Source organism: Carya illinoinensis, chromosome 10, assembly GCF_018687715.1.
Source record: "Carya illinoinensis cultivar Pawnee chromosome 10, C.illinoinensisPawnee_v1, whole genome shotgun sequence".
NCBI classification, from domain to species: Eukaryota; Viridiplantae; Streptophyta; class Magnoliopsida; order Fagales; family Juglandaceae; genus Carya; species Carya illinoinensis.
The window spans coordinates 38032833-38177011 of record NC_056761.1 but is presented as its reverse complement, the minus strand read 5'-3'; the positions used below and the strand labels follow the sequence as shown (position 1 = coordinate 38177011).

The 144179-nt window shown below is 35.4% G+C and overlaps 7 protein-coding genes, 2 long non-coding RNA genes, 1 other non-coding gene and 2 pseudogenes across 15 annotated transcripts in view; 5 read left to right on the top strand and 7 right to left on the bottom strand.

Annotated features, from left to right (window-relative positions):
- Positions 1–1093, top strand: part of LOC122279998 (uncharacterized protein At5g01610-like) — a 2580-nt gene extending 1487 nt beyond the window's left edge. The window contains exons 2-3 of the mRNA XM_043090935.1: positions 197–251; positions 577–1093. Coding sequence (XP_042946869.1) covers positions 197–251; positions 577–947 — 426 coding nt within the window. The 3' untranslated portion in view covers positions 948–1093. The remainder of the gene's footprint in view (positions 1–196; positions 252–576) is intronic.
- An 859-nt stretch (positions 1094–1952) lies between these two features.
- TRNAG-GCC lies at positions 1953–2023 on the bottom strand. Its single transcript has one exon. It is a non-coding gene; the product is annotated as a tRNA-Gly (tRNA).
- A 16208-nt stretch (positions 2024–18231) lies between these two features.
- LOC122279677 (protein TIC 56, chloroplastic) lies at positions 18232–21980 on the bottom strand. 2 transcript variants are annotated; one of them, XM_043090451.1, is made up of 5 exons: positions 21137–21980; positions 20800–20997; positions 19873–20155; positions 19404–19566; positions 18232–18746 (listed from the first exon to the last, which is right to left on the bottom strand). In XM_043090451.1, exons 1-5 carry the CDS (start codon positions 21834–21836, stop codon positions 18633–18635), a joined length of 1458 nt encoding a protein of 485 aa, XP_042946385.1. In that variant the 5' UTR covers positions 21837–21980; the 3' UTR covers positions 18232–18632. The 2 variants fall into 2 exon arrangements, with proteins under 2 accessions (XP_042946385.1, XP_042946384.1); XM_043090450.1 differs by having other exon boundaries at positions 18232–18714; positions 21137–21978.
- A 1794-nt stretch (positions 21981–23774) lies between these two features.
- On the bottom strand, positions 23775–25402 carry LOC122278709 (annotated as a pseudogene).
- Positions 25403–46159: 20757 nt separating this feature from the next.
- On the top strand, positions 46160–48808 carry LOC122278345 (lectin-domain containing receptor kinase VI.3-like). The gene has a single exon (XM_043088543.1). It carries the CDS (start codon positions 46570–46572, stop codon positions 48649–48651), a length of 2082 nt encoding a protein of 693 aa, XP_042944477.1. The 5' UTR covers positions 46160–46569; the 3' UTR covers positions 48652–48808.
- A 16956-nt stretch (positions 48809–65764) lies between these two features.
- On the bottom strand, positions 65765–67994 carry LOC122278708 (annotated as a pseudogene).
- An 8166-nt stretch (positions 67995–76160) lies between these two features.
- On the top strand, positions 76161–78807 carry LOC122278235 (lectin-domain containing receptor kinase VI.3-like). The gene has a single exon (XM_043088384.1). It carries the CDS (start codon positions 76306–76308, stop codon positions 78385–78387), a length of 2082 nt encoding a protein of 693 aa, XP_042944318.1. The 5' UTR covers positions 76161–76305; the 3' UTR covers positions 78388–78807.
- An 8757-nt stretch (positions 78808–87564) lies between these two features.
- On the bottom strand, positions 87565–88413 carry LOC122278707. Its single transcript, XM_043088890.1, has one exon. It carries the CDS (start codon positions 88411–88413, stop codon positions 87565–87567), a length of 849 nt encoding a protein of 282 aa, XP_042944824.1.
- A 2-nt stretch (positions 88414–88415) lies between these two features.
- LOC122279019 lies at positions 88416–92359 on the top strand. 2 transcript variants are annotated; one of them, XR_006229423.1, is made up of 6 exons: positions 88416–88843; positions 88953–89231; positions 89385–89702; positions 91353–91545; positions 91661–91843; positions 92029–92359. It is a non-coding gene; the product is annotated as an uncharacterized LOC122279019 (long non-coding RNA). The 2 variants fall into 2 exon arrangements; XR_006229422.1 differs by lacking the exon at positions 88416–88843 and adding an exon at positions 90756–90864 and having other exon boundaries at positions 89091–89231.
- A 128-nt stretch (positions 92360–92487) lies between these two features.
- LOC122279018 (ethylene-overproduction protein 1-like) lies at positions 92488–99001 on the bottom strand. 3 transcript variants are annotated; one of them, XM_043089265.1, is made up of 5 exons: positions 98483–99000; positions 96320–98399; positions 95121–95412; positions 94727–95036; positions 92488–93238 (listed from the first exon to the last, which is right to left on the bottom strand). In XM_043089265.1, exons 2-5 carry the CDS (start codon positions 98332–98334, stop codon positions 93006–93008), a joined length of 2850 nt encoding a protein of 949 aa, XP_042945199.1. In that variant the 5' UTR covers positions 98335–98399; positions 98483–99000; the 3' UTR covers positions 92488–93005. The 3 variants fall into 3 exon arrangements, 2 of the variants coding, with proteins under 2 accessions (XP_042945199.1, XP_042945198.1); XM_043089264.1 differs by having other exon boundaries at positions 96320–98339; XR_006229421.1 differs by adding an exon at positions 93394–94341 and having other exon boundaries at positions 93050–93238; positions 96320–99001.
- A 10662-nt stretch (positions 99002–109663) lies between these two features.
- Positions 109664–113075, top strand: LOC122279613 (myb family transcription factor MPH1-like). Of its 2 annotated transcripts, XM_043090341.1 has the most exons (7): positions 109664–110043; positions 110781–110861; positions 111203–111571; positions 111663–111739; positions 111865–111901; positions 112011–112119; positions 112253–113075. In XM_043090341.1, exons 3-7 carry the CDS (start codon positions 111310–111312, stop codon positions 112935–112937), a joined length of 1170 nt encoding a protein of 389 aa, XP_042946275.1. In that variant the 5' UTR covers positions 109664–110043; positions 110781–110861; positions 111203–111309; the 3' UTR covers positions 112938–113075. The 2 variants fall into 2 exon arrangements, with proteins under 2 accessions (XP_042946275.1, XP_042946276.1); XM_043090342.1 differs by lacking the exon at positions 110781–110861.
- A 4182-nt stretch (positions 113076–117257) lies between these two features.
- On the bottom strand, positions 117258–118087 carry LOC122279671. The gene is made up of 2 exons (XR_006229650.1): positions 117779–118087; positions 117258–117701 (listed from the first exon to the last, which is right to left on the bottom strand). It is a non-coding gene; the product is annotated as an uncharacterized LOC122279671 (long non-coding RNA).
- Positions 118088–144179: the final 26092 nt, after the last annotated feature.

Sequence of the window (144179 nt, the reverse complement as noted above, 5' to 3'; positions counted from 1 at the left end):
TGAGGGAAGAAGAAACTTTTAAATAACATATTAGCAACCTGATCTCAATAAAAATCAATCAACCGAAAAGTATTGTTGTATTTGTAATGTGCTTAAACATATGGCCATTTGCATATAGCCTCCTACTTCTGTACTAAACTGGCATTGTTTTAATTTGCCATGTAGTTCTTACTGACATTTTTGCTACTCTGAGCAGTCATTGTCAACCAGCATTGAAGGTGGAGCCAAATGGTTGGTTAATAAAGTCAAAGGTTTGTGTTTGCTGCATTTTGTTACTCTTTCAACTGTATTTCTGTGCACGTGAAAGAAATTTATTTATTCCCATTCCATAAATATATTCCCTTAATTTGCTTCAAAACTCATTGCTAAAATACTGGATATCTGTAGGCACTTGTATGATAATGAACTATGGTGTTTAGGTTATCACTTAGAACGGTATCTATTGTGTGCCAAGTTCAACTCTTTAGCAAGTTTAATAGTTAATAAGTCAAACAAGATTTTCTTTCTTGGGAATTGTAATGAGTTGAGAACACCAAAGATGAGAACACAACAATATATTTAATCTTGTCTATACAGGAAAAATGCAAAAGCCATTGCCAGAGCTGCTAAAAGAATATGACATGGCGGTAGGGATCTTCCCACGTGATGCCACCAACTATGAGTTCAATGAAGAGACGGGAAAGCTTACAGTCTTTGTACCGGCAGTTTGTGAAGTGGGCTACAGGGACTCATCTGTTTTGCGCTTTTCCACCACTATTACTGGGTATCTGGAGAAAGGAAAGCTAGCTGATATAGAGGGGATGAAGACAAAGGTGATGATATGGGTAAAAGTGACCTGTATCTCATCTGATGGATCGAAGCTATATGTCACGGCCGGGATGAAGAAAACAAGGAGCAGAGAGGCTTATGAGGTTCTTAGAGATGGTGTAACTGTAGAAAAGTTCTAAAGCCGGATGCTTTTGAGTTTATATATCCACACCTGTAATTCCCCTTGTAGTGCTTGGACCGGCTTGTCTCCTCCGTGATTGGGTATTGTAACGACCAAGACCAGTTGAATGATTGAATCACATGTTAAATGCTCCCTGCTTTTGAATTGTTGTCCTTCAGTTGTCGTTTTTAATGGTCGAAGTTACACTGTTACAGTGTATGTTTTCTTGTGCTTTTCAAAGAGACAAGCTCACATCCGATGTCCTGCTGAGTAATAAAGGGGCTATGCTATTTTAAAGAGTAATGTTATATATAACCTTATGGAAATAAGTTTGATATAGTGTTTTTTTGGGAAAAAAAATTATGATTTGCTATAAAAAAATTAAAAAAAAAAAAGAAAGAAAAAGAATTTTTCAAGTGGATGTCACTTATTTCCAAAAGCTCGCATGAGCTTGCATGTCCCATGTTTGTACAAAGTCATTTTTCTTCATTTAAGCAGGTGAAGGAGAGGGTTGATTTTTACACCCTGGGACTCCCAACGGGTTCTGGAAAACCCTTGATTTTGTATAATTTGAAGAACTAGATTCTAAAAGTGGCATCCAAAGGATGTTCTACTTCATTCATAATTTCCAATTGGCTACAGTGTTACCGCTACATCTAGCGATAACTATTCATAGTTGTAAATAATTTTAATCATTCCTCTCTCATATGTGTGCGCTTTCCCCTCTCCTACCGTGTAAAGATTGAATCATTTATTTCTCATCTGTGAATAAAAAAGATTAAAAAATATAATATTTAAATGATCTGAAGAAAAAATAGATAAATTGATATATTGTAAAAATTAATATATAAAATAAAAAAAATAGATTTTGATAATGTATTTTAAAGAATAGGATGAAAAATCGGAATGCTTAGATATAAGTAAAGGCTGCCACCACTGTAAACTTCAGGAGTCACACATGATATCTTGCATCTATAATATAGAGGGAGCCCTTAAACAGGGGAAAACAAAAAATAGTAAGTGATGCACCAGCCGGGAATCGAACCCGGGTCTGTACCGTGGCAGGGTACTACTCTACCACTAGACCACTGGTGCTGGATAAAGTTTTGATTACTAAACTAAATTAACGAATTAAATAAAATGGGAAAATATCTTGTTGTGAATGTTGTCTGAATTCTTCACAGATAACCATACAGGGTAGTTTTTAAAATTATCACATTTATATTTAAGGGCAAGGCTTGATCTGAATTCTGGATGCATCAATTTTGTTTGGTAGTTTAATTCTAACATAGGTTGATTTGAGTTTTTTTCAGTAAATTTCATACTTTTTCTTTGTAACATGGTACCTTCTTGAATTAATGGAATGCAACTAGTATTCCCAGCTCAATTGATATATTATGAATGTATTATATACATTCAAATCAATCCAACCTTCTGGACAATGGCTGGGTTTGAGAAAATTATGTGTGTACCGCCAAATACTGCCGGCTGAAGCTATTTCTTTCAGTAGGTCACCTAATCGAGCTGTCCGCAGATACCAGATATTTCCCCCCATTAGTTTACAGAAGAGTTGCTGTCACTGAGTCCATGAAGGAGTTGCATATGCATACAGCAGATTGTAGCAGCAGGCGTATCCAAGTGCATTCTGGGGATCCATCATTTCATAAGCCCATGATATCCATCCTTTGCTAATTAATTTTATGGTCTTGTTTGGTGGCTTGCAGGAGTGTGGCACTTTGATCAAGAATTATGGTGTTGTTTTAGTTCTTTGTTACAGTCTAGTAAGTATTTCATCGGATCAATGGAAGATCAACAAACATTATTTTAGTTTTATACTCAGATGCTGATATTTACAAATAATGGGTGTCTTCTTCCCCTTGGATTTTCAATTTCCTCCAAAAATGAAGCCAAACCTCTCAACAATGCTGTAACGAAATAATAAGAGACTTGTCTATCAAGTTCATAATACCAATTCTCTGACATATATGTAACTCATTCAAGTTGGCCGAAAACAGAATCTCCAATTAGCACTCTTTCTTTCATTGTTCTTGCTGGCATTTGCAGGAGAAGAAGAATGAAGCATCTCCCACATAACTTGTATATCTGCATATTCCCCGCAAGACTCCATGTCCTTGTAGAGAGTTACAAGCCCTTGTCTATTCCCTACCATTGTTATCATGAGAGACAGATATTAGGAAACATAGATATGAGATATGGGCTTAATCCATTGCAAGCTTCCTAGTTGCCAAAAAAGAGATTTTTTAACTACATATGTTGCGGGGGTCTTACCTTTGGCCTTGCGTCTGAGATGTGTAGTGAATTTGAGAAATATACATTTAGTTGGCAAGAGAAGTGAGCGCTTGATGCATAGCCAGGCCCCCCAGCTCTCCATCTTCCCATGGCTGATCCTCCTCCACTTCCATTAAATATCTTCATCATCACAATCGTTTAACTTCCCAAACAAATAAACTAATGCTAAAAGCAAAACAACAAAGCACATCTGCCAAGCCACAAAGCAACATATGTAAAGACGGTGAGTCTCTGTGCGTGTAGGCAAATGATAGGACAAATAAACTGATGAGTTTACGATAGAGATGGAATTGCTTATTAGGGAAAATGGAAATTGACAAGGAGAGGTTGTTTGGACATTGACTTTCCCACTTATCGTCCTCACAAAAGTCAAGAGATTCCCTTTTTTAAAACATGTAGGGAAGGTGTCATGGGGCCACAGGTCAAACGGTTGGTTGCCTTTTCTCATAGACTTGGTGTTTGCCTGCATCCATCCTTTGTGTCACACAGCTTTATGAAAAGAAATGAGAAATTTCACGTTTTGTTTACGCATCGACTTGTAATTTGCAAAATAGCTCAACTCTTATACGTATGATCAAAGTGGAGATGTAAAAATTATTTTATTAGTCTAATCGAGGAACAGACACTTCTAGCTAGAGCAATGGGATTCTCTTGGCATCGCTTTCAAAGCGTGCTTAACCTTTTGGCCACAACTTACAGCAGGGAGGGTTGAAGCATGTGCATTGCAACCGTTTTGGGTGTAAATTTCACCTGCCTCCTATCACATCTCACCAAATATATGTTAGGTTGTTTTAAATTCCTTGCGTTTCAAAGCACTTCCCAAACATAATTTTTTAAGGTAAAATTGAAAAATCAAACCCCCCCAAGATACCAACTTCATTACTATTCTTTGTTGCAAATTGCCCCAGAAATGAATCACATTGGGCTGTTGAATTTGATGGGTTTTTTTTTAAATATGTAGGTCTTAAACAGTCGCTTTCCCTTTTTCTTAAAAAATTATGACTCAGGAAGCTAATCATGCAGCTTATTTATTAGACAAGGAAGGGACATAAGGAATAATCTAGGAATATATGATGTGTCAATATATACCGAAAGTAGTAACAAGTTTCTTGGCACTTAACTGACTGAGTAGCAGGGCTGCTTGTGAGAAAATAACTTTAATGAAGAGAGTAGAGATTTGTAGGGAAGAGATTTCTAGCCTTTACGTTAAAACTTTATGGATGGTTCTAATGGAAAACATAAGCCCTTTTATATAGGCAAGACTAGAGACTCTCATTTATTACTCCTAAAACCTTTAGGCTACCCTCATTATTTCATCCATAAAAAAATAGCAAGAGTCACCACTTTATTTATGAAGGGCAATTACCTATGTTTGATAAATGAAATGTATAATCTTAGATGAAGTGAACCACTTTAGGGAAGACAAAGGTTTTCTAGGAAAACCAAAGGTCTAATATTTTCTCACTTGGTTCACTTAATAGGTAAAACTGAAATGGCTAAAATAATGCCCTTAATTCTTTCAAGGTATACTATATACGAACCATGGTGGTATTGCTCTTTATAGTGAATATTTCCCTTCTATGTGTCACAATACATAGTAACTCTTAAAATACTTTATGAACAACTATTAAAAGTCATTCGGGTCCAACTTAATCACCCAATGGATATAATGAATTCGTTACTTTATGTGCAAAATTGAAACTGAATTTAACTTTATTCTTTGTGGAATATACAGTAACATGAGAGATTACACTTTAGTTAGGCCCATACGATTCATATGACCCTGAAACTATTTTACTGGTAATCCTCTGGTCATTAGATTAGCTAACATCAAATTTGTACTGGTGTGCTCAATATACACCACATTATATTTGATTCTCTCTCTCACACTTAAATACTTTATATCGATATGCTTGCTTCTGCTTCTGTTCTTATTGTTCTTTGAGAATAACACTGCAGCGGTATTATCACAAAGAATTTTTATTGGTCTTTGAATGTAATCGATAATTTTAAGACCAGAAATAATTCTTCAACCATATGGCTTGTGTCGTTGCTTCATAGCAAGCAATAAATTCTGCCTCCACAGTAGACGTAGCAACTATAGATTGCTTCGTACTCTTCCAAGATATAGCTCATTCATCAAGAAGAAAGATATATCTAGAAGTAGACTTTCTAGTGTCTACACAACTGTCAAAATCCGAATTTGAATAGCCAACCACTTGCAAATTTTCTGTATGCCTATAGGTTAGCATGTAATTCTTGGTTCATTGCAAATACCGTATCACCTTCTTTGTAGCTATCTAATGTTGAAGTCCTGGATTACTTTGATAGTGACCCAATAATCCAACTGCTAGACATATGTCTGGACGGGTACAAACTTGAGCATACATCAAGCTACCCACTGCAGATGCATAAGGCACACTTTTCATCTGCTCTTGTTCCAATGCATTTTCAGGTTATAGTCTTTTATGAAATTTATCACCTTTGATTATGAGAGTTACAGAGGCTTTACAATCTTTCATACCGAATCTCTGTAAAATCTTTTCAATGTAGGCCTTTCGAGATAGTCCTAAGACTCTTTGTTTCCTGTCTCTGTGAATTTCTATGCCAATGACATAAGAGGATTCACCCATATCCTTCATTTCAAAATTTTAGGAGAGAAATTGTTTAGTCTAATGTAACAATCTCAAATCACTGCTTGCAAGAAGAATATCGTCTACATATAGGACTAAGAAAATGTATTTGCTCCCACGGACTTTAAGGTATATACATTGATCAATAAGATTCTCGATAAAACCGTATAAGATAATAATCTTGTGAAATTTTAAATACCATTGACCGGAAGCTTGTTTTAGTCCATAAAGAGACTTCTTCAATTTACATACTTTCTGACTGTCGTCACTGAAACCCTCGGGTTGTTTCATGTATACCACTTCATCAAGATCCCCATTAAGAAAAGTCATTTTCACATCCATTTGATATAACTCTAAATCAAAATGAGCTAATAAAGCCATGATTATCCTCAACGAATCCTTCTTAGAGTCCGGAGAGAAGGTTTCATGATAATCAATGCCTTCCTTCTGAGTGAATCCTTTAGCGACAAGTTTATATCATTCGACATTACCAGAAGAATCTCGTTTGGTTTTATAAACCCATTTGTAGCCAACTATTGCCGCCCCTTTTGGTAATTCTACAAGATCCCAGGCTTGGTTCTTATGAATGGATTCTAACTCATTTTTCATGGCATCCAACCAAAATGTAGATTTATCTCCACTCATGGCTTGTGAAAATGTAATTGGGTCTTCCGAAAGTCCAATGTCAAAATCAAACTCAGTTATGTATACAATATAATCATCTGGAATAGCAAGCCTACGTATTCATGAGGATCTTCTTAAAGCCATTACCTCATCATTTGGAGATGACTCAATTGGTTCAGACTGTAAATACGGAATAACTTTAAATTGAACCTCATTTACGGGGACATGCTATACTTGAATTGGTGTCATTACATGATCTTGTGATCTATTTTGTCTTAAGACAACCATTCTTTCTCCAAAAGAAGGCAAAGTTACATGTTCAGGTGTTTCCTAAAAAGTGACCTCTTGAGGATTCACACTCCCACTACGTTCAACATCCTCAAGAAATTTTATATTTTTAGATTCAACAATTCGAGGGCTATTATTGGGACGATAAAATCTATATCTTTTGGAGTTATTTGAATACCCAATAAAGAAACCGCTAGTTGTCCTTGGATCTAACTTCTTTATGTTAGGATTATAAATCCTAATTTCAACAGGACGACCCCATATGTGTATATGATTTAAACTAGGTTTCTACCATTTCCACAACTCGAAAGGTGTCTTAGAGACATATTGGGATGGAACCCTATTCAATATATACACTATAGTTTTAAGAGCATCACTCCATAAGGAAAGTTGCATATTAGATTTACTAATCATGCTTCTTACCATATCCATTAGCGTACGATTCCTTTTTTTTTTCAACACCATTTTGTGGTGGTGTGCCAGGCATTGAATATTGGGCAACAATTCCTTCTTCCTGAAGGAAATTTGCAAATGGACCCTTAATTTGTCCATGTTCTGCGTACCTACCATAATATTCTCCTCCTCTATCAGATTTCTTTTCACTTTGATTCTCTACTTCTACGTTATAGGCTTTTAAAATATCTAGTGCTTGAGCCTTCTCATTCAGAAGATAAAGATACATATACCTAGAATAGTAGTCAATAAATGAAATAAAATATATCTGACCATTTAGGCAAGGGGTAGAAAATGGTCCATGGATATTTGTGTGTATAATTTCAAGAACACTTGAGTTCCTTCTTGAACCTTTAGAATTATTGATGATCTGCTTACCCTTTATGCAGTCCACACAATTCTTGAAGTCAGTAAAATCAAGATCTTGTAGGACCCATTCTTTTACTAACCGTCTCATCCTCTCTATAAAGATGTGTCCCAATCTCTTATGTCATAGTAGAGAAGATTTTTAATTCAAAAGGTTTCTCTTAATACCAACTGAATGCAGGGAGAGATAATTCTCTTTAAAATTGGGATGAATATCTAATTTAAACAAGTTATCAACTAAAGCTCCAGAACCAACATGAATTTTATTCTTAAAAACAGTCATAACATTCTCAAAAAGGAAATTGTATCCTTTGATAATAAGTTTGGAAATATAAATTAAATTTCTACAAAATTCTAGAATAGAAAAAACATTATTTAAATTCAAAACATGTCCCGATTTGAGAATCACTCTAAAAACTCCAATTGCAACAACTTGTGAAGCCCTTTATTTATGGTGAAAACCCAAAGTTCACTTGTTGTTGGTTTCCTTCTGGTGAGAAAACCCTGCAATGTATTCATAATATGAATTGAAGAACCAGAGTCAATCTACCATGAATTTTTAGGAGCATCAATGAAAAAAGATTCATGACACACAAGAGATATAGAGCTACCTTTCTTTTCAAGTCACTCTTTATACTTGATGCAGCTCTTCTTTACATGTCCCTCTTTCTTGCAAAAGAAGAAGGTCACATTTTTGCCATTAGATCCATTGGATTTTGATGGCACATTATGCTTCCTTTTCTTTTGAGGTCTACTTTGGCCCTTCTTGGTCTAAATTTTATCATTCACGACCATATTTGCACTTTCAGGTAGATCATACTTCATCCTTTCCTCTTCTTGCACACACATGGTCAGAAGATCCGTAACTGACCAGTTTTCCTTATGTGTGTTATAAGAGATCTTGAAAGGTTCGTACTCAGATGGTAGTGAGTCAAGGATGAAATGGACCAAGAATGGCTCATATATCTCTATCTTTAAGCCCTTAAGTTGAGAAACAATGTCTCTCATTTCTATAATGTATGCACGCATACCCTTAGAACTGTCAAAGGCTTTAGTAGTGAATTGCCTGATGAGAGTGCTAGCTAAAGCCTTGTCAAAGTGAACAAACTGTTCCTCAATTGCCTGCATTAATTTCTTAATTGTAGCGCAATCACCAATATAATCTCAAATGCTCTTACTCATGCGAGACTTTATGAGCATTAGACTTAGGCGATTAGATCGCTCCCACCATCGGCGATTGCATCCGTATCCATGGCAGTAGGTAGTTGCTCCACACAGAGTATACAATCAAGGTCCATATAGCCCAAGGTAAATTGAACCAAATCTTTCCAGTCAGAAAAATTAGTGACATCAAGCATTAGAATAAAATAAACACCATCAACTAAGGATTATGGTACAACAGTTGCAAAACCAAGAAAAAATTTAATGTTATGAATTCAAGTAAATTTTAACTTTTCTGTAGGAAAATGTTGCATAACAGCATAAATTTACTTATCCTTATTTATAAGAAAAATTATTCCAAATATTAACAAATAAAACTATCCACTCCTATAGGCGGAAGATAAATTTTACTGTCAATACCAAAAATCATTTTCTTATACTAATTAAATCATAAAAATTAAAGATTTTCCTATAGGGATAAATCCTTAAAACCTATGATTTAATTACAAAGAGATTCCATTTTTTTTTTTTTTTTATGTATTCTTTTAAATAATAAGGATACTGTATTACCTTCATTAGTAAAAGAAATACAGCTGGATATCTCATTAAAAATATTAACTGTAAATTAGCCCAAAGGCCCATCAATATGAATAAAACTTGAAATAGAGCCCACAAATGTTTGAAATCATGACCCGGCTTTTTTCTCACGACATATATTATGACAAAATTCATTGATCATGTCAAGAGAATAAAACAAGGAACAAAACTGGATTTCAAAAGCCCACTCTATGAACAAAATGAAATGCTAATAATTCAAAAACAAAGTTGAAAGGCAATCGGCTATGATACCAAATGTGAGAAAATAACTTTAATGAATAAAAAGATCTATAGAATCTTTTACCTCTAGTCATTTGTGCTTGATAACTAGAAAGTTTTAAACCTACAAAAAAGAGTAGAGATTTCGTAGGGAAGAGACTTATAGCCTTTGCTTTAGAACTTTATGGGTGGTTCTAATGGAAAATACAAGCTCCTTTATATAGACAAGACTAGAGACCCTCATTTATTACTCCTAAAACCTTTAGCCTACTCTCATTATTTCATCCATAAAAAAATAGCAAAGGTCATCACTTTAGTTATGAAGTGCAATTACTTATACTTGATAGATGAAGTGTATCATCTTAGATGAAGTGAACCACCTTAGGGAAGATAAAGGTTTTCTAGGAAAACCAAAGGTCTAAAACTGTCTTCTATTTGTGACGTAGATAATTTCCTTTTATGTATACAATACAGATTTTTGTTTTGTCTAGATTGCTAGGTGACTCAGTCTCAAATGTATGCTTTCAAGTATAGAAATGTCAAGTTATATTAAGGATAAATCTAAGATCATATTCCACAAGAATAGAAGAGTGTTAACCCAACCTTGAAAAAATATTATGTAAATTCTTTTTGGGCTTTTTATAGTTGTATAAAAATAGAGTATATGTTATGTAAGTTCTTTTTGGGCTTTTATAGTTGTATACGAGACAATGGCCCCCTTGTCAAAGACCCCTAGAGGGTCTAAAAAACCTTTTGACTTCCCATTTAGCATAACTGACAACACCAGCGAAGAAATGCAATTAAAAATAATCAATTCTACTACAGGTACCCGGCATTGGGTACCTTTGGCAGAATCGACTCATCTCAACTGATTAAAAAAAAGGAAAAGAAAAAAAATAGAAACGATTTCATAAATCAAACCCATCCCAGAAAAACAGCTTGCGCCAAAATTGTTCTCATCAAACCCATACCAAAAAAGTAGCTAGCATTGTTGAGGGTAAATGCCATTGAAGAATCTGCGCCGATGGTCAATTTTTGAAAGAGAGAGTGTCGTCGAAGTCAGAGCACCCATTCTCTCCTTGAAATGAATATTCCACTTCTTTTTATTTTTCTATTTTGAAAATTGAACCCAAAAGTCTAGGACCTAAACTCAACTAATTGGTTTGGAAGACATAGCTAACATTTCGACTTTCAAATACAAATTTCTAAAAACTTGTGTGTATCTATCATTCTATATTGTTTTGCCCCAAACATTAAATTTGAGAAGTTTACATTATATTTCCCATTTAAAAAGAACCAAAACTGAAACCATTGTCATACTAACCATAATATGAAAGTTTGCTACGTCAATGATAACTTTCAACATGAAGACCCATATTCAAAAAAAATATATATTTTTTGTTCTTTATTCTCTCTGTAACCAAACAAACATCATTTCGGAATTCAAATATCTACTTGAACTGAAATTAAACATAAGCTCACTTTTTGTCAAGCTTTCCATGGTGACTCGGCAGGGCAACATACTTGAGAAGCTTGCTTTGTTCCGTGCTGCATTCAACCTAGGTGGGGGTGTCTCATTTGAGGTGTTCAAACTTCCATCTTTCGAATTTTAGAAACTAAATTTGAAATACACCGTTTCATTATTGTATATGTGGACGCTCGGGTATGCGGGGTACCCCAACCCTAGGTGCAAGTAGACTTTTTCAAAAATAATTGATCTCCCTTTCTCACAAAAACCCAACCTTGGCAACACTTCCATCAAGAAACTACAGCTAACATGGTTATAAGCTTTTGTTATATGTATATTTATCATCACATTACCTCCTCGATATTTTCTTTTCATCCCATGAACAAGCTCCTATGCAGGAGTGATGTTATCAAATATGCTACGGCCATACACAAATGTAGCTTGTTCCGGAGATACCATTTCTTCAATAATCAGAGCCAAGCAATTCACAAAAATCTTTGATAATATTTTGTAAGCCACTGAACACAAACTAATACTGCGAAACTGAGTAAAAGAACTTGGAGCATCCATTTTCGGAATAAGAACAATATTAGTAGCTCTAAAGAAATTAGTCATAGGCCTCTCTTCAAAAAAATCACACGCAAGCTGCAAAAGATCATCTTTAAGATATTCCACACGATAATGAAAAAACTCGTTGAATATCCATTCGGCCTCGGACTACTATCCTACTGAATGGACCAAAGAGCTTCCTTCACTTCCTCCATCGTCAGCACTCTGCACAGCTTCTCATTTTCTAACGTAGACAACATTGGCTGAAGCAAATTTAATGCCTCATCGTCCCACTCGACCCACAAAACTGTCAATAACTCTTGAAAAAAATTAATTGCACCGTCATGGACATCCTTGGCTAAATCAAGAATTTGTCCATTATCCAGCGCAACCATTTCAATCACCTTATTTTTCTTTTTGACACCAAAAAACTCATGAAAAAAAAACTTGTGTTTGCATCTCCTTCCAAAAGCCACTTATTTCATGACTTTTGGTAACCCAAAATCTATTCCCTATCAACCATTGCCCATGTTTTTTTTATAACATAATAAATAATGCTCTAATTCTGGAGAATAATTCGAAATGATCACTTCTTCTAGGTCTAACAACCTGATTTCAATACCTTTTAGCTCATATTCCACCCTACCAAACACTTCCACATTTCCACTTTTGTAAAATTCTTTTTGAAGTCTTCAATTTTTCACTGATATGGACCATAGCACATCTCTCTCTCGGCTCACTCCAACATCTTTTAACTAGACTCAGAAAATCCTCATGCGTGCCCCACATTCTTTGAAATCTAAAAGGCCGAACCCCACTTCTTCTAATACATTGTAAACTGGTTAACAATGGACAATGATCCAACGAAGTTCTTGGGAGATAATTAACTCAAGCATTTATAAAGGCATCTAAAAACTAAGTATTAATAAGCACCCTGTCAAGTTTTGCCCAAATCTGACGGCTGCCTAACCTTCCATTACACTAAGATAGACGGTATCCCTCACAAGGTAGTTCAACAAATCCACAATCTTGGATACATATATTAAAATCTAACTTAGCACGAGGAGCTTGAAATAATCCACCTACCTTTTTTCATCATCACTACTAATAATATTAAAATTTCCCATGACAAACTAAGGTAAATTTTCCGCATCAAGATTATACAAATAATTCCATAACTCCCTCCTTTTTTGCTGGAAACAACTTGCATAAACCACAGTTAAAAGGACTCGCATATCTCCACACACCAACCAACTAGTAATGGCCTGATCAGATAGTGAAACTACCACAAAATCAAAGTTATCCACCCGAAAATGCCAAACTTTGCCGTCAACTACGTTATTATTAAAATTATTAGGAAGATGCATCTATCTTGCCCATCTCCCACATATATTAACTAAAAGAAAAGGTTCTAAAATTGCAACCAAGGAAGAGATATATTGATCCAAAATGCGCCGAATCCTACTTTTTGACGAAATAATTCCCCTAATATATTCCAAGTAAGAATATTCATTACTATTAATGAGTTTTATTGGAACGAGTAGTCCTTCTCAAGACTACTAAAGAATTTTTCTTCTTTATCTCCTTTATTTTTATCAAAGTCAAATTCATTTCTAGATCGGATTCATAACACTTCATGGCCATGTCCTCTATTCCTTGATCAAGCTCCTCATCATACATTAGACAACACAAAGAATCCCCTACAATATCCCCATCAACCTCCGTGCTCCCCTTTTCTCCCAACTGCACTAACTCAAATTTAATTGCTTTATCAATAATCTTCAAAGAACTCCTTGGCAAAGGTAGATCAACAATATCCTCAGTACACTCAGCATGTTCCTTCTCCGCTTGTGCAAGATCATACCAGTTACTAACATTCTTCTCAAGTTGGCTCACCTGGGACCTATGCCTCAATTTCCCATCACTCGTTCCTTTCCACTCCTTCTCACAAAGCAACGGTTCCTTCACAATAAAAGTTTCATTTTCACAAATTGAAGCTACCTGCACAGGATGCTCGATCACCTATCGTTGACAATGATCCAAAATATCCCCCTTTTGAATCCACATATAGCACAAGTAAAGAATTTTTCTCAACTTCTCTCTGACGTAAACTGATACCTGGTAGCAAAAACTCACGTCGATCATTTCTTACTGATGTCCCCTCCGTCTCTTCAAGCTGCAAATTTTTCTTTGTATTTTTAACTCCTACCACCTTCCACACCTGTTTAGGATTGTCCTCCTCCCCCTCCCCCTTACCACCATCTTGCACAACAGATTTACCAAACCACTCTCTTCTACCACATCTCTATTCTACGTGTCCTTGTTTCTGACACCGTAAACAATATGTGGGCAAAGCCTCATAGACCACCTCTTGAAAGTGGCTATTTTTAAGACCTAGAATACCCAGTCAGAACAAACATCTTAAAGGCTTTGATATATCGATTTCTACACAAATACGTGTTACCTCTAGCCTTGTCACATAGACCGTAGCATTATCCCTTTTCAAAAACCATCCAACACCTCTACCAATACTCTTTAAAATTGAAGCATGAAAATAATTTGGAGGCAACCCTGGAAGCATAATCCATATTGGAACCAATGGAGAGTCTTCTTCTTCCTCGAAATCCGGCATCTAATGGAACACCCTATATGGCACTCCCTCCATCTCTGCATTACCTCGAGCCATCATCGTTACAAAATCGTCCTCATTAGCCAATTGCACTAAAACATTCCTGGGATTCTGAAGTTGACCTACCACTAACATTAATTTTAGCCCCCACTGATTTTTGATAAAATCCCTCACATGATCCAATGATGGATAGTGTCTCAGAAATTTTAAAGCAATCGAAAATCTGAAAGGTTCCACCAATTGTTTAATCTTTGCTTTGAAAAAGACAAAGAGAATCTCTCCATTGTTAAATTGTGGTTCATGTAGAGGAATATCAACCTTTGGTAAAGTTGAGGCCTTGAGAAATCCACATCAACAAATGGCGCCGAATCCCTTGCTTTGCCCCAACTCCTTCCTGTTTTGTTCACATCCTACATCTCCAGCCTCTCTTGAGGGCCACTAGGGCCTACCACCAGCCCCTGGAGGGCAACATTAGCCACCATAGAAACCCTAGGTAATCGTCTAGTTAAAGAAAATAATCGCCTTTGCCATGTCATATAAGAATAACAGAGCTTGACAATACAATGTATAAGATCCACACGCCATCGCATTGGGAAGCTTCTACTACTGCCATGCGTTTTGGAACTAGGGACCTTGATTTCTTCAAACTCGACTAGCCGCCACACTTCTAGTGTGGCGCGTGACCCTCACACGCCACCACAATCTCTTTGTTTCTTGTATTTTGCTTTCCTTCAAGCTGAAAATGCAGATCTACAGTTGTATATAGAGTGAAGGTCCTCTCCTCTTCTAGAGAAGGGGGGTTTGAATATAAGAAAAAGCTGTAATGAATAAAAAGATCTATAGGATCTTTTACCTCCGGTCATTTGTGCTTGATAACTGGAAAGCTTCAGATCTATAAAAGAGACTAGAGATTTTGTAGGGAAGGGACTTCTAGTCTTTTGCCTTAGAACTTTTTTTGGGTGGTTCTAATGGAAAACAAAAGCCCCTTTATATAGGCAAGACTAGGGACCCTCATTTATTACTCCTATAACCTTTAGGCTACCCTCATTATTTCATCCATCAAAAAATAGTAAGGGTCATCATTTTATTTATGAAGGGCAATTACCTATGCTTGATAGATGAAGTGTATCATCTTAAATGAAGTGAATCATTTCAGGGAAGACAAAGGTTTTCTAGGAAAACCAAAAGTCTAACATTCTCCCACTTGGTTCACTTAATAGGTAAAACTGAAATGACTAAAATAATGCCTTTAATTCTATTAAGGTATCCTATATATGAACCATGGTGGTATTGCTCTTTATAGTGAACATTTCCCTTCTATGTGTCACAATACATAGTATCCCTTAAAAATACTTTATAAACAACTATCAAAAGTCATTCGCGTCCAACTTAATCACCCAATGGATATGACGAATTCGTTACTTTATGCGCAAAACTGAAACTGAATTCAACTTTATTCTATATAGTAACATGAGAGATTACACTTTAGTTAGGCCCATACGATCCACATGACCCTAAAACTTGTGAACGCCCTTTATTTTCGGTGAAAACCTAAAGTTCACTTGTTGTTGGTTTCCTTCTGGTGAGAAAACCCTGCAATGTATTCACAATATGAATTGAAGAACCACAGTCAATCCACCATGAATTTTTAGGAGCATCAATGAAAAAAGATTCATGACACACAAGAGATATAGAGCTACCTTTCTTTTCAAGCCACTCTTTATACTTGATGCAGCTCTTCTTTACATGTCCCTCTTTCTTGCAAAAGAAGCATGTCACCTTTTTGCCATTAGATCCATTGGATTTTGATGGCACATTATGCTTCCTTTTCTTTTGAGGTCCACTTTGGCCCTTCTCAGTCTTAACTTTATTATTCACAACCATATTTGCACTTTCAGGTCGATCATGCTTCATCCTTTCCTCTTCTTGCACACACATGGTCAGAAGATCCGTAACTGACTAGTTTTTCTTATATGTGTTATAAGAGATCTTGAAAGGTCCGTACTCAGATGGCAGTGAGTCAAGGATGAAATGGACCAAGAATGGCTCAGATATCTCTATCTTTAAGCCCTTAAGTTGAGAAACAATGTCTCTTATTTCTGTAATGTATGCACGCATACCCTTAGAATTGTCAAAGGCTTTAGTAGTGAATTGCTTGATAATAGTGCTAGCTAAAACCTTGTCAGAGTGAACAAATTGTTCCTCGAGAAATTGCCCGTATTAATTCCTTAATTGCAGTGCAATCACCAATAGAATCTCTAATGCTCTTACTCATGCGAGATTTTATGAGCATTAGACTTAGGCGATTGGATCGCTCCCACCATTGGCGATTTTTAATAACTTCCTGTGCATCTGTATCTGTGGCAGCAAGTGGTTGCTCCACACGGAGTGCATAATCAAGGTCCATATACCCCAAGGTAAATTGAACCGAATCTTTCCAGTAAGAAAAATTAGTGTTATCAAGCATTGGAATAAAATAAACACTATCAGCTAAGGATTGTTGTACAACAGCTGCAAAACCAAGAAAAACTTTAATGATATGAATTCAAGTAAATTTTGACATTCCTGTGGGAAAAGGTTGTATAACAGCATAAATTTACTCATATTTATTTATAAGACAAATTATTCTAAATATTAACATGTAAAACTATCCACACCTATAGGTAGAAGATAAATTTAACTGTTAATACCGAAAATCATTTTCTTATACTAATTAAATCACAAAAATTAAAGATTTCCCTGTAGGGATAAATCCTTAAAACTTATGATTTAATTACAATGAGATTCCAATTTTTTTTTTAATATGTATTCTTTTAAATAATAAGGATGTTGCGGCATTACCTTTATTATTAAAAGAAATACAACTGGACATCTCCTTAAAAAAATAGCTATAAATTAGCCCAAAGGCCCAACAATATAAATTGAACTTGAAATTGAGCCCACAAAAGTTTGAAATCATGACCCGGCTCCTCCCTCCGATATAGATTATGACAAAATTCATTGATCATGCAAAGAACAAAACTAGATTTCAAAAGCCCATTATATGAAAAAAAAAAAGAAATACTAATAATTCAAACATAAAGCTGAAAGGCAACCTCTCTGATACCAAATGTAAGAAAAAGCTGTAATGAATAAAAAGATCTATAGGATCTTTTACCTCTGGCCATTTATGCTTGATAACTGGAAAGTTTCAGATCTACAAAAGAGACTAGAGATTTTGTAGGGAAGAGACTTCTAGTCTTTTGCCTTAGAACTTTTTTTGAGTAGTTCTAATGGAAAACACAAGCCCTTTTATATAGGCAAGACTAGGGACCCTCATTTATTACTCCTACAACCTTTAGGCTACCCTCATTATTTCATCCATAAAAAAATAGCAAGGGTCACTACTTTATTTATGAAGGGTAATTACCTATACTTGATAGATGAAGTGTATCATTTTAGATGAAGTGAACCACTTTAGGGAAGACAAAAGTTTTCTAGAAAAACCAAAAGTCTAACATTGAAATCTCTGCTTTAGACAAAATATGCTTTCTCAGACGATTTGTCTATAGGGGGTATATAAGTTAAGATCATATCAGTTACAAAGGAATTTGTGTATTATAGAGGCCTAATCGTGAATAGTTGGCTTGTAATCTGAAATTTTTCTTGTATGTATTAAGTTATTACTATAACTTTACTTTCGTGAATGAAAGAGATTTATTTTTAATAAAAAAAAAATACATGCTGCGAAAAAGTATACAGGGAAAGCAGTCAACAGTAAATATTCCTTGAAATACCAATGTCAAAGTCCATTTGGCAACACGACTTACATATGGTAGGACTTATCTTCGAGGTTGAAGATTTTGGTTCCCGTCTAAAGAAATGATTGGCCAGTTTGAAAAGCTGTTCATTATTCGAGTTTCTATTAGCCGGGTGGTTTCTTTGTTTTTCTTTTTAAATGAGAAGCGAAGAAAATGCAAATATTGATTTCGAAACAGGAAAAACAAATGGTCGCAGTGCAGCCATATTTAGGCAACTGCCAAAATAACTAAAACTAATTATAAAGAAACTTGGGCAGAAAAATCCATTTTACATCTGATTTTGTAATCTCCCATACAAACAGAAATTGTACTCAATTCGAGTGTCCAAGGCGAATTACATTGAACACTTGTATTACGAGACAGAAAAAGTGAAAAACATCTCTGTTTTACAGCAAAGGGCTAATCAGAACATAACATGACCATGTTGCCACATGAAGGAAAGGTTGAATTGTAAGCTCATTTCCACAATCTAGATACTTATGATGCTATGGGTCCTCTTGAACTTGATCAGACATCTCTTTCTCCATAGCAGCTCTCTTCAGTGCCTCCCTCCTTAATGCTGCTCTTCTGGCAGCCCTCTCATCAGCATCAGCCCGGACTTTCTCCATTATAGTACGGAAACCAGGCATTGTCCGATCCAACTTCTTGTAAACTTGGGTGCTAAGGTCAGTGAAAGTTTTATACAGTCTCTGCAAGAAAAGAAATCACAAAGGGTCGTGCACTAATTAAACCCACAGTTTTAGAGCACCCGTCAGGAGAGGATTTAGGAAATAATCAAACAGTTTAGCTACTGATATGCAAAAACTCCGGTTGGGACTTCCAAACATGAATTCTTATGACGTATCGGTTGTTCTTCGCTCGTACTTCTTTCCTAAAACAGACATTACATTTGAGGATAAATTGGCAAGGAGACACCAATAACTATATTTTTTTTTTGATAAGTACCAATAACTATATTAATCAGATTAATTAAGCAAGCAGACTTGATCAATCACAACTCAAGCAAAAAATAAAAATAAAAACTAATTTCAAGATTATTGGCTCAAGTGTTAAAGGCTTTGGTCGTGGTGGTATGCTCCATCCAAGTCTAAGGTTCGAATTCCTTTAGGTACAAACAATCTTTAAGGGCCATCGGATTGCGCAATTTTTTCCTTGATTTACCCAAGGTGCACTTGCAGGAAACTTCTTGCCTAGGGCTTATGAACCCCAGGGATTAGTTAGGACATTGTTCCCAAACATCCAATGCCAATAAAAAATAAAGATTATCAAGCAGGAACATCAGTGTACCCCTTGCTATTTTTAAAGTTGAACATGACCATAGAGCTCAAGCAAGGTAAAAAAACTAATTTAAAACCAGAATTAGGATGCAAGTCTTTACCTTGACATCCTTATTCCAATGCCTGATGTATGGAGGACCTGTTGTGTATGATCCAAGAGGTTCACGATACCACTGCCCGCCATATGTTATCTGATCCATTGCTTGTTCTATACTTAAAACCTCCCATGGCCTTAACCCGGGAATAATTTTAGCCAATTGGTATCTGCTCACATACACAAACAAAACATTAGATTCACAACAACATATTTACAATTCCTTCTAAGTATCCTCAAATAATTGACTAATTGTGACTTTCATAAACCCTTAACTAAGAAAGTGTTAGCTCCAGTAGCTCCAATCTGCCACTCTTTCCTCTTAAGAAAAGATAAAAGAATCATTTTCTAGAGGACAGAATGGTATACCACTGACCAGTTGCTTCATCTATGATTTGACATACCATTAATCTTATATCAGTTGGATGTAAAAGAGCTGGAAAAAAAAATGCAAAACACCAGCTGCATGGACATACCTAAGATGTTTTGGTATGAATTTGTTTGGCATATGGTCCTGCTCCAAAAGTGTAGTCAGTTCAGAGCCACTAGCCCAAAGAAATAGGGCATGACTAGGAATTTTAACCCCTGGCCAAAAACCATCATTAGCTTTCAGTACCGCCAAGTCGCGTCTCTTACTCTCTAGAGCTTCTTCTTGTAGCTGCTTATAGGTTTTCTTCTCATGTCCTTTGAGAGGAACCCAAGGAGGTATGCCATTCTGTAGTTTGTGGAGAAAAGCTGTTGCGGCAGCACCAAGTCTAACTGAAGACACCGAATGGTAAGCCAACAATCAATATTAAACAAAGTCATAGCCATGCATATCATACCTAATAAATTAAGACATCTTCACAGAGTGGCACATTCAAATAACTTTTATTTTTTATTTTTTTATTTTTTATAGGTGATTCATTCAAATAACTTTTTGTGGCCTAAAGAAGTTACTGGAGTTCATAGTTCTATTAGGTTTCATAAGAATAGCTTTCTTTGGCATACATTTTTTTCCCATTATGACTAGTACCAAAATTTTCAAAACACATCCAAAGAGAAATCACCAAGTAACTTGAAGAAAATTTGATCAATGAATCGAGAGAGTTTTACAAGGAATTGTCATCTAAAACTTGCATTACGCAACCTTCAGTTTCTTCCTTCAATACCATTTGCCACTTCTGAAGTCCACATATAGCGTAAAGAATCAACCGGTCATGATCAAAAGTTATAATGTGTGTGTGTGTGTTTGCATTTTTATAAGTACGAACGAATCAAAAGTCATAATATGATTAAAAAACATAGACGCCACCTTTTCGTTATAAATTGACAAACGATAAGTTCATTGCCACTAGCAATGGCCAAGAAGCTACTCATTACTAACAGATAAAGGAAAGATTAAAGCTGGAAGTTTAACAAACCTTCCCAAGTGGCAATTGCAGGTTCCAAGCCATAAACCATGTGTATTGGTGCCCATTCATCCATGTCTTCACCCCAAATGAAAGTGTGCTTATCAATAATCCCACCACCCCAAGCTGTTTTAAGCGTTATCAGCTCGCACGGTCCCCGAGTACGACCCAACCGATCCTTATAGTACCATCCACCACTCCTCATGATAACTTCATCAACCAACAACAGCATTAACATAATGAAAGAAACAGATACGCTACGCAGAAACATAATGTCTGGGACTCAATAAGTAAAACTGATGCACTTTATTTCCCAATAAACATAAGATCTTGTAGAATACAAACTTACAATCATAGTACCGCTTCTCGAGGCGCTTGTACCCGATGGCCTGAGCAACATCAATTGGCCGGCCCGGCGGATACGGTCTCTGCCTAAAGCCCCAAAGCCCAAAAAGGAACTGCTTCATAAAGTCCCAAAACTTGTCGTCGGATTCCTTCTTCGTCTTTATCGCTTTCCTTGGCATAGGCCGGCCGTCCAACCCAGGCACATGGGGCAACGCCTGCCACAGCTTCTTATCCTCCCTGCGATACGGAGTATCATTCTCTTTCAGCTCCATCTCGTTGATCTTATCTGTAATCTCTTCGGCTCGAGCCAGGAACTGCACGACAGGGCTGGCCCTGAACCGGGCCCAGAACTCCTCGTTCTCTTTCAGCTCCGCCTCCGTGGGGTTCTCTTTCTTCTCGAAGATTGGGTCCTCGTTCATGATCTTCTCGACTTCGGGGGTGTGTCTGTAATCGGGTAAGTTCTCGCATTCCCAGTAGAAATAATCCAGCATTTGGCGGTAGTAACCGGGTTCTTTCGGTTTTTGGTCTTGCGGATTTTTGGGTTTTCTTCTAAAGGGGTTCGGGAGGCTGATTGCGGCGAAACTTGTGGGGTTTGGGGTGTTGGGTACAAACGATTCGGGGAAGGAGAGAAAGTTGATGGGCGCGATGGGATTTGGAGGTTTCTTGAACCAGTTGTCAAAGGGGTTAAAGTTAATGGAAGCCATTTGGGTAGAGAATGGAGGAGGGTTTAGCAAAAGGTTGAGAAATGGACGACGAGCTGAGTGAGTAGAGTTTTATCAGGGAAGAAGAAGGAACGGATAGCGAAGATCAGACCAAGAAGGCGGAATGGCAATTTGTGGCTGTTTGGGCTCAATATCTCTTCTATTGCGACTATGCCCATTGGGCTAAATCAACGAAAAGACTATTTATTTTGGTAAAATTTGGATTGTGGGATGAGATAAATTAAAATAAAAGTTAAAAAGTTAAAAAAAAAAATTAATTTTAAAATATTATTTATTAATAATAATATTATTATGATATTTAAAAAATTTGAATTATTTATTATATTTTATATGAAAATTTTAAAAAATTATAATGATTAGATCCATAAATAGAGATGAGTTGGTGTGATTTTTGTATAGGCCAAATGGGTCAAGCTTATGTTGCTGAGTTGTTCTATGAAAATGCAGAAAATAAATTATTTTTTACACTAATAGTTGTATTTCTATATCATTGTCCTCTAAATAAAAAAAGATTTGTGACGTCCAGATTTTACTTAGGATTGGATGGAAACTGAAGCATCGGGACATGTAATTCAAAATCACATATTTCTTATTCATGATAGTTAATATATAATGTACTTGACATGTTTATAGCAATATGAAATAATTGCAATGGAAAAGTTTATAGCTAAAGAAAGTTTGAACAATTTTAATATAGTACCAAAATAAAACATCTATTAATTCTAAAAATGTTTGTTCTAAAAGATCTCCCAATATAAAATAAGGGTTTTAAACCACAAATCCTATTTTAAAAGTACTATAAAAAAGTGTCATAACATAATAAGGGCTTTAAACCCAAAATATCCAAAACTTATTATTCTTTAACATGCATCCAGAAGACATCCTAATGGCCCTCATCCTTATCCAAGAGCTTCTGGAGGTCCTAAAAGAGCTTTAGTACTTTTAGTATGAAATTCTCAGTGGACTCAAGCCGCTCCACTAATGATGGTTCCATAGAGTGCTCAGGGCTCTTTGAGACTTCCTTAATTTTCGGGGGATTCTCGCATTTGCTCTTCCCATAGCTATTTGCTAACTCTGTCATAAATTCTATCATTCCCTCTGGAATGGTAATGGAAACTATTACAGTAAGATTTTAAGAAATTTCAGCTGGTTAAACTAAAAACATATACAGATATAAAATAAGCATTTATAAGGCAAATCATGAGTATGAGTGCATAAGCATGAACATGTACTTTGACCAAAAACACATTTTTTGTCCCATGTACATTCTTTCTTTTCAAAAACATTGATCTTGTAACCACATATTAAAATAAAATAATCATGTAACAAAATATCACATTTTCGTTTCTTATAAAAAGTTTTAACAAGATATATAATCCATCACTTGAAGGGGCACCTTAATTTGTTCATTTAGAAACAATGCCTTTATTTGCACATTTGAAATGTAAATGTTGACGGGTTATAAGTCATGGTCAGATTTGGAAAAAGAGAAACAAAAAAATGTAAACTCCAAAATCTTTAATATTGTTCGCCTGCTAGAGTTTTGAGTAGTGTAGAACTCATAAGCTGTGTGTCTTTTCTAATTTGAGCATTAAATTTGGATAAATGATTAGAAAGTATCTCCATCTCCATTGGATATATGGCCATTAATTAAAGATGTAGGAAAATATGGTTGGATAACTAGGATTGGCAGTTAGTGTACAAAACAAATGATAGTATACATTTACACTAAAACAAGAAAAGGACTCTATACTGTCCTAGATTTAGGTGATGTTTGGTTAGCCAACCCAACCCAACTCATCTTATCTAATCATTACAACTTTTTTAACTTTCAATACAAAATATAATAAACAATTTAACTTTTTCAAATTTTAAAATAATAATAATATTAAAAATAATATTTTAAACTTTCATCTCAACTCAAATCATTATCCAAATTGAAACTTTGACCATTGCAGTTCCTTTCCATTCCAAGATCATCTCATTCCCAACTCGTCCTTGAATACTTGCTCCATAGGAATTTTCCCCTTTCACCAGTTCTTTTGCTTCTGCTAGTATCTCTTTGCTCAATCTCCTACCCGGCAACCCAAACCCTTCATTGAGATGGCAGCCTTCCCTTATCTCCTTCCACATTTGGAGCCAAGATCGAGATGAGATATAAGGTGCCACAAAGAGACACTCCATAGCTATTCTTGCATCTGGAAGATGAAGTGAGAAATTCACTTCCAATGATTCTCACATGGCTTGGTAATGCACCAAACATCCATAAAAAAATGACCCTAAACTTGAGTAATATTTTAGTTTTTCACTAGCAACACCATCACCAAAGGTTATAGTACCGCTATTACTAGTACTGCAGTCAGCAAGCCCAACTATCAATTCCTGGGCCACCCTTAGAAATTCCATCGCAAGCCTTTTGCTTCTACTCCTTGCCATATGTGGAAGCCCCAACATGCAATTAAAAACCAACCATTCTCTTCTCCCACTCCTATTCTTCATTTTCTTTGTCTCACTCACTAAATCCTCAATTCTCTTCTCCTGCACTTTCAACCTTAGACCAAGAGCTCTGGCTTGGTTACAGAGCCGCCTTTTGGTTTCCTCAAACCTCCAGGGTGAAGGAACACGATCACAATCCTCATCTTCCTATTTAATCAATGTCAATGTTAATGTTTTTTTATTGTTTGGCGTGCAATCTTCTCAATCATTGGAGGCCACTGAATCCCTTCTCCCATGTCAAAGTCCACTATGTGTATAGTCTCTGCATCATCTAGCATGGCTTCAAGAATCGCAGAATTTGCTGCAAAGTGAGCAAACCTCCCTTGTGGAAAGCTTTGGTAGAATGCTTGGAACGCAACCTCAAAATTCTTGTAGGACTCTTGTTTAGGGTAGTCACCTTGATTGTCAATTTGCTAGGATAAGGAGAATGCAAAACGCTCCAAGTTTTTGCCAACTGGGCTAACTTTCTCACCGATGCATCTGAGAATCACCTGTGCAAGCTCTCTTTGATCCTTTTCCAAGGCTTCTCCATAAGCCTTGAGTAAATGGTAAATGCTTTTAAGGTTATTGACTTCCATATCCTCTCTTGGAAAGGTGAGTAATGGTTGAATAGATGATACATCAAGCGATGACTCAGATTTTGTTGTTGATGGGCTAGGACACAAAAAGTCTTCTCCTGGGGAAAATTGTTGCAGACTGAAACTTCCCACATTTTCTCCTAACAACCCATTCATACATTCAATCTCAGCATCATCGTTCAAAATAGACTCTAATTCCCCACCCACCATCAAGATGTCTTTCTTGGCTAACATGACTTGCTGGGAATCATCAAAAAATGGGTATTGGACAAAGTTACTATAGAACAAAGTTGAAGAAAAGGGAGTTGAAGAAAATTGAGAGGAATCCTCTGTTGTGGTGAATTGTACTGAAGAGAACTCATAGCTATCAAAAGGGCCATCCATGTTGAGGTCATGGTGTACACCCTGATCAAAAGTGGAATCCATGACATTGTAGAACGGCCATGAGTGCCGAAAAAGATCAGGTTGCATCATTGTTTGATAGTTTCCATAGGGTAGTAAAATTGTGTACAGGGGAGCTTACTTTTCTGGCAAGCCAAGTGTTTATAGACTAATGTATGACAAATTAACATAAAATAATTAGAGAAATAAAATATAAAATCTACCACCAAACTAGATATGTTTACAATAATTTATAGGCTTTCACTCTCACCCACTTTCTCCAAAATATATATGTTTTCAATAATTTATTAACCTTTCACTCTCACCCACTTTCTCCAGAGTTTCTAGTTGAGCCTTCTTTCTTCATTTATTGGCAGCTTCTTGGAGGTGGCATGTAAGGTGTAATCCCATTCATATTTTAATCCAAGACATTCGTTGAATAATCTTTCTTTGTCTTTTCAATGTAATCCCCAAAAAAATATTCTAATACTAAAAGAATGCCTATCCTGAAATTGGTCCTCTTATGTGTAGAAAACATTCCAATAGTACAAGTCCACGTATTGACACAGACATTTTGTGAAATAACACCTATATAGCTCGGCAGACGGCTTTGTGGTCAACATATAGTATTTGCATCAAAAAGGTCAAGCAGAAATAGTTAATTTACTTGCTTCAAAACTTTATCCTCAAGTTTCATGTATTAATAGTAATTTAGGTAAGATTCTTAGTTTTCACATGTTATGATAATTTCTTGATCAAATAAGTTGTACATATTATAAAACAAAGTTTGACTTCATTGAATATGAAACAACCCTATTCAATCCCTATGAAATATTTCATAATTTTATGAATAGTGGTGAAATAGTTTGAGTGAAAACATACGTTTTATTGGATTTTAAAAAATGAAAGAGAAAAAGTTAAATAAAAATATCATAAAGTTAAATGAATTACTTGAATATAAATTTTTAATATTATTTTTGTTTTGAAGTTTGTAAAAATTTTATTGATTTTTGTGTTTAATTTTGAAGTTTATAAAATTTATATTAGTTTTTGTGTACAGATAATAATTAAATAATGATTAAATGAAAAAGATTAAAAATTTAAAATGGAAAAGTGTTTTAAATTTGAGTGATATTTAAAAATAAAATTAAGAAAAATTTTAAAGATTTTGAGAATTTCATATTTCATCTTTATATGTTAACGTGCCTTGGTCATGGAGTTTTGTAATATGTGCAAATGTAAGATAATAGATAGGCCGAATTAAGCAGGCTGGTTCCTATTGGAACTTGATGCAAACACTTTTGTCTTTTGATTGCCATCTAATTAATTAAGATTAGTGATCCTGATTGCAATATTATTTTATTACCAACCAAATACCCTTTAGGCCTTTCTAATTCTTTAAATTATAATGCGATCTCTAGACTTTGGTTTTAATAATTAATGCCTAAGTTTTTTTTTTGTCAATTTCAGAACTCAGTTTTGCCCTTTCTACTCAATCATCATCCTTGTCTCCATTTCTGCCAATTTTTTAAATTGGAATTTGTTATATTTATAACCTCTTAATCTATGTTTGTCTCATCAAGACTCGTTTGGTTACGTAATTCAGATAAGATGAGATGATATATTTTATTTAAAGTTGAATAAAATGTTGTTATAATATTAGTTTAGTTTTGGAATTTGAAAAAATTGAACTATTTATTTTATTTTATTTGAAAATTTGAAAAAATTATAATGATTATATAAAATAAAATGAGATAGTTTGATATTGTGTAACCAAATTAGCCCATTTATAGAAACGGATCGATATATGAGTGACATTATCTATAATTTGTATGTCTTTGTCTATGTATTAAGATATATAATTTTGAAAGCAAAGTTCTTGCTCCATGATCTCCTCCATGAATTTAATAATTTATTAAGCTTAAACCAATTTGGAAGTTTGGAGCTGATCTGCAACTTGAATTTTTATTATTTGTTCATTTTATCTACATTATAGATAGGTACATTATAGGGAATGAGGGATTTTCACTCCTAAACATACACGTACGTTGAGTCCACAATAAGATTTAACAATATTTTGGCAGTGAAATTACTTAATTTCATGATGAAAATGATTATCATTAGCATGAAGCTCCTCTGAGGTTTCTCTTGCAACATTGAAAACGAAAAATTCTATACACTACACTTTCATCTCATTATATCATCCAATGGTATAAATGTGTCACATCTTATATATTAAGATAAAAGTGAAATAAAAGTGTAATGTATAGCATTACTGTTAAAATACATACTATTTACGTACGTAAGTCTCTTTATGATTAATTATCTGTATAATTTTGATAGTCTCGACCCCACAAAATGGGATCTAGTGCCATTGAAAATCATGCCTCCTATATTTGATATTCACTTTTAAAAGCTTTTATTGCTTGTTAAACTGTGTCAGTTGATTAGCAGTTAATCGGTTTGATTCGATTATGTTTTGGATATGCTGTTAAATTGGTATAAGTTGGTTTTAGAATTTTGAAAATCAAAATCGACTGTTTATTCAAGGAATCGGAACTTCAAGTAATTTTCGGTTGGTACAATTTTATATGTGTGATTCAGTTTTAGACTTTTTTGTTGAGTTAGTTTGTTTCTTTTCCAAATGAATAATCTCTTTTAACTCAAATATGAGTTTTAGAGCTCAAAACATTATTTTCAGCCCAAAACACCATGTATATATAACGTAATATGTACTTATCAATATATACTAATGGTGGAGTAATGTGCAAGGTACATTTGACTTGGCAAAGGGTAGTGGGTTTTTGGAGTTGTGGGAAAGTTTGATGGGACAATTGACTTCAGATTAGTTGGAGGGGGTAGCTGTCCAGTTAAAAAAGATATGAATGAGAAGAAATGAGATAGTTTTTGAGAAAATGCTCTCATGTTTCAAGAAGCTATTGGTAACTGTAAGAGAAGGTCTAGAGGAATATCAGAAGACTCAGCAAGTGCAGAAACCAGAGGTTATTACAGGAATCAGGAATCAGTGAAGAAACCAAAGCAAACATATATACATGGGTGAAACCAGGTGCAGGCTTTGTGAAAGTTAGTTGGAATGCATCTCTGGATGTCAAGCAAAGGTGATGGGGATGAGGATTATAATAATAAATGAGATGGATGAGACTATGATGGCAGCTTGTGACAATAGAAAAATGGTTCAGAGACCAGACATAGCAAAGTGCATTACATTGTGGAAAGCTTTGGAGATTTGCAGAGACCTATATTTTTAGAGGGTGATTTTCAAAGGTGATGCTAAAAGCTATTATTATGGCTATAGAGAGTGATGAAGAGATAATGACTTGTTATGGTCATTTGATTAATGACATTAGACAGGTTTTTAGTAATAGATGTGATTGACATATAAAATTTACATATAGGGATAGTAATATAGTAGCTCATTCTTTAGTAAAGGCTGCTTTACAATTGGGGGATGAAAGAATCTAGGTTGAAGAAGTCCCTGACTTCATTGTACAAAATTTGGGTCAAGACAATGGCTGTAATGGGTGAAGTTTGTTCAATGATATATCGAGGTTTCTTTTTCCAAAAAAGAAAAAAAAATGTACATTTGTCTACTTGAGAGAAAATAAGCTAATCATATATGTCAACTATATATATCAAAATAAAGTAATATACACATCAATCATAATGACATACATGTCAAAATAAAATAAGCTAACCATATATCTCAATTATACATCTCAAAATAAAGTAATATATGCATCAACCATAGTAATATACATCCCAAAAAAGTTTGATACAAGTTTACAAAACAAAGCAATATACATGCTTAATGTCAACTGTAGTTTGACACAAGTTTCCAAAATGAAGTGATATATACATCATATATGAATCATAGATTACTACATATGTAATACTTATACCATATTAAATATGTAAGTATGTAACTTAATATGTAATGATAAATAATAACATGTTAATAACTTAATATTAACATTCATATTTAAATGAAAGTTTATATCAAGAAAGCATAAATAAAAAGATTAAAATGTCATGTTATATTAATTTATAATATGTATAATATAAAAAACTAAAAATTATATATCCCAGTTTGATTCAGTCCAATTCAATTTTCAAATCATGAAAACTGGGACTGAATTGGTTGTAATCAATACTAGAGGATAAATAATAATATATTTATAATTTAATATTATTATTCATATTTAAGAGTGAATTTATATTGATGAAGCATAATTAATAATATTAAAATTTCGTTATATTAATTTTATAATATATATATATATATATAAGAAATTAAATATATATCAATTCAATTTGATTCTTCTTCACTGCAAAACTGTAAGGAAGCTCATGAATGCCAGCACTTCTTGTGAGGTGACACCATGAGGAAATACTTGAGCAATGTTATATATATTTACAATTTTACTTATTATTTTACTTATAATACTCATTTTATAATACTCATTTTATTAGTTTTCTTTTAAAATTAAAAATATTATAATTTTCATCATATCAATAACTGATACGTGGAAAAGTAAATATTTTGTAAATTTTTCTTAAAAATATTTAACATTTTTCATATTACTTTGGCCTTATAAGATATCAAAACATATGTGCTTCATTTTTCCAGAAAGTGGGTGGACGAACTAACTTATTACATGAAGGTTTGCACATAGATGTTAAGTATTTGTTATCTAGACACTAATGTGGGTGACATCAATCACCCCCTACCTAGCTCAGGAGGCACCGCTACACTCTAATTTTCTGTTAAATGGATCAATCTATCGCAACCATTCTATATACTATATAATTTAAGAGTGGTGCTACTATGCCACCCAAGTTTAACCACTAGGTGTGCCCCTAGTGGAAATTTAACTTTTTTAACTTTTTTCTTTCCAATATTTCTTAAACATCTTCAAACATTTTTTAAATATAAAAAATAGCTCCAATACACTAACTGTTCGGCTTTGGTGACTGTTTTAGGCCTTAAAGCAGCAACTAATAATACTAACATTTCAACAGTGTACAAAATAAAATCATGAGGATCACTATATCAGATTATTTTCTAAAATACCCTAACATATTTTCCTCAAAGTACACATAGATTATTTCCTTCCCAGGCTATCCGTTGTGTCCCTTTCGAAAACTCATCAAATCATCATCTAATCATTTCGAAGCCAGGCAGCCCACCTCTACCAACCAGTTCGATGACAGGTAGCCCAACGCGGCCACGCAATCCGATGTCACCCATAGCCACAATCAAAAGTTAGGGAAATGCTTTGGGTCCCGAAGTGTGTCCCGAATGATGATTTTTTTTTTACTTAATGATTAAATATGCATTTTTTAGTGATGTTGTGAATTTTTTATTTTTTAAAAAATATTTAAGAATATAAAAAAATGAATGAAAAAAATGGCTTATTCGGTGGGTTCTCTGGGTACATCATTCGGTGGATGTAGCAGGACCCCAAAAGTTATCACTTTAACCAGATAACACCAATGAATACCTGGTTTGACATCAACATTGCTTTGCTTATAAAGCCTGGTGTCAAGTACTTGCTTCCCCCACTCCCCAAAAAAAAAAACAAAAAAGAGGCAAATTGGTGCAGTGCACAACAAAATACATTCGCGAACCATATGAGAAACAACATCAAATAATAGTACCTAAGTTGTTGTGAATCATGACCATCCCCCCCCCCCCCCCTCCCCCCCGCGGCCACACACACACACACACACACACACACACACACACACACACACATAGCTCATCATCTTTTCAAACCATTCTCAAGCTCGACAACTAACTTCTCTCACTTTGAGAACCCAAATAAACAAAACCAGTTAGCTTGCCAAAAAGCTTCCATTCTCTTATGAAGGAAAAAATGGGTCCCACTCTTCAAAATTCTCCACAAAATGCAAACCCACACTTAAATCACTTTCACATTCTTCAATTAGGCCAAAAATCTCGGATTTCAACCCCTATCCCACTGCCAAATCATTCATTCAACTCTTACTTCTATCGGGTCCTATCGAACCCATGAAGCCTTTATTGGGTTTTTTGATTCAGATAAACCCTGTATGTCAGCTTGTATAGTGCCTCCCTTGAAATCAAGAGTTCACGGCAGTGAAATCCAAAGATGTTCATGGCGTTGAGGGGTGAGGGATTTGATGAGAGAGAGACAAGGTTGAGGGAGGGATTGGGTTTCGAGTGGGTGGGATTGGGTTTTGAGTGGGTGAGAGATGTGGGTTTCAGTGTGGTGCATCACATTTCTAGTCTAATGGGTGGGCTACGTGGTATAATAATATTAAAGGCTGTTCTCGGCCCTTTGATAGATTAACTACTCAGAAGATATTCTCATATATTAATAGTCACTTTCTTAACTATTAAGTAAAAAAATTTAAAAATAAATAAAATAAATGAACGGTCAAATTGAGAGGTAAACTTAAGCATATCATTTTTCTCAATTTAAAGAGGCTCAAACTAGGCTGTGTTAGAGGGGTTCAAGGTTTGGGCATTAAATACTTTTATAAAGTCCACGTTACACCGATCTAAACTGATCACAGGCTCATTCACGCGCATTGGTCATTGGGCTTTCCCACAAATTAAAGCCGAATTAAATTTCATTGCCATCTTTGGTCAACTTCAATAACAATATGTAGATTGATGATATTCTTATAGTGGCCCCGACCCTAGCTTGTATTATTTGAATTTTGTTATGTATGAACTTATTTGTATGGCCATACATAGTCATAAATGAAGACTATTGAAGTCATTAATTAAGATCATTGAAACCATCAATTAAGACCTATCTTTAGCCTACAATTAAGACCATTGAACCATACCTACTCCTTTATACTCCTATATATATGGGTATCATTCACTTGTATATCATCAAGTTTTGCATTTGAATAACAACTCTCTCTTGCAATACTCTCTCTCTCTTGCAATATTATTTCTCTTTTAGTTTCATAACACATTATCAGCACGAAGGTTTTGACGATTTTGAAACTAGTAGTCTTATACTTCAAGTAAGTTTTTCAATATATTATTTGCAATCTCCAAGGTGAGTATTAAAGATTATATTCATTATTATTACTTGATAAATTCTATGTTTATTCACATAATTTACATCTCAAGGTATATATATGGTGAATTAAAATTTTCATAATTTATATATCAATTATATCTGTGATTAATTTTATTCACATAGTTTAGATACAAGTTTTATTTTTTTTGTAATTGTTATGAATTATTGATGATATGATTTATCTTAGAATGGAAATGGAGCATCCCTGAAAGATCGCCCTAAATCAATAATTTTATTGAGTACCTAATAGTTTAAATGAGTGATATGTATACAGAAAGCTCATTATGATTAATGCACCTGAAGTTGCATAATTGAAATTATGTAGAGAAAAGCCACTAAAAAATATATGTTTGAAATGAATGTCTCGAATGTGCTCTTGAAATAGCAATATCGAGTGTGCTTTTGAAGTAGCAATATCAAGTGCAAAAGTTTACAATATATTCTAAATTTATATTTGGTCTTCTAGTGGCTGAGCAAAATAATGAGTTTTTGATAAGAAATCATTAGTCACGTCCTAATAGTTCAACATTATTCCCTGAAGTGAATGATATTGAATTTATATCATTTTATTCCCTTAAGTGAAAAAAATGATGCGTTTTATTCAAAGAAACTAAGAGATTAGACGTGATAATGAATATCTTTATAATATTTTTATGATTTTGGGCCAGAAGCTCTTATTGAAAAAAAAATTACTAGCTTTCTCTTTGAGATGATATTATATAATTATTGAATCAAATATTATAATGCATCAAAAGTGATATGATTTAAAATATTTGTATCTTTTTATGGTTATCTTGATCATCCAAAATTAATTACGATAAGTCGAATGATTTTCATATGGACGTCCATAAAAAAACTAGAAGATTCTTTTACTATAAAATCTTACCACCAGGAATGGAAAGAAAAATTTGCTAGAAGCAAATAAAATGAAATAATTCGATGTTATCTTGATTATCATAGGTGAACTGGAAGTTCAGATGATAATTAAATTATGGATGAAATAAGATAAAAATATCTTATATTTTAACTGCTAAAAATCCCAACGAGGATGGCAGTCCCCGAAGGACAATTAAGAAATTTAGCAGTCTAATGAACATAAGACATGTCTAAAGGCATGTGAGACCTATTGATACAAAAGATAGAGCATCTTAAAAGAGAAAAGCACAAATAATTTGGTGCTCCTGAGGAGGCTATACCCACAAAACAAGCAATAAAGTCCATCTAAATTTTCTTTATAAAATTCTCTTATATAAACTCTTGAAGAGTATAAATCTCCTGAAAAATGCCTCTTGAAGAGGTTTTTCATGAAAATGTATTCCCTTGAAGAGGGACAAGTATTTGAAAATAATAAGATCTCGATATATTTCATGAATATTAGAGAAATTATGGATATAAATAAAATCATTGTCGACGACGTATTTCCATATAAGATGGCAATTAACATTACCATAAGTAATGGAGAAAGTGAATAAAGAACCGTCGAAGAATAACGACATAAAATATTGGCCAAATTTGAAAGAAACAATTCCTGCAGAATTGATTCACTAGTAAAATATGATGCATCGGGACTTATAGTCCAAACACTTAAAGAGGTGATGCTTGTTGAATGTTAGTGGGTATTTATAGAAAGGAAATAAAAATGTGATATATAAATCACGAGTCAGTTTCTCACAAACAATTCCTGCAGAATTGATATCACTAGTAAAATGTGATAAATATGGACTTGAAGTCTAAACACCTAAAGAGATGATTTTTGTTAAATATCAGTGGATATTTATATACATGATATAAAATGCCTGAAACTTTTAATCTGAAAATGTGATATAGAAATTATAAGTTAGTTTCTCGAAAAAACAATATTGATATGCTTTTAAAGTGGTTGAAATTATATTGAGATTTTTATTAGCTTGAAAGTTACTGAGAGTTTGGATATGCATGATTAACTGCATATTTATATGGATCATTGGATCATGATACATATATGAAAATTCCTGAAGAATAGAAAATGCCTGAAATTTCTAATCTAAATACATCTAGAAATATGTATTCTATCAAGTTTCAAAAATCCTTATATGATCTAAAGCAATCCAAACGCAAATGGAAACAAGCTATTATTGCAGTTTATGTATATGATTTAAATATCATTGAGGCTTCAGAAGAGCTCATGAAAACTGCACATATTTGAAATATAAATCTGAAATCCTTGTGGCTTCAAGGGAAGATGAATGATGTTATTAGTTTTGAAATACCATCTTTTAAATACAATTAATATTTCAGATTCATATTACGGGTTTGATAAGAAGTGTGCATTATTAAAGAAGAAATAAAATGGAGCACGCAGAACATCTACCAGAAGATAGAAACACAAATATGAATATTTGTGAAATATTATTTTATTATCTTGAAGCAAAAATTACAGAAATTTGAGGCATTTCGCCTCATTCTTTAAACCCTCTTGCTGTTCAAGAATCTGCATGACATCCTTATCTCAAGGAGTAAGCAATCGAAAAGAAGATTTAAGCAAGGATTTTAAATTCCTATTCTCTTGCTTTATTGCTCCTATCTTCATGTTGGATTCCAGAAGAAGTCACTGAAAGATAGCAATATTCTCATGGAGTTTGTCAACTCCACACATTTTAGATTGCATCAGCTGAGAAAATGCGACAATGGATGATGAGTATCGGATATTGAGGTTTGTAATGGTTGAGGTTTGTTCAATGATATACAAAGGTTTCTTTTTCAAAAAAAAAGAAAGGTACGTTTGCCTACTTGGGAGAAAATAAGCTAATCATACATGTCAACTTACATATCAAAATAAAGTAATATACACATCAATTATAGTAACATACATGTCAAAATAAAATAAGCTAAACATATAGCTCAATTATACATCTCAAAATAAAGTGGTATATGCATCAACTATAGTAATATACATCCGAAAAAAGTTTGATACAAGTTTACAAAACAAAGCAATGTACATACTTAATGTCAACTGTAGTTTCACACAAGTTTCCAAAATGAAATGATATATACATCATATATGAATCATAGATTACTACATATTTAATACTTATACCATATTAAATATGTAAGTATGTAACTTAATATGTAATGATAAATAATAACATGTTAATAACTTAATATTAACATTCATATTTAAATGTAAGTTTATATCAAGAAAGCATAAATAAAAAGATTAAAATGTCATGTTATATTAATTTATAATATGTATAATATAAACAACTAAAAACTATATATCTTGGTTTGATTCGGTCTAATTCACTTTTCAAATTATGAAAATTGGGACTGAATTGGTTGTAATCAATTTCAATTCTTGGGAATCGAAACTAACTGAACCGTTATGAACCAGACCGAACTGGTCAGTTTAGTTCGCTTGGATCAATTTGCCAATTTTTTTTACTTTCTACGTACCCTCATGTTGATCTTTATAATAGAGTTGATCCCCTTAATTTCTACCATTAGATACAATTGGGTTAATATTGTTATAGAAAATTAAATAAGTTTCAGCCAATTAATCATATATATACTTTTCTCCTTAATTTTTGTAGACAAACCACTATGAAAACAAATTGTTGATGCAAATTTAGGAATTTCAATAGGTCTATTACGATACTTTACCCTGTGTATAGAATGTGAGATTTGGAGTTCCAGAAGATGAAAATTTCAGTGTTTAAGTGAGATTCTAGTGAATCTCCAAATGAAAAGAAAAGCACACACACACGAGAGAGAGAGAGAGAGAGAGAGAGAGAGAGAGAGAGAGAGAGAGAGAGAGAGAGAGAGAGAGAGAGAGAGAGAGAGAGAGAGAGAGAGAGAGAGATCCTTTTGGTTTACCTTCGTCGTCTTATATATCATGGGGAATCCAATGCTACACCCTTTTCCTTGGGACCTCTGATTTCCATGGCCTAACATGGGTGTATCCCCCATGTAGCCATTTTGAGACATTAAATATTGTAAGAGCGCTAGCCATATGTAAAATTTAGCCAAAGTTTGGCTGGCCAACTCAAAACAAATGCAAACTCAGTAAAAGCTACAGTATTTTACTTCCGTCACACTCTCATTTTGGCTCAAGACAACATTTGACATTTTCACATGGAGCTTTATCTTCATCTCTAGGTATTTTATATCTCTTCATCCCTCTACTTTTTTATTTCTCTAAGTTAGTCGATGTCGCACAACCACTTTTTTTCCCTCAAGTGTATAGGTCTACTGATTACTCAAGTGCCATGTAGTGATTGTAAGCATTCTGGAAAGTCTTATGCATAAAAAAAAATCGATAACCAAAACGATAAGATTTCTGTGATTAGTTAACTGCCCAAAAGGTTTTTCTTGCCGATAAAATAGGCGGGTTTAAATTTTTATAGTGATGAATGTTTTTCTATTCTTTACAAGAATACTTCTTGCCGATTAGATTTCATTATTTCAATAGAATAGTAATAGATATAGTTTATTTGGTGTTGTTGAAGAGTAGCTAGCTAATTAGAAAAAATGAATTTCCTAATCAAATTTTAGTTAAAGAATGGCTAGACCACCACTAATACTCTAACATCTCTAGCCATGCAGTAGTCCCTTAGACCTAATTTGACTTATGACATGACAGTAAATATATATTTTTAAATTTACTATTAAACATACTAGATGATAAATAATAATATATTTATAATTTAATATTATTATTCATGTTTAAGAGTAAGTTTATATTGATGATAAGGCTGTGCATAAAAGGCCTTGGGCCCGATCCGTCTGTAATACCCGACATGATCAACCCGTATAAAATCGGTTTCATCGGGTCAAACTCCAATATGGGTATAAATACCACATTATCGGTTGAAACCGATCCACCGAAAACACTCCATTAGAGCCTCTCCAGTTCTTCTTCTCAAACCCTACCCACCGACTCCATTCCTCCTCCCCGTTTCGTCGCCGTTGACGTTCATCGTTGCCATTCATCGTTGTCATTCACCGTCGACCTTCCGTTGCTACTACCCTCTATTGTTGCTCCACCTTGCGTCCAGATCTTCCCCTGCGACGGCTTCGTCCTCTACGACCCACATGGCTTCTGGCACGATTCCTATACCTTCTTTTCGATTGATTTCTAGTATTTGTTCCTTGGGTCTGCAGATCTCTTCACCTTGGTCGGGTTGCTGGAATTTTTCTTTACGAAGGCACCTTCGTCCTCAAACACAGGTTTGTCCCTCTATTTCTATTTTCGTTTCTCTGTTCTTTTTTTTTTTTCTCAAGAATATATCATTACATTATTATCCATTTTTTAGATTGATTAAGATAAAATCTACCAACGGGAAGATAAAAACGCATTCCTGAGATTGATTGAGATAGAAACCCTCTATTTTAATTTCCCTTTGTCTATTCTTTTTTTTTTTTTTCTCTCAGAAATATATTATTGCATTATTAGCCAATTAAGATACAAACTCATCTTCTTCTTCCTCTAGCTAAAGCTATGGCGTGAGATGCAGAAATGGTCTTTTTGCCCTCCAATATTATTGTGGTAGAACAAACGAGGATAAAGCAAACGGGTTTAGAACGGGTTCGACCCAACTTGAATTTCAGGATCGGATTGGATCAATCGTGTTTTGTTTTCTCTGCGGATCGGGTTGGGTCGGACCAAACTCTAAACCGGGTGAATCGGTGTGTAGCCCTAATTGATGAAGCCTAAATAATAATATTAAAATTTCATGTTATATTAATTTTATAATATATATAACATATAATATTTATATAAGATAATAAATTAAATATATATCGGTTCAATTAAATTCTTCTTCACTGCAATACTGTAAGGAAGCTCATAGGGGTGTAAGAATAAACCGATAAACTAGAAAAATGGCCCGGACTGGGCTAGACCGGTTGTTTCGGTCCGGTTTTCGACCGGTTCGGTTTGAAATTGGTTCTTTCATTTTAGAAACCGATCAAATCCGGTCTAGAATCGGTTTTATGTTTTCCAACACTGAACCAGACCGGTTCACATATTATATATATTATTAATTTTTAATATTATATATAATATATATAATTATGTATGAAATAATATATTATAATTTATAATATAACATTTTAATCTTAAACATGAATATTTATTTAATCATATATTTTAAATATAAAATATATATTAAATACATTTTATTGCCTAATAAATTCTCAATATATTTCTTTTGATAAATACATTAATAATACTAATATACTTAATATATTAAAACTGGACCGAACCGGATCGAAACCAGTAAAACTGGACGTACCGGTTCAAGCGAATAACCTGTACGTAATCGATTTTTTAAAATATAAAACCGGTACATACCAGTTCGATCCTAGATTTTATCCAAAATTGGACCGAACCGGATCGGTTACATCTCTAAAAGCTCATGAATGCCAACACTTCTTGTGAGGTGATAACATAAGGAAATACTTGAGTAGTGTTATATTTATTTACAATTTTTCGTACTACTTTACTTATTATTTTACTTACAATACTTATTTTATTAGTTTTTAAATTTAAAAATATTATAATTTTCATCATATTAATAACTTATATGTGGAAAAATAAGTCTTTTGTAAATTTTTCTTAAAAATACTTAATATTTTTCATAATACTTTGGCCTTATAAGATATCAAGACTTAATTTGTCCAAAAAGTGGATGGACGAACTAACTTATTACATGAAGGTTTGCACATAGATATTAATTATTTTTCATCTAGAGACTAATGTGGGTAACACCAATCACCCCCTCCCCAGCTTGGGAGGCACCGCTACACTCTAATTTTCTGTTAAATTAATCAATCTATCATAACCATTCTATATACTATATAATTTAAGAGTAATGCTACTATGCCACCCAAGTTTGACCACTAGGTGTGCCCTTAGTGGAAATTTTACTTTTTTATTTTTATTTTTTTGCTTTTTCTTTCCAATATTTCTTAAACATCTTTAAAAAATAAAAAATAACACCAATACACTAGCAGTTCGGCTTTGGAGTGGTCATGACTGTTTAAGGCCTTAAAGCAGCAGCCAATAACACTGACATTTCAGCAGTGTACAAAATAAAATCATAAGGATCACTATATCAAATTATTTTCTAAAATACCCTAACATATTTTCCTCACAGCACACACAGATTATTTCCTTCCCAAGCCGCTCGTTGTGTCCATTTTGAAAACTCATCTAGTCATCACCCGACCATTTCGATGTCAGGCAGCCCACCGCCACCAACCAATCCGATGATAGGTAGCCAATGCAGCCATGCAGTCTAATATCACCCACAACCATAGTCAAAAGGTAGGGAAATTCTTCGGGACCCAAAGTGTGTCCTAAATGATGATTTTTTTTTTCTCTTTTTTACTTAATGATTAAGTATATATTTTTTAGTAATGTTGTGAATTTTTTATTTTTTAAAAACTATTTAAGAATATAAAAAATGAATAAAATAAAAAAACTAGCTTATTCATTGGGTTCTTAGGCTACATCCTTCGGTGAATATAGCAGGACTTCAAAAGTTATCACTTTAACAAAATAACACCAGCAGATATCTAGTTTGACATCAACATTGTTTTGCTTATAAGACTTGGTGTCAAGTACTCGCTCCCCCCCCCCCCCCCCCCCCCCCCCCCCCCCCCCCCCCCCCCCCCCCCCCCCCCCCCCAAACACACACATACACACACAAAATATTGCAAATTGCTACAACACACAACAAAACACATTCACGAACCAGATGAGAAACAACATCAAACAATAGTACCTAATTTGTTGCTAATCATGACCCACAATCAAAATCCCACACACACACATATATATAGCTCATAATCTTTTCAAACCATTCTCAACCTCGGCAACTGAGAGACAAGGGTGAGCGAGGGAATGGGTTTTGTGGGGGTGAGGAATGTGGGTTTCGGTGTGGTGCATCACATTCCTAATTCTCGTATACTAATATTCCTTAACTATTAAAAAAAATTTAAAAATAAATAAAATAAACGAGCAGTCCAATTGAGGAGTAAATTCAAGTAGAATAGTATCATTTTTCATAATTTAAAGAGGCTCAAACTGGCCGTGTTAGATTGGGTTCAAGGTTTGGGTATTAAATACTTTCATAAAGTCCACGTTACACTGATCTAAACTGATCACAGGCTCATTCACGCCCATTAGTCATTGGGCTTTCTCACAAATTAAATCCGTATTAAATTTCATTGTCATCATTGGTCAACTTCAATAACGTAGTCTGTACGTAGATCGATGATATTCTTATACTTATAATGAAGTGGAATACGCCACCTACGGAGTTTGAAGGATACGTATTCATTTCAAATTAATTAAATACGGAATTTGAATGGAATGAAAATTCAAATGATGAATGATTGATTCACTTTTATTATTTAAATGTTTTGTCACCCTTCAATTGTTTCAATAGAATCTTATAATATTCTGTCAGACTCATTTCTCAATTTTTTTATTTTATTTTTAAGCATAAAGATATTTAGAATAATTATATTTTTCATTTTCTTATAGTCTTGTGTTTCACTTTCATGCCACGTTGGGTTTTCACCGATATGATGTAACATATAATTTATTATATATGAAACTTATTATAATTATAAATAAAGTTAAATTATATATAATTTTTTATATTAGAAGTTTCAACGTTATTATAAATAGTGCATTGATCGAGGATTTGAATGAGCGAGTTTATAAAAATTTTATGTGCAGTTATTTTTATATATTTTTTACACACGATATGATTAATTAATATAATTAGCTGCATCATTTTTTTAAATTATAATTAAACATGTTATTTGATTTCATTGATAAACTTCCTCAGACTCCAAACAAGAAATCCAGAATCTATTTAGTTTGGATTAAAAGAGATGAAAAAGAATTAGAGAAGAAAGATGGGAAGAAATAAGATTTTCTCCTTTTATTTTTGTCTCGACTGGAATGCACGGGAGAAATATTATTAGAAAAAGTTATTAATTTGATTAATTATCTCATCACCCCATGTTTGACATATTATTGTTTAATAGTATATTAATATATGAGAAATTCTATTTACAGTTCTACTTGAAGATTCTCTATGCAGACTCTTTATTAAAAGGGAAAAAAATATCATTTTAAGATGGATATTTTAGTACTTTTAAAAAGTTTTAAAGATAAAATTGCTTATGCGTGCATTGCAGTCTCTAAATGAGGATTGTACGTAGCATTGCTTTATCCTTTTGGGAGCATATCCTCTTGATGATCTATCATTTTCTTCATCTCCTACTTAATTAATTAAATAAGTAAATTAGGGTTTCTTTAATTTCTCCCTTCCTCTGATATTCTTGTCCTTTTTATTCAACCCATTCTCACGTTCACCCATATATATATATATATATATATTATATGTTTGGGGAAAGATCAAATGTTAGAGTTTTTACTTTTTTTTTGGGTTGCATCACATGTGGGGTGATGACGTGGCGCTAGGGATTTTTCTCTCAACTTTCAGGTGCTAGGGAAGTTTTTGTATGGCTTTGGGCGCCAGCCCTATGCTGCCGCTGGCTGTTCCTAGGCAAAATGAGAGGGTTTTGAAGCATGGCTCTATTTCTGTGCTGAAGGCTACGGATGGGAAGGTAGAGAAGGTGGAATCTAGGCGTCGATTCGTGGACGTGGTGGGATCTTATCCCCAATTGCTGCCTACTGTTAATATTCTACATAGAGAGCCAAAATTCCAAGATGGGGAGATGTATTTTGTGTTCTCTAAAGCAGAGGTTTAGGGCTCTTCGGAGCCTTTTCGTTTCTCGGTCGTCCTGAAATTCTTGCGGAGAAGACCTTCTCTTGATCAGATTAGGGGCTTTATTCAAAACCGATGGGGATTGAGAGCAACACCAGTGGTTGGACAATTAAGAAACCCACGAAATGTTCTTGTTAGATTGGTGATGGAAGATGATTATATTTTTGTTATGGCCAGAGGAAATTCGGAGTTATTGGGCGTTCCTTTTCGGGTCTTTCACTGGACTCCGGATTTCATGGAGGAAGAAGACTCTCCGTGGGTTCCGGTGTGGTTGTCTTTGCCGGGGCTTCCTCCAAATTTTTTCCAGGAATCTATTCTAAGGAGCATTAGAGATGGGCTGGGAAAGTATTTGAAGAGGGATAAGGCAACGGCTTGTGTTACAAGACCTGAAGCGGCTCGTATCTGTGTAGAGGTAAATCTCTCTACTCCCTTGCGTTATTCTTTCTGGATAGGGCCTCCGAATGGGGATTCAAGTTTCTTTCAGGAAATAATTTTTGAGATGGTGCCTAGTTATTGTGTTTCTTGTCGTAAACAAGGACACATAGTTTTTACGTGTAAACGAGGACGGGATATGAAGAAGAAAAAACTGGAATCGGGAGGAGGTGACTTTCCTAAATCTGGAAAATTTGAGTGGAAGGAAGTAGTGAATCCTGAAAGAAAAAAAGAAGAGAGAAATATACAGTTTGAGAAAGGAGAGAATTCAACTTCTCGTAGGCAACAGATTCTGGAAAATATAAGAGCAAGACAAGAAGCTAAAACTATTTCGAAGGAGCCAATCTTATTTGTCTCTAACGTGGGAGTAACTTATACAAAGTCTGAAGTGGAGTTACAAGCAGTACAATTTTCGAAACTGGTTTTAGAAGCTAAAAATCAAGATGGTTTGAATGAGAAAAATTAGATGGGGAAGGAATTGAGTGGGACGAAGCAGGGGGCTGTACGTGGGATTGGAACGGAGCAGGGGTTTGTACGTGGGATTTGAACGGAGCAAGGGTATGTACGTGGGGCTGGAACGGAGGTGGTTTCTATAACTGGTTTAGAATATCAGGGGGCTCTAATACGGAAGATCAATTATGTGAAAATGTCTTGGCAGCAGAGGGTTTATTGGAGGTGGTTTTGCCGATACACACAAAAGAAAGTAGTCCAGCGAAATGGAGTGATATTGCGGATGAAGAGTCATCAGATTCAGATTCAGAGTCAAGTCCGAATATGAAAGAATCTGGTCCGAGAAGCTTAGTGCGTATGATTGATGAAACTTTGGAATTTGAGCTTGGTGGCTTGGCTAGAGGGGAACTTTTTGCTCAATCTGAAGTATTGGAGACAAGTGATTCTTGTAGACCGGGTTCGGAAGGAGAGCAAGATGGTGAGTTAAATGAACTGGCGGCAAAAGTGTTTGATTCAGATCCTGATATGCATATTCCGCTGAAAACGGTGAAGGGGTTGAGGAAAGAGAAATCGATTGTTGCTCTAGAGTGGCGTACTCGCTCCAAAAAATTTATTTAATTTTTTGATGTCTATTTTGATTTGGAATATTAGGGGTTTTCTTTCGTCGAAACATAAACTTCGGCGTATTTTGAATAAAAGTCGGCCTTTGGTGGTGGCGATTTTAGAACCTTTTTTAGGGGTTAATAAATGTAGCCGTTGGGCTAGATGGATGAGTTTAACGTCCTTTGTGAATAATTCTGATGTGGGGGGAAAATTTTGGTTTTTTTGGGCGGATGATTTGGAGTTTGAGATGAGTTCTTGTTCAGATCAAGCTATTTCCGGGTGGTTCTCATATGGGTCGTCTTGAATTTTATGTTCGTTTTTTTATGCTAGTTGTTTTCAGGATAAAAGAGTGGAATGATGGGATTATCTCAGGCTACAAGATCCTCATGGGTTTCCTTGGCTCATTGGGGGTGATTTTAATATTATTCGAGTTGATGCTGAAAAGATTGGGGGTGTTTTTAAGGCTCCTCGGGCTAAAGCTGATTTTAACAGGTGGATAAATGATTATGCTCTAATTGATTCTCCACGTAAAAGAAATCAATTATCTTGGTGTAATGGTAGGATTGGCGGAAGGCGTATTTGGGCTCAATTGGATCGTGTTTTGGTTAATTTACAATTCCTTAATTTATTTGAGGGTTCAAGTTATAGATATCTACCGAGGTTGTCTTCAGATCATGTTCCTATGCTGTTTGATTTGTTTATGAAAAACCAAAATATTATGAAGCCATTTAGATTTCTGAGAATGTGGGGATCCCATGAGGGGTTTTTGCCTTTGGTGAGATAGTGTTGGGAGGGAGATGTGGATGGATGTGCTGTGGTTCGGATTAAGAAAAAATTGAAAAGGCTAAAAGGTGAGTTGGTAAAGTGGAATAGAGAAGTTTTTGGTCGAGTAGAGATTGAAATTCATAAACTTGAAGACCGTATAGTGTGCCTTGAGGAAGAGTTAGTAAGAAATCTCAGGTGGAAAATGAGTTGTTACATGCGAAACAAACACATTTGCATTGGGTTCATCGGGAGGAGACTTTGGCTTGTCAGAAGTCACGTATAAAATGGTTGGTTGAAGGCGACTCTAACTCCAAGTTTTTTCATGCTGCGATGAGGGTAAAAAAAAAATAAACTTGTGGATAACATGGTTTTGGAGGATGGTAGGAGGTTGGATTCTGCGGAGGTAGTGCATATTGAGGCTATACAGTTTTTCCAAGGCAATTTTTCTGGGTCAGACGTGAATACTAGTGAGCCGGATTTTAATTTATTAAGTCCAGTGGTTACTCAAGAAGAGAATGATGCTTTGTTCAAGGTACCATCAGATGAAGAAGTCATAAGGGCTCTTCGGTCTATTTCTTTGGATAGTAGTCCGGGGCCGGATGGATTTGCTGCCTCTTTTTTAACATTGGCTTGGGATGTTGTTAAAAATGATCTTATTGACATGGCAAAAGAAGTGTTTGAAGGACAACCTTTTACTAAGTTTTTTGGTACTACTAATTTGGTGCTAATTACAAAAGTGGAAGAACTTATGGGTTTTGGTCAGTTTTAGCCTATTAGTCTTTGCTCGGTGATTTATAAGATTATGACAAAAATTATGGTTACTCGGTTGGCTCCTATTCTTGAAAAAATTATTTCTAAGGAGCAGGCAGCATTCATTTCAGGTCGGAGTATTTTTGATAATATTGCCTTGACACAAGAATTGGTTCAAGGGGTGAATAGGAAGGTAAGAGGGGGTAATGTGATGTTGAAAATAGATATGAGTTATCTAGGGAGATTAATGCTCGGTTTAGGCATGTGTTTCGAGAAGCTAATATTGTTGCAGATTTTTTAGCTAAGAAGGGGACTTTTGGGGATAATACAGATTTTGTGGGGCTAGATTTTGAGTTTGTAAGGTTTAGAGGTTTGATTCGTATGGATAGGTTGGGGATGGTTGTTATTAGAGAGAAGTGATTTTTATTTTCTGAGTTTTTATATCTAAGGTATTCCAGTTTTTTAATAATATTTGAGGTAGGGATCCCTCATATACATGGGATCCTAACTTAAAAAAAAAAAAAAAAAAAAAAAAATTGTTAGAGTTTCTTCTGCGTGGGAAAGTCATGGACGTTGAATAATAAAATTAAAATAATGTAAATGAATATATATGCATTAGGGTTTGGTGAACCCAAATATGCAAGTAGTACTACTACTCCCACCGTGCATGGTCTTTTGCTTATTTACCAAATCTTTCTGTTTTTAACCAAGTACTGATGATCCCATGCATGCATCACCAACAACAGGTCAAGATAATTTTTTATTACAAAATTTCCGAGAAAATGTTGATCCTTCGCTTCTGGCCGTTCTTTTGGAAAGAAATTAGTTCAGTACATGCGAGAGGGGTCAAGTACCTTAACTGCATGCATTAATTACAACTGGGCCATTATTATTTTCCAGAGTTTAAAAGAATGTCATTTTCTACAACCAAAGGAGAGGAAGAAGACTCGAGCGACCAATCATTAATCTTGTGGCTGTCATCCCTTAGCACTCTGAACCGATCAATCGGTCATTACCCGGCAGTCTCTGGAACCTAGAAAATTCAATCCCTTCTCCACTACGGTACTTGATGTGGCCAGAGCACTCGAAGAGCTGCGTGGGATTCAGCTCATTGATTTAATGGTGTGATATTGAAAGAGGACAGAGTAGAATATACAGCACTGTGTTCCATTTGGTGGTCTGAAATTTCCAGGGACCAAGTATTTTTTGTCCTGCTACGACTTTGACTTCTTCAACTCTCCCATGATCTCCATATCTCACCCGGTGAGAGAATAGTACCTAATGACCGAAATTCTCTCCTTTAAAGTTCTGATAATTCGTTAACTGTTCTTGTGCTTTCCGTCTTTGATCAATCCTTACGTCGGCTCTCATGCATACTAATTCCATGGCTTTATCACTTCCTTTTCTGGCTTTCCTATGTCTGATCTTATTTCCTCATCATGTTGCTCAATCTGAAAACGTTGAATTCGTCTTCCATGGATTCAAAGGTCAGGAAGCAAACCTCACCACAGAGGGAGCCTTTATTATCAAGCCCAGTGGTTTACTTCGGCTCACCAATCGATCAAACTTTGCTACAGGCCATGCATTCTATACCAAACAGGTTCCGATCAATAACAGTACTAATTCTTCTTCGTCATCCCCAAACGCTTATTCTTTCAGCACATCTTTCGTTTTTTGCATAATCCCCCCAGGCTCCGGCAGAGGTGGTCATGGTTTTGCTTTCATTTTGTCTCCCTCCAAGCAACTTCCTGGAGCTCAGGATGAGCATTACCTTGGGATTTTCAATGAATCAAACGATGGAAATTCTTCCAATCATATATTTGCTGTTGAATTTGATACGGTTAAAGGGTATAACGAGCCTTCCGATACTGAAGGAAACCATGTGGGTATCAACATCAATGGCATGTCTCCCAGGGCAGCTAAACCAGCTGCTTATAGTGACAGGGACAATGAAGACAACGAAGAAGAAATAAAATTGGAGAGCGGTGATTCTATTCATGCCTGGATAGAATATGATGGCCGGCAAAAAGTTGTGAATGTAACAATATCTCCAGCAACGCAAGCGAAACCGAGCAAACCCCTCATTAGTCTGCCACAAGATCTGACTTCGGTTCTTATGGATAGCATGTATGTTGGTTTCTCCGCATCAACGGGCGAGAAATCAAGCTCTCATTACATCTTAGGATGGAGTTTTTCGACGAAAGGAGTTGCTCCTCCACTACATCTTTCCCGACTTCCTGAGTCACCTCCAAAGGAGGAAAGTCCATCATCTTTCAAACCCCAAGTTACTGCAGTGATTGCCACTTTATCTGTTTTAACGATTATTTTGTTGGGAACTCTGTTCGTTCTCACCTTGTACAAAAGGTTGGCGCATGCGCGGCATGAGATTCTCGAGGATTGGGAGTTGGATTGTCCTCACAGGTTCAAATACAGGGATCTTTATGCAGCGACCAAGGGTTTCAAAGAGAGTGAGGTTATTGGAGTTGGAGGCTTCGGTGCAGTCTACAAAGGTATTTTACCTGCCACTGGAAGCGAAGTAGCAGTGAAAAAGATAGTGCGTAACTCAACCCGTGGAATGAGAGAATTTGCAGCTGAGATTGAGAGCTTGGGAAGGTTGAGACACAAGAACTTGGTCAATCTCCAAGGTTGGTGCAAGCATAAAAACGATCTGCTTATAGTCTACGACTATATTCCATATGGTAGCCTTGATTCACTCATTTACAAACCCAAAAACAACTTTGTTTTGAGTTGGGAAAAAAGATTCGACATCCTTAAAGGCATAGCTTCTGGATTACTATATCTGCACGAGGAATGGGAGCAAGTGGTAATCCACCGAGACGTGAAGTCCAGCAACGTGTTGATAGATGCTGAAATGAATCCCCGGCTAGGCGACTTTGGCCTTGCCAGGCTATATGATCATGACAAGTTATCACACACCACCAATGTCGTCGGCACGATCGGATATATGGCACCAGAATTGGCTCGTACCGGCAAGGTATCCACAAGTTCCGATGTGTTTGCATATGGGGTTTTGCTCCTTGAAGTGGTCACCGGGAGAAGACCAATAGAGTCGAGCAATTTCATTTTGGTGGACTGGGTAGTGGAAAGCTATCAAATGGGTCAAATTCTGAACCCAGTTGATCCAAGGTTGAACAACATTTACGTGGTTGAAGAGGTAGAGTTGGTTTTGGAATTGGGTTTACTTTGTTCCCATAGCAGGCAAGGAGCTAGGCCTACCATGAGACAAGTTACACGGTATCTCAGTGGGGATGAACCGCTTCCCACCATTAATGATGACTGGAGCTCTCTCGAGTCTCATGGCTTCAGTGAAATGAACTCGAGAATGTTAGAAGGCATTTCTACTACTGATACCATGAATATCACAACTTCCTATCTTTCGGCAAGTAGCACTGGGGGAACCTCTACCAGTTCCATAAACCGTGGAAGATAATAATTACAAATTAATCAGGAGGCCAGGAGGGTCTTTTATGTTTTTTTTTTTTAAGTCTTGTACTAATTTTTCTTTTCATTTTTTAGGCTTGCATACCCAGCTTGTATATGTGCTAGTTTGAAATACATACCAATGAAAGTGTATTTGTTAAGCGTTACATGCAGTTTATACACTACAAGAAAATACGCTTTTTGCAGCGCCATAAGTAGTCGGAAAAAAGGCACAAAATCGCTGGAAATAATCATAATCAGCGATTCCTTAACCGCTGCAAGTTAGTCGCATTTGTATACTCACTTATAAATTACTCTAGCGAGAGAAAAAAATCGCTGCGAATAGTCCAGTATTTCCAGCGTGTTTTGCCGCTGGGAGAAAAATTATTTTCGCCGCTGTTATGGCTCAGATTTGAGACTTAATCGCTGAGAATAAATTTTCCAGCGTAATATAATAGTCGAGAATAACCAACAAGTCGCTGAAAGTAATGGTTAATAATTGTAGCGTATTTGTAAAACGCTGAAATATTCCAGTATTATTCCCAGCGCTTTGAAATGGCGCTGAGAATATTTCAATTTCCAGCGGTACTAAACGTCGAGAATAATCAATATATGCAGCGTTTAAACACTGCGCTGAGAATAGCATTAATTTCCAGCAGTTTATAACACTGGAAATAATCTTCCAGCATTGTCTTAATTGTTACTTGCAGCAGTGATACATCGCTGAGTTTAGTTTTCCAGCAGTAAGGGATCGCTGGTAATAAATTTTCTGTGAAAATTTTATTCCCAGCGAATTGTATAGCGCCGAAAATAGTCCTATTTTACACCCACCCAGTTGGTAATTGGAATTACTTTTGGGTACCTAATTGACATCCAACTCAGACCACAACATATATTTCCGAAATATATGTACAAACATTCCATTTAGATCCAAATACCATACCATTTAACAACCATACCAATGAATTTAATATAAATTCATTGTTGTGAAAACAATATTGTGCTGATTCTTTTAGTCATGATGTAATACATTGGCTTGGTGCATTAATGGAAGGGAATTTTAAGTACTATAAACCTGAGCTAAAAATCTGTTACACAAAATACATATGAAACTTGTTTTACAAATGTTCTTCTCTCAATAAAGACACAGCTGCACCCATGCGAGTAATGGTAATGGTTAATCCTGAAGCTTTAACACCTTGTTGGCTGGAACATGTTTGGCACAGCTGCACCCATGCGACTCTACAAACAGTTCTGTACCCCTTTGATCAATCGCTGGTCCAAACAAATGCAAGAGCAGGTAGGGACAAAAACATTTATATTGCAAAACGATCAACATTATGAATCATAGCCTCTAGATATTATATACATGCACTTGAAAATGTTGGGATACCCAAATCAGCATTACACCAAAATGCTTTCTACGTGGGTTACACAGTTGTCTACTTATCTGCATATAATATATATATAAAACATCATACGAAGTTTTTCCTTATAAGATCTTATATCAGATTATGCTAACAACTCTATATAGACACATGAAAACTTATTACCTTAGCATAAACAGATTTCAACGTCTTCTAATTGTACTGTACTTAGAGATTAAGGCCTTTACTCTATATAATAACATATATGGGGTAATTAATTAAACAAACTAACTGTGTGCTTGTTTAGAAAACCCATAACAACACTTACTGCAAACGATAAAGACCAAATTCTATATCTGCTGGTAAAATTTGTGACTTTCATGGAGTTGTGGTAGCTGGATTTAAGGAATTGTATGGGAAGGATAAAGCAGACAGTTTTCAGTCTCCTGCAATATGGCCCACAGATGCAGCTCAAACTGAATATACTAGAGCTAAAATGTTTTAGTATAAAGGCAAACCGAGAAACCCACCGACAAACACTAACCAGGGTGAGAAGGGGGTGGAATAAGAGACTCCGAAAAGGAAAATCGCTTCGTGTACGTGTGTGCGACAGGAAATCTTCAAGCCGAGTGGTTAAACCAAGGAAAATGTAGGGGATTTGCAGAAGGTAATTACCGAAGCACCTGCAGATGCTGGGTAGGGAGTATGGTTTCGCCGAAGAGGAGTCGGGGGAATGATTTGGGAACTCTGGTAGTGTTTTGGGTAAAAGTGTTGGGGGGAAATTAATAAAACTTAGCTCATTTTGGCGCCTGACTTAATTTCGACGTATCATGTAGCGCTGTAATAAGTTTTTGTAATTTGCAGCGCTATTAGTTGCCGAGAATATAGCATAAATCGCTGCAATAAAAGTTCAAATCACTGCCCGTTTAATTAGCGTTGAATATTTGTAGCGATGACAAAATCGCTGTAAATAATAATAATAAGCAGCGAATTTATTCCCAGCAATTAAAAAAACGCTGAGAAAAGCACATTTTCTTGTAGTGTTAGGCAGAGATCGAGAGAAGTAGTAGTTCTTGAGAATCAAGTGTATTAATTTCTTGTACAATTGGTTTTCAATTAATTGTTATTGCAACAAAAAAAATGACGTTCGTATGTGATGTTGTGCATTCCGGCCTGTCCAAAATCATACAAGATGATATTTAAGTGGTTCAGCAAATTGCCTACGTCCACTGGAGCCTCTTTTACTGAATTTGTATGAGATTTCAAAATGCTCTACAAGTTCTCTCTCTCACGTACTCTCTTTCTCTCTGATTTTCCCCACTCCTATTATACACAATTGAGCTCTCCTATTTATAGAAGAGAGCAGTCTACAGTTTCTGATTTCGGTGCAGCAATTTGCTACAGAGATTGGGTGGCTGCAGAGTCTTGGTTGGTGCCTAATACAACAAAACAGAGAACGGTGCAGGGTTGGTTTCACACTTCAGGTGGTTTTCAACAATCACCCCCTCCACCCAAGTGTGTCATACCAAGCTGCTTACAAACTGATTCATTTTTCAAATGAACGCACATCATTCTTTGACATGAGAGACTTTTGCTATCGAATATGCTCCAATGCACCCGAGGGTGCTCAGCAGTGTACAATACTGATCAAGTCCAAACAGTGTTGGAACTTGATCCCTGTGACGCCTTTCATCAACATATCTGCTGGATTATTTTCAGTGCCAATTTTCTGAAATTTGATGTCCTCTTCTTCTAATATTTCACGTACAAAGTGAAATCGGACATATATGTATTTTGTTCGAGAGTGATATACTTGATTATTGACCAAATGAATTGCACTTTGACTGTCACAGTACATGGTAACCTCTTGCTGCTTAAAACCTAAATTTGTTACCAATCCCTACAACCAAATGGCTTCTTTCACGGCTTCTGTTACAGCCATATATTCAGTCTCAGTGGATGATAGTGTAATTGTCGACTGTAAAGTTGATCGCCAACTAACTGGTCCTTCAGCCATAGTGAATACATATCCAGTTGTCGATCGTCGTTTGTCAAGATCACTTGCATAGTCTGAATCAACATATCCAGTTACTAGACTATATTCACTCTTCTCGAACTTTAAACCAATATCTACGGCTCCTAAAATATACCGTAGAATCCACTTAGCCGCATGCTAATGAACCTTTCCATAATTATGCTTATAGCGACTAACTAAGCTGTTGAACCCAAGATTTCAAGTTTTGTGTAATTATATATTTACACATGGATTTTGATGATAACAAATGAATTCAAGGAATAAAGAAGTCTCAAACTCAAGTTGTCTACACAATGGAGTCAAGCACATCAAGGAAACAAGCATGAGCAAGAAGGAAACAAGTTCACATTAAAATTATAGAGTAATGTTGTAAATCTCTTCAAAATTCGAAATTAGGATTAATGCTCAAAATTAATATTTTATCATAAAGCATTAAAATACATTTTCCACATGTGCATGAATATTTTTGAAAATTAAATTTTGAAAATTTTGAAAGATAATTGATTGTCATCTTTTGCATGTGCATGCCTTGATTAAAGGGTTGAACTTTGAAAATATTAAAGATGATTGACTGTCATCTTTCACATGTGCATGTTTTATTTGAATATTTTCAAAAGTGATTGATGCTCTTTTAGACTTATACAAAAGGTAGATGATTTTGTTTGAAAATTTTGAAAAGGAAAATGTGCTCATTTTGTCATATGCCAAAAGTAAAAGATTAGGTTTGATTTTTTTGAAAAAGTGAATGATGTTGTCTTTGACAATTGAAAAAGAAGAACCTTTTATTTGAATTTTTTGAAAAAGTAAATAATGTTGTCTTTGACAATTGAAAAAGAATAACATTTTATTTGAATTTTTTGAAAAAGTGAATGATGTTGTCTTTGACATGTGAATCTTTTTAAATTTGAATATGAAGTCTCATATGCTTATAAATAGATCATTTGAAAGTTTCACATTTACAACACTAAGAGCATACAACATTCATTCAAAGCTTTCATTCTCTCTTCTCTAAACATTGAGCATTAATCCTTGTTCATTTTGAGAGATATAGTTTGCGCTGTATTGTTCTTATTTCACTCATTGAGGAGTATTTTCTGATAACCTACCCACTATCAGCTTTTGTATCAGAAAAAAGGTGTGTATAACCCTTGTGCGTGTAGAAAGTATTCTACACGGGGAATAGTTGAATCACCACGTGTAAGGTGATTGCAAGTGTAGAGGGTGTTCTACACGGATCCTTTGTAGCGGTGTTGTTCAAAAGTGTAATAGATTTCTATCTCCACCTGAAGGAGGTTGAATAGTGAATTTGGGAATCCTCAAGGGGTAGCTTGAGGCGAGGACGTAGGCAGTGGGGTCGAACCTCGTTAACATACTGAGTTTGCTTCTCTCTTACCCTTACTCTTTATATTTATTGTTATTTCATATTTTGTTTATATTTTATATTATATATTTGATTTATAATATTTATTTTTTTAATACAACTCAATTCACCCCCCCTCTTGTGTTAGTCATCTGGGCAACAATTGGTATCAGAGCTAAAAGCTCTATTATAAGATTAACTATCTTTTGAGTTAAGATCTTATGGCTAACATTGCAGCTTTATTTGGTGAAGGTCAATCTAGCAGTCGGCCTCCACTCTTTTGTGGAGATAATTACTCATTCTGGAAAGTTAGAATGAGAATATTTTTTCAAACTCAAGGTAGAGAAATCTGGAAATGTATTGTAAATGGACCTTATATTCCAACAAAAGTGGTTGATGGAGTAAAGGTCAAAAAGGAAGAAGAAGAGTTTGATCGTGAAGACGATAGACTTTATACTTTAAATTTAACTGCTATGAATTTATTATATAATGCTCTTAATGGAAATGAGTTTAATAGAATAATGAATTGCGCTACGGCAAAGGAAATTTGGGATAACTTGGAAGTAACTTATGAAGGAACTTCGCAAGTCAAGGAATCAAAAATTTATATTCTTACTCATGAATATGAAATGTTTAAGATGAATGATGATGAATCTATTTCTAGTATGCACACTCGTTTTACTAACATCATAAACAGCTTGACAGCTCTTGGTAAAGTTTATTCCAAGGTGGAGATAGTAAGAAAAATTCTCAACTCTTTACCAAAACGTTGGGAATCAAAAGTTACAGCTATTCTTGAAGCTAGAGACCTCAAGAAGCTCGAAGTCAATGAACTCATCGGATCACTTATCACCCTTGAGTACACATTGAAAAGAGGAGAAGAAGAAGGAAGGCCAAAGAAGAGCTTAACACTTAAAGCTGTTCCTCATGAAAGTGAAAGTGATGAAGATGAGGAAAATGACGATAAAGATGAAGAAGTTGCGATGATAACAAGAAGAATTCAGAGGTTCTTGAAGAAAAATAGAACTCCTCCGAGGAAATCCTTCAAAAAGTTTTCCAAGAAAGATTCAAGTAAAAATGATACTTTAATTTGTTATAAATGCAATAAACCTGGTCATATCAAACCAGATTGTCCTCTACTAAAGAAAGATCGAAACAAGGGCAAGAAAGCAATGAAAGTTACATGGGATGATGATTCAAGTAGCTCAGAAAGTGAAGCAAGCAATGAAGAATCAGCAAATCTTTGTCTTATGGCTAAAGATGACATTGAGGTAACAAATCTTGATAATATTGAAAATCCTTCATATGAAGAATTGCAAAATGTTTTAGATAGTGGATGTTCAAGACACATGATGGGAGACAAGATTAAGTTCTTTGATCTTAGATCTAAAGAAGAAGGACACGTGACATTTGGAGATAACTCGAAAGGGAAGATCATGGGAATAAGTAAAATTGGTAATGAATCTTCTTTCATAATTGAAGATGTTCTACTTGTTGAAGGTTTAAAACATAATCTTTTGAACATAAGTCAATTATGTGATAAAGGATTTACAGTTACTTTCAAAATGGATAAATACATTATTTTGAATGATCATGATTGTAATATTTATTTTATTACTTTTAGAAACAATAATGTTTATACAATCGATTTTGAAGAAATTATCTCACAAGATGTTATTTGCTTTTCAGCTCAAAATGAAACTAGTTGGCTATGGCATAGAAGATTAGGTCATGCCAATATGGAACTTATTTCCAAACTTTCAAAAAATGATCTTGTGAGAGGTTTACCAAAAACAAATTTTCTTAAAGACAAAATTTGTGATGCATGTCAATTTGGTAAACAAACAAAAACTTCTTTTAAAACTAAGAAACATATTTCCACTACTAGACCATTGCAACTGATACACATGGATCTTTTTGGACCAAATAGAGTTGCAAGTCTAGGAGGAAAATATTATGCATTTGTTATTGTTGATGATTTCTCTAGATATACTTAGGTCATCTTTCTTGCTCATAAAGATGAGACACATAATGCATTTACCAAGTTATGCAAGAGAATTCAAAATGAAAAGGGCTATACTATTTCAAGTATCCGAAGTGATAGGGGAAAAGAGTTTGTTAATAAAAATATTGAAACATTTTGTGATGAAAACGGTTTTGTGCATAATTTTTCTGCTCCTCGAACTCCTCAACAAAATGGGGTAGTAGAGAGGAAAAATAGATCTCTTCAAGAGATGGCAAGAACAATACTCAATGAGAACAACTTGCCTAGTTATTTTTTGGCTGAAGCTGTAAGTACTGCATGTTATGTTATAAATAGAGTTATGCTAAGGTCTAAGTTAGATAAAATCCCCTATGAGCTTTGGAATGAGAAAAAGCCCAACATTGGTTACTTTCATGTATTTGGATGCAAATGTTTTATTTTGAATGACAGGGATAATTTAGGCAAGTTTGATGCAAAATCTGATGAAGGTATCTTTCTCGGGTATTCTACTAATAGTAAAGCTTATAGAGTATTCAATAAAAAGACTTTGACTGTACAAGAATCTATGCATGTAGTATTTAATGAATCTAATTCTCCACTCTCCAAGAAGTCTATTGATGAAGAAACATGAGGTATAAATAACACAGAAAGTCTCAATCTCAACAAAGAGAAAACAATAGAGAAAGTTCAACATGGAGCTATCAGGAAAGATCATCAAAATTTAATACAAGATGCAACCAAACAGTAGAAATTTGTGAAAGATCATCTAGTGGAACAAATTTTGGGAGAACCTTCACAAGGTGTAAGTACTCGATCATCTCTTAGAAATATTTGCAATCATACTGCTTTTCTATCTTAAATTGAACCCAAAAATATTGATGACGCACTTCTTGATGAATCTTAGATTCTAGCTATGCAAGAAGAGTTGAATCAATTTGAAAGAAATGATATTTGGACACTTGTTCCTAAACCCAAAAATCATACTATTATTGGAACAAAATGGGTTTTTAGAAACAAGAAAGATGAGTCCGGAGTCATTACTAGAAATAAGGCTCGACTTGTAGCCCAAGGTTTTAATCAAGAAGAATGAATCGATTATGATGAGACATATGCACCTGTCGCAAGATTAGAAGCTATTCGAATGCTACTTACATATGCTTGTTATAAAGATTTCAAACTTTTTCAAATGGATGTTAAAAGTGCTTTCTTAAATGGTTTTATAAATGAAGAGGTATATGTTAAGCAACCTCCAGGTTTTGAAAATCATATTTCCCCAAATCATGTTTTCAAACTCACAAAAGCATTATATGGACTTAAACAAGCTCCTAGAGCTTGGTACGAAAGACTTAGTGGTTTCTTGATTGAAAAAGGTTTTCAAGAGGAAAAATCGACACAACTCTTTTCATTAAATATGAAAATGATGATATTCTTTTGATTCAGATTTATGTTGATGATATAATATTCGGTGCTACTAATGAAAATATGTGTCAAGTTTTTGCTAAGACTATGCAGGAAGAATTTGAGATGAGCATGATGTGAGAACTTACATTCTTTCTCGGATTGCAAATTAAGTAAGCAAAAAGTGGGACATTCATCAATCAATCAATCAAAATATATTAAGGAATTACTGAAAAAGTTTGGGATGGAAAATGCTAAGGAAATTGGAACACCAATGAGCCCATCAACTAAACTTGATAAAGATGAATCCGGTAAGCCAGTTGACTCGAAGATATATCGAGGTATGATTGGTAACTTATTATATTTAACAGCCAGTAGACCAGATATTATGTTTAGTGTGTGCTTATGTGCACGCCTTCAATCATCTCCAAAAGAATCACATTTAATTGCAGTTAAGCGCATTCTTAGATATCTTAGTGGTACAATTAACCTAGGGTTATGGTACCCTAAGCACACATCTTTCGATCTAATCAGCTACACAGATGCAGATTATGCTGGCTGTAAAATAGATCGAAAAAGCACTAGTGGAGCATGCCATTTCTTAGGTCATGCATTAGTTTCCTAGTTTAGTAAAAAATAAAATTCTGTTGCACTATCTACTGCTGAGGCAGAATATGTTGCTGCGGGTAGTTGTTGTGCTCAAGTTCTCTACATGAAGCAACAACTTGAAGATTTTAAACTCAAGTATAATCACATTCCAATCAAATGTGATAATACAAGTGCTATAAATCTTTCAAAGAACCCAATACAACATTCTAGAACTAAGCATATTGAAATAAGATATCATTTTCTTCGAGATCATGTGCAAAAAGGCGATATAATATTAGAGTTCACAAATACACACTATCAGTTAGTAGATATTTTCACAAAACCTTTACCAGAAGATAGATTATGTATGATCAGAAGAGAAATAGGTATGATGCATGCTATGAATATCTCTTAAAAGATAGACCAGAGTCAATAAAAATAGAGATAGATTTTTTAAATATTTTTACATAAAATTGAGATTCTTAGCCTCATGTTTGAGACGCTCATTCTCTTCATATAATATCATGTCATTCTTATCCATGGGAACCGGCAAGCGGAATGAAGAATCTAATAAAGATTTCAACTGTTTATTCTTCTGCCGAATGATTCCTTCCCTTGTGTGAGACTCTTGAACAATTCTTTGAAGTACAACAATTTGTTCTTTGAGCTTTTCAACTTCGTGATTTTTGGCTAGTAGCCGTTGAGAAAAAACCACAATAGACGAAGAGTAGAGAGTCCCAAGACTCACCAAGTCATAAATAGCATCAGAATCTGACTTATTAGTCAGATTATTATTTTCTTGCTGTAACATGGCACCAATGGTAGCTGCAGAAAGAACAGGAGGTTGAGATGCAGAATGCCTCATGGATGGATCTAGAGAAATGTTAGAAGAATGAGCTATTGAGAAAAGAATAGAGGCTTAAAACGAGAATGTTGAAGGAATGCAGATGAGTTATAGAGATGAGAAGAAAACTTGATGCGGATTGGATGAACTTCAGGACTGATTTTATAGAGATAGCATAAAGAATAAGACAAGCTATCATCCAAGTCAAAGAGCAATATATTTTTTTTAGCTGATCGGTGAAAATGACATTTTTAGAAACTCGGAGCCTTCAATCTCGTTTGTCAACAACATCAGGCAATTTTTTCAAATCTCTAGCCGCACTTGTCGGGTCACGGACGGATGAAATTTATTTATTTATTTTTAACTATCTACAGTGTCTACTAACGCACCGTTTTCTTAAGGTCTATTTAGTTGCTGCGGATCCTTTTTAATGATGCCAAAAGGGGGAGAAGTGTTAGACTAGAACATTAACATTATTTGAATTGCTAAACTTATTATATATACTTGGAATTATATTTATACTTTTGCTTGAAAATCTAACGCACATTCTCAAGGAGAGCTTAAGTATTAATACAAGTTTCAGATTCTATCAAGTATTTGTCATCATCAAAAAGGGGGAGATTGTTGAACCCAAGATTTCAAGTTTTGTGTAATAATATATTTACACATTGATTTTGATGATAACAAATGAATTCAAAGAATAAAGAAGTCTCAAGCTCAAGTTGTCTACACAATGGAGTCAAGCACATCAAGGAAATAAGCATGAGTAAGAAGGGAACAAGTTCACATTAAAATTATAAAGTAATGTTGTAAATCTCTTCAAAATTCAAAATTAGGATTAATGCTCAAAATTAATATTTTATCATAAAGCATTAAAATACATTTTCCACATGTGCATGAATATTTTTGAAAATTTTGAAAGATGTTTGATTGTCATCTTTTGCATGTGCATGCCTTGATTAAAGGGTTGAACTTTGAAAATATTAAAGATGATTGATTGTCATCTTTCACATGTGCATGTTTTATTTGAATATTTTCAAAAGTGATTGATGCTTTTTTAGACTTATACAAAAGGTAGATGATTTTGTTTGAAAAATTTAAAAAGTAAAATGTGTTCATTTTGTCATATGCCAAAAGTAAAATATTAGGTTTGATTTTTTTGAAAAAATGAATGATGTTGTCTTTGACAATTGAAAAAGAAGAACCTTTTATTTGAATTTTTTGAAAAAGTAAATGATGTTGTCTTTGACAATTGAAAAAGAATAACATTTTATTTGAATTTTTTGAAAAAGTGAATGATGTTGTCTTTGACATGTGAATCTTTTTAAATTTGAATATGAAGTCTCATATGCCTATAAATAGATCATTTGAAAGCTTCACATTTACAACACCAAGAGCATACAACATTCATTCAAAGCTTTCATTCCCTCTTCTCTAAGCATTGAGCATTAATCTTTGTTCATTTTGAGAGATATAGTTTGCGTTGTATTGTTCTTATTTCACTCATTGAGGAGTGTTTTTTGATAACCTATCCACTATCAGCTTTTGTATCAGAAAAATGGTGTGTATAACCCTTGTGCGTGTAGAAAGTTTTCTACACGGGGAATAGTTGAATCACCACGTGTAAGGTGATTGCAAGTGTAAAGGGTGTTCTACACGGATCCTTTGTAGCGGTGTTGTTCAAAGGTGTAATAGGTTTCTATCTCCACCTGAAGGAGGTTGAATAGTGAATTTGGGAATCCTCAAGGGGTAGCTTGAGGCGAGAACATAGGCAGTAGGGCCGAATCTCGTTAACATACTGAGTTTGCTTCTCTCTTACCCTTACTCTTTATATTTATTGTTATTTCATATTTTGTTTATATTTTATATTATATATTTAATTTATAATTGTTATTTTTTTAATATAACTCAATTCACTCCCCCTCTTATGTTAGTCATCTGGGCAACATAAGCTAACGGCCTGGGATATATCAGGTCGTGTATACACCATGACATACATTAAGCTTCCAACAATACTTGCATATGGGACATTTCTCATGTAATCCAGCTCTTCATTAGTTTTAGGAGACTGAATGCACTAAGCTTGAAATATGGGGCCATAGGAGTACTCACTGGCTTCGTCTTTGAGTCGATGTTGAAGCGTTGCAGTATTCTCTTAAGATACTGCTTTTGAGTAAGGTGAACTGTACCTTTTACCCTATCTCTGCTGATCTCCATCCCTCATATTCTTCGTGCTTCTCCCAGATCTTTTATTTCAAACTCATGATTTAATTGAGTTTTTAAGCGATTTATCTCTCATTGCTTTTACATGCAATTAACATATCATCTACATATAAGAGCAAATAAATGAAAGATCCACTTACAAGTTTTCTTAAATACACACAGTGATCGTATTGGCAACGAGTGTATTTCAGGTCCATCATAAAGCGGTCAAACCGCTTATACCATTGCCGAGGTGACTACTTCAAGCCATAGAATGACTTTTTCAGACTGCATACCCAATATTCTTTTCCAGCTTCTTTGAAACCTTCTGGTTGAGACAGATAAATCTTCTCTTCCAGATCACCATGTAAGAAAGCTGTCTTTACATCAAGCTGTGCTAACTCAAGATCATATTGTACAACCAAAGCTAACAATATCCGAATGGATGAATGCTTCACAACATGAGAGAATACTTCACTTTAGTCAATTCCCTCTGTTTGAGTGTAGCCCTTGGCTACCAACCTAGCTTTGTATCACAATCCATTTTTAGTAGTTTGATCATCTTTCTGATTGAAGATCCACTTATAGCCAATTTTCTTCTTTCCTTTTGGAAGCGGCACAAGCTCCCAAGTCTGGTTTTGGTGAAGAGACTGCATCTCTTCATTCATCGCCTTTGTCCATTCAACTTGCTCACTGGACTGTTTGGCTTCTTTGTAAGTGATTGAGATCTCACCCCCTTCAGTTGGTAATGCATGTCACATAGTCTGCAAAACGTGTCGGTACACGTTTCTCTCGTCTCAGTCTGTTGGTTGCTATTGATTCAAGTTGTATTGGAGGTACTGTGACTAGACTATTAACCTCATCTTGTTCGTGCTCTCCATTTGTTTCTCCTGAATCATTTTGAGTGGAAAACTCCACTTTTTGCGAATAATCAAGTGTTTTGCTATCATGGCTACTTTCATCGGAATCTTTATACTTATGTGACTTAAGAATCTCAGATTCGATGAATGTAACATCTCTACTGATGATCACCTTTTTAAACACTATGCACCAGAGTCTATACCCTTTTACACCAGTACTAAAGCCCAAGAATTTTGCTTTCTTGGCTCTAGGATCAAACTTACTTTCTTTAACATGATAGTAAGCAGGACATCCAAAAACATGTAAATAGTCATAATCAGTAGCATGTGTACCTCTCCACATTTCAGTGGTGTCTTATCGTCATTGGCAGCTGTGGGTAGTTGGTTGATGAGGTGGCAGTCATAGGTCACAGTTTCAACCCAAAATTATTTACTGAATCCAGCATCTAGCAACATACATCGCACTTTCTCTAGTAAAGTACGATTCATTCATTCTACCATACCGTTCTGCAGCAGTGTACCTTGTACAGTGAAGTGTCTGACAATTCCCTCTCTCCGGCATACTTCCATGAAGAGATCTGAAGTGTACTCACCTCTGTTATTAGATCTGAGCCTTTTAATTTTTTTACTGGTCTGAGTCTCAACCATTTTCTTCCAATAAAGGAAGATTTTCAACACTTCATCTTTATTCTTCATTGTATACACACACACGATAAGAATAATTATCCACAAAAGTTAGAAACCAATGCTTACCTCCCAAAGATGCATTTTGGGTAGGTCCCCAAATATCAGAGTGTACATAGTCAAGTATCCCTTGTGTATTGTGCACAGCAGTTCCAAACTTGATCCGTCTCTACTTTCCCAATACACAGTGCTCATAGAAAGATAGTTTACCAGTCTTGGCACCTTTGAGTAAGCCTTGCTTCACCAGTGTTTGCAAAGTTTTTTCTCTTGCATGTCCCATACGCATATGCCAAAGACTGGTTGTGTCGACATCAGTCTTCTCTAGCTTCTCACAGCATGTGGAAGCTCTTCCATCAACAGTACTTCCTTACAATAAGTACAAGTTTACTCATCTCAAACCCTTTATTGCCACCTGAACTCCCATTAGTACTTTGAGAGTTCTGTCTTCAATAGTGATTCTGAATCCCTTTGAATCCAGAGATCCCAGTGAGATGAGATTCTTCCGCAAGTCTGGAATGTATCGAACTTTTATCAGAGTCTTGACGCTGCCATCGTGCAGCTTTAACCGAATGCTACCTATTTCCTGAGTCTTACAGGCACTGTCATTGCCCATAAGTACTACTCCACCTTCAATCTTCGTGAAGTCAGTAAACCAGTCCCAATTGGGACACATGTGATAGGTACATCCGGAATCTATAATCCATTCATCGGAATGACAAATGAATGATGAACTTGTCAAGACAAAATCTGAATCATCATCTATGTCCACGACATTGGTTGTGGTGGGTTGATTCTACTGTTGTCTCTTTAGCGTTAGACAATCCTTCTTCCAGTGTTCTTTATTGCGACAAAAGGAACACTCGTACACTCGTCTCTGGCGAGTTTTCTGCAGACTGATGAACCACGTGATGTGGCCCGGGTTTTTGATTAAAAACCTTTCTTCTTTCCGGGATACCTTGACTGTGATCTCCCTCTTGCTGTTAACGCTTCACTTGATGTATCTAGTTGTACCTGCTTATCTTTTCTGCGGTACTCATTGCTAATTAAAGAACTAGATACATAATCAAAACTAATCTTTTCCTTCCCATACAGTAGAGTAGTAATTAAATGCTCATATGTATCAGGCAAGAAATTTTACAAAAGTAAAGCTTTATCTTCATCTTAGATTTCAACATCCAAATTTAACAAATCAGCAAGAATTTGGTTATAACTATTCAGATGTTCAGACATAGAAATACCTTCACGAAATTGGAATCTGAAGAGCTTTTTCTTCAAGTGCAAATGGCTCTCAATGCTCTTCTTCATGAACTTATCCTCCAATTTCTGCCAAAGTTCCCTAGCATTTGTCTCTCTCATGAAAAAATACTTCTATTCTTTGGTAAGGCATAACCGGATTGTACTACAAGCTTGGGTGTTAAGCTTTCTCCAATCCTTTTCAATCATGTCATCTAATCGTTCTTCCAACACAATATTTAACTCTTGTTGGATCAAAACATCCATCATTTCACACTGCCACATACCGAAATTGTTTGTTCCATTGAACTTCTCAACTTCAAATTTGGCATTTGACATTGTGGACCAACGCTCAGAGCTACTGGCATTTTCAGAACTCCTATCTCTTCCAGATCTTTCCATTTGAATTTAGAAATTTTGAACACAAAATTTTAAAATTCTAACCGTACAGATGAGTTTGGAATGATTCAAATAGTTGGAAAGCACTATTTGATGTTGAAATCGGACTCCAAATGGCTTAGGTCAAGCCTGACAAGAATCTGGAAAAAAAGGACGGTCCTGATCATCTGGAGCGTGAGATGCACGTGCTACAGTGGCATCTGTATGCACATTGGCGCGTGTGGTACACGCCCTGCTTCTGTTGGGCACGTGTGGCGCGTGGGAAAGTGGACGACACGTGCTGATTCCTTCTAGGGCGCGTGAGAAAGTGGAAAACACTCGTCTTCCTCTTTCTGGGTGCATGAGAGCACGTGTGTCGCGTGGATTTCACGCGTCTTCCACCTCTTGGTTCGTGGGAGTGTGTTTCTGCGCGTGGGAGCATGTGGCTCAATCGTCTTCAACCTCCAACTACAAGTGAGGTGCGTGGACTCACTCTCCGGCTTCTTGGGGAGTGTGTGAGCTCTTCCGACCTCTGTTTTTAATTCTGTTTGAGGTAACGGATTTGTCTCGACGCGAGGAACACCCTGGAGTTATCAAAAGTTGATTGCGATCAACTTGATTTCTAGGCAGCGCAAACTAGAGTTCTGATACCAATTATTGTGCACTCCGGCCTATCCAAAATCATACAAGACGATATTTAAATGGTTCAGCAAATTTCCTACGTCCACTGGAACCTCTTTTATTGAATTTGTACGAGATTTCAAAACACTCTACAAATTCTCTCTCTCATGTACTCTCTTTCTCTCTGATTTTTCCCACTCCCATTCTGCACAACTGAGCTCTCCTATTTATAGGAGAGAGCAGTCTACAATTTCTGATTTCGATGTAGAAATTTGCTGCAGAGATTGGGTGGCTACAGAGTCTTGGTTGGTGCCTAATACAACAAAACAGAGAACGGTGCAGGGTTGGTTTCACATTACAAGTGGTTTTCAACATGTGAATTGTGATGGAAACTGGGAATGTGGTTTCTGTTTGGATCATGTGTACAACAGAGAGTAGGAGAAACTTGATTTCTGTTGCAATATCAAATGTTTAACTATTTTATGAATTCATAGAAATTATTAATTGGTACTTAATGTGTACATACATATACGAAATCTCTAGTTATGACTTAGCTTTTCCATCAATGGAGTCAAGGGATGATCAGTTGGCAAGATGATCATATATGTAAGATTTGGAAGAAAAATCAAGTAATAAAAGAATCCTTATAACACTACTTACCTCTTGACATCATTGATCAAATGTTCGTAGAGTCAATTATTTATTGATTGTGAATCCTCACATTTTTTTCTATATGGAGAGTGTTAAATAGATATTTTCAGCCTATCTAATATTTACATTAATGTGATTCATGACTAATGTAGAAGAGTTATTTTATTCTCATATTGGTGTGAAGAACACGCAATTCACAGCACTTAGATGGTAAGATTTGATTTGCAAGATATATTCAAATTTTAAAATTTATCTTCCAAATAAAATAATTATGCCATGTAAATATTTTACAAGAAATGTTATCCACATCACCTTGAGAACATAATTTTTTGATAGAGTTATATATATAAATAAGTCAAGACCCTTATCCAAATATTTCAAAGCATCATGTCCTTCTATCAAGAAAACGTAATACATATAAAATTAACAAAAGTATCACTACAAGAAAACTACTTATTTGTGACCAGTTAATTATAGTGAAATAACTACTTCCAACTTAAATTGGTTACAAATAATTTTTTGGTTGCAATAAATTAGTTACAAAAATCCATTTTTCTTGTAGCGTATTAATCACCGTTCGAGATCGGTCGGTGTCCTAGCTCTTGCTAAGGAGTTTTGTCTCTTGTTGTAGTCTCCTAGTCTTTTGACTTAGGAGGAAGTGTAGGGTTTTGGCTTTTACCAAAAGTAGTAGAAAGGATCATGGTTGATGAAATCATGGAGAAGTGGGGTAGTTTTTGTTTGACTGAGGCTAAACAAAAGGAGATCTCTCTTGACATTACTGTTGATGCACTGGTTAGCAAACGAGGGAAATATAGTTTGATAGGTCTTGTTGTCTCAAACAAATCTATCAACAAGGAAGCTTTCAAGGCCATGATGCTAAAGGTATGGAAACCGAAGGGAGAAGTGTTGTTCAGAGAAATGGGTGCCAACATGTTTCTGATTGAGTTTCATAATGAAGAGGATCTGCAGAAAGTCTAGAGAGGCAGGCCATGGTCTTTTGATCAAAACCTGCTATACCTTAACACCTTTGATGGTAGTTCTACTCCAAAAGACAGTGTTAAATAAGGAATTCATATGAATTCAACTCCACAATACACCTCTTGGTGACATGACCAGAGATGAGATATAAGGTGCCACAAAGAGACACTCCATAGCTATTCTTACTTCTAGAAGATGAAGTGAGAAATTCACATCCAATGATTCTAACATGGCTCGGTAATGATCCAAACATCCATAAAAGAATGACCCAAAACTTGAGCAATATTTTAGTTTTTCACAAGCAACACCATCACCAAAGGTTATAATACCACTATTACTAGTACTGCAATCGGCAAGCCCAACTATTGATTCCTTGGCCACCCTTAGAAATTCCATCACAAGCCTTCTGCTTCTACTCCTTGCCATATGTGGAAGCCCCACCATGCAATTAAAAACCAACCATTCTCTTCTTCCACTCCTTTTCTTCATTTTCTTTCTCTCACTCACCAAATCCTCAATTCTCTTCTCCTGCACTTTCAACCTTAGACCAAGAGCTCTGGCTTGGTTACAGAGCCACCTTTTGGTTTCCTCAAACCTCCAGGGTGAAGGAACACAATCACAATCCTCATCTTCCCATTTAATCGATGTCAATGTTAATTTTTTTTTTTTTTTGGCATGCAATCTCCTCAATCATTGGAGGCCATTGAATCCCTTCTCCCATGTCAAAGTCCACTGTGTGTATAGTCTCTGCATCATCTAGCATGGCTTCAAGAATCGCAGAATTTGCTGCAAAGTGAGCAAATCTCCCTTGTGGGAAGCTTTGGTAGAATGCTTGGAACGCAACCTCAAAATTCTTGTAGGACTCTTGTTTAAGGTAGTCACCCTGATTGTTAATTTCCTGGGATAAGTAGAATGCAACACGCTCCAAGTTTTTGCCAACTGGGCTAACTTTCTCACCGATCCATCTGAGAATCACCTGTGCAAGCTCTCTTTGATCCTTTTCCAAGGCTTCTCCATAAGCCTTGAGTAAATGGTAAATGCTCAGAAGGTTATTGACTTCCATATCCTCTCTTGGAAAGGTGAGTAATGGTTGAATAGATGATACATCAAGCGATGACTTAGATTTTGTTGTTGATGGGCTAGGACACAAAAAGTCTTCTCCTAGGGAAAATTGTTGCATACTGAAACTTCCCTCATTTTCTCCTAACAACCCATTCATACATTCAATCTCAGCATCATCATTCGAAATAGACTCTAATTTCCCACCCACCATCAAGATATCTTTCATGGCTAACATGACTTGCTGGGAATCATCACAAAATGGGTATTGGACAAAGTTACTATGGAACAAAGTTGAAGAACAGGGAGTTGAAGAAAATTGAGAGGAATCCTCTGTTGTGGTGAATAGTACTGAAGAGAACTTATAGCTATCAAAAGGGCCATCCATGTTGAGGTCATGGTGTACACCCTGATCAAAAGTGGAATCCATGACATTGTAGAATGGCCATGAGTGCTGAAAAAGATCATCATTGTTTGATAGTTTCTATAGGGTGGTACAATTGTGTATGGGAGCTTACTTTTCTCGCAAGCCAATTGTTTATAGACCAATGTATGGACAAATTAACATAAAATAATTAGAGAAATAGAATATAAAATCTAGCACCAAACTAGATATGTTTACAATAATTTATAGGCTTTCAGTCTCACCCACTTTCTCCAAAAGATATATGTTTTCAATAATTTATTAACCTTTCACTCTCACTCACTTTCTCCAGAGTTCCCAGCTGAGCCTTCTTTCTTCATTTCTTGGAGGTGGCATGTAAGGTGTAATCCCATTCATATTTTAATCCAAGACATTTGTTGAATAATCTTTCTCTATCTTTTCAATGTAATCCATAAAAAAATATTCTAATACTAAAAGAATGCCTACGCTGAAATTGGTCCTCTTATATGTAAAAAACATTCCAATGTTAGAAGTCCACGTATTGACACTGACATTTTGTGATCCTTTCATTCAATGACTCCTATATAGCTCAACATCATCTTTTCAAAATCAAATTGACCTTTAGGTAGACAGATGGCTTTGTGGTCAGCAAATGGTATCTGCATAAAAAAGGTCAAGCAGAAACAGTTAATTTACTTGCTTGAAAACTTTATCCTCAAGTTTCATGTTTTAATAGTGATTTAGGTAAGATTCTTAGTTTACACATGATCATAATTTCTTTATCAAATAAGTTGTACATATTATAAAACAAAGTTTAACTTCATTGAATATGAAACAACCCTATACGATCCTTATGAAATATTTCATAATTTTATGAATAGTAGTGAAATGATTTAAGTGAAGACATACGTTTTATTGGATTTTGATAAATATGAGAGAAAAAGTTGAATAAAAATATCATAAAGTTAAATAAATTATTTGAATATAAATTTTTAATATTATTTTTGTTTTGAAGTTTGTAAAAATTTTATTAATTTTTGTGTTTTATTTTGAAGTTCATAAAATTTATATTAGTTTTTATGTTCGGATAATAATTAGATAATGATTAAATAAAAAAGATTAAAATTTTAAAATTGAAAAGTGTTTTGAGTTTGAGTGATATTTAAAAATAAAATTAACAAAATTTTAAAGATTTTGAGATTTCATATTTGATCTTTATATCTAAACGTGCCTTGGTCATGGAGTTTTGTAATTTGTGCATATGTAAGATGGTAGATAGGCCGAATTAAGGAGGCCAGTTCCTTATGCAAACACTTTTGTCTTTTGATTAAGAGTAATCCTGATTGCAATATTATTTTATTACCAACCTAATACCCTTTCGGCCTTTCTAATTCTTTAAATTATAATGTGAGCTCTGAAACTTTGGTTTTAATAATTAATACCTGAGTTTTTGTTCTCATTAATTTTTCTTTTTCAATTTCAGAACTCAGTTTTGGCCCCTTCTAATCAATCATCATCCTTGTCTCCATTTCTACCAGTTTTTTAAATTGGAATTTTTCATATTTATAGCCTCTTAATTTATGTCTCTCTCATCTGACCTAGTTTGGTTATGCAATTTAATTAGATGAGAACAGATAAGATATTTTGTTTAAAGTTGAATAAAATATTGTTATAATATTAGTTTTGTTCTGAAATTTAAAAAAGTTAAATTATTTTTTATATTTTATTTGAGAATTTCATAAAGTTGTAATGATTATATAAAATCAGATGAGATAGTTTGATTTTGTGTAACCAAACCAACCCATTTATGGAAATGAGCCGATATGAGTGACATTATCTATAATTTGTACGTCTTTATCTATGTATTAAGATATATAATTTTGAAAGCAAAGTCTTTGCTCCATGATCTCCTCCATGAATTTAATAATTCATTAAGCTTAAAACAATTTGGAAGTTTGGAGCTGATTTGCAACTTGAATTTTTATTATTTGTTCATTTTATTTACATTATAGATAGGTACATTATAGTTACTGAGGGATTTTCACTCCTAAACTTACACGTTGAGTCCACAATCAGATTTAACAATATTTTGGCAATGGAATTGCTTAATTTCATGAGTTGAAAATGATTATCATCAGCATGAAGCTCCTCTGAGTTTTCTCTTGCAACATTGAAAAACGAAAAATTATGTACACTATACTATTATCTTATTTTCATTTCATTATATCATCTAATAGTGATAAATATGTCACATCTTATATATTAAGATGAAAGTAATAAGAAAATATGTTGTATAGCATTACTATTGAAAAACATACTATTTACATATGTAGGTCTCTTTATGATTAATTATCTTTATAATTTATAGTCTCGACCCTTCAAAATGGGATCTGGTGCCATTGAAAATCATGCCTCCTATATTTGATATTCATTTTGAAAAGCTTTTATTGCTTGTTAAGTTGTGCCAGTTGATTAGCAGTTAATCGGTTTGATTCGATTATGTTTTGGATATGCTGTTAAATTAGTATAAGTCGGTTTTAGAATTCTGAAAATCAAAATCAACTGTTCATTCAAAGAATCAGAACTTCGGGTTTAATTTCGGTTTGGTACAGTTATATATGTGTGATTTAGTTTTAGACTTTGTTGTTGAGTTGGTTGGTTTCTTTTATCCAAATGAATAATTTCCTTTAACTCAAATATGACTTTTAGAGCTCAAAACATTATTTTTAGCCCAAAACACTATGTATATATAACTTAATATGTATTTATCAATATATATTAGTGGTGGAGTAACAAGTTATGATTGATTTGGCAAATGGTAGTGGTTTTTTGGAGTTGTGGGAAAGTTTGATGGAACAATTGACTCAAGATCAGTTGGAGGGGTAGCTGTCCAGTTAAGAAAGATATGGATGAGAAGAAATGAGGTAGTTTTTGAGAAAAGGCTCTCATGTCCCTAGAAGCTATTGGTAACTGCAAAAGAAGGTCTAGAGGAATATCAAAAGATTCAACAAGTGCAAAAACCAGAGGTTAGTGTAGAAATCATTGAAGAAACCAAAGCAAGCATGTCTACATGGGTGAAACTAGGTGCAAGCTTTGTGAAAGTTAATTGGAATGCATCTCTGGATGTCAAGCAAAGGGTGATGAGAATGGAGATTATAATAATAAATGAGATAGGTGAGACTATGGTAGCAGCTTGTGACAACAGAAAAATGGTTCAGAAACCAGACATAGCAGAGTGCATTACATTGTGGAAAGCTTTGGAGATTTGCAGAGACCTATATTTTCAAAGGGTGATTTTCAAAGGTGATGCTAAAACTATTATTATACTTGTGGAGAGTGATGAAGAGATAATGACTTGTTATGGTCCTTTGATTAATGACATTAAACAGGTTTTTAGTAATAGATGTGATTGGCGTATACAATTTGCAAATAGGGATAGTAACACGGTAGCTCATTCTTTAACAAAGGCTGCTTTACAATTGGGGGATGAAAGAATCTAGGTTGAAGAAGTCCCTGACTTTATTGTACAAAGTCTGGGTTGAGACAACGGTTGTAATGGTTGAGATTTGTTTAATGATATACAAAGGTTTCTTTTTCAAAAAAAAAAAAAAGAAGTGCGTTTGCCTACTTGGGAGAAAATAAGCTAATCATATATGTCAAAATAAAGTAATATACACATCAATCATAATAACATTCATGTCAAAATAAAATAAGCTAACCATATATCTCAATTATACATCTCAAAATAAAGTAATATATGCATCAACCATAGTAATATACATCCCAAAAAAGTTTGATACAAGTTTACAAAACAAAGCAATATACATGCTTAATGTCAACTGTAGTTTGACACAAGTTTCCAAAATGAAGTGATATATACATCATATATGAATCATAGATTACTACATATTTAATATTTATACCATATTAAATATGTAAGTATGTAACTTAATATGTAATGATAAATAATAACATGTTAATAACTTAATATTAACATTCATATTTAAATGTAATTTTATATCAAGAAAGCATAAATAAAAAGATTAAAATGTCATGTTATATTAATTTATATCATGTATAATATAAAAAACTAACAACCATATATCTTGGTTTCATTCGGTCTAATTCAATTTTCAAATCATGAAAACTAAGACTGAATTGGTTGTAATCAATACTAGAGGATAAATAATAATATATTTATAATTTAATATTATTATTCATATTTAAGAGTAAGTTTATATTGATGAAGCATAAATAATAATATTAAAATTTCTTATTATATTAATTTTATAACCTATATATATAAGACAAGAAATTAAATATATATCGGTTCAATTCGATTCTTCTTCACTACAATACTGTATTGGAAGCTCATGAATGCCAGCACTTCTTATGAGGTGACACCATAAGGAAATACTTGAGTCATGTTATATATATTTACAATTTTACGTACTATTTTACTTATTATACTCATTTTATTAGTTTTTTTTTTAAATTTAAAATATTATAATTTTTATCATATCAATAACTGATATGTGGAGAAGTAAATTTTTTATAAATTTTTCTTAAAAATATTTAACATTTTTCATAATACTTTGGCCTCATAAGATATCAGGACATATGTGCTTAATTTGTTCAAAAGGTGGATGGACGAACTAACTTATTACACGAAGGTTTGCACATAGATATTAATTATTTGTCATCTAGAGACTAATGTGGGTAACACCAATCACACCCTCCCCAGCTCGGGAGGCACTGCTACACTCTAATTTTCTGTTAAATGGATCAATTTATCGTAACCATTCTAGATACTATATAATTTAAGTACTGTAGTGCTGCTATGCTATTCAAGTTTGACCACTAGGTGTGTCCTTAGTGGAAATTTTAATTTTTTTGCTTTTTCTTTCCAATATTTATTAAACATTTTTAAAAGATAAAAAATAATACCAATACACTAACAATTCGGCTTTGGAGCGATCATGACTGTTTTAGGCCTTAAAGTAGCAGCCAATAACACTATCATTTCAATAGCATACAAAAATAAAATCATAAGGATCACTATATCAGATTATTTTCTAAAATACCCTAACATATTTTCCTCACAGTACACACGGATTATTTCCTTCCCAGGCTACCAGTTGTGTCCCTTGGAAAACTCATCTAGTCATCACCCAACCATTTCAATGACAGGCAGCCTGCCGCCACCAACTAGTCCAATGGCAGGTAGCCCAATGCGGCCTTGTAGTTCGATGTCACCCACAGCCACAGTCAAAAGTTAGGGAAATGCTTTGGGTCCCGAATTTGGAACCTAAAGTGTGTCCCGAATGATGATTTTTCTTTTCTTTTTCTTTTTATCTAATGATTTAGTATATATATATATATTTTTTTTAGTGATGTTGTGAATTTTTTTTATTTTAAAAAATATATTTAAGTATATAAAAAAATAAATAAAAAAAATAAAAATAAAAATTGGCTTATTGGTGAGTTATCGGGCTACATCATTCAGTGAATATAGCAGGACTCCAAAAGTCATTACTTTAACTAGATAACACCAACAAATATCTGGTTTGACATCAACATTACTTTGCTTATAAAGCTTGGTGTCAACAAAACATATTCGCAAACCAAATGAGAAACAACATCAAACAATGGTACCAATTTGTTGCTAATCATGACCCACAATCAAAATCCACCCCCCCCCCCAAGCACACACACGCGCGCACACACACATACATAGCTCATCATCTTTTCAAACCATTCTCAACCTCAACAACTAACTTCTCTCACTTTGAGAACCCAAATAAACAAAACCAGCTAGCTTGCCAAAACACGTCCATTCTCTTATGAAGGAAAAAAAGGAGTCCCACTCTTCCAAATTCTCCACAAAATGCAAACCCACACTCAAATCACTTTTACATTCTTCAATTAGGCCAAAAATCTCTAATTTCAACCCCTGCCCCATTGCCAAATCATTCATTCAGCTCTTACTCCTATTAGGACTTATTGAACTCGTGAAGCCTCTATTGGGTTCTCTGATTCAAATCAACTCTATATGTCAGCTTGTATAGTGCCTCCCTTGAAATTGAGAGTTTACGGCAATGAAATCCAAAGATGTTCATAGCGGCTATGGGAACGACACCCACGGCGTTGAGGGGCGAAGGATTTGATGAGAGAGAGATGAGGGTGAGGGAGGGATGTGGGTTTTGGTGCGATGCATCCCATTCCTATTCTAATGGGTGGACTACGTGGCATAACAATATTAAAGGCTGTTTTCAATCATTTGATAGATCAACCACTCAGAAGATATTTTTGTATACTAATAGTCATTTTCTTAACTATTAAGTATGAAAAATTGAAAAATTGAAAAATAGATAAAATAAATGAGCAGTCCAATTGAGGGATAAACTCAAGAAGCATAGTATCATTTTTCATAATTTAAAGAGGCTCAAACTGGCCGTGTTAGATTGGGTTCAAGGTTTGGGCATTAAATACTTTCATAAAGTCCACGTTACACTTAGCTAAACTGATCACAGGCTCATTCACGCTCATTAGTAATTGGGCTTTCTCAAAAATTAAAGCCGAATTAAATTTCATTGCCCTCTCTGGTCAACTTCAATAACGTACAGTCTGTAGGTCGATGATATTCTTATACTAATGAAGTGGCCCCGACCCTAGCTTGTATTATTTGAAATTTTCTTTTGAGGGATTTGCATGCATTATTTGAATTTTGAAATAGTATACTCTCGTCACATTCATTTTCATACATAAAATGAATTTATTATTTCTTTGAAGGATTCACTAATATAATAATTAATGGGTATGGATGGGAGGTCCATAAATAGTGGGTTGACTATATTAATATTCTTCACATATATATGGCCACGCCACCTACGGAGTTTGAAGGATACCTATTCATTTCAAATTAATTAAATATGGAATTTGATTGGAATGAAAATTCAAATGATGAATGATTGATTCATTTTTATTATTTAAATGTTTTGTCACCCTTCAATTGTTTCAATATTCTAGAATCTTACACTATTCAGTCATCTACCAGGTTTTTTTATTTTTTATTTTTAAGCATAAAGATATTTAGAATAATTATATTTTTCATTTTCTTATAGTCTTGTGTTTCACTTTCATGCAGCCACGTTGGGTTTTCACCGATGTAACATATAATTTATTATGAAACTTATTATAATTATAAATAAAGTTAAATTACATATAATTTTCTATATTAGAAGTTTTTACGTTATTATAAATAGTGCATTTATCGAGGATACGAATAAGCATGTTTACAAAAATTCTATATGTAATTATTTTTATATTTTTTTACGTATTATATTAATGTGATTAGCTGCATCATCTTTTTTTTTTTTTGAATTATAATTAAACGTGTTATTTGATTTCATCGATAAACTTCCTTTGACTCCAAACAAGAAGTCTAAAGTCTATTTACTTTGGAGTTAGAGGGAAGAAAAAGATAAGGAAAAAAGAAAAATATAGAGAAGAAAGAAGAAAAGAAATAAGATTTTCTCCTTTTATTTTTGTCTCTACTGGAATGCACGGGAGAAATATTATTAGAAAAAAGTTATTAATTTGATTAATTATCTCATCACCCCATGTTTGGCATATTATTGTTTAATAGTGTATTAATATATGAGAAATTCTATTTGTAGTCTCACTTGGGGACTCTATATGCAGACTCTTTATTAAATGAGAAAAAATATCATTTTAAGATGGATATTTGAGTAATTTTAAAAAATTTTAAAGATAAAATTGCCTATATCTACATTGCAGTCTCTAAATGAGAACTGTATGTAGCATTACTCTATCCTCTTGGGAGCATATCCTCTTGATGATCTATCATTTTCTTCATCTCCTACTTAATTAATTAAATAAGTAAATTAGGGTTTCTTTAATTTCTCCCTTCCTCTGATATTCTTGTCCTTTTTATTCAACCCTTTCTCACGTTCACATATATATATATATATATATTATATACGTTTGGAGAAAGACCAAATGTTAGAGTTTCTTCTACGTGGGAAAGTCATGGACGTTGAATAATAAAATTAAAATAATGGAAATGGATATGAGAAATGTTACACATCATCTCACACCACACATTTTATATATTAAAATATTATTTTTTATTTTTTTATTTTTTTATTTTATTTTATTCTTATTAAACTAATTGAATTATTCTATTTATCATCCACACACTATATATTTATTATAGAAAAAATAAAAAAAAAATCAAAATAAATATAGTGTATGAAATATGAAGATGATAAGAAGAATTTTCTAATGGATATATATGCACGAGGGTTTGGTGAACCCAAATATGCAAGTAGTACTACTACTCGATCCCACCGTGAATGGTCTTTTGCTTATTTACCAAATCTTTCTGTTTTTAACCAAGTACTGATGATCCCATGCATGCATCACCAACAACAGGTCAAGATAATTTTTTATTACAAACTTTCCGATAAAATCTTTATCCTTCGCTTCTGGCCGTTCTATTGGAAAGAAATTAGTTCAGTACATGCGAGAGGGGTCAAGTCCAGAGTTTAAAAGAATGTCATTTTCTACAACCAAAGGAGAGGAAGAAGACTCGAGCGACCAAATCATTAATCTTGTGGCTGTCATCCCTTAGTAATCTGAACCGATCAATCGGTCGTTACTCTGCAGTCTCCAGAACCTAGAAAATTCAATCCCTTCTCCACTACGGTACTTGATGTGGCCAGAGCACTCAAAGAGCTACGTAGGATTCATCTCATTGATTTAATGGTGTGATATTGAAAGAGGACAGAGTAGAATAGACAGCACTTTGTTCCATTTGGTGGTCTGAAATTTCCAGGGACCAAGTATTTTTTGTCCTGCTACGACTTTGACTTCTTCAACTCTCCCATGATCTCCATATCTCACCCGGTGAGAGAATAGTACCTAATGACCGAAATTCTCTGCTTTAAAGTTCTGATAATTCGTTAACTGTTCTTGTGCTTTCCGTCTTTGATCAATCCTTACGTCGGCTCTCATGCATGCTAATTCCATGGCTTTATCACTTCCTTTTTTGGCTTTCCTATGTCTGATCTTATTTCCTCATCATGTTGCTCAATCTGAAAACGTTGAATTCGTCTTTCATGGATTCAAAGGTCAGGAAGCAAACCTCACCACAGAGGGAGCCTCTATTATCAAGCCCAGTGGTTTACTTCGGCTCACCAATCGATCAAACTTTGCTACAGGCCATGCATTCTATACCAAACCGGTTCCGATCAATAACAGTAATAGTTCTTCTTCGTCATCCCCAAACGATTATTCTTTCAGCACATCTTTCGTTTTTTGCATAATCCCCCCAGGCTCCGGCAGAGGTGGTCATGGTTTTGCTTTCATTTTGTCTCCCTCCAAGCTACTTCCTGGAGCTCAGGATGAGCATTACCTTGGAATTTTCAATGAATCAAACGATGGAAATTCTTCCAATCATATCTTTGCTGTTGAATTTGACACGGTTAAAGGGTATAAAGAGCCTTCCGATACTGAAGGAAACCATGTGGGTATCAACATCAATGGCATGTCTTCCATGGCAGCTAAACCAGCTGCTTATAGTGACAAGGGCAATGTACAAAACGAAGAAGAAATAAAATTGGAGAGCGGTGACCCTATTCTTGCCTGGATAGAATATGATGGCCAGCAAAAAGTTGTGAATGTAACAATATCTCCAGCAACGCAAGCGAAACCGAGCAAACCCCTCATTAGTCTGCCACAAGATCTGACTTCGGTTCTTATGGATAGCATGTATGTCGGTTTCTCCGCATCAACGGGCGAGAAATCAAGCTCTCATTACATCTTAGGATGGAGTTTTTCGACGAAAGGAGTTGCTCCTACACTAAATTTTTCACAACTTCCTGAGCCACCTCCAAAGGAGAAAAGTCCATCATCTTTCAAACCCCAAGTTACTGCAGTGATTGCCACTTTATCTGTTTTAACGATTATTTTGCTGGGAAGTCTGTTTGTTCTCACCTTGTACAAAAGGTTGGCGCATGCGCGGCATGAGATTCTCGAGGATTGGGAGTTGGATTGTCCTCACAGGTTCAAATACAGGGATCTTTATGCAGCGACCAATGGTTTCAAAGAGAGTGAGGTTATTGGAGTTGGAGGCTTCGGTGCAGTCTACAAAGGTATTTTACCTGCCACTGGAAGCGAAGTTGCAGTAAAGAAGATAGTGCGTAACTCAACCCGTGGAATGAGAGAATTTGCAGCTGAGATTGAGAGCTTGGGAAGGTTGAGACACAAGAACTTGGTCAATCTCCAAGGTTGGTGCAAGCATAAAAACGATCTGCTTATAGTCTACGACTATATTCCATACGGTAGCCTTGATTCACTCATTTACAAACCCAAGAACAACTTTGTTTTGAGTTGGGAAAAAAGATTCGACATCCTTAAAGGCATAGCTTCTGGATTACTATATCTGCACGAGGAATGGGAGAAAGTGGTAATCCACCGAGACGTGAAGTCCAGCAACGTGTTGATAGATGCTGAAATGAATCCCCGGCTAGGCGACTTTGGCCTTGCCAGGCTATATGATCATGACAAGTTATCACACACCACCAATGTCGTCGGCACGATCGGATATATCGCGCCAGAATTGGCTCGTACCGGCAAGGTATCCACAAGTTCCGATGTGTTTGCATATGGGGTTTTGCTCCTTGAAGTGGTCACCGGGAGAAGACCAATAGAGTCGAGCAATTTCATTTTGGTGGACTGGGTAATGGAAAGCTATCAAATGGGTCAAATTCTGAACCCAGTTGATCCAAGGTTGAACACCATTTACGTGGTTGAAGAGGTAGAGTTGGTTTTGGAATTGGGTTTACTTTGTTCCCATCCCAGGCAAGGAGCTAGGCCTACCATGAGACAAGTTACACGGTATCTCAGTGGGGATGAACCGCTTCCCACCATTAATGATGACTGGAGCTCTCTCGAGTCTCATGGCTTCAGTGAAATGAACACGAGAATGTTAGAAGGCATTTCTACTATTGATACCATGAATATCACAACTTCCTCTCTTTCGGCAACTAGCACTGGGGGCATCTCTACCAGCTCCTTACACCATGGAAGATAATAATTACTAATTAATCAGGAGGCCAGGAGGGTCTTCTATGTTTTTTTTTAAAGTCCTGTACTAATTTTTCTTTTCATTTTTTAGGCATGCATACTTACCCAGCTTGTATATGGGCTAGTTTGAAATACATACCAATGAAAGTGTATTTGTTAAGCCTTACATGTTTAGGCAGAGATCGAGAGAAGTTCTTGAGAATCAAGTGTATTAATTTCTTGTACAATTGGTTTTCAATTAATTGTTATTGCAGCAAAAAAAATGACGTTCGTATGTGAACTGTGATGGAAACTGGGAATGTGGTTTCTGTTTGGATCAAGTGTACAACAGAGAGCAGGAGAAACTTGATTTCTGCTGCAATATCATATGTTTAACTATTTTATGAATTCATAGAAATTATTAATTGGTACTTAATGTGTACATACATATACGAAATCTCTAGTTATGACTTAGCTTTTCCATCAATGGAGTCAAGACTACGGAAGGGAAGCTCATGCGGTGGTGAAGCTATTGGTGGCGGTTGGTGCCATGTTGGCTACGTACGATGGCGGTAGGAGGAGATAAATGGATTTTCATACCCGTTTGGTTGAAGGGAGCAGCAGATCAGAGAGGGGTTGCCGGTGGGACTCACCACCGGTGGGGATGTATTGAATTAAAATCCGATGATCACGTAGAAGATTCTGCAGCAACTAAAAATCAGGCTGAACCTCAACAAGCAGAGAAGACATAGCAATAATCCTGGACCTTTATTTTCGGTTCTGTTATATGCCGTGATTTATGTTTCCAGATTCTATTTTTTGAATTTTGTATATCACTTTAGTAGGCGTCAGTTACTGATAGGTGGATTATAAATTCATATACTCTGTACACAATTACACGATGAAATATAGAAACTTTTTCAGTCATCAATTTGTTAAATCCTACATGGTATCAGCCAGAACGACTAACGTCCTTTCCTAGAATTCTTCCTCTCTGCTCCGACCTCTCCTTTCTTCTTTCTAAACTTCTTGCCTGTTTCCCCTCGCAGCCACCATGGCTGCCTCCCCCAATTCTTCCTCTACTTTTGATAACACTCCAAACACTCTCCCTCTCTTCAATCCTTCCTCTAGCATCAATATCACTAAACTTACCCGCACCAATTTCCCAACTTGGAAAGCAACCATGCTTCCCTATCTTAAGGGTCAGAAAGTGTTTGGCTATGTTGATGGCACTATTAAAATGTCTGCACAGAAAGTTCCTCTTAGTGATGGCTCCATGCAACCCAACCCAGCATTTGATATTTGGGAAACTCAAGATAATCTTCTTCTCAGCTGCATTAATGCCTCTCTTACTGATGATGTACTCGTGCAGGTGGCACAATGCACTACTTCTCACGAAGTCTGGACATCACTCCACAATGCTTTTGCTACACAGTCCAAAGCCAAGGCCATCCAAGTCCGTTCGCAGCTTGCTACTGCTCGGAAAACCACTCAATCTATCACAGACTATTTCATGTATGTGAAGAAGCTATCTGATGACCTTGCTATGGCAGGTCAGGCTCTTAAATGTGATGAGATCATCACATATCTACTCGCTGGTCTAGGACCCGAGTATGATTCTCTTGTCACTACAGTCTCTGTTAAAGACAATATCACTCTAGAAGAGGTGTACTCTATGCTGCTCACTTGTGAGGCACGTGTGCAGCATCACCAACAAGCTCTCTTGTCTGCCACACCGTCAGCCAATGTTGCTACCAAGCAACAATCTTTTTCTGGATTCCGTGGCCGCAACAACAATTCCACCTCTCGAAGCAGGGGACGTGGCCAATCATTCTCACGTGGTAGAGGTAATTTTCAAACTGTTTCCCGTCCAAATAATAACTACACTAATATTTGGTGTCAGCTATGTGATAAACCTGGCCATACTGCGGCTCGATGCTTCAAGAGATTTGATACTCAGTTTCTTCCACAACCTCCTCGACCCAATCCTCAAGCCAACTTTGCCTCCAACCAACCCACTCAGCACTTAGTGGAGCAAGAATGGCATGCCGACACTGGAGCTACGCACCATTTGACTAACAACTTCAACAATCTTAATGTTCGTAGTGAAGAGTATGCTGGCAATGATCAGATTCAAGTTGGAGATGGCACAGGTTTGCCCATAACTCACCTAGGCAAGGCATCCTTATCCACACACTCTCACTCGTTTGTTCTTGATCAAATATTAGTTGTTCCTCAAATTACTAAAAATCTGATTTCCATTAAGAAATTCACTGAAGACAATCCTGTCTATTTTGAGTTTCATGCTTCCTTTTTTTTGATCAAGGATTACTTGGGGAACACCCTGCATAAGGGTATCGTCAAAGATGGTCTCTACTGTTTTTCACAGCCTCTTCAGCATTTATATCCCAAAACTCTTGTTGATGTCCGTGTCTCAGTCTCCGATTGGCACTGTCATCTTGGGCATGCATCTTACAACACTGTCAATCATGTTATCCGTGCAAATCAACTTCCATTTATTTCCAATAAAAGGCACCGAATATGTCCTGAATGTGAGATGGCTAAAAGCCATAATTTACCGTTTTCCATTTCTGTACCTCATGTTACGAAGCCCCTGGAACTCATTTATTCAGATGTATGGGGGCATAGTTCCGTGATTTCGAGCTACGGCTCTCGTTATTATGTTTGTTTCTTGGATGCTTTTACAAAATTTATTTGGTTATTTCCTCTTAAGCAAAAATCTGATGTTGAAAATATTTTCTTACACTTTCAGACGTATGTTGAACGCCACTTTAACACCAAAATTAAGGCTATTCAAACTGATTGGGGAGGTGAGTATCGTAGACTAAATACATATTTTTCTAAATGTGGTATTCAACATCGTCTAGCTTGCCCATACACGCATGAGCAAATGGGATCCGTTGAAAGACAACATCGCCAAATTGTTGAAATGGGTCTCGCTTTATTGGCCTATGCTAATCTTCCAAAACCATATTGGGAGGATGCGTTTTTAACTTCTGTATATATAATTAATCGTCTTCCCAGTAAAATTTTGAATCATTGCTCTACCTTTGAAAAAGCTTACAATCAAAAACCAAATTATAACTTTATGCGTGTTTTCGGCTGTGCTTGTTGGCCAAACTTACGTCCTTATAACAAACATAAATTTGATTACAGATCGAAAACATGTATTTTTATTGGCTACAGTCTCTCACATCAGGGGTATAAGTGTCTCGATTTGTCTACTGGCAAGATCTTTGTGTCCCGTCATGTCATATTTGATGAAGCCTTTTTTCCTTACAAATCTCCCACCTCTACATCCATAGTTACCGAGTCAGACACTATCACATTACCTTCCCATTTACGTCCAAGTGTCTCGAATTCTCTCACTCTACATGCAGGTGATATTACTAGTGCCAATCATGTCTCTCCACATGCATCTGATCTTATGCCAGCTGCTGTTCCTACAACTGTTGTTTCGAATGCGATGCCACCTCCAGCAATGCATGCAGTTCGACCTTCACTTGCTGATGCACCTGCTCCATCCACTATATCAAGAAAGATGACTACCAGATCTCAAACAAACTCTCTCAAACCGAAGCAACCATATGTTGGTTTCATCAAATACCCACTGCCTCAAGCGCTTATTGTGCAATCCTGCCACGCAATGGTTGAACCAACCTCCTTTACTGAAGCTTCAAAGGACCAAAAGTGGAAGGAAGCAATGAATATGGAATTTAATGCTCTCTTACAAAATAATACTTGGGATCTTGTACCAGCTAAATCCAATGTCAATCTAGTTGGCAATAAATGGGTTTACCGTGTCAAAACTCACGCTGATGGAACTGTGGAGCGTTACAAAGCACGACTGGTCGCTAAAGGTTATCATCAACAGCATGGTGTTGATTTTCTGGAAACCTTTAGTCCCGTCGTCAAACAAGGAACAATAAGGTTGGTATTGTCTATTGCTCTCTCAAACAATTGGTATATTCGGCAACTGGACATCCAGAATGCCTTTCTTCATGGACTGCTGGATGACGAGGTCTATATGTGTCAACCTCAAGGGTACGTTCATCCAGATTTTCCCACACACATATGTCGCTTAAAGAAAAGTCTATATGGCCTTCGTCAGGCTCCCCGCTCTTGGTTCTCTCGGTTGACAGATCAATTGATTCAATATGGTTTTGTTGGCGCAAAATCAGATCCTTCTCTTTACATTCTACGGACTGAAAATTTCCAGCTACTCATACTTATCTATGTTGATGATATAATAGTCACAGGTTCTCACTTTGCGAAAGTCACCAAATTAATTTCTTATCTTGGGCGTGCCTTTCCTGTCAAAGATTTGGGTCCCTTATCCTACTTTCTCGGCGTTGAAACTCTACGTGATAGTGGTGCTCTTATTTTGACTCAACGAAAATATGTCATTGACTTGTTACGAAGACTCAAGTTAGATAAGGTAAAACCTTGCAGCACGCCAATGTCTACAAGCTGCAAACTGTCCAAATTTGAGGGTGTTGATTTCGATGACCCCCATTTATATCGAAGTACTGTCGGTGCTTTACACTATCTTGGTTTTACACGACCAGACATTGCGTTTGCAGTTCATAAAGTGAGCAAGTTCATGCATCAGCCCAAAGATGTTCATTGGCAGGCAGTAAAACGAATACTTCGTTATCTCAAACACACCGTAAACTATGGTTTACATATTACCAATCAGTCAGATCATATTTTACAAGGCTTTAGTGATGCCGACTGGGCTGGTGACAATGATGATAGACGAAGTGTAGGGGCATATTGTATTTTTCATGGTTCCAATTTAATTAGCTGGAGCTGCAAACAACAGCAAACGGTAGCACGCAGCAGCACTGAATCGGAATATAAGTCACTAGCCAACACTGCTGCCGAATTACAGTGGCTTCAATCACTCTTGAAAGAACTCCAAATGCCTCTCCAACGTTGTCCCACTCTTTGGTGCGATAATATTGGAGCAACTTATCTTTCCTCTAATCCAATGTTTCATGCTCGTACGAAACATATTGAAATTGACTTTCATTTCGTACGAGATTAAGTTGTGCAGCAGAAACTTCAAGTTTCTTTCTTGTCTACGCGAGATCAGCTTGCGGATTTGTTGACTAAACCTCTGGCTACCGCACGGTTTAATAATCTAAGAGCCAACCTTCATGTGCAGGAGCTGCCCATTCGATTGAGGGGGTGTATTGAATTAAAATCCGATGATCACGTAGAAGATTCTGCAGCAACTAAAAATCAGGCTGAACCTCAACAAGCAGAGAAGACATAGCAATAATCCTGGACCTTTATTTTCGGTTCTGTTATATGCCGTGATTTATGTTTCCAGATTCTATTTTTTGAATTTTGTATATCACTTTAGTAGGCGTCAGTTACTGATAGGTGGATTATAAATTCATATACTCTGTACACAATTACACGATGAAATATAGAAACTTTTTCAGTCATCGATTTGTTAAATCCTACAGGATGGATTGGCTGGCGAGAGAAGGTGCTACCAATGGTAGAGGTGAGGTTGGGCGACTGGTGGTGGCACCAACTAGGAGGAGAAGCCGCACAGTGGAGGTGAGGGAGTAGCACGTCGGACTGGAGAGAGGGAGATGAGAGATAAGGGAAAGGGAAAAAGTGAGGGGAAAAAGAGAGAGGCTTGAGTATTTAATCTAGATCCTTTGTTTTGGAATCTTCAAAATGATCTAACGATGAGTTTAAATACTGATTTGAAAATACGTAAGTGTTTTATTTAAAATAAAAAATTAAGAGGAATTAAGATAGAATATTATTTTATAAACTAAAGTTTATAAAATAATATTCATTCATCATTAATTAAGATAATGAAGTCTAGTTAATCACTCGAAGAGAATAAAACCATTTAAATTAATTTAGATTTTTCAACATAAAGTTAATTCTCGTAATATTTTTAAATGACTAAAATATTTAATTGAAATAATTTTTCACAATTATAATATTTTGACGAGCTATATTTTTAGAGCTCGTCAAAATTTTATAATTGTGCTATTTTAAAAAATAATTTTAGTCCAATTACACTGGAAATATTACATATAATTATTTTCAGAATATTTAAAATATTCATAAATTTTAAAATATTGGACTTGCTTTAAAATTCGCTTGATATCTTTTAAAATACACCATCAAGATTCGGCACGTAGATCGAAACTCGTAATTAAAGAAGAAAGAATGAGCGAGTTATCACAACTTATCTAGGAGTTCCACCACACTCAAGGAGGGTGACAGCCAAGATTTTTGATCCACTGCTTGATAAAATACAGAAGAAACTAGCCTATTGGAAGCGAAATTATCTTTTAGCGAGAGGCAGAATTATTCTATTAAAACATGTCCTCAATAGCATTCCTATCCATCTGCTTTCGGTTCTAAGAATCCTAGCTTCAGTTCTTCGTGGCATCCAATGAATTTTTTCAAAGCTCCTTTGGAGATCAACAGATATGAAGAAGAAGAAGGTGTGGATTTCTTGGCGTCGAGTGTGTTCTCCGGAGGTGGAGGGAGGTAATTTGGGCCTTAGACTTTTATCGGAGGTACAGACATCTTTGCTTATGAAATTTGTTTGGAACCTTGTTGTTGGTGAATCCTTTTGGGCAAGGTTCTTCAAGGCCCGGTATGGAGATATTGTTGTGCCTTCTACACGGGACCTTAGCTCTTATTTTTGGCGAAATGTTGTGAAAGTCATGCCTATAGTTGTCCGAAATGGGTTGTGGAAGATCAAAAGTGGTGAGGTTAATTAATTTCTGGTTTGATCCACTTATTCAGGTTCGAGATGTATTGCATTCGGAAGGTAGGGATATCAATTTGCTCTCTCAACTAGTGGGCGAGAAGACAAAGCTTATGATTTTAAGATCTAATACCCAGATTCTTGTAGGGGAAGATCTATTTCTTTGGACACCGAACCAAAATAGGAAGTTCACCACGAAGAGCGCTTGGCAAGAAGTAGACTTAAAGTGCCAAGATTACCTTGAACAAAATGGACATGGTATCGTGGTCTTCCAAAAAAAGATATCCTTTGTGGCCTAGCATTTATGGAATCTTGCTTTACCAACAGATGAAAATGTAACGAAATTAGGCATTTCATTGGCATGTCCGTTTTCTGGCTATGAACAAATGAGGAAGACTGAATCGGTAGAGCATATCTTTGCATTTGGTGATGTTGCAAAATATCTGCGGAGCTCTTTTTCGATATGGTTGAATATTCTGTACATGAAAGGGCAAAGATTATTTGATATGATAGCCTTATGGTGGTCATGGGCCAAAGGTACTACACAGGTTGGGATCATTCGGGGGATCCTCCCCCCATTATTATATGGGCTTTGTGGAAATGGCACTATCAGGCTCGTATGGAGGATATCATGATGTCAATGGAGCAACTTATTGGTTCAATTCTTACTCAAGTTCGTGATAACTTTATAAAACTATATGAGGGCATGTCGAGTTCCTCTAAGATGATCAGGACATTTTATGAAGCTTGAGATGTTCAATTGTCCCACCTCGCCTCAATAAGCCAAGTGCCTATGCTTGGTAACCACCCCCAATTGGTCACTTGAAGCTCAATTTTGATGGTTGTGCACTTGGTAACCTAGGGCCTGCTGGAGGTGGAGGGATAATTCGTGATTACAGAGGGAACCTAGTAGGGGGTTTTGTGAGACATTATAACACATAGTCCAACATCACTGCAGAGTTATGGGCTTTGAGAGATGGATTAAAGTTTTGTCGTGACATGAGACTAATTGGCATTAGAGTGGAAACTGATTGCTTAGTGGTGGTCCATTGGCTTGGAATGGGTAAGTTCACTATGTGGTCCCAATGAGATTACTGCGAGGAAATGTTGCAGTTGATGGAGACTCATGTTTAGGCTACAACTTATCACTTCTTTCAGGAGAGGAACATGGTTGCGGATTACCTAGCTAAGAAAAGGGTTCATAATAGATGGCATCCACTGGACTCGCAAAGCAGTTTGCCTCGGCTACTTTGGGGTCTGATTAGGCTAGATAGATATTCTCTTCCACATTTGAGGCTTTGCTAGGATTGTTTATTTTTTTGGTTTGTAGTTTACATGTAGAATTTTTTTGGCAGTCTAGGTTTGGTTTTGGGTCTGGTTTTGGTTTTTGTCCTGTAATCTCTTGTAATTTGGTTAGTTGCCTTTTAGTTTTTTATACTTGAGTACATATCCTCAAGCGTCAAGTTATAATCATGGTTTTCCTCTGCCACAAGTAAAAATTATCAATAAAATTGGGGCACTGTCATTTTCTTAAAAAAAAAATGAATATAACTATTCATTAATTTTAATATTTTTCAATGAGCAGTTATTTTTATTTTTAATTGTCCAAAATTGATCAATACTAACAAAAAACTTTTTTCAAATAATATAATATATATATAATATATTTACAAAAAGTGTGACAAGGAAGGCACTCTCGTTAATATAATGAGAGTGCTCTTTTAGATCAACCCAGAATTGTATTTATAATATAAATGCATTACACAAGTACAGATTTATGAAAGAATATATACGATTGCAACTTCACTTAATTTCAAGTTGACAAATAACTGCGTCTGTACGTGCACGTACAGTCTAATGAATTCGATTGTCATATACTGTTGACATAATACCACCAATGTGGTAACTCGTACGTACGGACTGATATTTCATGATTTTGAAGTCATGAGTTCGAGTCACGATATAAATTAAAACTACTTGTAACGATAAAGTTTGATACTTTGGAAGTATTGTAGTGGTGAGTTTATCTTTAAGACAATAGTTATGAGTTTTACACCAACTGGATATATAGTTTAAAAGTGACGTGGTAACAAGTTCGTCTAAAGAGCAGTAGCTATTACTCAAACAAGATATTTTGTACAAGGCAAGGATTTTTATGGTTATGCACAGGTCGGGTTGCACCTTCCATTTCGAAAGAGAAAAAAGAATACTGTTGACATAATGCTATAAAATGGATATAGATTTCATTAATATTGCTACTAGTCCATATAGAACCAACATGGATCAGACTATATATATACATGTGTATATATATATATGTATTTATGTATGTATCAGACAATATAAATCTTTTGGAAGTCTGTAAGCCTAACTCATGCAGTCTTGCCTTACCATTTGAGCTGATATCGCAAAAAAGAAGAAAATTTCTCATTAAATACGACGTTTATCTACATTACTAATTAAAGCATTAGCTGATGAACAATGATGTTTCTTTTGTTTTGCCCTAGATTGAGGTTGTTCATTTACCGATTCTTGCCTGGTAGGGCTCTTTATGCTACAAAGTTTATGCTTCATGCGCCAGGAGAAGAGACCTTCTAGGCCACAACCCTTGGGTGAAGCACATGATTGGCTTACTACGTTCGACCCACAAGCTTCAGGGTAATCGGACGGTTTAGGAAGCCTCTTGTTGAAACTCTTGGAGAAGGTTAAAGCAGATGATGTAGCCAATGTAGTGGCATCACGAAGAAAGCGCTTGATCATATAATTTGGAGACTCCTTACCGCTGGACTCTGCAAACTTTAGCTTTAAACCATCCAATCCATGATCTTTCTCGGCTTTGGTTACAATGTCTATTGCCTCTGACAAGGAGAGCACGTCCATAGCATCTGAGAAAGCAGCATCATCGCCGCCATTATCGCCATCACAACTATCATCGAAATCAGCAAGTACTGCATGATCAACAACATCATTGTGAGGATAATCGTTGTTTGTTGCTTCTGCTGATTGATGCTGCCAAAGACATGGTGGGAGCCTCAGACGAGGAGTATTGTCATTCTCATCATGGATGTCATCTCTCTCCAAGTTTCTGGGCTTGCCTGGAGCTTGCTCCCAAGAAAATGGAACCCTATCACTTGCAAAACCTTGTGAACGTCTGCACGACAGTTCTTCGCCCGCATAGCTGCCGATACGCCTTGTCGACAAAAGCGGTACATCAAAGTTGAACTTTCTGCAAGAACATTTCGAATTCCTCGTTTCTTCGCTAAGTTCTCCTTGCTCCATACAGACTATCTGTCAATGGAGACCACAGAAAGAAATGAGAGAGAACTTGATCTTTAATCGAGTGATAAGGGAGGAAATGCTAGAGGCAGTTGGGGAAAATTATAACCGAGTAGTTGGAAATATATGGGTTTCTCGTGCTGGACATTAAGGCTGGTGTTTTACTTTAAAATGGTCACAGGAGAGGTGGAAAGGGCTTCTGTGTGGTATTGAGGAGAGTTCAGGCAGGTAGAAAACAAGTGGTGCACCGAACTTTTCCTAAAAAATAATTAAGCTTTATTTTTAAGAAAATAAATTTTCACGTAAATCTAAAGTTTAGTCACTTTTCAGAATGAACATACAAGACTCGAAGACTCTTATGACTGCAAATATATATCATTTCTGTTGCATAAAATGCCCGTGTCATTGATACGGCGCTTCCTGATTTTGTGAGGTAATAAAGCGTTTGTCTTCTCGAGCTCGGCAAGGTTTTTACACTTTCAGATTACTTTTTGTTTCCATCAGACTCTCTTTCTTCTTATCTGTCTTTTTCTCGTCTTCAGACCATCGGTGCCGCTCCAATTTCGCTTTCGTTCCGGAATCATCCATCCCTTCGGCTGTTCCATTGCATGGTCGCCATCCAGTCCGTCCCTTCGAGCGGTTCGGCCTCTCAAACTTTGTCATTCTCTCAATCTATTACCATCCGTAGAGGCGGGCGAGCCCGAAGAACGAGTCCAGCGGCAGCATAATCTCGAAGCATAGCGGTTGTACTCGTGACCAAGAAACTCCTGAAGAGCACGGGAAAGGCACCGTGGATCGCCGGCACGGCCTTACTGATCCTGGTAATTGATTCCAGCATTGGGCTCTGTTTTCAGAAAGATGAAAATATTTTGGAGATTGGTGTCGTTATATCTGTAGACAGATTGTTGTCCAACCGTATCATAAATGCTATCCTCTGTAATTTCTAACGTTCTAAAGGACTTACCAATACCCAGTGTGGTCCGGCCCCCCAGGCGCCATGGACGATGTCAGAGCAAGCTCGGCTTGGGTCATCACCCACGACTCCCACGTGCTCGTCGATTCCACAGGTTCTCCAAGATCACCCCAAGACGTGGCCGTTCGGTTACATGTCAATGCTGCGTCTTTGGGGGAGGTTTAGGTGGTTCTATACTTCTTGCTGGATTGAGAGAATCGTGGAGAATATTCGCCCTATGCCAAAGTGAATTGGGATTTCCAGGGATTCACTATTTCGACAATGTCCCGCTCACGGTTCAGTACCCGTGAAGTTGCCTTAAAGTTTTGACTTTGTCTTGGTATTCTACTTATCTTTCACGGGTTAATTATTTCTTTTCACGGTATTAATTATTAGTGTTGTTGTTTTTATTGCATTACAGTGAAATAGGTTTAGAGATTCGAGGAACTTGATGGCAGCTGTTTTCAAAAGATTTTCCTTTTTTCAACTAAGACCCTCTATTTTAAAAGTATTCTTAATTGTGATTATAAGATGACTAGGAAGTTGTATATATATGGTTTGCAGGACTGAAACGCCTGTAAATGCGTTTGGTTGATTGTAATTTCCTGAAAATGGCAGTCATTAGTGTTTCATCATGTTTAAGCAAAAATGCTATGTGATTGATCATTGCGCATCATTGCATGTAATTTAAGTAGCTAGATTATTCATCCCATGGAGTGAATAGATTGAGGCACGATTTGCATAAGAATGGTAAATTCACCAGAGAGCTATATCTCAACCAACAGATCCTCCTCTAAGAAAATGGGGTGGTGGCAAAGTTGTGGTTTCAAGATCCTATGGGCCTGTGTTTCTCCTACTGATAAAAAAGAAGAAGTGAGGATTATTAAATATACCATATCTGTTATAATTAAATATACCGTATCTGTTATCTATCCTGCTCTTTAATTAAATGAGATCTAGAATCAAAGCATTGCAGCCAGCAACAGCAACTTCTCTGATCTTGCTTTTGTGTTCAAATTTTACTGAGCAAATGTTTGTAAAATCTTACTTGGCATCTCTATTTTTGTTGGCCGCATGTAGTCTATACACCCATTTTACCCTTCTATTGAAGTCTTTTTGTTTTTTTGTATCAGTAAATAATTGTTTAATTAAGAATAGGGATAGCAAAGTACACGGGACATATGCAAGAGAAGCACCTATGCGTGAGTTTCTAAAGATACAAGAAACTCATTTACGCTCATGCCATTAAAGTCTATTACAATCGACCAGTGGAAGTCTTTTTTTCCAGCTCAAATTTGTTAAAATTTAGATGTTTGACAACGAGAATGTAAAGGCCTCCTTTTTTAAAAGAAATTATGTCTGGGGTGGTATTGATATTTTGCATTTTTGTCAGCCATTGATGCAGATTCCACAACTGAGTTTGAGTGATTTGGGTAACCCATTAGCAGCCAAAAGGTTGAGATAGTGAGGGCATAAATATCTCCCAAAAATCCGACATTGAGGTTGGCGGCCCTTAATTCCTACTCTTATGTCAAAACAAATTCTGGAGTCTTTGCTGTTTTGGTGTTCTTAAAATGGATGTAATTGATTGGGATAAGTAGCATTTGATGTTTGTTTTAGATTATGAATTTTTTACTCAACCCCTTGTGCTTTTGCTACTTCCATACGTTTCTTTGTTTTTGAGGGAGATTAATCCAGTGTGCCATCTGCTATGGGCCACTGTGTAATATAGTATCTTATATATTGCCTTTGTGTATATTGAGGGTCTTGATTTTGTGGATTATTTCAAGGTCCTGAATGGGAAAGCAAATTGCCTATTAGAGATGTGGCTGCTTATTCAAAAAATGTGTTTGAAAAGTTTGTTTCCTTGATTTATTCAAATGTTTACCAAACAAAATATTTAGTTGGCTCAAGTTATTTTTGGATTTTGTTTGTAATGTGCATAGCAAATTTTCTGGTTATACTTTGATGAAGTTTTTGAATTCTGCAGAACTAAAGGCTGCATTTCATAGGAACCTGGATTGATGCTGCGAGCTTTTTTCCAGCTTGTGTAATGGGTTTAAGCCCCACAACTTCCAATATTGAAGCCTCTGCTCAAAAGACTGCCGTTGTTTATGTGGACATGGTAATCTCCATGCCCTACTGTCAGCAATGAACAAACAAAACAATCTTAACATTCGAAGGTATCGTTTTGCGTTCTTATAGAACTGTTTTTTATACTCTGCATTTTTATATCAACCGTTCATACTTTTCCACGTACTTTGCTTTCATATAGAACTGCTTCTGCTTCTCTAACAGATCAAACAGGCAGCTGTTAGTTAAAAATTGTAACGAGCTAGACACAAAATCCTGGAAATCTTTTGGATTCTCTTTCACAACATAACAGATGAGAGATGATAGATGGGTCAATGTTGCTCAGACCTTATGCCACATATCGCACAATGATAAAAGTGGTCCATTCATGGATTTAATTGCTTTTATGTAAGTCAAGCCAATGTGTAACTTGTTTAAAAAGGTTTCTCCTGTCATTTCGTCTCAATTTTTTATAACTACCGTAAAATAAACTTCTCTGATAGTTAAATCAATGGCGATTCACTCGTTTTGGTTCGTCTGGTTGGGGTGGCTAGTCAAGTTTCCTTCTAACCTCACAAGCTACCCATTTTCAGGTCGTATTAAAGGGTGGCTTTGGCGGTGGAAATGGAAGATCTAGCAGTTATACGACAACAGATATAATTGGATATCCATCCATTAAAAGGGCGATCATGCTCTTCTAATAAAGGGGCCTAATCCAAAATTTGTGACAGCATATGGTTTTTTCTTAAATAAAAATGCACAAGGGACCAATCTCAACTAGACCAAAGCAATTTGAGTTACCAACCAAAGTTTCATAAATTAAATTTGCTTGTAAGGGTAAATGATGTTAATTTTGTCATTATTCTTTCAGTGCTTTGAATTCCTTTTGCTTAAACCAAACTTCAAATCCAGTGCAGTGTCCATTCGCTAGTTGTCAATAAGTTTTGCATGGTAATCCTTCACTTAAGGTTTAACAAATGTAGACTGAAAAAACTGGAAAGTAGAAAATGTTGAATGAAAAGAATGAAGAGCAAGGTCTGAATGCAATCTCATTGGAAGTTTTTCAAGAAAATAAACCCCCTTCGTCTTTTCCTATTTGTCACATGGAAAAACTGTCAAAGTTCATACAACGATTGAGACAGCGATCTGAAAAAGTTATGGCACATTGCAACTCTGCCAAAAACAATGAATGCATGTCTCTAAACAAGACAATCTTAAACCACAAGTTGCCATTTCATGTACATGTTTCGCAACCATTGTGGCTAATTTCAGAACCGCCTCAACCACAAGTAGTATGTATTACCAGTAGCAGCAGTTAGCCCAGTTGACATATTTACATAGCATCTTGCCCCTTTGCCCCTCTACTTTCCCTTCTTTTCAAAACAAAATTCTCCTTCTCTACCAACGGCCAGGCCAAGTCTGGTTTCAAAAGTTTCTAGAGACTAATCCAAAAAACAAGGATCTTGTGCTGATGCTGTAGTGGCCATGTATTAGAAAAGAGCCAGCGGCAGCACTAGGATTGTCCCCATAAATATTGAATAAAATTAACACAAATAGGGATTTCTGATCTTCACTTTTGTTGTTCATTAATTTGCTCCCTTGGTTTCTTATAGAGCTCAAGAGTATCAGCATGGCTGGGATCAAGACACAGAGCTGCTTCACAATCCCTAGTGGTGGAGATATAATCCCCCATTGATTCATGAAATGCTGCTCGAAGATGTAGCAGCTGCACGTCCAGCTTGAAAGCTATGGCCCTTGTAAGCTCTGCTATGGCTTCGTTTTCTTTGTGGTCATCCATTAAAACTGTAGGGCGTAATTCCCATGTTAGTAGTTCAAAAAATGGTCCACACATTCATACGCAAATTTTTGTAAATGTGAAGATGATAACAGGTGATAATAAGACAAGTTGCTTGGAATATCAGTATGAAGTAGGTGCAGGAAAGTTAACTATCCACCACCTTCAACTATAAGGTTGGTCACTTTTGTTACACCTCTCTCTTTTTGTAAGTACCACCAACACCCTGGCAGAATCCTACCCCAAATAGGAGAGGACAATTATAGACCAGTTCTGTTGTCTACTTCAGAAGATATACTTGCAGTTTGGTGTATGTAATATTTTTTTTTTTTTGATGTCGGGGAACCTCTCCAAAGTAGGGCCCTTTGGACCCACCCCTGCAGAATAAACTCCGGTCCCCTGCACCGCAACCTCAGAAGTTTCCCTACACGGAACTGGTTAAATCGCTGGCTTTTCACCAGGGGGTGTGGCCCCAAAGGATTGTTTGCACCCATGAGGTGTTGAACCTTGGACCTTGAAGGGAATAAGACCCCAAGACTAAGGCCTTCACCACTTGGGCCAACCCCTTGGGGTTAGGCATATGTAATATAACATAAGAAATCCTACTTAACTAGAGCAGTTCGAGCTTTTCATCTCGACTGCAAAACAAATCTGCGACAATGAGAACTAGCATTTGCTTGAAATAACTACCAGACCATGGTATTCCTTTAGATCTTTTGAAAACAAAAATCAAATGTACTTTTGATGTCAATCAGAGCCATGATTGAATTTAAGTTGAAAAGTAAGGTCCATGCAGTTTCCAAGTTGATGACCTCAATTTCAAATGATGCAAGTGAAAACAAAAAAAGAAGAAGAAGATGACGCAAGTGGTTTGAAACCCAGCCAGCTATGCAACACTGTGGCTCAATAACAGCAAACTAATGCCTGGGTCAACTAGTTAATACATATACATGTATAATTTACAAGGCAATGCGCCATCTAAAAAATATGGAATATAGTTGTGAAACCTCGAAGATAATCAGTGAATGGATTACCAACATATAACTATACTCAACAGATAGTGCACCAGGAAGTTTTCCTGGCTCCAACAGTTATAGAAGTAACATTGGACCTGTAATGGAGATGAAATATGAGGCAAGTAAATTGGTTAATCGGATAAACATATGCACTAGAAAACATATGTTTCCTATACCTGCAATCTGTACAATTATCTATGTATATATGAAGGATTGGTAGACACGAAGTTACAAAAGGAGGTATGCTGGAAATAATTTCAATACTTTAAGCCAGTATAACAAAGAAAGAAGGCCCTTCTAATCTTCCTCAACAAGGAAACTGCTCATATGAGCAACGGAACTTATGTTTGTCCAGAAGACCATCTTTTCATCCCAAAGAAAGGGGAGACTAAGCAGTTATTATTACCATTATTATTTTCTAAGTAAAAGCTGAAAAAAAAAAAAAAAAAAAAAAAATCTGACATATATTATGAAACTTACCCGCTGCCCTATATCTGTAAGGGTATGTCCTCAGGGGATCTAACTGTGTTGCAATAATAAGATCACTTTTTGCCATGTCACGGTCACAGTATTCTGAACGTTTCTCATAAGCCGATGCGTTGTTCTGGGCCTTGTCTATCAGCCTTGTCATCTCATCATATGCAGCTTTGCGTTGATTTTTAAGATGATATACACGTGCCAAACCCTGATGTGCTCGTGTATGCTTGATATTGAGTGCACTCGTGTAGCAGTCAGCAGCAAGATCCAGCTTATCACAGTCTACATAGACACTTCCTAGATTATTCAATGCCTGCAGAATACGAGACTCACCCAAATTTAATACATTAATTTGTTGCAAAAGGAAATATAATATAATTACTAAAATGACACTTACTTGTCCTTTCCGAAGGCCATCTGAGGGGCATCTAAGAGCTTCCTCCAGAAGCTGGATCACATACATTGAAGACTCAAGATTGAGACTAGAGTCTGCTAAAGCATATGCTTTAAGGAAGAAAGCTTCAAATGATCTCTGTACGGAAATGGACTCCTCAGCCCTGGCTAATGCTTCTTCACGATGGCCAGTATCATAAAAAATCCACCCTTCATAAACAAGACGTTCATGCTCAGAAGTGGAGTAATTTCTAGCCAACCGGAGGCTACGCATAGCTGCCTTTTGACAATTTAACCTACAGTTTTTGGAAAAAAAGAAATAAAAAACTTGTCAATCATACAAATAAAACAACCCAGTTCACCTATAATTAAAATAACTCTATCAGGTGAATAAAGCCATAATTTGTGACCTGACACCTGAAGAATATGCATAATTAACATCATCACATTGAGAAACAAATAGATACCATAACTCATTCTTAATGTTGACTAACATTGTATTATAACTCATAGTAGCTTGTGGATCCAAACCAATTCTAAACGTTCTAATACGCCAAGAACTTGGGATCATTTTTTTTATCAATTATAGAAGCTTATCAAGGTGACTTCTGATGCGAAAATCATTCACCAAACCATCAAAGAAAAAATTCTTTGTCAGCAAATACTTGTTCATTTATGAACATACTAATAAATCATTTTCCCTTAATGGTCATAAGTTTGATGGCTAGTTCACTTCAGTGATGATGTCAGTTACACCATATTCACTTTAATGAATACAGTAGCATAAAGCTCATTAAATTGACTCAAACTATAATATAACTAGGATTAGAAGAAGCCTTAAGAGTCCCAATCAACAAACAGTGGGGACAGATAAAGCTCCTATTTAATCAATTTTGAAACCAAAATCTCTGGGAATGGCAAGACGTTATTGTCAGCAAGTAGAGCTCCGTAGCAAATGGATGGAATTAATAAGGCACAAAGTTAATGATCGAACAAAACATCATAAAATGAGTTAACTACTCAGAGCTCAAGCAAGACAGTGGCTAGAAAAAACTACTACACTGACAACACTGTTAAGCAGCGATCTACCATTGTTTTGGAATAGTTTATTCGTCTCTAACAAGGGTTTCCGCCACCATAAGTGAGGCTTTTCATTAATAAAGTCACAGAGCTTTGAAAAATTATCATTGTTTTAATTCATACCGTAACAGAAGAAGAGACTGACGAAAGCGTAGGAGACTCTTCCCTGGGTCATTTGCCAACATATGGTGTACAACAGCTAGAGATCCAATATCATCAACAGAGGACCATCGATCATACAATTGCATCCAACAATCAGCCTGACTCCACTGCTGAACATGAGGGCGGAGGAGCTCAACTAAGTAGTCTCCATGCATTTTCCCATCAAACATCATATAATTTGGGTCCAACGTCAATAGTGCCCGGACATCTCTTAGAGCTCCTTCGTAATCTTCTAGAACAATGGAAAACCATGCACGCAGTTCAAGGCAGTCGGGTGAAACTTTGAATCCAATTATTTTATTAATTTCTGATATTGCTGCCCCAAGCTGGTTCTCCTCCACTAGCGAAACAGCTCGGTACTTGTATGGATAAGAGAGAGTTGGATCCAAATCAGTTGCAGTTTTCAAATCTGTCATCTTCTCCTTCCCACAACAATATATAGATCGCTCCTGATACATCCAGCCAGCTGGGGTATAATCTGAAATGAGAGAATTCATCTGCTTGTATGCTGAATACTTATGCCCACGCTTAAACTTGGCCCTTGCAACGCCCACTAATGAATAAACATGGCCCACCTCAACTGCAGCTTCAAACCAATTCTGTGCATCTTTATATTCTTTCCTCTCAAGCATGACAACACCCAACTGGTGAGATGCAAGTTGCTTCTGCCAACCTTCAACTGCACACTCCTGCAACCTCTCCAGCAGCATCACTGTAGTGTTTGATTTCATGTCTTCATCCAAGGCAATCTGGCTCAAGAAATAGTACAAAGCAAAAGAAGCATGCCCAACCATAGCCAATCTTTCCCTAGCCTCTGAACTACAAAAAATTCTCATCACATTGGGAGTGTGGATGGAACTTGGGAGCTCTCTCAAGAACACCTGCAAGCAAGCTGCCACTAGAAGATATGCAGTTTCCTCCAACCCATACTCAATTAGCAACATTGCGTCCTCCATGTCACAGATCAGAGATGCTAAATGAGCATCACAAGCGGACTTCATCTCCTCGCAACAAAACTTGTTTGCCAAAGAGAGTAGCTCCAACACGGTATGTGGATCAAAAGAACCTACTCTTTTTATCCTGCTAAATATCACCACTGCTCTCATTCCCTCTGCAGAAATCCCATTCTGCGAAAAGTTTATTTTCTCCCATCGTGACTCCTTGAAGCCACCATACAACATTGCTTTAAACGGTCTTGAAAGCATCGCAATATTGTATCGTACACACCTAATTTCTTCATCCCCAATGCAAAAAGACATATCACCATCCTCCTCCGAAGTCGAACATTCCTCATGCCCCATTAAGATTTCATCATCAACTTCCTCCCTAGGGGTCCGAGAACATGAACAAGAATCATATATTGATTCAGGGTCGTACCCGGATACCAAACTAGCCTTAGGACACTCAAGATTCCGTCCACAACAATCCATTGCTGAATATCCAATAAGCTCATCCTCTCTCCTCTCAAACCGCAACCATGCGGCGAGGACAACTTTCATATGCACATCAACAGCATGCTGTCTTGCGGACCTAAGGCTCCGCCGGAACAATTTGGGATCGGATAGCCCCCGGAAAATCACACATTGTTCAAGATACACCTTATATTTCTCAAATTGAGAACAATTCTCAATCCTGCGATACACATCAGCTAAGGTTTCGGCGAAATCAACAGATTTAAGGCACGGTTCAATCCGGGGCTCAAGGAGATCGGTCTTGGGGAGTCCGTGCGGTAGAAGATTCTCAGGTACAACATTCGGGGCTGTGTTAGGAGGAGCTTGAAAACCCCGATTCAATTTGGATCGAATCGAATTGACCCTGAGATGATCCTGGAGGTGGTTTAAAAGCTTGTCGCCCACGCCACCGCCGCCACCACCACCAGTGTTAGGCCCGGATGGGTTAAAAGCGTAGACCTGAGTGCCTTTACACCCATCCATGATCTTCAAACTACGCATTGTGGTGAATAGATTGTGCTGCATGTGTGCTGTAGTATAACAATAAATCTAGCTCTTTGAATACAAAAACTCTCCGAAAAGCCAGATAGCTTTATAGCTCAAAAAAACAAAAGAAAAATCGTAAAATTAGGACAAATGAGGAAATGGGTAGAGAAGGAAAGGAATGAATTACCTTCTACACAAGACAAACACCGCCGCTTGGGGAATGGGGTTTGAAGGAAAAAAAATGGTAGATTTTCTGGGATTTGTTTTTTCTTGTTTTCCTTTTCCCCCAAAAAATGGAGAGAATTAGGAAGTATAGGGGTAGAATTTTCTATTGGGTTGAAAGGGGAATGATCTTGATCACGTTGGTCGCCAACCAGACGAAGGGTGGAGGTGACCGTTTCAACGGCCACTCTCTCTCTCTCTCTCTCTCTCTCTCTCTCCCGCTGTTTATCTGTGTATATATGCTTTTTCTATCACACACAAAACACAGACACGAATAAAAACACACTCTCTGTATTTATTTCTTTTTTCCTTTTCCCTCGCTGTACGTGCATTAGGTGCGTTTCTAAATTTCTATCTTTGGTAAAAGGTTGAGGATGTCTGCGTCTGTCTCTCTGCGTATGTTTGGAACAACTCCTGTAGAAGAGGAAGGCCGCTAAAGTCGGGCTGTCTCTCACGCCAATGTCCTTCAATAGTCCAAAGATCTCCCTCACAAGCCCCACCCCCCAATCCCATTATTTATTTATTATTCCTTTCATTTCTATCTCTTTCAAATTAATTTCCAATCCCTAATCTTCCGGACATATCAGACACGAAGAGTGCCCTCCAGCCTTCCCACCAAGCACGTGGAATAAAGAAGAACCAACAACCTTAGGTGTGGCTTTTGCCTCATGTATCATTCATACTTGTCCTTTCATTTGATTGAAAACAAGAGCTGCTGTACTCCTTTTTAATCTCTCTTTTACTTTAATAAACGTGTATTTTTTTTTATTGTAGGATTTGTGAGTCTAATATAGAACACAATTAACATCTTAGATTAGAATAATTTGATTTATTTAATTAGATAGATCAGTTAGGATTGACTATCATTCATCTTGATCGAATTCGATTTGATACGATGCATATGACATGATTTAAAGTGATAACTTTTATGGTAGCATGTGAACTTAAAAATGAAATCAATGGATTTAAGTTCTAAAGATTTTACTTGTTTAATTAAATAGATTTTAAGAATGAATTATGTATGAAATGAATTCAAATTGACACAATTGAACCTAAGTGCAATATTGGTATGTAATATTTAGTAAAGTGGTTGTGACGCCCCCAATTCCCTACATGGGATGTAACGGAGTCTTGAAACGTCGGGATATATAACACAATGTTATATACACTGCTCATAACAGTTAATATACAATATATCCTAAAATGCAACTAGTAGTATGTAATAATCGCGGGGGAATAAGAGTGATTAGTTATAACTCATGCCAGAATGAACTAAAACATCTCAATAGCATTAATGATCATCACAAGTTCAGACTTAAAGATAGTATTTCTTTAATACAAAATACTTAATCCAAGTTCCATGATTAGATCAACCATTTTCATACGCTCTGAAGTATGAAGAGTCAATGTTTATGAGCATTAAAATTATATCTAGTCTTCACTCAAGGTCTGACTCCTCTTCAACCATCTATATTCAACGGTCCTTCTTGTTCTTTATCTACTGGTTTTGATATAATTTCTATCATTCTAGAAAGGAAATGATTGTGGGTTTACAAAAGTGAGATTTACTTGAAATCTCAATAAGTTAAACAACCAACTTACATAGAAATAAGATATGCATGATTTTTCAATGCAGGGGTTACCACTCTATTTTTATTCACTCAGGAGTGGATAGAGAGGTTCCACTAGAATAATTCCTCATCCTAGCTTTTGGGATCATGAAAAAATTCATTTTTATACTATACTTAAAAATGTATTTAATGACATGTGCATATATAGCAAGCTTTCATGTGTAAATGATAGTTATATGCAATATGCTAAAAATGATGAAAATTTCACATGTCATGTAAGCAAGTAATCAAATATCTAATGTATCATATGATGTTTCATACTCAAAATGAAATTTATAAAATAAATATGGCGCTTATATAAAAATCATAAATAAATTATCTAAAAGTAAGTCAAAAGCTAACTTACAAACTTCTCGAGTTTAGAGAATCGAAACGTCTGTAATCAAAGTTATGCTAAGTTAGGATTTGAACCTCTAACGAAGATGTTCAAAGTCGAAGAGTTCAAAAAATTAGTATTTACAAAATTGCCCCTTTACTAGGCAAAATTCCACTAAGGCCATAAATTTTCACTGTTTGCATTTTTTATCCCAAAATTCACCAAACTTCACAAATCTCATATTTTATATGTTCTAAGTCCATATATGACCTTAGGCTTTCAAAAATGAAATCACAACTATGCCAAAATTCATCAACCCGTGGCATACATCAATATGGGTTTTTTTTTTTTTTTTTTTTTTTTTTTCATTTAGCATATTCATGATGTTTTTAGCTTTCTGAACCCAAAGATGTTTCAAAACTTAGTTAAATCATGAATTTAAATTTTTTATCCCAATCATAAGGATTCTCTAAATGCATATTATTTAAGCTTAGGTAAAATAATCAAAATTTCGTAAGTTAAGCATAAACTAATTAAAACCGATGCATGCTCGATGATCAACACAAGATAGAAATAAATCCTATCATGACATGCTTCCAACCTTGAAATGAAACCTTCAAAATTCATTCCAAAACATTAGTGAATCATATAAAAGCATATAAAGTCATACCATGGCTAAAAATGTAATCCAAAGTAATTTATTTCATCAAAACATTAAATCTGACCCGGTTTGACATTAGTATGCTAAACCTTAATTAAAATCAATCAAAACCTCATTCCCATGCCATAAATTAAAATATAACATGTCATTATAACACTTAACAAAAGATAGGGTAAGATTACTTACAGAAATTGTGGCCCTTAAAGCTTCCAAAACAACTTTATTCAAGAACTCTCAAGAACTTTGCTCGGTTTCACTCTATTGCTCACTAAGGGGGAGAAATGCTCTCAAGACTCAAGAGAAGGCTTGAATGAGAGGTGTGAAAAAATGAGGAAGTGATGGAGGTATTTATAAGCTTCCAGAGGGGAGGGGGACGTTGGTTTTGGCTCCAAGGAAGTGAATGTGAGTGATGGAGGTGGGAGGTGGAGTGCTTGAATACAAAATGCCAAGGGTGACATCACTTGGTTCAGTTCAATAGTGGTCTAAAGTGTCATAATTTTTTCCCATTCTCTTGGTTTGATTTGGGGGTATTATGACCATCATTTGAAGGCATTTTCAGGTGAGGAAGAGACATATGAGTGGCTGCCAAGTGATCATGCTTGGGCAGAAAAAGAAAGGGGCGAAATTGGTGATGGTTTAACCAAGTGATTTCAAGTGAGTGCCCTTCTTTGAGCCAATCAGTTGGGTTGCCTTGAGGAGGTAATTGGGTAAGCTTTGACTTGAGTGTTTTGAAGCACTTCCAAGGGACAAAAAGACAAGGGAGGTGGCGTGGGTAAGTGAGGTAAGAAGGTATAGAAAGTTCTTGAAGAGACTAAGGGCAATTTGGTTTAGTTCTAACTATATTTCCTAAGGTAATGGTTGGATTTTGATTTGGTTGCTTGGAGCCATTTTGCCCAATGCTAAGTCTGGTCCTTAAGTGATGTGGTGAGGTATGAATGGTGCAATTATATCTAAAAATATGATGGAAATGGCGTGGGTTAGGGTAGGGCTGAGCAGAAATCCGAAAATCCGACTCCGGCTCCGACTCCGCTCCGGCTCCGCTCCGACTCCGACGAATCGGAGTCGGAGTCGGAGTTTTTTTCCCTTGGAATTCAGAGTCGGAGTCGGAGTCGGAGGTGGAGGTGTCCCGACTCCGACTCCGCTCCGATCCGACTCCGACACACCGACTCCGACTTCCCATCCGACTCCGACTCCGACTTCCACTCCGACTCCGACTCCGACTTCCACTCCGACTATATAAGTTACTGTTACTATATAAGTTACTATAGCTTATTTTATATTTTACATTACTAGTTTACTATAAGTCAATATATAATATATAGTTATATATATACTATATATATTAAGGGCTTATATAGTATATAGTTACTATAATATGTATTTTTTATGTATTAATCATATATATTTATATGTTTTATATAACTATACCTTATATAGTTAATTGACATTACTAATTTACTATAAGTTACTATATAATAATATAGTTACTATATAAGTTACTATACCTTATATAGTTAATTGACATTACTAATTTACTATAAGTTACTATATAATAATATAGTTACTATATAAGTTACTATACCTTATATAGTTAATTGACATTACTAATTTACTATAAGTTACTATATAATAATATAGTTACTATATAAGTTACTATATCTTATTTAGTTAATTTACATTACTAATGTACTACAAGTTACTATATAAGTTACTATAGCTTATTTTATATTTTATATTACTAATTTAATATAAGTTAATATAGACTATATAGTTACTATATAAGTTACTATAGCTTGTTTTATATTTTACAATTTACATTACTAGTTTACTATAAGTTAATATATAATATATAGTTATATTATATATAATTATAGATTATATATATAATTATACTATATATATTAAGGGCTTATATAATATATAGTATATATAGTAACTTATATAGTATATATAATATATATACTATATTAACTTACTAATTAACTATACTTATATAATATATATATAGTTATACTTATATACTATAATATATATAGTTATATATTAACTTACTAATTAACTATACTTATATAATATATATATAGTTATACTTATATATAATAATATATATAGTTATATATTAACTTACTAATTAACTATACTTATATAATATATATATATAGTTATACTTATATACTATAATATATATAGTTATATATTAACTTACTAATTAACTATATTTATATAATATATATAGTTATACTTATATACAATAATATATATAGTTATATATAGTATAGTTAATTATTAAAACAAAATTAATATTTGATTTATAGTTAAAAAAAAAAGGACTGAATATACCAAAACAGAGTCCAAACGGCGTCGTTGGACTCTGTTTTGGCGCCATTTACTTTAAAAAATGAAGTCTGGCAGTTTATTTCCCCGAGCGCGAATCCCCAAATCCCCTGCCAGCTAGCTGGCATCCTTACGATTTTTTTTTTTTTTATAATTAAAATATTTACGTGACTAAAGGGTACTGGAGTAGGTTTGCTCTGGACTAACATCTCATGCAATAATTACAAAAAAATATCAGTGGAGCTGGAGAGAGAGAGTCAGAGACCTTACCTAACCCAATGTCACTGTCGGAGTAGGCCGACCACTGTAAGATTGATTGAACCCAACTCATTGAATATTATATATGATTAAAAAAATAAAAACTTGTGGAGGTGGAACTGGATAGTCACTTTACGTATATGGACCTCGAAGTGGATGACATCCTTTTGTTTGTGCTTGAAGTGTGGAGAAGTTTTTGAGATGCATGGCCTCCATTAAAGTGGAGCACCGACTTCCCCCTCCAAAGCTTTGGACTTGCGAGACCACCACTAAAAGGTGAAGACCCAGTCCACGTTTCACTGAAAACTGTTTCAGTTTCTTCTCTCCAATCAACTCCTCCAGCCGCTCATCACCATGGCACTCTGGGACCAAACTGAGAGTCTTTGTTTTAGACTTTAGAGACCCTTTGTCCAGTTGAGACTTGAGCCTCCGACGGCTTCTCCGGTCGCCTCTCTCTCTCTCTCTCTCTCTCTCTCTCTCTCTCTCTCTCTCTCTAACAGAAATCGTTCGATTTCGTTCTTGGGTTTGAAACTTTGAAATCTGTTTTAGTTGTTTTGAATATTTGATTTCTCTTTTATGATTTTATCTGTTATGGTTTTGGACCTTTTGGTTGTTGATTTGATTTCTGGCCGTGTTTTTGAAGCTCTGTTTTCAGGTGCCCAGTCGGCCGTCGCCCCGAGTCCCCACGCCGTCGGAGATCCGGGTCATCGCACGGTACCCACTGCCCTCCCACGGTCTCACCGACTCCGTCCCAACTCCGCTCCAACAAGTCGGAGCCGGAGCCGGAGAGGAGCGGAGCATATAGCCTTCGGAGCCGGAGTCGGAGGTCGGACTCGGCCTCCGACAAAGTCGGAGTCGGAGTCGGAGGACCCAGATACCGACTCTGGTTGCGGCGGTGCTCAGCCCTAGGTTAGGGGCTGGTTTGATGAAGTGCACGTGGTTTGCTTCAAAGGAGCCTATTGGTGGTTTGTGTTGGCATTGTCACGTCTTGGTTCCGATTGACATGGGTTGGGTTAATTCTAATCTTCAAGGGTATCTAAGATTGATTCAAAACAATTATAAAATCCAAAGATTTCAAATCATAAATGTGAAGAAAAATAATCTAAAGATAACTATGCAAAAATCATGGTGTGGGTTACTATTCATGTGTGAGATGAGTAGTGCTTCTTAACTCAAGTTAAAAACTTAACTATGGTTGGGAGCAAATCTTAGGAGCATGTGGTTTATCTTGGGTTTAAAGGAAACCCATGGTATGGTGTATATGAGCTCCAATTGAAAGAATGAAATAAAAGATAAGGCTTTGAGCTTCTTGGGTTGGACTTGTTGGGCCAATTGTGCAAGTCTTGGTTGTGGGCTTTGGAGTGGGTTATTATATGGACGTTATGTCCAAATTTGTGGGGCTTATCTTTGGCCTCAAAGGCCTACTAGGTTGGTCTCAATATTTGGGTCTTTCCTCCATTGGGCCAAAGTCTTAAATGTTACTAAGTTAGGCCCAATAGCCTTATGCTTACTAAGTTAGGCCTAATATCTTGGGTCTAATAAATTAGGCCCATAGTCCGATGTCTAATAAGTGAGGCCTAAAATCTTATGTCTTTCAAGTTGGGCCTAAATCCTTTATTCTTACTAAGTTAGGCCCAATGGCTTATGTCCTTTTCATTGGGCCTATTTTCTAATATCATTCATGAAAGGCTTAAAATATTATATTTTTCAAATTGGGCCTAAGGTTTTTTAACATCTTATCTTTAGACCATCACATCCTTAGTGAATTAGAGCTCTAAAATCTTATATCTATCAAGTAGGACCCAAAGTCTTATATCCATCAAGTTGGGCATAAGGCCTTAGTGTCTCTCCCAAGCCTTTTTACCCAAAAAGTTTGGATCCTTAATAAATCAAGGAAAAAGCCCCTTTGCCGCCTGGGGTTGACCCGCCCCGATTGACCACTGGGCAAATTTTTTTTTTTTTTTACTTAGTGATTAAGAAAGTGATTTTAAATGTATTGATGTATTTTTTTTTTACTTAATAATTAAGAAAGTGATTAAAAAATGTGAAATGAAAAATGAAAAAAAAAAAATGCTGGCGGTACGCCCAGTGGTATGTTTGGGGCGGCATAGTAGCCGGACCCATAAATCAATCTCTTGGGCCTTCCTAAATCCATAAAAAATTTAACCCAAATTACTTGGCCTAATAAAGTGGCAAAATCTCATATGGTACTTGTCATTCTTACATTGGCCTCTTAGAACATTTTCTCAAAATTAATTAAATACTAATTTTTTTTTTTGAAATAATACTACTAAACCAGTCAAGATCCAAAAATCTCATTTTCCTTAAAATCAATATTGCACTAGAACCTTAATAATTCTAACTAAACCCAAAGTATACGGTCCTCTTGCCAACTCAAAAATTCAAAAATGTTCTTATTCCCAATAGCCTAATTCTTAATTAACTAGGATTAAGACTACTAAGGTCAAGGCCTTAGGAGCTTTTTAGGCGAGGTGTTACAATGGTGTATCTAAATTCAAGCTTCATAAAATGTCATTGAAATCACTAAATTATCCTGAAACTTAATAATTTAGACCCTTATATATATACATATATACAGTAGTACTAAAATGTTATTTACAAACTGGTGTAGAGGACATGTTTTCAAACTATTGACATGACATGATTTGTAAAAAGTTTAATTTTATATTCCAAATCAAATCATGTCATATGGACAATTTGAACTCTATTGTTAAATGAGAATTAGTCCTCTTGTACATCTTCAAAATGGAACACGTAATCTTAGTAATTTCCCTAAATCTTCCATTTTTTTCAAATATATAGTAGTAAATAATGTTAACAAAAATCTATTTATAAATCGGTGTTGATAACCATAATTTGATTTAGAAGAGAAATTTAAGATTTGAATCTTATAAATCAAATCTTATCAATTAATTAAGTGGTCATGTGAATACATATGTGCTCGATCTACATACCAAATAACTCATGATATTATAATTTGGTCATGATCTTATGACCATGGAACAAGATCGAGTTGATTGTAATTATTTAATTGGTAGTTTACCTAAATTAAAAAACTTGTCTAGGTGAACTTCGTTGCTATAAATTAATTGCAATTATCCGTTTTTCTTGTAGTGTGACTAATCAGCATGCATGGTTGTGCCTTAAGATAGATGCTAGCTAGCGTAAAAGAATATCATAAAATAGATGTATGTTTACTTTGCAAAATAATAAATGTAAATAATTATAATAATATATAGTTGTAAGAATTTTTTGAAGAATTTTGGAATGTGAATGAAAGGGCACGAGGAAGACTAGGTATGGATGCGACGCGTACATGATTATCTAATTAGGCTAGGAAATGCATGTATCGAAACGGGACAGTTTTCACCTTTGACGAGAATTAAATATTTATATATATATATATATATATATTTAATACGACTCTGGCAATTAACCAACCATGCATACGTCGTGATGTGACCACTGTCCAAATATTAAAGTATTAAAGGCGAGGAAATTCCGCATGACACCATGCATTTGCTGACACATTAATAACTAGGCATGATATAATATGATAAGTTATATATATATTCGTGTTGTATTTTTCGAAATAGTTAAGCGTATGATATTCGTTGTATATGCAAGTGCTACAATTTAATAGGAAGGCAAAAGACCTTAAATTATGTAGTTTCATGCTGTTTTTCTTGGATGAATGTGCTTTCTTTTTTGTTTTCTCAAAACCTAGACATCGAAAGTCCATATGAGCTAATAATGAGACAAGAATGTTAACAGTTGAAAATTATTCTGCCTTGACATATATATATATATATATATATATGAGATAATGATGAACCATATAATTAATATGCAACTGCAAGTGTTTGATCAACACCAAATAGGATTACAAAATGCAAACGTCCCTTGATTATATAATATTCATTGATGATCAGAAAATAAAAACCAAAACAAAAAGAAATTAACAATTGGGTCACGGGTTCACGTACGTTAATCTTCGATGATACACCACAACTCATGTAACAAAAACAACTGCTTATAGTTCATCAGTCGTTTGCTTTTATATATATATATATATATATATATATATATATATATATATATATATTTATATATAATTTTTATATATCTATGAGGTGAGCCTACTTACTAATTTATGAATTCTTTCCCATTAAAAAAAATAATATTTACAGTTGTGCAATATTATTTATACAATTCATGACTGTATCTAATATTACTTGCTTATAGAAATTAATTTAGGGCACAAACTAGTTTCTTTCTTTACAAAGTTGAAGATGATCAGAAAAATCTTGGAGAACAGATTGGTTTCATGCTTCCAAAATTTGCAGCCCTTCCAGTAGTACTACTGGTGCTGTGGATATTTTCAAATGGTCGGTAAAACTCGGCATGCATGCGCATAGACTTTCATGAAAGCATTTCTGTCTATTAGCTGATCTAGGCCTCTAATTTAAGCGTCTTCTTCTGGTTTTTTTATCATATAAAATTTGCATGGCATATTCTCTGTTTGTTTGCATGCAATATAATAGAAAATATATATGAGAATACCTTCTGTCTTCCGAGAAGCAAACTGGAACATATACTAGTTGTGAAGCTTCTTGGAGATCGGAAATGGTCGTACTTTAATCTATATATGGTGCATGACATGCATGGGATGAAGATGTCATAGCATTGATATGCATGATATATGTTATCGTGTATTCATACATGCATGCATGCATAGATCATGTTGATCAATGATTCACGGCTCGGAAGGATTGTTTATGATAAACAGAAGGACTGGTAGAAGACGACAGACATCTTCATTCTGAAATAATGCGCAAGATCCGCATTAATAGGCGCACGTATTCTTATGCAGTTAAACAATAGGATAAAAAAAAAAAAACATATAATTCTAAAGAAAAATGGAGCAGAATTACTACTGCACTGGGCGTTGACCTCACAAGGCAAGATAGGCGCCTGTTGGAGTGAATATTTTCAGAACAACCTCAGTTTTTAATTGGGAAATATTAATTAAGGACGTTGCTGTCTAATTTCGATGGTCTGAGTCGTCCATTTGATGCATGTTGCCTGCTCGATATTGAATATTTTCTTAGTGATCAACAAATTAAGAGTCACGAGGCAGTACTGATCACACATGAATAAGCTTGCAAATGTATTGATCTCTAGAAATTAGGGTGGCCCGTGTGGGCCGGTTTTACATATTCATGTCCTGTGTATCGTTAAATATTTTTAAAAAGAGTCTTTTTATGTATAAGTAAAGCCGTACACTAATTTACATATTAATATTAATTATTTCATATTCAAAATTTAAATTAGTATTGTTTTCAATAAAATTTATTTTTAATTAATCAAATTAAATTGATGTAGATATTAATACGTAATTGTACTTGCAACTAGATTTTTCATTTCTAAAATTCTAAACACATACATATGATACAAGTGCAAGATAAAATATTAACGTTAAAAATCTTTTAAAAAGTAGTACTTGAACTGCACTATAAAAAAATTATTTATTTGCGACCAGTTAATTCCAGTGAAATAACTATTTTTAACTACAATTGATTACAAATAATCTTTTAGTTGTAGGAAATTAATCACAAAAATCTGATTTTCTTGCTAGCCTGATCTAGAAATCAAAATTGACGTTGTAGTGTCGACTCTATTAATTAACTATCCTCTCAAGAACTTCGTGATTAAAAGGGAAAAAGCCTAAACCAATTATCACGGCTTATATATGGACATGACTAGGAAACTTCTCATGCATGCACGTGGGAGGAATGAAAAAGTTTCTTTTGCGAGGTTGCAACTTAAAGTTAAGACTTGTATTTATTTCAAAGCTTATAAATTTGATAATTCATTATTAATTAATATATATTCCTGAGGGAAGAAGACTTTTGGGGTGTCATGGACCTTTAATTAGAACCACTGAACTACGACGACCCAAGGGATCGATGGAAATTACCGATCGAGATATTGCTTTCATTTATTAAGCTAGCTAGCTCATCGCCAACTTCTTGCTCAAATTCCATTTCTAACTTTCTACGTACTTTCTTATACTTGCTCGTGGCAGGCTAGAATCCAGATCTAGCATTACATTTAGCACTACTTTGATCAATGGGTTGAAGAAAAGGGTTGAAGAAAATGATGAGAGAAAGTACAAAGGAAAATTAGAAAAAGAGAAAGAAGGGAATTAAAATACCAAAGAAGGTGACATGGTTTTGCAAAGGCAAAAGTCTCGAAAAATCCTTGATGAACAAACCCAGTGATTTCCTACGTACGTAAGAAAGGTATATCTCAATACTTGATTTTGTTTAGGTTTGGGTCTGAATCATAAAATATATCATATAGAGCATCGATCGATCGCGCGCGCAGTCACACATGCGCGCGTCAACCCTTAACCAACCTTGATTTTTATTTACTGCTTGTAACTCAGCGCTTATCCAGTACTAGTACTCCCCGGCCCCTGCCCACCAACTTGGTCTCCAACAGACGAACATATATAACCACTTATGAAGGCCAGAGTCGTGCGAGTCTTAGCTATAGTATTTTATTTTGGAGCCATCTTCCTTTTTCAGGCCGGAAGGGAGGTCTAATTTATTACTCCGGGCACAGAGATTTGGGGGATTGATCTCAGGCATTCAATGAGTAAAAGTAGAAACTAAAGCCTTCAAACCTCTTAAGTTAGAATATTTAATTTCTTAGTGTTTTGCTCCAAATTTTATCTGCCAAATATATAGCAATAGCTCATTAATTACCATTATCAGTTGTCTCTGTGAGCAAATTAATTAACAAGGAAATCAGGGCGATCCAACCACATAGGGATCAGAGGGGGAAGAGAGAGGAGTGGGGCGGGGGTGGTGTTCAGTGACTAGTTTAACAATGTTTATAATGAAGATATTATCATCTTAATCTTGTCCGCATAGTCAATGTATTTTTTGATGAATACTCTGATTAGTTTATAAATCATGAATGTGTTAGTAATTTAATATGGTGATTGGTTCCACAATTTCTTTGTCCTGGTCAGGGTTTAGTCTATACCCGAGATGCTCGCTCTTCTACTCAAGTTGGTACATAAAAGATTTGAAGTCACATGAGCCGGGTAGAGGTAGATATCTTGCATTATATATATCATGTCGACATCCAATCATACACAACATACATGCATGCCTGCGGCTGCCCATATGTATCAGTCTTCATATAATATGTAATTAAATTCGTTTTCACACACAGGGAGAGAGAGAGAGAGAGAGAGAGAGAGAGAGAGAGAGAGAGAGAGAGAGAGAGAGAGAGAGAGAGAGAGAGAGAACTTTAGCTCATCTTTCGCCTGGCAAATTAGTTCGTATTTCCATGGTAGACATGCTAGTTTCTTTCCAAGATCTAATCCCAGCATTTAGGAGGAAAAAACAAAAGCGAGTATATAGATGATAAAGTTGATCTTTTTTGAAGATAATACTTGGTATGTAAGCGTAAAGCATCTGTGTTAGCCTTGTCGCATCTGCCATAAATCCCTTACCAAGAGGGAGCAAAGAAATAAGAAACATCATTAGAGATCGATGGGGGAAAGCGGTGGCTCTGAATGCTCGAAGAGAAGCCGGCCTTCTGACCAAATTGAGGATGGAAGCTGTGAGAGCGGAGAGAACGATGATGAATGCGAGCCTCTTAATGGAGGAAGCTCAAGCAACAGCACTGTCGAAGAGAGCGAGAAGAAGACGTCAGTGCGGCCTTATGCTAGATCCAAGATGCCTAGGCTCCGGTGGACGCCTGATCTTCACCTTCGTTTCATTCATGCTGTTGAAATACTGGGTGGACAAGAGAGTGAGTTCTATCATTATCCAGTCAAGTAATCATCTGTAAATTAATTAATTTGAGGTCTTTGCATAATATATTATTGAATCTTTTGGTGCAGGAGCAACACCAAAGATGGTTCTTCAGATGATGAACATCAAAGGACTAAGTATTGCACATGTCAAGAGCCATTTACAGGTAATTTGACTTTTTGAGAAAGGATGATCATTTACCACTATCAATTCTAGCCATATATAAGCTTTTGGTAATCTATAGCGTACTGGCAATTTGACTTTTTGCTCTTAATTTGTTTCTTTCACTAGATGTTTAGAAGCAAGAAGGTGAACGATCCGGACCAAGGTACACCAAACTCTCAATTTTTTTTTTTTTTTCATCTAATCAACACAAAAAAGTTAGGGTTTCATTATCGACTGATCTTGATGAAAATTTACGTTCCTTTCCATGACAGTATTAGCCGATCATAGGCATCATGTGGAAAGTGGAGATCGAAATATTTTCAAGCTTAGCCAGCTTCCCATGTTTCAAGGAAATAACCCAGGCCATATTTCCAACTACCGGTACTTGAATTAATTAACCATATTTCTATACAAATTAGTTAAGTAATTAATTATTTGTTTCGGACCACAAATTTCTGATTTTTTTCCCTTAATGGGTTAGCTTAATAATAAAATTCTTCTTTGTCCAAGACAGATTAGGAGATGCTTCATCATGGAGTACTGCTTATGAAAACTTGTTGGGTTTTACTGCGGGCCCTAGCTCCATGAATAATATTTCCAGCACCGCTGGATTTTATGAAAAGGTGGGTGAGAGGATCTTTGGTAGCAGCTATAGCAATTATTGGACTGACTGCATGAGTTTCCGTCCGGGGAATTCTACTTTCTATAAACAGCCAACAGCCTGCAGGAGAACCCAGGAATTGAGAGATGGAGTTAACAAACACGACTCCAGCTTGCAGACTCGAGCAAGAATAGTACCCAGTACTCGTAGTGATCTTAATCCCGTAACCCATCCGCAAGCGGAAGTACAACAAGAACATACAAGTTCTTGTAATGACAATCCCATTTCAGATTTCAGCAAAACAACCAATGTAAAAGATCATGAGTGGAATACGTTGAAAAGGAAGGCCTCGGAATGCGAGCAGCTCGACTTGGATCTATCTCTTCGGCTAACTCCAAGCTGGAATGAGGATCATGAGAACCAGAGAATCAGTTCGGGGGACTCTAAAGTTGAGAGTGAACTCTCCCTTTGTTTGTTCTCATCACTGTCATCCTCGAGTCTTCAAATTTTGAAGGAAAGACGAGATCATGCGGGTAAGGAGCAAGAAAGAAGAAGGGCATGTACTCATGATGATCATGATCTGGATTTGACTATATGAATGAGGCAATTCTTAAAGTGAGATCGATGATCTAGATCAGGTACTTGTCCAGAACAATGCATTCCATGATTGTATTGTATGTACGTACCTTCATTAATTATTCAAATTAGTAGACACCAGTACGTACTTTCTCGAGGTCTGTCTTTCTGATCTCCCGTCCCCTCATGTTTTTCTCCAAATTAATTAGATTTTCATCTTCCCACCGGGACAAATTTACAACATGACTGGTTAAGTTTTACCGCTTGCAAATTTAAAAAATCTTATCGTATGACTTATTATAATTATAGAATTTTAAAATTCAAAGTTATTTCATATAAGACTTACTTTATGGTGTATTGGATGCATAAAAAAATAGACTAATAAAAACGCCTCCTAAATCTTATAGTGTTTCTTTGGATGATTTTATCCACAAATAATTCTATTTGAAAACCTTTATAACATGCACCACACACCATGTACGTAGTATAATTTGATTAGAAAGATAAATTTTAAAATTTAAATCTTACAAATCAAATTATACCATATAGATGATTTGTGGTGTAAAAGCCTTCAAATAGTAATACATTAGATCAATTATAAGTTGTGGAGGCTCATAAGTAATTTACTTTTTTTTGTCCTTTAACATGAAGAGAAGGCTTATCGTCATAAAGAAATATTATAAAAGTAGATTTGCAAACTGACATGACTTTATTAAGTTAAATCTATTTTACAATAAAATTAGTCTTATAATCAAACATACTAAATTAAGTTACATTAGTTTGTGAGTTTATAATTATGAGATCTCTTTCTGGCAAAAACATTTCTCGAACATAAATAACTGCTTCTAGGTTTGGAACGATCTTTTTATTCTTAATTTATATATTATATAGGCATGTTTTATTTTTGTGGACTAAGAGCATCCTCAATAGATTAACTAAATGTAAAATAAATGTACTTTTTAGCTATTAGGACAACAAAACTATCCACATTAAATTAGGCAAAGTGTAGCTACAGTAACTTTTAGGTATAGTAATTTTAAAACTAAAACCAAATTTCATGTATATATAGTACTGTAGCACCATCAAATTTTTATTTTATTATTTCTTTTGTGGCATTCTCTCTCTTCTCTAGACAGTTTCCATGGCTTTTCATCATGTCGTGCTTGCATGTGGATTTTTTTCGTATGCATCTTATTTTCATTTATAAAGACATGACCAGGTGATCACTTCGTCTATTTCATGCTTTATTATCGTAAGTTTTATTATCATATGCTTTATTATCTTATTTTTGATGTTTACTAATTAGTCCATAATAGGTACGTAGAGTAGAATGGTAAAATATGATCAAATTAAATAAATTAATAATTAAAAAATTTAACTATTTTTGTAGGTTAATATTATTTTATTACTATATAATGAATAAATGAATAATCTAATGTAAAAATTTGATGTAAATGGAATAGTCAAAGTCAAATTTATTTTAAATTATTTTATTTTTATATAAAGAAAAAATAGTTATTCCAATATGGAGACTTATGTGAATGGAATAGTCAAAATGTCCTTTAGCTTTGGCTAATCTATTGAAGATGCTCTAGGAGTTTCTTGTTTGATGAACTTTGGTCATTTTGATGAGTCTCTATTGTACTTTTAACCATTGAATGAAATTTTTATCCCGAGTTTCTATCCATTGTACTCTTCATACAAAGCGGGAACAAAGTCAATGGAAATGAAAGAAATAGCACAATTGATATTGGAGAATGGAGATCACTAACGGATTTCCTTTCTCTTTGGACAAAAATGACATATTGAGAGGATTTATTTATTTTTTTTAATTTTTTTATGGGAATTTGACTTTATTCATTCATCAAAGAAAAGTTACATTCATGATAGGATACATACAGGAAAATTTCCATATCACAAGCCAACTATTACGTTTAGAACTCTACCAGTACACAAATTTCTTTGTGACTGGTATGATCTTAATTACTACTATAGCTGTCTATAGACAAAATCTCTTTTTATACCTCACCCTTCATAAGAAGATATGACTTAACCTCTATGCATGACAAAATATCCAAGACACAATCTCTTTTTATATTTTTTTAACTAAACAAAAGGAAACAACAATAAAAATAGAAAAAAAATGTGAAAATGATGAATTACAGTTTAGATCTACTTCGGTAGACTTCAAAATCAACCATAAAAGTCAGATTTGAATGATCTGATCAAGTGATCCGATGATCTGCTACTATCTTCCCAATGATTGGCCTAGGAAGTATCTTTTGCTACTCTGCCTCACAAGAAGTACCGAAGAGCTGTAGATCCGTCTTTTTAACCTTGAAGGAAACAAAATAAAATAAGAAAATGAGAGAACTGAGAGAAGGAGAGGGAGAGGAGGAGGGAAGGAGGGATGGAGAGAGCAGGGAAGGAGAGGGGGAAAGGAAGAGAAATGAGAAATGGAGAAATGAGCGAAGGAGAAGAAAGGAGTAGGAGGAGGATCCTCCAGCGATTTGGAAGATTTTTGAGAGAGAGTTTGAGAATGAGAGTGACAGCCCTAGGGTTTAAAAAAAAGACTCTTTTTGATTTTCCATGTTGAGAGGAATTAATATGTCAAAGAGCAGTTGCAAAATGGTATATATATTACTCAAAAAATTACTAAGTACTCCTTAAGTCTGGATGACAAGGTACTTCTATATTGTGATCCCAATATTAATGTTATGTAATTAAAATTATTTATATAAACACCAATTTTAATTGGAATGATATTTTTTTCTGTATTTCGATTGTATTAATTAACAATTACTTATTACTTAATGCGTTGCCGATGAGAGAATTAACGATAGAGTATTAATGCTACATATATACTGCATTGCTATCCTAATTTCATCCGACATTATAAAATGTGACACTTTCCAACATTTAATCATAGTTTGATATTGGTGACATAATGGTGTGGTAAGTTCAATTTTCCATAATAATAAGGCAGTGAAAATTAAAAAGAAAAAAAAATAGTAGGCAGAGAATGAGAGAATTTTAAAATTGATATCATAATTTGATTTGAAAAATACATTTTAAAATTTAAAGTTTACAAATCAAATTATTCCATGTACATAATGTATAATGTAAAGAGCTTATAATAACAATACTCATATTTTATTCCAAATTAAGGTGGAGAAGTTTGAAACTTTTCAATTGAAAATAATGAGCCATAAACAAGCTTAACCATAAATGGCCAACCATGGCTCAAATATTAATGGGCCAACAGTAGGTCGAGTATGGGCCTTGGTCAAGAACCAATTATAACAAAAGGCTAGAAAATAATTTGTGATCTTCCAACCACGCAAAGAACTCAATGAATGAGCTTGAGATTAATATATTCAAGAGTGATTCAATGCTTGAAAGACTTGAAATCCAGACCAAATATGGGTGAACGATGGTGAGGGTTCCATAAATTAGGAGGCGATATTGGAGGAGGAAGTAAGCCACAAAAATTATTTCATACAACTAGTTATCATCAAGCCTAAAGTTAGGTACTACTTCTGGTTTCATAAAAGATTTATTATAATAAAAATTTTATATGCATTCACTTTTACGTATTTTTTATGTATTTCACTATTGTAATTAACTGCATCACTTTTTTAATATAAAATAATTATTTTGACCATTCACATTAATTGAATGTACAAAAATTACGCAAAAGTGACTGTATAAAACAAAATTTAACAAGACAATAGGATTCCACAAGATTGAAAGAGAATTTTCAGATTACATCTTTATTATTAGAAATTGAATTTTACATCACAATGCAATCAAACTACTATTTATAGTATAATTGGGTTTAGTTAAAAAATATATATATATTACCCTAATCTCGAATCAATTATTATGAAATTATGAAAGGGATAATTATAAAAGAAATAGAGTATTATTTGTAACAAATCGAACGTACCGCTGTTGTGGATTCTGTAAGCCTTCCACATAAGTTCCGTTATTAATAAATTATTAGTGTTTTAATTTTGTTTTCAAATTATAATAGATTCAACGACAAGTAATGCATTAACACATCGATTTTCATGCAACAAAACACATAATTAAAAATCCAATCGAGTTTTATTACTTATCATCTTCACACACTACATGTATACCACACTTATTTTTATTTATTATTTATTTTATTTTTCATAAACTAATTGATTTTTCATATTCATTATCCATACACTACACTTTTAATAAGATAAAAAAAAATTAAAAAATAAGAAATTATGTATAGGGTGTGATGTGAGGATGATGACGATCATGTAGAATTTTTCAACTCAATAACGTGAGAAGATTCAAATTTCTGTTACTCTTAACCGCTAGCTGCAGCAGTAAATCAATTTTCAATAATGGTCAATCGATTGCTAAAGAACCTCAACCACATGATAAATCTGGGTTGGGTTTCAGCTTTTGGCACATGGCCATACATGTGTAACTCCGTCCAACATATGGATAACACAAATGGTAATAATAACAAATATTGAAAGATATATAGCCACCAAGCTATGTGCTTTAAGTTTAGATCTAATAAATTAAGAACCCACAACCCCAAAATGGAAATTAAAGTGGTAGATAAAAACCGGCCATAAACATATATAAAAGGTATACCCAGCTGCAGTGGCATGATCTAGATCTCTCCACGATGATGTTCACTCAGATCGACCAACTTGGGCCGGGAAAACTGCCCAATTAATCTTTAAGCTGTCTCCGGCTGGCCGAGCTTTAGCTTGGGGTGATCACGAGGCCGGCGCTTTGCATACAGAAACAAGGCAATAAAGACAAGAAACAATGCGAAAAGCAGCACGAATATGAGCATCATTATCTCACCATGGAGAGCGAACTTGGGGTCACCGGAGAAGAGAAGCTCCTTATCCTTTCCAGAATTTTCAGGGGCCATATTGAAAGGTGATATGAGTACTGGAGCTGTGGCCATAGAAATATTGTTGAAAATGGTGAAGCTTGGCAACATGCAGAGATCAGCCGTATGTAAACAAAATAGGGTGAGCTGTTGGATGATGGAGCATGTGAAAATAAGACAATGTCATTGAAGCTGATTGGTGAAGACTAAAGAGAAACAGGAAATCCTATCTGCTCAGATCATTGTGACGAGGAAATTAAATGAAGAACCGTACTCCATCCTCCATTTCTTCTGTATTTTATTATAATTCGATTAAGTATATATAATATAAATAATTAAATATATATATATTTAATTTAAATATCTGAAAATGATTTCACATTTTCATCACCTTGCCAATTTGTAGCACGTGCATGTCAGCCAAAACAATTACTGCTAATTAGAATTTTGCCTTTATTTCACGTCTACGATTGCTATACAAATCAAAAGGTATAAATCAAAACTATCAATCATTTCTATTATGTCTCTGATAAAGTACTAGGACAATCAAATAATTTACGCCAGCCACAAACATTTATTGTCATGATTCATCATTCAATTCAGTACTGAATGCAAGAGAACAAGGGAGGGCAGCCGCCTGCAGGTACTATGATAAATTATTGATTATTAAAATATTAATTTATTTTATTATAAATAACTTGTTATAAATATTTATTTTTCTTACCATTTATGCATTGATGAGATATATACTTAATTAATATGCAATATTTGTCATGATCGGCATGTTTATAAAGGAAACTCGATAGCTAGATGATCATATTCATAATAGAAGAAACTTTTCAATTTATTAGAGGGCGAACTTTAGATGTTCCAAATCCAAATACTGTTGGGGGTGGCTCAGAAGTACTCTTGGATTTTATCGCTTCTTTTCAAAATCATATTCTACAACTACTTCAATCATTTTATGAGAGAGAGAGAGATATATATATATATATATATATATATATATATATAATATATCAAACTGGGTTAAAAAAATGGAGCCTTAAATAATAATAATTTGATATGCATTCAAAATTGCATGCTAATTTCTCCAGAACGCGCGGTTTGGGGGGGAGCATACGGGTTGTCAGGTGGCCGGGATGAGGTAGAGCATGCATGCAATGTGAGACACAGACAAATACATATGGCAGGGGTCCCAGAGTCTGGGTTGTCCCAGATCGATAAAGCCTTTATATAAGAATACAGCATAGCTGGGCCTAACTTTCTCATGTCCTGCCACTTACCAATGTCTCGCGTGCAAAGTGTGTGCGTGTGTGCTTTTTTTTTTTTTTTTTTTTGGCATATATAGGAAATCGATCAGGAAAATTTTTCTTATCATCCTCACACTTCACATATCACACTTATTTTAATTTTTTTTTTCTATAATAAATATATAATGTGTAGATGATAAATAGTATAATTTAATTAGTTTAATAAGAATAAAATGAAATAAAAAAAATAAAAAATAAAAAATATTATTTTAATATATAAAGTGTGTGGTGTGGGATGATGTGTAGCATTTCCCAATCGATCAAACTAAGGAAAAATGAATGAGGTTTATTTATTAATTATTTAACATTTTGGCCATTGATATAATATCATAAATCATACATTATAAGAAAACACTTTATTTGTCGTCAATTTATATATATATATATATATATATATATAAATGACTGTTTCCTATAAAAATAAATTTATTCTCACCATAAATAGTCATTTTCATCTTAAATAACTAGTTTATGTACGTAAAACCATAATGTGATGATAAAAGAAGTCAATGGGAAGCTATAAGTCCACCATATTCTTTTACCGAAGCTCTTTTTTGGGTTTGTATCTATGATTTATCTCTCATTGCCAATAATGAGCATATTGGAAATCTTATTATTGGAAATCTTATTGGTAATGCAATTGGAAATGTGAAGGAAGTCGATATTAATAAGGGAGAGATGGCGTGGGGAGAATACATGCACGTTCGAATTTATATTTTGACCCCTTCTAAGAAGAAAAAAGATTACCTATGAGTTAAAAGATTTATTTTATTAGTTTAGAATAATTGGGTTTGTTATGAGAAAGTGTTGAAGTATATGGCTCATACACTGAAAGTAGGCAGATGCTGAAGGGTAGTGTAGCAGAGTGACACTAGGGTTAGTATAAATATACATTACGTATAAATACACATCTGTATAGCTAGGGTTAGTATAAATACACATTATGTAACCATAATTGATTGATAGTGAATTCACACCGCTCGCTCCTTGTGGATGTAGGCACATCGCCGAACCACGTTAAATTTTTTTGTCAATTTCTAATTTTTCTTCTTTTGATTATTCCATACAATTCATCAGCAATTGCCGCACATTTCATAATAGAAAGATTGAAGGGTATGTTGGGAAAGTTATTATTTTGTTGAACTAGGGTTTTACTGAAATGGGGTTTTGTTGAACTAGGGCATGTTGGGAAAGTTAGATTGGTTTTACTAACTCATGTTGGGTGCGATTTACTTATGAACATCGGTCAAATTCCTGCTATTGCTACGGAAGAAGAGGCCTTGGTTATTAGAAATGCGAGCAATGGCAGTCAAGAAAGATTACCTATGAGACAGAAGGATTTCTGTATGGGAAATGGATGCATGCTTAGGGTAATGGAGGACAAGGTTGGGAAAGACAAACACAAAAGCAAGACCATAATCGTTCCATAGCTCCGATGGATGCTCCAGTGAACAATAATAGGAATGAGACAATATCGGCAGAAATAGGAAGGCATCTGTTAATAGCTCTAATTTGGTGAAAATTGTGGGTGGCTTACAATATGGAATGAGTAATGTAATTTGCAAGATTTGAGAAATCTGCTAGAGATACTTGCAGGAATGAAGATGGAAGCAACAAATCAGGAACATATATCATGGAGGTTGAGAGCCGAAAAGGGTGGGGTGGAGATAAAACTCAAGTGTGAAGGAGGAAGACTAGTCAATACAAATCACTCAAAAAGAAGAGGTTTTTTTGGGTATGGGCTTTCAACAAGCAGGCCCTGACTAACAAGAGGTGTACATTAAGAAGAGCCCAATAGTAAACTTGATTCACAACATTAGCTCTAGAGGGGACAAATGCTAAAAAAGGAAGTCCAAGAGTGTTTTAACCAAAGTCCATGAAGAAGTCCATGAATCTCTTGCAAATGTCATGAGGAAAAGAGCAGCTCCAGAGGATGAATAATAGGGGAGAAGTTCCAAATGTAGCTCAACATAGAGGATGACTCATCAAAAGAAGGTTGTTATACAAACCAAAATATCGGTGGAGCTTGGTCCCTAACCCCACCAAGACCAATGAAAACCTTAAACTAGAATTCTCATGGGCTTTGAAATCCAAGGAGAATTCGAACTCTTCGAGACTTGGCAAGAAGGAAGGTCCTGGCATCTTGTTCCTACCAGAAACAAAACTGAAGGCTTGAGCAATGGAAAATTGTAAGCATCATTTGGGTTTTATGAATTGTTTAGCAATAGATTGAAATGGGAGAACTGAGGTTATTGCGTTGCTGTGGAAGAAAAAAGTTAATTTATCAGAGCTTAGCTACTCAAAACTCCATATTCATGCAATTATTAAGGTGATAATTCTAGTATAGAAAAATGGTATCTCACGGGGGTTTATAGGCATCCATACACTAAATGTAGAGTTGATACATAGAATTTAATAAGATCTTTATGTAGAGTTGGGGAGAAGGCTTGGCTAGTTTTTGGAGACTTCAAAGATATATTAGACTACTATGAGAAGTGGGAATGGAGGGACAGACTAGAACGACAGATGCATGAATTTATAACAATGCTAAATAACTGTGCATTAAGGGATCTGAGGTTTAGAGGCCCCAAGTATATGTGGTGCAATATAAGAGAAGGAAACTCTTGCATAAGTGAGAGATTGGATAGGTTTTTGGCGAATTCCCAATGGTGCTAGAAATTCCCAAAAGCAATTGTCACTCATGGAGTAGCTGCATACTCAGACCATTAACCTTTATGTTTGAACTCTGATCGAGGTTTTACACACACACAAAAAAAAAAAGGTAATAAACTGTTTAGATTTGAAGTCATGTGGGTAGGTGAAGAGGAATGTGCAAAAATTATTGAAGAGTCTTGGAAAGTGGCTATACCAGAAGTAATATGAAGGAAGTGATGGATATGATCTCAAGATGAAGTTAGAGATTAGACTCTTGGAATCGAAACAACTTTGAAAATGTTCAAACCCAATTGCAAAAGGCAAAGTTGAAACTTAAAAATGTGCAGGAGAAAGATCCAAATTGTGTTGATATTTCTAGGAATGCCTATGCACGAAAGGAAGTCCAAATAAGGCTAGAGAGAGTAAATAATGTGTAGATAGAGGTTTAAGGCCTTATGGTTGCAGGAGGGGGATCAGAATTCAAAGTTTTTTCACACAAAAGCTTCACATAGAAGAAGAAAAAATACCATATAGAAGTTACAAAATGATTGTGGAGAATGGCAAGAAAGTGAGCACAGAGATAATCTAGTATTGGATTATTTCCAATCTCTATTTAAAATGTTTGATCAGAGAGTTTGTATGGAATTCTTGGAAGATCTGTTAAGGATAGTTACTACTATTATGAATGAGGAATTAACAAAGGCATATACTAATGATAAGGTGCGAATTGCTCTACAACAAATGCATCTTACAAAAGCCCCTAAACCTAATGGCATGAGCCCCAATATTCTTCCAAAGGTACTGGCTCCTTATTGGAAAATCAGTTACTGTTGTAATCCTTCAAAGCTTGAATACTGGTGAGTTTCCAAGGCCTCTTAATTAATCCTTCAAAGCTTGAATACTGGTGAGTTTCCAAGGTCTCTTAATTATACTTTATTACTCTAATACCAAAGAAGAAATCCCATATGAAAGTAGCTGACTTTTTACCAATAAGTCTTTACAATGGGACCTATAAACTCATATCTAAAGTCATTGCTAATAGATTGGAACAAGTGCTTCCCTGTATTATCTTAGACTCGTGGAGTGCTTTTTGGCTTGGGAGACTTATCACTGATAATGTGCTTGTTGCTTATGAACTTGTTCATTATTTGAGACAAAAAATAGTCGGGAAGAAATGTTATGTCTCTGAAATTGAATATGAATAAAGCTTATGATAGAGTATACTGGGATTTCTTGGAAATTCTTATGCATAAACTAGGTTTTGATGTCAAACTAATCAAATTGGTAATGTAGTGTGTGAGAATAGTTTCTTTCTCCATTTTGGTTAATGGTGAACAAAAAGGTAGATGAAATTAATCACACTGTTTCTGGCATCAAGATCTGTAGAGGAGCCCCTCGAATTAATCATATGCTTTTTGTAGATGATAGTGTCTTTTTTTTTTTTTTTGCAAAGCTAATACTGATACCCAGTTACTGCTAAATAAATATGAGATGGCAACATGGCAGAAAATAAATAGAGAGAAAACATCTATGGTATTTAGTAGGAATGTGTCAACTGGGGTACAAGAGGAGATTATGTCCATGTAGGGTGTCCATAATATACAACAATATTAGAAGTATTTGGGCTTATCCCTAGTGGTGGGTAGATCCAAATCGCGTGCCTTCATAGAGATCAAGTAAAGGATTTGGCAAAAATTTCAAAGTTAGAAGGAGCAGTTGTTATCCCGATGAGGTAGAGAAGTGTTTATAAAAGTTGTGGCTCTGTCCATCCTTACATATGCTATGACTTGTTTTAAATTATCTGGTAACCTATATTATGAACTAGAGAGCATGATGGAAATATTTTGGTGGTGCAAAAAAAAAAAAAAAGAACAAGTGAGAAGGATACACTGGATTAGCTAGGATAAAATGTGCTAATCTAAATTTAGAGGGGACTTGGGCTTAAAGGACTTGCGAATATTTAATGTAACTCTCTTGGCGAAATAGGGATGGAGAATTTACAAGAGGAATGTATTATGCAGCATAAAATCTATAAAGCAAAGTATTTTTCAAAAGTGAGCTTCTTTGACTCCATTTTGGGCCGTAATCCTTCATATGAATGGAGAGGAATTTGGAAAACTAAGAATAAGCTAATCCAAGGATGTAGATGGAGAATAGGTAATGGGAAATGTGTGAAACTTTGAAGGGACTATTGAATTCCAGGTCATTAAGCTTTAAGGCAGGAATATAGTAATGTGGAGGTTGAGTCATGTGAGGATACTATCGACTGCCTAATAGACAACAATACTCAATGGTGGAATATTGACAAGATTAGAACTCTATTCGATCCAAATGTTGTTGCAAATATTATGAAGATCATCATATGCCCCAATGAACAGGAGGTTAAGTGGATGTAGACTCAAGAAAGAAGTGGTAGTTTCAGTGTGAAAAGTGCTTATAGATTTTTCAAAGATAAGCTGAAATGTAACCCAAGAGAGAGTTCACATGCTACCAGACAACAAGCTCTTTGGAAAACTTTTTGGAAACTAAAAATTCCTACCAAAGTCATGGCTTTTTCTTGGAGACCTTGTAGAGAGGGACTACCCACTTGGTATAATCTTAAGAGAAAACAGGTTGAAATTGAGGACAAATGCAACTTTGCTGGCAGAGAATGGAAGACACTCCACATGCACTATTTTACTGCCACACTATCCGAGAATCCTCAAACAAATATTTCCCTTCTTTGCAAGGAATTGACAATCTTTTGAATATTATAGATATAGCATTGAGTGTGAAGGAGTAGGGTAATATGAAACAAAAATTCTATGTGCAGTCACTTTTGTGGACTTTTTTGTGTACTCCAGTGATATGATTGGTTGTGTATTAAAAAAAATTAATCCCTCCAATCATATCAGTAGAGTGCATAGGGAATACGCAAAAGTGACTATTTCTAGCATTACTCAATATGAAAAGCCTAGCTTTTTCTTCTTCTTTTTTTTTTTTTTTTGTAACAGCTTGGGGGATTTGGTTTCAAAGAAATAAAATGTGAATGAAAAAATTTGTGTTAATCCTAGATAGGTGATTGAACATGCTTTATCTATGCAAAAAATTCACTAAGATTTGACAGTTATTCCAAGCACACAGTCAAAAGACCATTTGCTGCTAAAAACTACCCCTTAAAGGTTACCTAAAGCTAAATATAGATGGTGCAATGTTCTTCGATTAGCATAAAGAAGGTTGTAAGGGGATTTTTCTGCCAGGCCAAAAGCCTAGAAGGTAAGCCCAAACACAGGGAGCTCGGCCTAGATAGGCGGCCCCTCAGCCTAACTGGGCAACCCCTTGGCCCATTAGAGCTCGACCCATGGCCATAATCGTGCCAGAAGGTACCCAAAACACAAGAAAAGAAGGGACACCTCACGCCAACATCCATATACTATGCCTAGCCCCAAATAGGAATGTAAAGGTAGTTGGATGAAAAACGTGAGGAGCCATTGATCTACTAATAGGCCAAAGAAGAGGAGTCTGACGACGTGCACCCGTAGGATAGAAGTGACATCAACCCACATTGCTTTACTGGCACTAGCCTAGAAGCCACCCCACATTAATGGAATCTGACCTAAGAACTGGTGAGGGAACACCTCCTCCTGACACAAAGTATGGGCAGTTAACCTGTAGAAACCTAATATAAAAGACAATCCTCAGATACAAAGAACTCTCTATGGACTCTCTATTTACTCACACAAAATACTAAGGCAATACTGACTTTAGCATCGATGACTCCCTGGCCTTTACCAAGGCCTCCATCTCTTGGTAGTTTTTCTATGTTCACAAGCCAAAGATTGAAAATCAAAATTGCTGAGAACCTGGCCTAAATGTGTGTGAAACATGACGTTAACAAAGGTGTTGGGGTTATTCTTAGAAATGAGAAGGAGACATGGTGATGGTGGTAAGCAAAGTAGAAATAAAGGTTGCTGATCCAGAATCTATTGAACAACTAGCATTGTTTAAAGGCCTACAATTATGTGTTAATATGGGTATCTTAAATATAACCCTTCAAAGTGACTGCCTATTGATGGTGAGAGAACTACAAGCTGCAGAAGACTAATTCTCAATGCTAGGGAATCTATTGAAAGAAATGAAACGAGTAATACAACTCTTTAGAGAATGTAAAGTTCAACATGTCAATAGATTAGGAAATGAGCCTGCACATTGATTAGCATGCTATACTTGGAATGTAGAAAGTATTAAAATGTGGTGGGATGAAGTTCCATTAATTGTCTTTCAAGATGAGAGCCAGCACTAATATTCTAGAGAGAGAAGCTCTACCTTCTCTCTAGAAGTCCAAGCTGAAAACCACCTCAGAGGAGGGTGGGAGCTTCAACTCCTTCCTCCCTCCCTCCTCCCTTCCTGCAGTCAATGTGTCTGGGCTTTGTTTTTATTTTTCTAGTCTAAGCATGGAGAAGTGGCGTTTGATGTTTTCCAATGGCCAGTGGCCATCATGCGCCCCACCACGAGGTTTCTAAGCCACCGATCTTTCAGACTATCAAAGGGTTCACCAAAAGGAGCGGCTCATGAGCCACATGCTCAGCTCAAAGTGCATGCATGGTCTCCACTCGCAACCACACATAGGGCTCTGTTGCCACCACGAGCAGCGTTTCTGGGGTCAGCAAGTCCAGGAGCTTCAGGATCAACGGTCCTGCATACTCCGAGCATGGATGTGTCCTTCATGTGCCACTTTAGTCTCCTTGCTAGTGTTTTTTCAATTTTCTGTGTTTTTCCAATTTCTATTTTGGTGTATTTCAAATATTTTGATATTTTCTATAGATTTCCGTTTTGTTGTATGTTGTTATTTGAGTTTAGTTTAAAATAATAAGAAATAAGTTATTGGACTTGTGGTCTATAGCAGGAAAACCCCCTCCTCTTTTGGAGAATGGAGGATGGTTATCCCGCTACCCCTTAAGAGGATGGGGGTTGGTTGTCCCGCTCCTCCTTGTGAGGATGTGAGTTGGTGTTTTCCTCTCCTTCTTTGGAGGATGGAGGTTGGTGTATGCTCAAACGGACTGAGATGAACACCTCTATTGATACAGAGTCTCGCATCTCAAAAGGTCATGTCATATGAGAGTTTATAGAAGTTAAGACGATATCCGTCACAAAGAAATTTGTGTGCATGGGAGTCCCAAACAGATGAATAGTTTGGCTTGTAATCTGAGTTTTCGTTATATTTATCAGTCAAAACTATAACTTCAGTTTCATTTGAATGAAATGAAGTTTATTTCCAATATATATATATACAAAAGTTGTCTCTCAAGCTATATGGCCTGATAAAAACAGCTTGTAATGCTTCTGATTAATTATATTCTGGTTTCCTATATTTTCAAAAAAAAAAAATGAAAAGAAACTAATAGTGATAAATCTAATTTTTTGGTTTTTTTTTTTTTAAATACAGCTTTTGAATTTTAAAGACTTTAAAATCAAACTTCTAGGTTTTATTAAATATTCAAAATAAATATTTGAGTTTTACATTAGAAAAAATCTCTATGCATATTTTTATTATTGTTTTGAAGGGATCTATAAGTGTTTCATATATGTTACAATTAGGGGGTTATTTTTAAGAAAACTACTACAGACACAAAAGGATTATGCAAAATAAGCCCACAAATTGATATAACTTCATGAAATTTATTAGATTCATTTTATAATAAAAGTAATTTTATAATTTGACATATTACATCAAGCTACATCAGTTTATGAGTTTACTTTTGTGTAATCTCTTTGTAGCTAAAATATTTTCCTAATTTTAAACTTTCGTTAACTAAAGATTTTTTTTTTTTTCCTTTTAAGATAGGAAAGAAGCTTTAGTATTTTTTTAAAAAAATTTTGAGACATAACAGCTATTAATTTTGAATTTTAAGGAATAAACTTTGTAAAGATAGAAGAGAGATTTTTGCTACGACTTTAATAATGCTCCCAAGTGTAGGATTGTCGCAAAGTAATAACTTGGTCAAGCCGAGATCGAATCCACAGGAAAGGGTGTAGAATTGCAATTCAAAGGTAGAAAATAAAATAGGACAAGAAAACTTAAAAGGAAAAATTATCAAGAGTTGATTGAGTTGCTGAAAAACAAAGGTCAACACTACGGAGAAAAATATCAATATCTTAAAACACTAAGGCTTCAGGATTCACACACAACGCATCTAATGATAGTTTGAACAATCTATTTTATAACTCATATAAACTTCATACAAAGATCATCGGATGTTTTAGCAATTAAAGCACATATTACTTTTCAAAGAAGGCAAAACAGATCTAGAGAATTTATGTGCAGGGATTCTAAGCATTCAAAGTGCCCGGATTCTACGATAAATCAAAAAATTATACAGAATAAATCTCTTTTCTAGAATGGTTAATCAATACGAAAATATCAAAACTTAAACACAAAAACCATAAACAGATTATTAAGAACATACCAAAAGATGGTTGGACTTTACCCTACACCTTAGCAAGGTGTTTAGCAATCCATAAGTAAAAGAATATAAAAGAATAAACTAGGGTATTTCCTGGTCTCTCTCCTCTAAATTTCATGCTAATGATATGCTTATATAAGGTAGAAAGGAAATCCTAACGTTTTCATGATTCCCGCAAAAAAAAAAAAAAAAAATCGCCTAACTTTTAGGACTTATGTTGGTAGCCTCATACGTGCTTCATGAGTTAGAATTTAGAAATCCTTATTGATGTCAAAGCTGTAGCTCTTTAAAATATCTTTCCAACCTATCAAGAATCGCATTAATTGGATATGTGAGTATAAAGTTATAATCGAAAAACTAAAGTATGTCCAAGCGGTCTCCTAGTGCATTTCGAACTTCGATTTCTTGTAAATACCTTCTATGATTTCTCTCTTTTTCTTGATCAAAATTACTCTCAAACCCTACAAAAAAATATATTTATGCATTAAGACTCATTTTAAGCACAAACTTAAGAAAAGAACATTATTCTAAAACAATATATAATATGCATGAATTAACCTAGACTAGATGTGATAAAGCTATCTACTAATGAGAAAAATACACAAAACTAAGCTATTTTCAAATTTTTGAACTTTTATTTGTAACTTTGTATTAAAAAATTTATTTTACTATTTTATGAAGGGGAGAAATATGGTTTACACTTTAGTATTTATTAAATAATGCCTAGGTGTTGTGTTTCTTCCGTCCCGACCTTTAACTTCATCATTGAATATGATATATGATTTCAGATTCTTTAACTCATAATTACAAAAAAAAAAATAGGTTCTCTCAATACTAAAAGCTTTGATTGTTGGTCTGACAAAAGTCCCACTTTCTCTCTAGAGTCTTCCCACTCCTTCATGGAGTAACTCTTATCCTTCTAAAACAAACCCTAACACATAACTCAACAAGGGATTCCAACCGAATGGAAATTAATTCACTGATTTCACAAATAAAAGCGCTCTCATTGTTGGACCTCAATCTAGAGCCTGCAATTGAAACAGCACAAAAAACCTTGGGTCTTGCAGTGGTCAAATGCTTAGTAGCTGCTCATCCACTGAACAAATTTTGAATATATGCAAGCATCAAAGAAGCATGGAACTTTATAAAAAAGTTTCTAATAGAAGATCTGGAAGTTAATATGTTCTTTTTCGCTTTCTAGTCTCCTCATGACAAATACAAAGTCCTAAGTCAAGCTCCACGAAACTTCAAAGGTCATCTACTCATCCTCAAACCTTGGCCCCAAGACTCAACACTACAAGAAATACACTTGAATCATAGAAGATTTTGTGTGCAAATATAGGGTCTCCCAATCAACCACATGCCCCATAACATACTACAAATATTGGGAAAGCATTGGAAAATGTATTTGAGGTAGAAGAAGACACACAATAGCATGCAGAAAATATATTAGAATCAAGGTTGAAATTGACATCACACACCCTCTAAAACAAGGTTTCATTCTTCTTAGAGCTTTTCACAAAGACATACAGGTATCATTCAAATATGAAAGGTTGTCTGATTTCTGCTATGCATGTGGAGAGATTAGTCAATTCTCAGATTTTCTATACCTTTCTTAAAACTCTTCCCTTTGGTCCATTGCTACGTGCAGACAGTTCCAACCCAACTCTTTCTTAGCAAAACTCAAATGCAACTCAACACTTCACAAGCCATGTGGATGGACTACAGTAGCCTCCACACATCAAAACAATTACACAAAATCTACAACCACAAGATCCGACCTAGTCTGCAAAAGGCAAAGAAAAACTTGTTAAAAATATTCAAGAAATCATGGAAAAAACATGCAGAAACAACCAAGACCCAACAATCAAAACTAGTCAAGTGATGAACTCAATGGCCTACACTTGCTGAAACTGAAAAGAAAATCTTGGAATTGGAGTAAAAAATCCACTTCCATACCAGCAATCGGGTATGTCCTAGCTATAATCAATTCTGATGGAATTCCCGGCAATACGTGACAACGATCTACAGTTCCACAATATCTACTCTTGAAAAATAAATTTCTCAGCTTCTAATAAATAATACAAACCTGATTAGAGCAGGAAATTTCTTCACAATAAACTCTCTCATTAGTCAAGCCATGCTCAAATTTCACATCAATGGGGGCTAATTACTCTTTCCTCTCTCTAACTAGTTACCTCTAATCCTCTATACGAAAGAAACCCGTATGGCAAGCCCGATGGAAGCAACTGCACACAATAGTGCTTGGTAATCAAGTGCAACAAATCCAATTCAAAACTTAGTAGATTTCGGCCCAAAATAGTAAGCCCAACTCTCTCTTTTCACAGCTTATTTTTCAAGAATCTTCTTTAAACAAGCAAGCTCACCAAATCCCCTACCCCAAGCCATGCAACCTAAGTCTATCTAGCCCTCTAAGCCCAACAATCAAGGCTTATCCTATTATGGCTTAATTTTAAAAAATCCAAAAGAATCCATTAAAGAAGTGCACTCAGCTCCACCCAAATCTAAACGCATTGTTAAAAGGTTGTGCACTACCTCTACTCCAGAAGAATCTCAACCCTTGAAAAAGAAGCCACAAACCACTCAGTCCACAAGCACAATCAATACATCAATAAAAGATTATCTTATTCTTATCACAAAGGAATTAATACTAGTAGTTATGTTACTTGAGATGCAATTAGGTTCACCAGGGAAAATTAAAAAAATCCATAGAGCAAGCTTGGTCAAAGCCTTATCACAAGGCATAGGCATCCATAGTTTTTGGAAGATCCAAAATAGCTGAAGTGGCGAACTCTAAACTGCCTCCACCAGTTACATGAAAACAATGATATGGAATTGTAAGGGATTCGTCTAACTGAAAGTAATTAGAAATTTAAGGGTCAATATTAGAAAATATAACCTGGACATCATCTTTTTATCAGAAACCATGGTGCCTATAGAATACACTATATCTATTGTCAATAGTCTTGGTTTTCACCATTTTGTAAAATATTCTAGGCTCAGGGAGAAAAGGAGGCCTTTTGCTTTTGTGGCATCTGGGTATAGATGTAGAACCTATTAATATTAATATAAATGCAATCTTTTCTTCTTCTTCTTCTACTTCATTTTTTTTTTTTTTTTAAATTATGATCCTCCTTATGATCCTTGGTTAGTTACATATGTATATGCTCTTGCTCAATGCTCCAACTCAATGGCACTTCAAAGAAAGTTTTAGAAAATATTTGGATTCAATATTTCGAGCATTCCCATATCCATGTTGCTGTATAGATGACTTCAATGATCTATTAAACCAATCTGAAAATTTTGGTGGGTGTCCAGTTACATCCTCCTCTATTGGAAATCTTTTATGAAAACTCAAGGTCTAATTGACATAGGTTTCATAGACCCTTCATTCACATGGACTAATAATAGATAGGACTGTGCAGTTATAAGAGAGACTAGATCATAGGATAGCCAACCAGTAATGGAGATTTTTATTTATTGATGCCACATTGCAACATCTGACTTCTCAGCATTAGACCACCATCAGTTGCTTTTAAACACAACAATCCATTAACAACGGGCTTACTCATTCAAATTTGAAGAATTCTGGACTTATGAACCACTTAGTCAGATAATAATCCGAGAAGCAAGGAGCAGACAGTATTTTTGAACCCAGCCTACATACTTGCAGAAAGATCAAGGCTACAAAAGAAGCTCTCAAACTCTAGAATATAGTCCATTTCGGAAAAATTCAAGTCAATATTCAACAAATTGAAAATGAACTTCTTGAAGTATAGAGTAGCTCCCCATCTTTCCAGAACCAAGCAAGAGAGAAACAGCTTCAATACAATCTCTAGGAACAATTAAAGCATGAAGAAATCCTATGGCACCAATAATCCAGAATCTCATGGCCAACATCCTATGGGAACAAGTTTTATCATCTCTCAACATCTATCAGGAGGTGTAGTAAAGCGATCAACTCCATCAAACTAAGCACAAGTAATTAGACGATGGACCAATATATTACTGAATCTTCTTTCATTAATTATTCTCGATCCATATACACATCCTCAACTCCATCATTTCCAGGACTACTCAAAAATATTTTTTAAAAGCAAGTCACTGATCAAGAGAATGCCTACCTTAGTGTCATGCCAAATGAAGATGAAATATTTGCCACTTTAAAACAAATTCCAAACCCAAAAGTACTAGGGTGAGATGGAATGAATGCTATTTTTTATAGTTATTGGATTATCATAAAAAAAGAAGTCATTGCGGCTGTACAAAATTTCTTCAAAAATGGTAAACTTTTGAAACAAATGAATCACACAAACATTGCTCTAATTCCAAAAATCCCTAACCCAAGTTTACCCCACCATTACCACCCAATTAGCCTGACTAATGCCATTTACAAAATCCTCACCAAAATTTTGGCCAATCATCTCAAAATCACTTTGCCCCGCATGATCTCCTCACTCCAAATTGCTTTTGTTCATGGTCGTAATATCAAAGAAAACACAACTATTGCCTATGAATTGTTCCACGACTTAAATAACAAATTGGGGAGAAAATGACTAAGGGCAATAAATCTTGATATTTAAAAAGCTTTTGACTATATAGAGTGAGATTTGCTGGTCATTATGATGAAACTTTTAGGATATAGTAGTGGTTGGATTAATATGATTAAAGAATGTGTCATAACAACATCTTTCTCAATCCTTATCAATGCACAAAGGGGACTCAAACAAAGTGAACCCATCTCACCTTTCTTCTTTATCTTGAGTGCGAAGTTGATATCTAGAATAATAGCTAGATTAGAAATCCAAGGTAATTTTGAAGGAATTCTACTAATTAGAAACAACCCTCCAATTTCACATTTACTATTTAAAGATGTTTTAGTCATATTTCAAAAAGCAAATAAAAAGAACGCTCAAACAATTTCTGAAAGTTTGGAAAAATATCAAGATTAGTTAGGACAAAAAATATCAAGATTGGTTAGGACAAAGAATAAATCACAACATTTAATCAATATTCATCACAAGGGATACTAATCACGCAATCAAAGCAGCAATCAATCAGATAATGCCATACAAAACATCCTCATCCAAGATGAAATATCTAGAACTTCTAACATCATTCATCAGAGCAAAAAAAGAAAAAAAAAAGAATTATAAAGAATTAATGGAGAGAATCAGCAAAAAACTAGAGGATTGGAAATCTAAGTTTCTTTCACAAGCAGGCCAAACCATCCTAATCAGAATAATGGCAAGCACTATTCCTTCATATTAAATGTCATTATTTCTATTGCCAAAATCAGTTTGTAGATCTTTGAATACCAACTTTAAAAATTTCTAATGGGGCTTCTCCAACAACCAAAAAAAAAAAACTTGACCTAGAAGTCATGTTAGTCTATATGTCAACCTAAAAATTATGGTGGACTACTTAACCTAAGAGTAATGGAAGATAAGAATTTAGCTTTGTTAGCAAAAACAAGATGTTAAATGAGTCAACATAATTCAAGCATTCGGCATACGCTCATCTCAGCAAAATACCTCAAAGACACAAGTTTTTATAATGTTAAATCAAAATCATCAAATTAATGGATTTGGAAGGGAATTCTCAAGACAAGAGAGCTACTTTCGAAATGTAAATACTATCAAATCTTTAATAGATTATCAATCAATGTGTGGTTAGAGCCTTAGATCCCCACAATGGAAAACTTCACTCCAATGCCTCTCCACCACCAAATGAATGTGGTACATCTCCTCTCGAAGGTCTCTGATTTAATTATACAAAATCCTCATTCATGGAATACTCCGAAAATGCAAACACTATTTGAACAATATCTTATTACAGAAATCCAAAAAAATCCCATTCCTCCAAATAGCCAAAGACATGATTTGCTGATTTGGACTCTAAACCACAATGGAAAATTTTCCGTGAAAACTGCCTACCATATAGTGGCAAAAAACTTTGGTATACCATTGCAAAGTTTTCCAAGCTCATTATTCAAAAAATATTAGAAGTTAAAATTCATGATCATCATAAATTACTACTTTGGTAAGTCATATGTAATATACTTGTCACCAGAGCAAGACTAAGCAATCTTATTCTAAACTTTCTATTAGAAAATTTTCCGTCATGTAATGAAGAAGAAGAAACAATGATCCATCTCTCCATAAAATGTCCATTAACTTTAATACTATGGAGTCAAACTAGTTGGCCTTTGAGCCTTGCATCGCTACCGATTAACTCCATGTTAGATTGGATTTTAATGATAATCAATCCTGAGCCAATTTTGGGATTGAATGCTTCAGAGAAACATCCCTTGCAAATTTTTGTAATGGTAATGCTGGATTCTATTTGTAGACAGCGAAATAAAATTGTCCATAATCAAACAGATCCTTGTCCTTTTTTAAAGGATTACAAAAGTCCGGTTGGAAAAGTCTTTACCAAGCTTATAAGCAAGCATGGGAGGAAATATTAAAAGTCAATCCAAGATAAAACTAGCTACCATATGTAACAATATGTCGTAGCTCTAGAGGTAAGATCCTAGAAATATGGACCTAAGAAATTCAATCCCCAAATCCAGTCATAGTCGAAGCCTCTAATGCTCTTCTAGCATCACAATGGGCAAAATATATTCAAAGAAATCCATCCATTTTGGAAGGAGATTCTCAACTTGTTATAAAGCCATTGAAAAAAGGACACCACCAATATTGCAATTAATCCTAATCGTCAATGATATCCACCAAAATCTACACCCTCGAGAATATTGGAGCATTAACAAAATTTATCAATCTCAAAATCAATGTGCGCACTCAGTGGCACAATGGGAAGCAACCAACTTAAATTTTGGTTGTATACCTTTAGATAATCTTTATAGATGTATTATGTATATTGACAGTGAAAAAGATCATCCATGAGACAATAAGTACTTTATATTATTATTCGATCAATATTAAGCCTGCTTGATTATTAAAAAAAAAAAAATCAAAGAAAGAAAGCTTTGATTGCTAAGAAGCTTATCATAAATTTCTTTGGTGACGGTACAAGCTGATGTTAATGTGTAGTCAAAACTCATCACAGCGAACAAGAGTTGTCTTTTAAATCTCACTAATTAATGACGGTACTAGAGATCACTAGAGCTATCACTCATGTCGTTAATACCCAATGTTTAATATTTCAAAACTTGAGGTTGAGTTTTCTCAAAATGGGGAAGAATTGATGCATGCAGCAAAGGTAATTTATGTCCCTTTACAGTTAATATTTCTAATTGATTAAATATTGATTTATATTTTCTAATTAGAGTATGATTTGCAGAGGTCTAGTTAATTCGTAATTTTTATTTAATTATTTTCCTACTTCTATTAGAATAAGGAAAATTGCCTATAAAAATATGTACCCTATTAAAATATATAGTGTTGGGGACGTGTCTCACTTCCAATCTTCTACTTTGCGGCCGATCTTCGCTGATGAAACTTGAGGGGACTCTTCCTGCAAACACTACGATGCTTAAGTCAGTCAAGAGGTTATTGTACTCAAGTTATCCTTAATTACCAAAGATTATTTATATATATATATATATATGCTCGTTTACTGTACATATCTCATTCAGGATTTATCAGAATGGATTACCACTTAGGATTTTGAATAATCGCATCACTTCCTGCTGTTTTTATCCTTCCGTTATAGGTGGTGCCATGCATATCCTTCTTCAAACTCTTCCTGACTATCTCTCTATGACCTCTGGGCCATCCTCTAGGCTTCTTGATTTTTATTGTACCATGGGCCTTCTTATACGTTCTAGGGCTCTTCAGTTGGGATGATTCATCCAATTACCCCGCCAATTCTATTCGCCTTCTAGCAGACGAAATTCACTTTTGATCAAACTTGTCATCACGAGAGTGCTGGGTGTGATCGCATAGGCCTGGGTGCTTGGAAAATAAGTTGACACGGACACGTGCCCAAATCACCCATGATTTGGTGCCTTCAAGCCCGCGACTTTTCTTGTCACTTGATTCTATTTCATTTTCCCCCAAAAAGATTTTATTATTATTATTTTTAAAGAATTGAGGACTCCCTATCATTTGCTACTGTTGTGGCAGAGAAGATAGATAGCTTTCTTGCATTGGTTAGTATTCTTCTACAATGTAGAGTTGCCTTAATTTTTTCTGTCCATTGGGGCTTCACATTTTGCTATCCTTCAAATACTTCCCTTTTTTGCTGTCTTTCTTTCATTTCCCTGTTACACTCTCTGCCCTTCCATTCCTATCTTTGTTTTTCGCTTATCTTGATCTTTCTTGCTATCATCTTCCTATCGATTTTAATGTCTTCCTACAATGAAGGCGAGGTTTCTAAAAACCCTTTCGAGGTCCCTGAGGGCACAGTCTTCATTGGATACCGATGGCGTTTAGCCATCCAAGAGAAACATTTCACCAAGATTCGAGAAGACTTTCGTATTCCTGAAACCGTTATTTTGGGAGTTCCTGAATCCAGATGTTGTGACGATGAGGGTTTTGCTAGTAGGGTGTCTATTTCTGTTTCCCTTCTGTGAAATGGGTTGATGCTACCCTTCTGTCGCCTTCTCTACGACATTTTGGACCTTCTCAACATTGCACCTGCTCAATTATACCCTTTTGCACTGAGGGCGTACCTTTGCAGCTGTATTGTATTCCTTATGGTTTTAAATCCTCTTAGGGACCCTTATCCTGACTTGATTGGACGGGGAATTTTTGGCGTTCTATAACTTGAGAAAAGCTTCCAAAGGCAACAATCTTAGCTTTCACAAGAAAGACAATGGGCAAGCATTGGCCCGGTTTGAGACTCACCACTTCAATGTTAAGGCGTGGACCTCCAACTTCTTTTTTTTTATCTCCGGTCAAGGTTGGGAATACCCTGGCACGGAAGACGTTTTCCATGATTTTCTAATCAAATCAATATGGCGGCCTCTTCCCAAAGAAAAGAAACAGTGGCTCAGAATGGAGCCTCTGTCGCGTCGTGAACTGGCTCGAATCGAGACAGTTCGTTCTTAGGCCAAAGCTAATCCTGGGTAACTGTAGGGACCATCCTAACCGAAGGGCCCTGGAACGTATAAGAAGGCCCATGGTACAATAAAAATCAAGAAGCCCAGAGGATGGCCTAGAGGTCATAGAGAGATAGTCAGGAAGAGTTTGAAGAAGGACATGCATGGCACCACCTTTAACGGAAGGATAAAAATAGCAGGAAGTGATTCAATTATTGAAAAGCCTAAGTGGTGATCCGTTCCAATAAATTCAAAATGAGATATGTACAGCAAACGAGCCTATATATACAGGTAATTTTTCGTAATTAAGGATAACTTGAGTACAATAACATCTTGACTGACTTAAGCATCAGACTGTTTGCAGGAAGAGCCCCCTCAAGTTTCATCAGCAAAGATCGGCTGCACAGTGAAAGATTGGAAGTGAGACACGTCCCCAACATATAGAGTCCAACACTTTGAATAATTAGGACATGATAAATATTTGTTTTCAAAGTGAAAAATAAAAAAGATGATTTGGTGTTATTAATAATTAGAAGTAAAAAAATAACAGGCTCAATTTGTGTATATATTGTTTTCGCTCAAGGCTTGGATCAAGAGAACTTTTGCATGCCTTATTAATGAAAAAATGTTTCAGACATATTAGGTTTTTATTAAATTCATAAGTATTCGTTTGGATGCTAAGAGTATCTCAGATCATCTAAATTTATTTGTAAGTGTAGGTCCCATTAAAATGTGTTTGTATCACAATGCAAGAACAAGTAGTGGGGTAAGGGACTTGGGCCCTTAGTGTAGTTCTCATTTCAATGGTTATTTTAGTGTGCTTTTAGCCTAGGCCCATATAGGGTCAACATTGTTGAAGTTTGCAGGTTATATGTTAGGAGCTAGGGCTTTATAAAAATTAATCTGGAATGACATAGAATTTTTTTTGTCTTTCCCTCATTTTCTTGGATGAGCTCTCCTCGAAGAGAGCAAATCAATGTTATCTTATTTTAATCCCTAAGGTGTGTTACAAAATGGAATCAGAGACACTGATCTCCGTGTTATCGATCATGGAATTAATCATGGAATTACTTTTTCAATTGAAACAAAGCTATAAAGAGCTTTTGTAGTAGCTAGAATATTTGGAGATAAAATTGCTAATATAATAAAAAAAAAATTGAAACCAACGTAGCCATTGATGCAACCTTGGAGGAAATTTCTATAGAAATTGAAAATATTATCCGAGAATCAATTAAGGTGAGACGATTTTTACACCATCTACCAGAGTTACTAATGCAAACGAAAATGAAGCGAAAAAGTTAGGGAGTTTCTTTCCACTCTCAGATTGTCCTCCCTTCCTTTTTCTTTCAGCAACTAGGACGGATCTCACCAAGGAATTGATTGTTGTTGAGAAAAATTGATTCATGAAAGGGAATCTAAACAAATGGCCACGTCTTATATAGCATCCTCCATGGAAGACCGACATAGTAGAAAAATTAAATCTTCCAATGTTTGAAGTGCATTTACCCTCTATTTCCCCAACACCCTTGAGAACCTTATGTCCAAACATCCACCAAAACCAACTCCACCCATTTAGAACCTCAATCGAACCTCTGACGCCTAACCTTAGAAACTTTGGTCTCCTAGTCCTCCATATGCCTCTTCTGATATTTGAACCAACCCAAATTATAGCCAAATGACATCATCTCCAGTCCCTCCAAACCAAATGCTCGATAGGGGTTGATGATGACCTTCTGGATGACAAGGACAAGCAAATGAAAGATCTACTCTCAAGCATTTCCTTCAATCCCGAGTCACGAGGGCGTTACAGATCTATGGAAGGGCACCTTCCCTCATACCACTTCACCATCTCAAAATGGGCAGAGATTGCACCTCAACTATTCGTGGAAATTTCAAATAACAGTTGTGTGGTTTTGAGAATTCAGAGTAGAAGAGTATTAGGTGTTTGGTGCTTCCATACTCTGGCTCGCCAAGAGGATGGGTTCTTGTTGGTTTGGGTTACTCATGAATTTGGGCAACTTGGGACTAGAGACACACAATCACGATCCTACCTTGTCATTGTCCAAGGGCTTTGTGGTTTTAACTTGGTTGATGTTGCTACTAGAGGTTGGCAACCTACTATATTAATAGAAGAAAAAGAGGGACATGGGAGGCTACGACTTGTCATTAATGACAAGAGCAATAAAAGGGTGCACTCATTGTTGCTGCAGCATTTCTATAATGCAAATTTGGATTGGAGTTTGTATTTATGGAAAATTATGAGAGGTTTCCCAAAGTGCATGTATGGAGAATCCGATATTGTCATGAGCCTTTTGCATGATGCCAATCATCTCTTTGTGCTTTACCTTGCACTTCAATTGCTCGATGAAAGGTCACTTAGGGGTGCATTTGGTTATCATGGATAGAAAGGAGGTCGTTCACGAAAGAATAAAGATCTGGTGCTGGGAAATAATAAATCTATAACTCTTGTAATCAATGGCACAAGGAAAAATAAAGAAACTGGGGATAGCTATGATGATGTTGATGGTGCCAGGGTCGGTCAGGTGGTTATTGATGCCATTAAAGGCTCAATTGATATTGGATATCTATTTAAATATAAGATTGGGGACAATGAAACTTCACTTTGTGGTGTCGGTTTCTTGCATGGTCATCTTAACTTCTCATCTATTCCATGGCCTAGTATCTTCGACTGTGCAAAGGGTTTATTAAAGAGAGTAACTGCACGAGAAGTTTTGGGCTTTTCCCCATTGCTATTTCTATTGCTCATTGTCGGGTGCACTACAAGACCCCTCTATCCACTCCCTAGTAAAGTAGCTGAGGGCACTAGAAAGCCATTATAAACTCTCGTCCATACAACATAGCACATCGAGGTTCAAATGGAGAGATTCTTGAAGAAACTGCTCCAGCATACATGAGAGCCACTGAAGAGTGTGCAGATTTCATTGAAACATATATACTATCTCAATACAACATAGCACATCGAGGTTCAAATGGAGAGATTCCTGAAGAAACTGCTCCAGCATACATGAGAGCCACTGAAGAGGGTGCAGACTTCATTGAAACATATATACTATCTTCCAAAGATGGCATTTTTATGAGGACCCATGAAGTCCAAAGGACCAACACCATTGGCCTTTTTGTTGTTGATTTCACAATAAAAGAATTGAAGTCACTGCAAGCGAGAAATAGGTATCCTTTTCGAGATCAACAATATAATGGACAATTTACCATTATAACTTTTGAAAATTAGATTTCAATTGCGCTAGATGCTCCCAGAGTTGTTGGAATATATCCAAAGATTAAGAATCCAATGTTTATCAACCAACAAGTGAAATGGCCTGGTGGTAAGTGATTTGAAGACAAGTTTGTGGAGATTTACAAGAAGTATGGATACAAGGGTTCATATTTGTCAAAAGAGTGGTTGGTACAACTTGCATTCATTCAGGCGTTTGCCCCTACTTCACTTATATATGCCTCAAATTTGACAAGCTTGCCCAATATTTTATTAATTGATGATATTACTGTTCCAACTCAAGACACCGATCAGTCATACTAGGAAAATACTTTGAATAAGTACTTTGGCTATATTAGGAAATATGTGGTGGCCATTGGGCTTTGGAAGGATACTGTGGTTAAAGATAATTATTTACAAATACCTACTGATCTTGTTGCTTGAGTACTCCTTAATGATGGGGTTTTTGTGAAACATGGTATGGTAGCTAAGACAAGGAAAGTATTTGTTTTTTACCTTGGTGGTGGGGGTGGGGACCTTTGATGTCAGTTTCTTGACAATTGAAAATGGTGTTTTTGGATTTTTTGTCCCTAATGGCGACACTCATATTAGAGGTGAGGAATTTGCTTATAGAAAGACCATCATGGGACTTATCAAGAAGACTAAGGATGATGCTAGGTTGGAGAAGAACCAAATTGATGAAATTTTGATTGTTGGCAAAAGCTCTAGGACTCCAAGGGTTCAACAGCTTCTTAAGGTCTACTTTGGAAGTATACCCGCACCTTATGGGCAATGTGCTTTGAATGGAAAGCGTTTGTCACAGTCCAAGAAGTGGTACAAGGCCTCAACCACTGAGTTGGAAGTCTGTATGTTTGTGGGGCTATGGGCCATCTTATGCTAAGATAGTTATTTTCATTACTCATGTGGCTCTTGTTGTTTTAATTGAATTTTAGTGGTAGTGGGGTACTGGGCTTAGGCCTTAAGTGTAGTTCTCATTTCAATAGTTATTTTAGTGTGCTTTTAGTCTAGGCCCATATGGGGTCAACCATGTTTGTTGAAGCCTGCAAACTATATTTAAGGAGATAGGGCTCTAGGAAAATTAATCTGGAATGATATTGTTGAATCCAAGGTTTTAAATTTTGTGTAATTATATATCTACACATAAATTTTGATGATGACAAATGAATTCAAAGAATAAAGGAATCTCAAGCTCAAGTTGTCTACACAATGGAGTCAATGACATCAAGGAAACAAGCATAAACAAGAAGGGAACAAGTTCACATGAAAGTCATAAAGTAATGTTGTAAATCTCTTAAAAATTTGAAATTAGGATTAAGGCTCAAAATTAATATTTTATCACAAAGTATTAAAATACATTTTCCACACGTGCATGAATTTTTTGAAAATTAAATTTGAAAATTTTGAAAGATGATTGATTGTCATCTTTCACATGTGTATGCCTTGATTAAAGGTTTGAACTTTGAAAATATTAAAGATGATTGATTGTCATCTTTCACATATGCATGTTTTATTTGAATATTTTCAAAAATGATTGATACTTTTTTTTACTTATGCAAAAGGTAGGTGTTTTTGTTTGAAAATTTTGAAAAGTAAAGTGTACTCCTTTAGTCATATGCAAAAAGTAAAAAGATTAGGTTTGAATTTTTTGAAAAGTAAAGTGTGCTTCTTCTGTCATATGCAAAACGTAAAAGATTATGTTTGAATTTTTAAAAAGTAAAGTGTGCTCATTTTGTCATATGCCAAAAGTAAAAGATTAGATTTGAAGTATTTGAAAAATGAATGATGTTATCTTTGACAATTGAAAAAGAAGACCCTTTTATTTGAATTTTTTGAAAAAGTAAATGATATTGTCTTTGACATGTGAATCTTTTTAAATTTGAATATGAAGTCTTATATGCTTATAAATAGATCATTTGAGAGTTTCACATTTACAACATCCACATCATACAACATTCATTCAAAACTTTCATTCTCTTTTCTCTAAGCATTGAGCTTTAATCCTTGTTCATTTTGAGAGAGATATAGTTTGAGTTGTATTGTTCTTATTTAACTCATTGAGGAATGTTTTCTGATAACCTACCCACAATCAGCTTTTGTATCAGTAAAAGGGTGTGTATAACTCTTGTGCATGTAGAAAGTGTTCTACATAGAGAATAGTTGAATCACCATGTATAAGGTGATTGTAAGTGTAGAGGGTGTTCTACATGAATCTTTTGTAGTGGTATTGTTCAAAGGTGTAATAAGTTTCTATCTCCACCTGAAAGAAGTTGAATAGTGAATTTGAGATCCTCAAGGGGTAGCTTGAGGCGAGGACGTAGGCAGTGAGGCCGAACCTCATTAACATACTGAATTTGCTTCTCTCTTACCCTTACTCTTTATATTTATTGTTGTTTTGTATTTTGTTTGTATTTTATATTGTATATTTAATTTATAATTGTTATTTTTTTAAATACAACTCAATTCACTACCCCTCTTGTGTTAATCATCTGGGCAACAGATATAGATTTTCTATCTCTCTCTCATTTTCTTGTAGGTGCTTCATTCGAATAGAGCAAATCAATCTTATCTTATTTTAATCCTTGAGGTGTGTTATAGTTTGATTGTATGAAGTTAGTTGGGATATGAAAAATTAAAAAAATAGTAAGTCTCATCATTAATTAGTTTGTTGTTATGGTGATAAAAAAAAAAAAAGAGAAATACTTTTTACAGTAGGCAGATGCAGTCGGCATGCAGTCGACTGTAAAAAAAAAATTAATACGGGACCTACATAAAAAAAAATTATTTTTATAACTTTTTATAATTCATGTAGGTTTCCCTGAATATAAAAAAAAATATATTCATTTCGTACAGTCGACTGCACGCCGACTGCATCTGGCGACTGTATGTAGCAAAGCCCTAAAAAAAAAAATTGCTAGTGTGTCCCATCAAGTGATGAAAACATCCTAATCCCCTTTAGATCACTTTAAATGGGCATACTTGTGTGCTCTTGGATGTTGCTTGAGTATTCGAATGAGCATATATTTTGTGTGCATTTAATTGGATGCTAAGTATAGTTTAACGTACAAAAATATCTCAAATCACATCAACATCCAAATACAAAGCCTCGTAAGACTTTTATGGCAGGGTTTTGTGGCACTAGCTACTCCATGGAGATCTTGATTAGCAAACTTCCGGGTCTTGCATCTTGTCGGACCAGACCTAAGCCTAATTGATTCTAACCCAATTACACTTACTTCAAGTTAATTACTAAGTAGACAAGGTTTTGAAACGGAATTAGCAACGTATATACTTACCACAAAATTTTATTAATTACACTTACTACAAATTAATTATTAATTAGACAAGATTTTGAAATTGGAATTAGCAACATATATATATATACATATATATACACACACGTACCAAAATATTTTAATATTAACGTACGTACGATCACTCTTATACAACCATGTTTTAAAATAAGGATATTTATGTAAAATGATATTATTTTTATAAGTTATTTTATAAAAATGTCCTTAATTTAAAACATAATTGTATAAAAAGGTTTTAAAAATGATTGTATGTGTTAACGTAAAAAATCATCTAATAGGCTGGAAGGGAGGAAAGAGTCATCCCTGGCTCACAATGATAATTCGGACTTTGATAAGTTATTTTTGCTGTTCATCTAAGAAATAAATA

Bases quoted from the DNA above. Each gene is read 5' to 3' on its own strand.
- LOC122279677 (XM_043090450.1), bottom strand. From the start codon at position 21,836: ATGGCTTCCATTAACTTTAACCCCTTTGACAACTGGTTCAAGAAACCT. The intron at 20,998-21,136 runs GTAAGTTTGTAT...TGGTTGATGAAG, and splicing joins CGAGAAGCGGTACTATGATT to TTATCATGAGGAGTGGTGGA. The intron at 20,156-20,799 runs GTTTGTTAAACT...CGGTGTCTTCAG, and splicing joins TGCAATTGCCACTTGGGAAG to TTAGACTTGGTGCTGCCGCA.
- LOC122279613 (XM_043090342.1), top strand. From the start codon at position 111,310: ATGGGGGAAAGCGGTGGCTCTGAATGCTCGAAGAGAAGCCGGCCTTCT. The intron at 111,572-111,662 runs GTGAGTTCTATC...CTTTTGGTGCAG, and splicing joins AATACTGGGTGGACAAGAGA to GAGCAACACCAAAGATGGTT. The intron at 111,902-112,010 runs GTACACCAAACT...TTTCCATGACAG, and splicing joins GGTGAACGATCCGGACCAAG to TATTAGCCGATCATAGGCAT.
- LOC122279018 (XM_043089265.1), bottom strand. From the start codon at position 98,334: ATGCAGCACAATCTATTCACCACAATGCGTAGTTTGAAGATCATGGAT. The intron at 95,413-96,319 runs GTATGAATTAAA...CAAAAACTGTAG, and splicing joins CAGTCTCTTCTTCTGTTACG to GTTAAATTGTCAAAAGGCAG. The intron at 95,037-95,120 runs GTAAGTGTCATT...CGTATTCTGCAG, and splicing joins ATGGCCTTCGGAAAGGACAA to GCATTGAATAATCTAGGAAG.
- LOC122278235 (XM_043088384.1), top strand. From the start codon at position 76,306: ATGCATGCTAATTCCATGGCTTTATCACTTCCTTTTTTGGCTTTCCTA.
- LOC122278707 (XM_043088890.1), bottom strand. From the start codon at position 88,413: ATGGAGCAAGGAGAACTTAGCGAAGAAACGAGGAATTCGAAATGTTCT.
- LOC122278345 (XM_043088543.1), top strand. From the start codon at position 46,570: ATGCATACTAATTCCATGGCTTTATCACTTCCTTTTCTGGCTTTCCTA.